Below are 113,101 nucleotides of genomic sequence, written 5' to 3'. Positions count from 1 at the left end.
AGGGGTGGTTGTGGCCAGGAGGAGGTTGCTCTCTTCTCTCAGGTGGCCAGCACCAGAACGAGAGGACACAGCCTCAGGCTGAGCCAGGGGAGATTTAGGCTGGAGGTGAGGAGAAAGTTCTTCACTGAGAGAGTCATTGGACACTGGAATGGGCTGCCCGGGGAGGTGGTGGAGTCGCCGTCCCTGGGGCTGTTCAAGGCAGGATTGGACGTGGCACTTGGTGCCATGGTCTGGCCTTGAGCTCTGTGGTAAAGGGTTGGACTTGATGATCTGTGAGGTCTCTTCCAACCCTGTGATACTGTGAACACAAATCCTCAGGCGCGGCTCATGGAGTGGCTGCAGTTGGCTCCTAAGCCAGGTGGTGATGACAAGGGCGCTGACGTGGAATCTCCACTATCCAGGCTTCTTCCCTTCTCTGACCACCTCGGGCAATTTCAAAGGTATCTGCAACTGAAATACCCACCCAGCCCACACATCCTCAAAACAGTCACCACCAGCACCCCCAACCCAAGCTCAGCCAGGAATCACAGAATGGTCTGGGCTGGAAGGGGCCTCCAAAGCTCAGCCCAACCCCCTGCACTCAGCAGGGGCATCCTCCACAAGAGCAGCCTGCCCACAGCCCTCTCCAGCCTCACCTTCAATATCTTCAGGCATGGGCCCCAACCACTTCCCTGGACAACCTGTTGCAGTGCTCCAGCAGCCTCCAGCTGCAGAACTTGTTCCTCACAGCCAATCTCAGCCTCCTCTGCTCTGGTTTGCATCCACTGTCCTCGTCCTATCCCTGCAGGCCTTTGGCAACAGTCCCTCTGCAGCCTTCTGGTAGCCCCCACAATTAGGCTGCTCTTAGAATGTCTGCCTGAAGCCTTCTCCTCTCCAGGCTGAACAGCCCAAACTCACCCAGCCTTGTGCCCATAGCAGAGCTGCTCTAGCTCCCTGATCATGTTCATGGCTTCATCTGGCCCCTCTCCAGCAGCTCTCTTGTGCTGGGGGACCCAGAGCTGGCCCCAGCCGTGCAGATGAAGTCTGAACAGAGCAGAGGGACACTCTTGTGACCTTTATTCACCCACAGCCTCTACCCAGGAACCAGGATTGGCACAGAGAGAATGCAGGAGGGTACAGGACAGTCCTTTCCCTTCTCTATACTCAGCTCTGGGCAGCCTGCTCCAGGCCTCCAGCACACTCACAGGAACAAAATTTCTCCTCCTGTTCCCCTGGCACCTCCTCTGCTCCAGCTTGCCCCCAGTGCCCTTCCCCAGGTGTCAAGACTCTCCCCCTGCCCTTGCTGGGTTCCATTCCATTTCTCCCTACCCAGCTCTGCAGCCTAAGTCTCACTGAATGGCAGCACAGCCTGAGAGGTGTCCAAATAGTTCCCAGCTTGGTGCCACCAGCAAAACTGCTGATGGTGCCCTCAGCCAGGCTACTGATGAAGCTTCTGAATAGTCCTGGTCAAAGGAATTGAAATACAGGATGAGAAACACAACTCCACTTGGATGCTGACTCCTCACTGCAGAGCTGAGAGTCCAACCTCCTCTCTGCTGAGAACAGTTGATGGTTGCTCACCTTCAAAACAAAAAGGCTGCAGTAACTCTTTGTGGCTTATCTAGATCACCACAGATCAGGATGTACAATTTCCATCCCTCTGCTTGCAACTTCTAAAGCCACTGTTCCTTGATGATTTGCTCTCTTCTGCTGCAAGCTGCTGCAGGTCATTAAGTCCCAGGAGGCAATGCTGCTTGGCTTAGGTTGAGATGCAAAGCCAGAGAAGGAAAAGCAATTCAAAGATCTCCACTTAGTGCCTTGCGAGGTGGCAAAACCAAAAAACAAGCTCCCAAAGCTGGTGAAAAGTGCAGTGTGAACCATCTGAGGATGCACCTGGCAGCAACCAGCAAACCTGCATCTAAGAACATCATTTATTTGGGGTTTGTAAACAACCTCATCTTAAAGAAATTAAAAATAGAGTGAAAAAAATCTCTATATATATACACACAGTTCTGTGCTCCAGCTCCACCTCACTGCAGGGCCACAGTTTAAGCAGGAAAGGAGGAAGAAACAAAAAAAGAAAACAATCCAAAAGTTCTTGATCCAAACCTCAAGTTGTAATCCCAACCCTCTTCAGCAGTGCTGCCAAGAAAGGGATCCTCTCAGGAACACTTCATTTGTTATTGATCACCTGAACCGTTTTCTGCCCGTGGCGGTAATAGCTGTAGGCAGAGGTCACCGTAGTGAAGGCTGTGATGCACCTGGAGATGTGGGGGGAAAAAGCAGTCCCTGTGAGTGTCTTTGGGTCTGAAGTAGCAGAATCAGTAAGTGTTGTTGTAAGCATCCCTCTTGTTTTTCACAAGGCAACTCAAGCGTCCTACAGACTTGGAGCCTGTGCTGCAATTCGGCACTAGGTGGAGGGTTGGGTGAACAAAGGGCCTGCCCTGCAGCCTCCAGCAGTGTCACAGCATCAGTGTCAGGGGCGGGGAGGGACCTCCAAAGCTCATCCAGGTCAACTCCCCTGCCAGAGCAGGGGCACCTACAGCAGATCACACAGGAACACATCCAGGTGGGGTTTGAGCATCTCCAGAGAGGGAGACTCCACATCCCCCATGGGCAGCCTGTTCCAGAGTTCTGTCACCCTCACAGGGAAAAATATGTTCCCTCCTGTTTCCATGGAATTTCCTATGCCTCAGCTTGTAGCAGTGCCCCTTGTCCTGGCACTGGGCATCACCCAGCAGAGCCTGGCTCCAGCCTCCTGCCACTCACCTGCACATCTTTATAAACAGCAATAAGGGCAGCCCTCAGGCTCCTCCTCTCCAAGCCCCAGCTCCTCAGTCTCTCCTCTTAAAGGAAGATGTTCACTGCCTGCAGCAGCCTGCGGGCTCTGGGCTGGACTCTCTCAAGCAGTTCCCCGAGGTCCTTCTTGAGCTGAGGGGCCCAGAACTGGACACAATATTCCATATGTGGCCTCAGCAGGGCAGAGCACAGCAGGAGGAGAACTTTCCTCAACCTCCTAGCCAGTAAAAAGGTATCCAGCTGCAGTGCTATGTTCCACACGTGCAGCTCCTGACCTGATTTACAAAGACCAAGCTGCACAAACCCAGGCAGAGCTGGCTCCATTAGAGCAGCCAGGCACAGCTGCCTCTGTTTTTCCTGCTCCTCACCATTAATTAATCTCAATTCCATTCACTCCATCTGGGGAAAAGGTGAAGAGAGAAGTTACCATAGTGTCTGCAAGTAGATACTGTCCACATAATTGAAGACAGGAGCTGCTAAGGAAGCTGCCACCAAGAGGAGCTGCACCGCTGTGTTCATCTGACAAAAGCAAAACCAGGAAGGTCACTAAAATGTAGCCCCCCACCCCCCAAAGCAGACAGCATCACAAGTGCTGAGATTTCCCTTGGGGAATGAATTACTGCCCTTACCTTGCTAATGAATGTTGGTTTCAATTGGGCAGTAGCATAACAGGGGTTAAAATATCTGCTGAGTGTTCTCTGTTAGGAGGAAAAAGAGAAGGGGGGGGGAAGGCAACTGTAGAATATTCAATGCACATCTTTGCACCAGACAGAAAGCTCATCTGTGGCACTGAAAAATTATCTTGCTAGCACCCTAGCATGATTTAGGACACAGCATTCACCTTCAAGCTCTGTCCCCACTCCCAAGCTTCTAAGCTCTTGGTAGCTCTGCCTCAGCTCTATGAAACCTGGTTTATGTTCAGCCTACAAAGCCACCTGGCAGAACAGAATCACAGAAACATCCACGTTGACAAAGCCCCTCAGGATCACCAAGTCCAACCTAGAACCCTGCTCAACAATATGCACCTCAAACCACAGCCCTAAGCACCACATCCAAATGATCCTTAAACACCTCCAGGGTGGGTGACTCCACCACCTCCCTGGGCAGCTCATCCCAGTGCCTGACCACTCTCTCTGTGAAAAACTTTTTCCTAATGTCCAATCTAAACCTCCCCAGCTTCAGCTTGAGGCCATTCCCCCTTGTTCTGTCTCCAACTACCTATAAGAAGAGCCCAGCAGCAGCCGCTCCACAATGTCCCTTTAGGTAGCTGCAGACTGCCATGAGGTCTGCCCTCAACCTCCTCTGTTTCACACGAACCATCCCCAGCTCCCTCAGTCACTCCTCATCAGATTTATTCTCCAGGCTCTTCCCCAGCTTTGTTGCCCTCCTCTGGACCTGCTCCAGCACCTCCACATCTCTCTTAGAATCACAGAATGGTTTAGGTTGGAAGGGATCTCAAAGCGCATTCAGTTCCAACCCTCTGCCATAGGCAGGGACACCTCCCACTAGAACAGGTTGCTCAAGGCCTCATCCAACCTGGACTTGAACACCTCCAGGGAGGGAGCAGCCACAGCCTCCCTGGGCAACCTGTGCCAGTGTTACACCACTCTCACTGGAAAGAACCCTTTCCTAACATCTAGTTTAAACCTCCCCTCTGCCAGTTTAAACCCATTCCTCCTTCTCCTGTCATTACAAGACCTTGTCAATAGTCCCTCCCCAGCCTTCCTATAGGCCCCCTTCAGATACTGGAAGGCCACTATAAAGTGTCCTCGAAGTCTTCTCTCCTCCAGGCTGCAGAGCCCCGGCTCTTGTAGCCTGTCCTCACAGCAGAGCTGGTGCAGCCCTCTGAGTACCTTGGTGGCCTCCCCTGGCCTGGCTCCAACAGTTCCATGTCCTTCTTGTGTTGGGGGCTCCAGAACTGCACCCAGTACTCCAGGTGGAGTCTGACAAGAGCAGATTAAAGGGGCAGAATCCCCTCCCTTGCCCTGCTGGCATCACTTGATGCAGAGCATCAAGAGAAGTGGTAGCATCTCTCACAGCTGCAAATCTACACTTGGCTTTCCAACCTCACTGAGGGATAAGATCAAGGTGCTCAAAACACAGTACTCAAGGTGTGGCCTCACCAAAGCCGAGTTCAAAGGGACAATCACCTCCTTGCTCCTGCTGGCCACAGCATTTTTAATCCGAGCCAGGATGCCATTGGGCTTCTTGGCCGCCTGGGCGCGCTGCTGGCTCAGCAGCACAGCTCTACCCCTTAGGCTATCCACACACCATCAAGCCTCAAGATTAAAATACCTTGGTTAGAACTTTGTTCAAGACTTCACTTTCTTGCAGACTCCTGAGAACACAGAGATGCAATGCAAACAGAATGGCTTGCAGGTTCCCAGAGTTATGTCCCACGCCCTGCACTTACCGGTGGAGAAAGAGTTTTGTACCGCACATAAAACACAGCAGCAATCAGAGCTGCGTCCCTCAGGAGGATCACAGAAGTCAGGGGAACTGCAAAACCAAGCCAACAAGGAGCTGCTCAAACATCACATCCACTGTGGGCAAAATAAACACAGAGAGTACAAAACAGGAAACAGGAAGGAGCAAACCAGCCTCAATTTTTTTTGGAGCAAGGCTGATGTTTGAGTGAAGAGGTTTAATGGGGCTTCAGAAAGGGCTGGAGCTGAAGTCGCAGCACCAGAGAGTGGTAGGGGTTAGAAAGGACCTCCAGAGATCATCCAGTCCAACCCTCCTGCCAGAGCAGGATCACCCCAGGCCAGGTCACAGAGGTACTATGCACTTGGAGGTGCTCAATCTATGGATAACAAACCCCAAAACCCAACAGCACTACTAGGGCAGTGGAAATGGCCTCAAGTTGCCCCAGGGGAGGTTCAGGTTGGCTGTTAGAAGAAACTTCTTGACTGAAAGGGTTCTCAAGGCCTGGCATAGGCTGCCCAGGGAGGTGGTTGAATGCCCATCCCTGGAGGTGTTTCCAAAAGGCAGAGCTGTGGTGCTGGGGACCATGGGTTAGCATCAGACTCCATAGAAGAGTTAGGTCATGGCTGGACTCAATCTTTAAGGTCTTTTCTAACTCAAACGATTCTGTGATTCTGTTCTGTGGTTAGAGAGAGGACTGAGATGATCTCAAAATGAGGATGGTAATGAGGGCACTGAGCACTCTTCATAGAGAATGGGAGGGGTTGGAAGGGATCCCCAGAGATCCATCCAGTCCCACCCCTTTGCCAGAGCAGGGTCACTCAAGACAGGTCACACAGGAACACACCCAGGAGGGACTGGAAAGGCTCCAGAGGACACTCCACAACCTCTCTGGGCAGCCTGCTCCAGGACTCCAGCACCCTCACACCAAACAACTTTCTCCTCATCTTGAGGTGGAACCTCCTGGGTTCCAGCTTGGACCTGTTGTGTCCTGTCCTGTCACTGGGCACCATCAAACAGAGCCTGGCACCTTCATCCTGACCCCCACCCCTCAGCTATTGATAGACATTCATCAGATCCCCTCTCATCCTTCTCCTCTCCAGACTAACCAGCCCCAGGGCTCTCAGCCTCTCTTCACAGCAGAGCTGTGCCAGTCCCTTTATTGTGGCCCCATCCCTGGTGATAGTCAAGGTGAGGCTGGGCAGGGCTGTAGGCAACCTGCTCCAGTGGAGAATGTCCCTGCTGACTGCAGAGGGGGTCAGACTGGATGAGCTTTGGAGGTGCCTTCCAACCCAACCCATTCTGTGATCATCCTCATAGCTCTCCTTTAGACTCTCTCCACTAGTTCTGTCTCTTTTGAAGTGGGGAGCCCTAAACCAACCCAATCTAGGGGAACATTTTTTCTACAGCTCCTGTTGTTGCTTTAAACAAGAGAAATATGAAGCTGTTCTGGTGTGGTGACTTGAGTGTTACCCACCCCCCAACACTTTGTAAATCACCCAGACTAGACCCAGCTGGCTCTGGAAATTGAATGAAGCTTATATTTACAGCTTAGCAGAGTATACAAGCAGACATTTGCAGTATATAGAGTTACATACAGAAATATACAAGGTAATACAGAAACACATCTCCCCTCCCAGAAACCTAAGTCCCCAGGAGGGGCTCACAACTGCCCTTCCCCCTTCTCCCACCCCTCTACCTTACCCTAGACGTTGCCTTGTGCCCAAGGAAGAATGGAGGGTCAGCCAGGGGGGTTAGGAAGCAGGTGGATTAATCAGAGACAGAGGGTGAGGTTAGAGAGAAATGCAGCCCAGAGCTCAGGCAGTGCTCGAACTGCCTTATCTATGTTTGGATTCTTGCCCTTACACATCTCAGCAAGCCTATGAGCAAAGTAGACACCACCATTGCTTCTCTTTCACAGCCTGTGACCTAATCCTTCTCACCAAAACATTCTTGCTAGCTTCAAACGAGCACAGCTGGAATGTTTAAGAGGAACAAACTGACAAAGCAAGGCTTGAAAGCAACCCAACAACTCTCCTTCCAGAAGAGCAAGAAGTATTACCACAAACAAAAGGAGCTTCTTTACCTTAGGCAGCAGAGGCAATGGAAGTTTTCTCACCTGGGATAAGATTTGCACAAGTCAGGCTTACGTAGAGCACACTGATGAGAATTTTATCAGCCAGAGGATCAAGAGCACTTCCCAAAGCTGATTTCTGGTTAGCCCAGTTCCGTGCAATAAATCCATCCAGCTAGGATAAAAAAAAACCAAAACAGGTCAATATTACTCTGCTAGAGAAACTGAGAATAAAAATAGCTTCTAGCTGCTGCTGTTAGAGAGCTAAGGCATGAGCAACACCACACAGCTATGCTGAAAGATGAGATGCTGGAGCTGGCAGCATGCACTTGTCACACTGCATGCCAGCTTCTGCAGGACGGGCTGAGAGCTGTGGCTGTTCAGTCTGGAGAGGAGAAGGCTCCCAGCAGATCTTATTGTGGCCTTCCAGGGTCTGAAGTGGGCTACAAGAAAGCTGGGGAGGGACCTTTTAGGCTGTCAGGACTGGATAGGAGTAATGGATCCAAGCTAGAGGAGGGCAGATTCAGTTTAGACCTTAGGAAGTTCTTCAGCATGGGAGTGGTGAGAGACTGGCACAGGTTGCCCAGGGAGGTGGTGGAAGCCTCATCCATGGAAGTGTTTAAGGCCAGGCTGGATGTGGCTCTGGGTAGCCTGATCTAATGTGAGATGTCCCTGCCCATGACTGGGGAAATGGAGCTGGATGTCCCTTGAGGTACCTTCCAGCCCTGACAATTCTATGGTTCTGTGTTTTTCAGTCCTCCTTAGTTTGGAAAGGTTTTTTGTTCGTTTTTTTCTTCAAGGAGGGGGAAAATAAATCACAAAATTCTCATACAGGAGCGCCAGGGGCACCTGCACATGGCTGCAGAAGCACTGAGTGGGCAATGTCCATCTGGGGTTGGTCAGGGAACTCCACTCACACCACCAGCACTCAGTGCCCTTTAGTTCACAGACCACAACGTGTTAGGGGTTGGAAGGGGCCTCTGGAGAGCTTCCAGTCCACCCCCCCTTGCCAGAGCAGGACCAGAGAATCTATAGCAGGTCACACAGGAACACATCCAGACAGGGCTGGAAAGGTTCCAGAGAAGGAGACTCCACAACCTCTCTGGGCAGCCTGTGCCAGGGCTCTGGCACCCTTACAGTCAAGGAGTTCTTCCTGGTGTTGAGGTGGAGCTTCCTGTGCTGCAGTTTCCATTCATTGCCCCTTGTGCTGTCACAGGGCACAGGTGAGCAGAGGCTGTCCCTGTCCCTTCCTTCCTGACCCCCCAGCCCTCAGCTATTTAACCACCCCAGGTTCTCCGCAAGCAAAGGATGCAGATCAACAGCAGACCTGAAAAATAACCTCTTTTACTCACTGCCACCCTGGCTGAGGTCTAAACTCCAGTGCACACTGATGGCACCTCTGTAAAGCCATGCCATCCCCCAGACTGTTGCCAACCTACCAAATCCGTCACGCCAGCCAGAACAAAGACACCCAGGGCAACGTTGAAGTTCTCTTCAACAATCAAGTAGCCCAAAACTGGAGCCAGACCCATTCTTGCCATGGACAGGATATTGGGGATTGTCCATGGGTTTTCATACTGGAAAGCAAGAAAGCAAAGTCAAATGGGGCAGGGAAGTGAAGCTGTCAAGGCAAAGACAAACCTTCTGGAGAAGAGGGCTGGGGAGGAGCAGCTGAGGAAGCTGGAGGTGTTTAGTGCAGAGAAGAGGAGGCTGAGGCCAGGGCTCATTGCTCTCTACAGCTCCCTGAGAGGAGGCTGGAGACAGGTGGGGGTTGAGCTCTGCTCCTTGGGAACAAGTGACAGGAACAGAGGAAATGGCCTCAAGCTCACCAGGGGAGGTTTAGGATGGAAATGAGAAGAAGCTTCTTGGCTGAAAGGGTTCTCACAGCCTGGCAGAGGCTGCCCAGGGAGGTGGCTGAATGCCCATGGCTGGAGATGTTTGAAAGAGGCAGAGCTGTGGTGCTGAGGGCCATGGCTTAGCCCCAGCCCTGGGGCTGGACCAGATGACCTGAAAGGGCTTTCCCAACCCAAGCCATTCTGTGGTCTCTTTGTAACTCAAACGTTTTTAGACAGGCATCCCTGCAAGCCATTCTCTCAGCCCTGCAGCACCTGCATGGAGAGCGAGGCTCAGCAGCAGACAGAAGGAACAAGCCACAGTCCCCCACAGGGGCACAACACTTCTGAAGACACAAGGCTGAATGTTCTTCGTGCCAGGGCACTGCAGCACTTCTGTCACTTAGCACAGAACCAGACAACTGCTTTGCTTGGCAGGGACCTTTCAGATCAAGTCCAACCAGTCTCTGTCAAAGCTGGTTTGTATTTTTCTTCCCCGACCGAAAGAGTTCCGTGTCTCCGTGATCCTGCTTTAAGCCGCACTGGCCCGAAAGCTCTCTCGGCCCCGGGAGGGAACCTGCAGCTTGCACAAGCGGCAGGGGCACGGCCTCTTGCTAAACATTAACTCAGCCTTCCCAAGGCAGCCACACCGCCACCCACAGACCCAAAGCCCTCGCTCGGCTCCAGGCTCGGCCGTGACACCTGTCGGCGGCAGGCGGCGTCCCTCCGGCTACCTCGTGGGGCACCGGGCGCAGCCGCCGGGCTCACCGCCTCACCTCGGCCGGACCGCGGAGGGCGGGATGCGGCAGGCAGCTCGGCGCACCGACCCAGGCAACCCCCCTCTCCCGACCCCAGGTCGCTTACCAGTTCAGCATAGGCTCCCGCCACACGCTGCTCCCGGGGGGGCTCCGGCGGCCCGGCCCCACCGCTCCTCGGCCCGGCCCCACCGCTGAGGAGGCGCCAGGCGGCGGCCGGCGACCGCAGCAGCCGCTGGCGATGGTGCTGGTGCTGCTGCCGCAGGGAGGGCCCCGCCGCAGTCCCCGGGCAGAAGACGCCGCCGTTCCCGTGGCTGCGGCCGCCCGTCCCTCCGCCGCCCCTCTCCGCCGCCCCAAGTCGGCTGCCTAGCGGCGTGGTGCCGCCGCCGGGCCGCCTCTGCCCCGCGCCGCGCAGGAGCCCCCACAGGGCTCTGTCCAGCCAAGCGGCGGCCAGCATGGTGCGGAGCGGCGCCTGCCCGCGGGCCCTAGACCCTCTGCGGCCCTGCCCGCGGGAGCCGGCAGCCTGCCGGCGCCATCCGCCGCCGCGGGGCCTGGCGGGGCCGGGCGCAGGCTGCGAGCCGCGGGCGCGGCCTGTGGCGAGGCGGACGTGCGGCCTTGGGCGGCGCTTTACGGCAGCGCCTGCGCCGCGCTTTACGGCAGCACGGCCAGCCCGGCGCCGCCGCTGAGCGCAGCAGGGCCCCGCTGCGAGGGGAGGGACGGGACCGGGGTGGCGACGGCTCCTCGCCGGCTGAGCCTCTTCACCGATACCTCTCGGCCGCCGAAGGCGACGTCCACAGCGCCGTGGTCGCCCCGCTCCTCCTCAAGGACGGGGCGGCGTGGTGGGGCCGCGCTTCTTGCTGCGGCTGTTGTTAGCAGGCCTTTAACGAGGGTAGGTCAAGCTTTGCTCGAGAGGTTTCTCAGAGGACCTGAGCAGCTTCTTGTCCTTGCTTCCTGCTCCTCGCCCACATTGAACTGAACTCAAAGGAAACAGAAGAGCGAGAAGCGCTTTGCTTCTGAAGCTTGCTGCTGCCACCTTCCCCAGCACCCAGAGGCATTGTTAGGTTTGGGGTTTTTCTGGCACCCACCTAAAGTTTTCACCCTTAGGTGTTCGGTGAGCTCCACTCCCCTGGCAAACAAAGGGGAGGCTCTTAGAAAAAACAAAGTGAAACAAGACCAACCAACCAACAGGCTCCTAAACAAATAAGAGTTTAAAGCAAAAAAGAAAGCAAGGCACAGAACAAAATACCCCAACAATATAACCTTCCCCTCCCCCAGCGAATGGCAGGTAAGGTGAATTTAAGTCTGCCTCTTTTAAAGCTGTTGGACAGACTTGAGAAAGAACAGCTAAAATAGGAGGACCTTGCCAATTATTAATTGTAATTAAATTTGTTCATTAGCTGCAGAAGAAATCTTCCTTTTTTAAACACAGGGAGGGTGAAGGCAGGAGCAGAACTTGAGCTGAATGCTGGGATAAGGGAGCACCATCCCAACTTCACAGATGATACAAGAGCAGAGCGGCTGCTGTGCCACCATCCACAGGCACCTCCTTAGCCAGAACTGGTTCCAGAGGAACCTCGTGAGGTCAGTAACACTCCTGGGATATGGTTCACCATGAGCCAGCAGTGCGCCCTCAAAGAAGACCATTGGCATTCTGGGGTGCATTAAGAAGAATGTGGCCAGCAGGCCAAAGGGTTTCCTGCCCCTCTGCCCTGGAGAGGCTATGCCTGGATGTTCCTGGGTGTCGTGATGTAGCAGTGGGGTTGGACTAGATGATCCCTAGAGGTCCTTTCCAACCCCTACCATTCTGTGATTCTGTCACTTAGGAGCATGGCTGGGAGTGCAGGTCCCTTCCTACCTCCACTGTTTAGAATCATAGAATCAAGCAGGTTGGAAGAGACCTCCAAGATCATCCAGTCCAACTTATCACCCAGCCCTAGCCAGTCAACTAGACCATGGCACCGAGTGCCTCATCCAGTCTTTTCTTGAACACCTCCAGGGACAGTGCCTCCACCACCTCCCTGGGCAGCCCATTCCAATGCCAATCACTCTCTCTGCCAACAACTTCCTCCTAGCATCCAGCCTATACTTCCCCCAGCACAACTTGAGACTGTGTCCCCTCGTTCTATCACTGGTTGCCTGGGAGAAGAGGTCACCACCCACCTGGTTACAATGTCCCTTCAGGTAGTTGTAGACAGCAATGAGGTCACCCCTGAGCCTCCTCTTCTCCAGGCTAAACAACCCCAGCTCCCTCAGCCACTCCTCATAGGGTTTGTGTTCTAGGCCTTAGAGGGATGGAGAGTTGGAACCCCATCTCTGAACTGCCAGTGCTGTCCTCTGCCCATTATGCCCTGGGTTATATTTTGCAAGTCTGAGCTTCCTTCTGTCTGTGCTAGTCTGAGGCTAATTGGAGTATTTTAACAATAAAAATGAGATCATTGGTTGTGAAAATAATGATGAAGTCTGTATCATTCATTGGTGTGCTGAGAGGGATAAAAAGCCAAACAGCAAACAGTTGGTCCCACTTCATTCCAGGACACTGCTTCACAGAACCACAGAGTCAGACAGATTGGAAAAGATCTCTAAGATCAAGTCCAACCTATCACCTAACACTTTCTAATTAACTAACCCATGGCACTAAGTACCTCACCCAGCCTCCTCTTAAACACCTCCAGGGATGGTGACTCCACCACCTCCCCAAGCAGCCCATTCCAATGCCAATCACTCTCTCTGCCAACAACTTCCTCCTAACATTCAGCCTGAACCTGCCCTGGCACAGTTTGAGGCTGTGTCCTCTTGCTCTGCCACCTGGATGGCAGGGCTGTGCCCTGAGCCTCCTCTTCTGCAGGCTGCACACCCCCAGCTCCCTCAGCCTCTCCTCACAGGGCTGTGCTCCAGGCCCCTCCCCAGCCTTGCTGCCCTGCTCTGGACACCTTCCAGCACCTCAACATCTCTCTTAAACTGAGGGGCCCACAACTGGACACAGCACTCAGGATGTGGCTGAAAATCACACAGACCTGGCACTTGGGGGCATGGTGTAGCGAGCATCAAAGCGTGGGGTTGATGGTGAGATTTGATGACCTTAGAGGTGTCTTCCAGGCTCGGTGGCGGCGGCAGCAGAGCCCCGCGGGGCAGGGGCAGCAGAGCCCCGCGGGGCAGGGGCAGGGGCAGCAGAGCCCCGCGGGGCAGCAGGGGCAGCAGGGGCAGCAGAGCCGCGGCGCAGCCGAGCGCCGTCCCCGCCCCCTCGGCCGCCATTGGCTGCGGCGCGGCGGCTTTCCCGCGCGCGGGGCGCGGGAGCATGGCGGGAGAGCGCGCGCTGAGCCTGGTGCGGGAGCTGCGGCGGGCAGCGGACGGGCACCTGCCGCCCTTCCAGGTGAGCGGGCCGGGAAGGGACCCGGCGCCCAAGTCGGCGGAGCTGGGCAGCGGGACCGGGAGGGCACCGGGTGCCCAAGTCGGTGGGGCTGGGTGGCAGCCGCGGGGCCGGCAGCTGTCACTGACTGAGTCCGGCGTTGCAGACCGAGGTGCTGCGGCAGGCGCTGGAGGAGATGCGGGCGCTGTACGAGCGGAACCAGGCAGACGTGTGAGTTGTGGCGCCCGGGGCGGAGCGGTGCCGTGCCCGGCCCCGGCCCACAATTCGGTGAGGCGGCTCCTCCTTTCCTAGGTCCGATGCGAAGTCGGGACGGACGGATCTGATCTTCCTCATCCGCTTCCGGCACTGCTGCCTGCTGCGAAACCAGCGCTGCGTCCTGGCTTACCTGTGAGTGCGGGGGAGGTTGCCGCGGGGCGCCGGTTCGCCCCGCCGGGACCAGGTCCCCAGGCGTGGGTGCTGGGACTCCGAGCCAGCTCCTGCATTAGAGCAGGGCAGCTCTGCTCTCACTCTTTGTGCTCATCGCTGGCCGTACGAAACGCTGGCACAAATAGAAGCCCCTGCTCCTCCTCTTTAAAAGTTTAAAGTGCTGCAGAGGCCAATCACATGCTTCAGAGGAAGGCAGGTGGAGCAGCTCAGCTCTTTGCTCTGAGAGCAGAGGCATCGGTGCTGCCAGGGCTACTGCCAGCAGTGGTTGCAGCCACCAGCTGGTTTTGCCTCTTCCCCCAGGTACGATCGGCTGCTGCGGATCCGAGCGCTCAGGTGGGAGTGTGGCAGCGTCCTGCCAAACACCGTCCAGTTCCACATGTCCGCTGAGGAAGTGAGTCAGCCTTGCCTCAGGAACTCTGCCCCGTTTGCTCCTCCTGATGTCCTGTCTGTGTGGTAGAGTCAAAATAGGGTAGACTTCGCTTCCCCCACCATGAACGCGGCACTCGATGTCCCATTCGGTTTCTGTGGGGGTAATACACAACAAACACTGAGTGCAGGTCATGTTCTGCACTACTAAAGATCAGGTGGGCTTCACAGGACAGGCTCACAGAATGGGGCCTTTACATGCTGCTCTCAAGTGCTGTCTCCAGACCAATGTGCAGTGCTGATAACAGGAGCAGCACCTGCCCTACCCTGCATGTAGATTGCTCTGCCTCTGGAGCAGTTTTTCCCTCCTGCCTGGCACAAAGAAGCTGGGGAGCAGTGGTCTGACAGCATAAGCATCCAGATATCACAGGTCAGGAATGTAGTTCAGTATTAGCTCTGCTTTGAGGGATCATAGAACGGTTTAGGTTGAAAAGGACCTCAAAGATCATCCAGTGCCAACCCCCTGCCGTGGGCAAGGACACCTCCCACCAGCCCAGGTTGCTCAAGGCCTCATCCAGCCTGCCCTTGAACACCTGCAGGGAGGGGGCAGCCACAACTTCCCCAGCCAACCTGTGCCAGTGTTTCACCACCCTCACTGTTCACCTCTGCAGGTGGAGTGGTTCAATCGCTACAAAAAGTCTCTGGCTACCTACATGAGGTCAGTAGGAGGAGAGGAAGGGCTGGACCTTACACAGGACCTAAAACCTCCTAAAAGCCTCTACATTGAAGTAAGTACCTGAGAGGGGCCTACAAGAAAACTGAGGACTTTTCACAAAGGCTTGTACTGATGGATGAGAGGGAGTGAAGCTTGAGGAGGGCAGATTGAGACTAGAGACTAGGAAGAAATCCCTGGGAGGGAGGAGGCACTGGCAGAGGTTGCCCAGGCAAGCTGTGGATGCCTCCTCCCTGAAGGTGTTCAAGGCCAGGCTGGATGAGGCCTTGAGCAACCTCTGCTGGTGGTGGGAGGTGTCTCTGCCCATGGCAGGGGGTGGGCACTGAACGATGTCTAAGACCTCTCCCAACCCAAACTGTTGTATGAATCTGTGAATGTCTAAGTGCAAGGCTGCTGGTTTCTGTGAGCAACCCTTTTTGCCAACCTTCTTTTTTAAAGAGACCTTCACCCCCACCCCCCAGCAGAAGGTTTTGAAAGCACTGAAGCTTCCACAAATTTCTACACTTCACTCCTTACACTCTAGCTGCCACTTCTACTCCCTTAGTTTGCTGAGGGCTCAAAGCATGTTGGAAGTTGGCCTTCCAAGCCCACAGGCAGCTGGTGTGCTGGAGTGCCTGGTCTGAATCCCATTGAGGTACTGCAGCCTTTTGCAGAAACCTAACCCAGATCAGTTAGAAGCCTTGTTCCCAAGCTGGGCATTGTTCTCCTTCAGTGGCCTCTGATATAATCACAGAATTGTTTTGGTTGGAAAAGCCCAACCACTCTTTAACTCACCGAGCCTGGGGCTAAACCACAGTCCTTAGCACCACATCTCTGAAACACCTCTAGAGATGCACATTCAACCACCTCCATGGGAAGCCTGTGCCAGGCTTTTGAGAATCCTTTCAGGGAAGAAGTTTGTCCAACCTAAACCTCTCCTAGGGCAACTTAAGGCTACTTCCTCTCCTGCTGTTGTTATAGAGCCCAACCCCCACCTAGCTCATTTCAGGGAGCTGTAGAGAGCAATGAGCTCTGCCCTCAGCCTCCTCCACACTAAACACCCCCAGCTCCCTCAGATGCTCCTCCCCAGCCCTCTTCTCCAGCTTCCTTGCCCTTCTCTGAATCTGCTCTAGCACCTCAGTGTCCTTGAGCAAGGGGCCTAGAACTGAGCCTCCCAGGGCTGAGTGCCAGGGGTGCCTCATCCTGCTGGCCACACTACTCCTGATCTAGGCCAGGATGCTGGTGGCCTTCTGGGCCCTGGTGTTTTCTGTGGGGAAGCTGCTGACCTGAGGACTGTTTCCACTTCACAGGTGAGGTGTTTAAGGGACTACGGAGAGTTTGAGATCGATGATGGCACCACCATCCTGTTGAAAAAGAACAGCCAGGTACCTGTGGCAAGAGCATGATCCAGACCCTTTCTTTCACTTCACCCCCATGACCTCTCCCTGCCCATATCAGCTTCACAGCATTTCTGGATGCATAGTTCTTTGCACGTGCTGCAAGCTGTGTGGCCCAGGATAATGGTGGTGGTGGTTCAGCTCCAGTCAGTCTGGTCCCATGCTGCAGCAGGCATAGAGCACAGCAAAGAGCTGAGTGTGGGCAGCAGCAAGTCCAGGCTGCCTGGGTTTCATGGCAGGCTCTCTGTGTTTGTGTGCAGCACTTTCTGCCCCGCTGGAAATGTGAGCAGCTGATCAGACAAGGAGTCCTTGAGCACATCCTGTCATAGGCATGTAGGGCAGGAGGGACAACCCTGGTCTGCCTACAACAAGAACTACACTCCGGGCTGTACAGGACTGCAGACACCTCACTGTTTCTGCTGGGGGCATCCTGCCACTCCTCCCAACAGCCTCTGACACTTGGATGTGAAGATCAGCCCTACAGTTATGAAGTAAGCAACCCACACTGGCCAGGGTGCACACTCGTAATGTAGCAGCCCTGGGAAGCCTGCAGTGGCAGCTGGGGTTGGCACTGGAGGGGCAGAGGGTTCAGGAGCATTATCCATGCCCCACAGCCACAAGCAGGATTTGTCAGTGCATAGTCTGCATGGAGCAGTTCTTTGATCACACTGTGTCTGTGGGAGTAAGAGACCAACTTGCTGGGCTCCAGCAGCCAGGAGAGCTCCATGGCTGCAAAATAAAGAACTGCTTCAAGCTTGTAATTTGGTATTTTTCAAGAGTTCATGTTGTGTTCCTTTGACACAGGATAGGCTCAACCTACACTCACCTCACAAGGTGACTGGCTCTTGAGGTATCTCAGTTGTGCTGCTCTTCCAGTTGTCAGATGAGGTTGCAGAAGCTTCTTTCCAGGGGCAGACATGAAGCCTTGTCTCCCAGCAGAGGCCTCTAAGTGGTGCTTATGATGCCAAGCGAGTGAGCACTACAATCTGGGTTGTGGGGCTTCCTTCACAGCCTGTAGCCATTTCCTCTGCCCTGGCAGCCCCCAGGTAATCACCCCCTGCTCCACACGGAGGAGGGCAGGGGCACCATGCCAGCAATGCACAAGGGCAATGCTCTGGGCAGATCAGTCAATGTGGTAGTTGCTGAGTTGAACGCTTGTCTCTGTGGCCTTTCAGACTTCATTTTGCAAGAGCAGTACTCAACTGTCAATATGTGAAGGCCAATAAGGCAGGCAAGACCACACAGTTCACTCTCTATGTATCCTGGTCCCCTTTGAAGTAGTGCTCAGTAGAGGTCACCAACTTGGAGGCTTAAGCTGAAAAGTGGCTTTGCCCTCTGTCCTGCTCACCACTGAGCAAACCATCCAGCAACAGGTTGGTTTAGATTTTAGGCAAGAGTCTCCCAGGGCCAAGAGCAGCTGCAGGCAATCAAAGTTCACCCACAGTTGAAGGAGGCTACTGAAAGAGCATCCGAGATGGCAGGAGGTGGACATGTCAATGCCACAGCACAGCTCTCTTGCTTGTAGTGAGCCAGGCAAGGCAACCTGCAAGCCCTTCTGCCCTGGTTTGCCTGCTGAAGCAGCATGGCCCCAGCAGCAGCCCTCCACAGAGAGAAAGCATCTGCAGCAGTACAGCTCTGGTGGGATGACTGCCCTGAGCCACACCTGACCTCAGTGGCACATTCTGCCACTGAGCAAGGCAGCAGAGATGGTGTTTGCAGTGGGGAGATTCAGCTATCCACAGGAGCAGGTTCCTTAAAGGACTGTCTCTGTCCTCCATTTTCTGCTTTCCACTCACGCTGAAACAAGTCCTGGTGAGACCAGGCAGGACAAGGCTGATTTCCCAACCCAGCCACACCTCCCCTTCCAGACTTGACCTTGCTTTGGCAGAGGTCCATTCCAACCCCTACCCTTCCATGATTCTATGAGACCAGGGTCAGGGCTACCATGGTAGGTACTCCATCACCCACTCAGAGATGCTGGTGTGATTGTTCCAATGAGCTGCTTCAGAGCTGAGGCTTGCTCCTCCAACAGCTGGTTCTTCTCCTCGGTGCTCTTCTGCTTCAGCTCAGCTGCCTGCAGGGCCACTGCAAACCCCCTGTTCTCCTCGTGGAGGTCTTCAATCAGCAGTTTGTTCCTGGAGAGCTGGGCCTACAGCAAAGACAGAAGTCATGGAATGGTCTGGGTTGGAAGGGACCTCTGAAGGTCATATAGTCCAACCCCCATCCTGCAGGCAGCAGAGGCATCCTCCACTAGAGCAGCTGAGTCTTAAGGTTCAGTATGCCCAGGCAGGGTTCCCAGCCAGGCAGGGACACAGCAGCACTTAAGTCCTCTTGCACTCACCTGGGCATCTTTGAGCTGAGCCACTCTCTCTGCCAGCACAGCTTCAACACTCCTCAAACTCTGCTCCAGTCCCTCTGCCTGCTCCACAGCTGCCTGCAGTGGACAACAAAGCCTAATGTTGGTTCTTTCAAGCACTCACCTGGCCCCTGGCAAGCTGGATCATGCATTCCACTAGGGCTCCACTCACAGACATTCACACTCCCTGAAGGAGAGCAGGAGGGAATCGGTGGAGGTGGTGCAGGATGCAAAGAGCAGTGGGACAAGAGGCTACAGAGCAACACAAGTTTCCTTAGGTCAGCACCAGCTGGTTTGAAGAAGCAGAGGAAACAGCAGTGTTCTCCACAAAAACAAGCCAATGGCCTCCCCTCTCTCAGCAACATCCAGGGAGAGACACAGAGTCCTTGGATGCAGTTTCTGTGTCTGCTCTTTTTAATTTCTTAGGTTACAATTTGTTCCCACTTTGCCCAGGTCACTTAAGCCAATCCTGAAGCAAAGGACAACCTCACAAAACCCCACCACTTTGTTGCCCAGTGCCCTAGAGATAAAGCCACCTCACTGTTCAGGCTGCTTCTTCACACAGAGGGCTCAAACTTTCTTTCCCCAGCCTGAGCCAACATAGAGTTGGATAACTCTGGCTAACTCCTGCTCTTCTAGACACAAGGTGTGTGTCTGGGGTAGGTGAACTGGAGTGGGGAGGGCTCCTGTTTGGGTGCAGGGCAGTGACAAAGCTCATGAGGAATGAACACTGCAGCTGAATTTGAAGGTTAAGTACATTTTTTTCACGAAGACTCTTGTTAGACAGCATCATCTGCCCAACCCTCTGGTGGCTTCAACCACAGCTGCCTTCCAGGCTAGCAGCACTCCCTCCCTGCTACCCTGAACCAGGTTCCTGCAGTTCTCTGCTTACCTGGGTTCTGAGCAGCTGCCTGTGTGTCTGCTGAACCTGCAGGGTGAGGTCTTCCTGGAGGTGCTGAACCTTGCACTGTTCCTCTCTCAAGCTGCTCTGTAGCAGCTCAAACTGTTTCTTTGGCACCATGTTGCTGATCCAGGCTTCAGCCTGCTGCAGCTGCAGAGCATGCTGAGTCTGGGCTAGGCTCAGGCTGGCTTTGGCTTCACACAGCTGTAACAGAGAAAGGCCAATAGCTGGTTCCGGTTTTGCGCCAGCAACGAGACAGGCCCAGGGCATGCTGCATGTGAGGGGAGAGGTTAGAAACCTCCCTCAGCCCACACCTTGGCTCTCACACCATGGCCACAGCAAAGCTGCAGGGTCACAGCAGTGGCACTTGCTGGGCAGCCTGCAGAGCCAGGGATGGAGAGCAGCCAGAGCTGCAGGAGAATAAACTGGGAGCCCTTGCTGAGAGACACTCCCCTTGCCAAGCAGCAAGGAGCTAGAGCTGCTGGAGGGATCCCCTGGGAGGTATTCCTGGCACCAAGGGCCACAATGACAGGAGGCAGAGGGGCCTGCTCGCCTGGGTGTGTTAAGGCAGATCTCAAGCAAGCTGGGCTTCCATCCCTGCCTGCCCTCTGCTTCCAGCCACCAGCAAAGGGCAAAACTGGTACTGTGAAGCAGGTCTGGTCCAGCATTGCCCTAGGGCTACCGAGGGCTGGCTGGCATTGGCAAACTGTACTCTGGGAAGGCAGTGCATGAGCCCAGGGTAGGAGGCAGGACAGAGACATTAACACACCTGGAGGTTTCTCACATTGTCTCTCCTCTAGCCTAGAGGTCCTTGTTCCTCTGCTCTCATCACTTTGTTGCCCTCCCCTCAGACACAGCCTGCCCTTTGTCATCCTTGGCCAGCCCTTACCTGATCTTGCCACTCCTGTGAGCCATGGGGAACCACAGTGTGCTGGCTTAAGGCTAATTGGAATATTTTAATGAGAGAAATTAGATCATTGGCTGTGAAAAAGAAACCAGCAGTGATGTAGACATCTGTCTATGATGTAGACTGGATTGCTGAGGTTGATAAAAACATGAAACAGTAACAAAGTCTCTCAGTCTGTCTCTGGCTGTGGTTTGCTTCATTACCTTCTTTGGCCCGACCTGTATAACTCAATCTAATCATTCTCTTTCTGCTTTGGCATCTGACCCCTCTGTTTTCTCAAAGATTTATCATGTCAGCTTCCTGAGATAAGGGAGGAATGGACAGGGAAATTAGCTCAGAGCCAGCCTGCACACAAGGACAAGGGACACTGCAGGGGCAACTGTGAGCAAGAACCTTTCCCAAGCTGCCCCCAGATTGGTTTCAAATGTATCTGGGCAGGAGGCAGAGTCCTTTGTGCCACACAGAGAGGAAGAGGACAATCTTTTCTTCCTTGCAGATGATACTAAGCTAGAAGCAGGTGTGGATCAGCTGGAGGGCAGGACAGCCCTGCAGAAAGCCTTGGACAGGCTGGGTGGGCAGAGGCCAATGGGATGAGATTTAACAAAGCCAAGTGCAGAGTTCTACACTTCATCCAGAACAACCTCACACAGCACTACAGGCTGGGGACAGAGTAGCTGAGAGCAGCCAGACAGAAAGGGACCTGGGGGTGCTGGTAGAGAGTAGCTGAACATGAGCCAGCAGTGTGCCCAGGTGAGCAGGAAAGCCAACGGCATCCTGGCCTGGATCAGGAACTGTGTGGCCAGCAGGATCAGGGCAGTCCTCCTGCCCCTGTGCTCAGCACTGGTCAGGCCACACCTTGAGTCCTGTGTCCAGTTCTGGGCACCTCAATTCAAGAGAGATGTTGAGATGCTGGAAGGTGTCCAGAGAAGGGCAGCAAGGCTGGTGAGGGGCCTGGAGCACAGCACTGTGAGGAGAGGCTGAGGGAGTTGGGGGTGTGCAGCCTGCAGAAGAGGAGACTAAGGGCAGACCTCATTGCTGTCTACAACTACCTGAAGGGAGGTTTGTGGCCAGGTGAGATTGGTCTCTTCTCCCAGGCATCCAGGTGGCAGAGCAAGAGGACACAGCCTCAAGCTGTGCCAGGGCAGATTCAGGCTGGATGTTAGGAGGAAGTTCTTCACAGAGAGAGTGATTGGCATTGGAATGCGCTGCCCAGGGAAGTGGTGGAGTCCCCATCCCTGGAGGTGTTCAAGAAAAGCCTGGATGAAGCACTTAGTGCCATAGTTTAGTTGATTGGACAGGGCTGGGTGCTAGGTTGGATTGGATGAGCTTGGAGATCTCTTCCAACCTGCTTAATTCTATGATTCTAGGTAAGGTATCCAATGCAGGCCAATATTGGCGCCACTCAGCAGCCTGCCACTCACCTTCTCCTCTGAGGCCCTGAGTTGCTGTCGGAGCAGCTGCACCTCCATCCAACATGCTGCATGCTGCTGGTGCTGCTCCAGCTTTGTGGCCATCTCTGCTCTTTGTAGCCACTCAAGCTCTGCAGGTTTCTGGCTCTGCAGCTGGGCAGTGGCAGGGTGAGTGGCAGCCCCGTGCCCAGCAGCTTCACTGCCCAGCTGACACATCCTGATGTTCAGATGGGAGACCTCCACCTGGCTCTTCTCGATCTGGGAAAGGTTGAGGAAAAAGAAACACAACAATTTATCCAGAGACTTGGGGTGGGAAGAGAAGCAAGAGAGAATTAACCTGCCCCACTCTGGGGTTCCCACTCAGAACACTGCTGTCACTGCACAGCCTCGTAGGCACTCAGGACAAGGGCCCTCACTTCCCAAAGCCCAGGGGCCAAGTTCAAACAGCATTCCTGGGGAAGGAAAACCTGCAGACATTCAAGCTCAGCCTTGCTGTGTCCCTGTGCAGCCTGCTCTAGCTGGAGGTGTCCCTGCTGAATACAAGGGGTCAGCCGAGATGCCCTCTGAGGGTCCCTTCCAACCCAATGCCATCTAGTGAAGCCCAACCAGCACAGCCCCTCTCCAAAGCAGAAAAAGCAGGTGATGGGCAGCAGGTTAATGGAAGCTGAAGGCAGCACAGGCTAGCAAAGGCCACCCTGCATTGGTTCATGGCTCTCAAGAGCACAAAAGAGATGCCCAGAAACCAGGCTGTGGTTTTCAGTCAGGACAAACCCCAGGGACAAGGAACTAACAGTCTGCAACCTTGTCCATGGTCACAGATTCAGAGTGGGTTGTGTTAGAAAGGACCTCAAAGACCATGCAGCTCCAACCCCCTGCCATGGGCAGGGACACTTCCCACCAGCCCAGGCTGCTCAAGGCCTCATCCAACCCAGCCTTGAACACCTGCAGGGAGGGGGCAGCCATAACCTCCCTGGGCAACCTGTGCCAGTGTCTCATCACCCTCACTGGTAAGGATTTCTTCCCAAAATCCATCCTACATCTAATCTAATGTTGCACACAAGAATCTGGGTTTCAGTACAGGCTGGGGACTGATCTGTTGGAAGGCAGTGAAAGGGAAAAGGATCCTAGTAGATGGAAGGATGTCCATGAGCCAGAAATGTGCTCTGGTCTTGAGCCTCCTGGCCACCATTCTGGGGTGGATAAGAAGAGCTGCTGTGAGTAGGTCCAAGGAGGTTCTCCTGCTCCTCTACTCTGCCCTGGTGAGGCCAATTCTGGAACACTGTGTGTGTGTCAACCTCAGAGATTTTGTAGTAAAACCTTCCCTGCTCTGGAACCTTCTACTGGCTTCTGAGACACAGATTCTCCCTACTTGACAAGCTACAAAATTATTCAGATTCATGGAATAGTTTGGGTTGGAAGGGACCTTAAAGGTGATCCAGTTCCAACCCCCATGCCAAGGGCAGGGACACCTCCCACCAGCCCAGGCTGCCCAAGATCTCATCCAGCCTGACCTTGAAACACCTCCAGGGAGGGGACGTCCACAACCTCCCTGTGCAGCCTGTGCCAGAGCCTCCCCACTCTTACTGTGATGAAGCACCCACTCAAGGCAAGAGTGGGTTTGAACGTTTGAGGCACTGTTGCTGTTCTCTGGTAAGGATGTGCAATGTTTGTCCTCCTAAACCCTCCAGCCAGGAGCCTGTCACCTCGTGCTGACAGCTGCTTACCGACGCTCTCAGCTCTGCCACTTCTGCCTGCTCCTCCACCTTCTCGTTGCCCAAATTGTGTTTCCTGTGGGGGAGAGGCACACCATCAGCTTCAGAGAGCAGCAAACCATGACCCCCAGAGAAGGACCTCATTTCAAGGAGATGCACATCTGCCGTTGGGCTGCAGCAGGAGACAAAGCCAGGCCCTTACAGACACAGTTCTGAATTGATTCAGGAACAGGTTAGGTGCCTCTGCCCCAACTGACTCAGCCCAGGCTAGGGCAGACAGCTGGGGACAGCCGAATCACAGAACTGTCAGGGTTGGAAAGGACCTCATCTAGTTGGGCTGGATGACCTTGGAGGTCTCTTCCAACCTGCTTGATTCTATGACTCTAGTTCCAACTCCCCCTGCCACAGGCAGGGATACTTCCCACTAGAGCAGGTTGCCCAAGTCCTGCAACATTCCCAGAGGCCTAAAGCTCAGGGCATGAAGAACAGCTGGGGAGACAGCTTAGCAGCTCTGGGAACCACCTGCACCAGACACCCATCTCTTCTTGGATTTATGGCTCAGTGGGTGACCCCACTGCCCACCTCAAGCTTCCCAAGGCAGCAGGAGGCCACCAGCCAAAATATCTGTGTAGCAGAGCCCATCCTATCCTCTCAGCATGCCCAAACCCAGAGCTTTCCCCAAACCAGGCACTGCACCCTGTGCTCTGAACTGCCCAAATCCATCCCAGCACTGGCTGCTCCTGTGTGGGGTGAAGGATGTGAGAGTGCTGGTTTGCTCAAAAGTGAGCAAACAAAAGCTGAGCTTTGGGAAATGCTCTGTCTGAAGGCTGTTCCTTGTACCAGCACTTGCTAGGCACCCATCTGCTAGCCTCCTACAGCTCCTCTTACTCCTGGTGTTGGTTCCCCTTCTGTGCCAGCCTCAGCTTCTGCTGCAGGCTCCCAAGTTGACTTTTCAGAACAGAAAACACTGATAATGTCTGTATCATTCATTGGTTTGCTGAGAGGGAGAAAAAGCTAAAACAGAAACAATCTTCCCTCACTTCGTCCTGGGAGGTTGCCCTGTTTCTTTCTCCTTTGATCTGCTGCAATATCTCTAACAACTAACACCTAAGCTTTGCTGGCTTTTGTTTGTATGTCTGAGAGAGAGGGGGAGAAAGAGAGGGGCAGCTTTGAGCCCTTCTGGGCAGTTTCTTTGTCTGGGAGGGAGTTTGGATTTCTGTGTTACTTCTAATTTGTAGAGAACTGTAGCTATTTGTAAATATTCTTTATATATATGTGTGTGTTTGCTGTAAATAAAGCTTCAGCTTACTGCCAAGCCCCCTGAGCTGGTTTGGGAAATTTCAATAGTGTGTGTGTGGGAAGTTCCTAACCCACATTATGCTTCTTGAGTTAGTTTTACCTCACAGAGTGATAGAGATTGGAAGGGACTTCTGAAGATTGAGTCCAACTCCCCCTAGCCAAGACAGGTTCACCTAAAGAAGGTCACCCAAGAATATATCCAGGTGGGTTTGGAATGTCTCCAGAGGTGGAGACTCCACTGCCTCTTTGGAGAGTCTGCTTCAGGGCTCCAGCACCCTTCAATTGAGAAGTTCCTCCTTGTCTTTAGATAGAACTTCTTAAGAGTCTTCAAAACTTGCCATGTCCCTTTAAGTGCCTTCTGCACAGCTGGCTGCTAGGTTGGACTGCATGAGATTGGAGGTCTCTTCCAGCCTGACTGAGTCTATGATACTATGGAAGGACCAACACTGGGATGCTGCAGTACTCTCAACAAGCATACTGGTCTAGAGTCCCTGGTGCTGTCCTCACCCTCAGATGCAGGGACTTTGGAGGGACTTGTAACCCCACATCAGAGTACCAGGGTCAACAAAGAAGCCAATCAAGCAGCATCCTTCTCTTTGCCACCTGCTTTCCTGCCAGCCCAGAGATGCCATTGGCAAGGGGTGGGAGCACTCAGACGGTGCTGTGAAGGCTGAGGGGATCACATGTGGAGAGTGGGTTTTGGGGTTCTTGCCTGGTTTATGACTCCTTCGGAGAACAAGGTGACTCACACAAGCTTCCCATCATAGCTCTAACACCCACCTACTGCTGGGCAAGGCAAAGAAAACAGAGGCACAGCCAGCTACAGCCATGTCAGCAGTCCCAGCTCTCTGACCACACTCCCACGGGAACTAAAAGACACATGGAGGACAGCAAGACAGAACACAGCTGCTGTCATGGAGTATCAAGAGAGAACACAGCTGAAGAAGAAGAGTGGAGGGTGAGGTGAATGGAGAACTGGCTACACAATAGAGCCCAGAGGGTCATCATGGTGGTTCAGGGTCCACATTGAGACCCAGGGGTCAGTGCTGGGTCCAGTCCTGTTCAACATCTTCATCAGTGACCTGGCTGAAGGGACAGAGTGGCCCCTCAGCCAGTCTGCTGCTGAGACAGAGCTGACAGCCCTCATGCTGCACTGCCATTCTGCAGCCTGTGTAGATCTGGCTGAGCTGGGCGCAGGGAACCTCATGGAGTTCAGCAAGGGCAGGGTCCTGCATCTGGGGAGGAACAACCTCCTGCAGCAGGACAGGTGTGGGGGGATCTGCTGGGGAGCAGCTGCACAGAGAAGGACCTGGGAGTGCTGGGTGATAAGAAGTTGTCCATGGCACAGCAATGTGCCCTGGTGCCCAAGAATGCCCAGAGTATACTCAGGTGCATTAAGAGTGTGGGGCCTGCAGGTCGAGGGGGTTCTCCTACCCTGCTACTCAGCCCTAGTTAGACTACACCTGAAATACTGTGTCCAGTTCAGGGCTCCCCAGTTCAAGAGGGACAGGAAAATACCTGAGACAGTCCAACAGAGGCTATGAGGATGATGAAGGGACTGGATCATCTCTCCTACAAGGGAAGCCTGAGAGCCCTGAGGCTGTTTAGTCTGAAGAAGGCTGACAGGGGATCTTATCAGCTCTTCTCCCTCCTGGTCCAACTGCTACCCTGGATGGTAAATGTCTTTGGTGTGCTACTCTCCCACCTTGGCCTGCATCATCCCCTACCTCTCCTCCAGCTGCAGGCCCCACACACACTTTTGCTCTTTCAGGCTATCAATTTCAGCCCAGTACTTTGCAACTGTTTCCTCCAGGTCTCTTTTCTGGTCTTGCATCTTTTGCAGCTCAGCCTTGAAGCTTTCCTCGCTGTCCTTCCTCTCTCTCTCGAAGTTCCTCCTCATTAACTCAACTTTCTCCTCGTAATAATTGACCTGTTGGGAGCAGAGAGGAGATGGATTTCAGTACCGTGTTCCCATGGGCTTCCCTCTCCACCACTAACTCTAACTCAGAGCAATCTATTGATGCCTCTCAACAAGGGACACCCTCCAGGCACTTCTGATCCCTACCACGTTTAGGGCACTTACCAGCCTGAGGCAACAGCCTCTAACAAGCAGGTATCAGTGGGTCCCAGCTCTTCCCAGCAAGCAGCACAGCTCTCCCCTTTCTCCTTCTTTGTAAGGCATACCAGAGAGGGGAAGGGAGAGGCCATAGCATCATTCACCACTGCTCCTCATACCTGTACTCCATCCTCCAAAGCAGGCCCTTGCCCAGAGTGTTCCCCCATAAGGAGCAAGACCCACACAAATACTTTGCAAGGTGACAAAGATTTCAACAAAACATTTACCAGCCAGAGAGGGCTCCAAATCCTCCTGCCAGCTGAGATGGGCGGAGAAAGCACAAGCAGTAACCCAGCAGAGAGACATGTGGCACCACCCTGCTCCCCAGCCTGACATCTCCAACAAGGCTTCCCAGAGCAGATGCTCTACCAGGTGCTTACCAAGCAGTTATGCCAAAAAGTTGGGACACCTCCCCCCACACCCTCACCTTGGTTTCCAGCTGCACCTTCAGGTCCTGCAGCTGTTCCTGCAGCTGCTCCACTGCAAGTGATGCCTCTGTGCACGCAGAAGGTGGAAGCAGAGGGCCGGCAGAGCTGCAGACTGGCAAAGAGGAGTCTGGTGAGGACACACCTACAAGACAGGACAGGGCTGCTTCTTCTGGTCAGGATGGCTGCAGCCAGTCAAGTCCATCCAATCCCAGATATTGGAGAGCCCCTACGTGGCAACCAGTCCCAGGGCTGCAACAGTCTTTTTGGGGCCACAAGCTTTTTACCTAACGCTCAGCTTGAACCTCCTCAGCTGTAGCTGGGGGCTGCTTCCTCTGATATAGTTCCCTCAACACCCTCAGCCATGAAATCCTGCCAGCTAGTCCACAGGTTACCATTACCAGCTTGTGAGTTGGAAGAGCCTCCTTCCTTCAGCCTCACCTCCCTCCTCCCTACCCATCGCCTCCTTCTTCCCTCTCCATGCCTGTCCAATACCAGAACTGTGAGCAGCACCACAAACCACCCCACACTGCCATGGAAGCTCTAGAGGGAGCCTCATAACTGTTGAGAAGATGAAGAGGCACCAAACCCTCCTGCATTCTTACCTGCTGCTGGCAGCTCCCTCTCAGCCTTGCTCTCCTGTAGCTGGAGAAGCAGCCTCTCCAGCTCCCTTTGCAGCACTCCATTCTGCTCCCACAGCACCTGAAACACAGACTGCTCATGATGCAGCTACAAAGCACCCCAGGGCTGAGGAGAGCCAAGCACTCATGGCTCCCAGCAGCTATGTGCACCCAGGGTCCCCTGCAGTATGAGGAGCAGAGCTCCCTCACCAGCACAACTGAGGAAGAAGGCTGGGGGATTTTCCTCCCCAAACAGGCAGAGGAGAATTTGGAAGAGCAAGAAAATACAAGCCCAGATTACCTTGACCACCACCCTTAGACACTAAAGCATGAAGAGCCACAAACAGCTGCATGCAAAAAGCACACAAAACCAGAGTTGTTTTTTTCCTGCAGTCATCTCAAAAAGAGTTGGACTTCCTGAGGCTTCTCCTGATCTAAATGTGACCATTGCTGGTGACCACCAGGCAAGGAACACCACCATGACCTCCAGAAGATCCCTCACAGTGCCCAGAGGTTTGCATTCACATCCTCAAGACACTGCTGGTGGGTACCTGGGCTAGCAAATAAGCACTCCAGCATGCAGGCAAGGCAACAGCATGACTCAGGGTGAAACAAGCCCCCGCAGGGCTCTGGAAGGGAACACTTCCAGGTTACAAAACAAAGCAGGGCAAGAAAGTGCTGATCCCATGGGAAGCACAGCACGAGGCAGGTTCTGCTGCCTGCTTAGCACAGAGACACCCTCAGAGGCCAGCACAAGAGTTTATCAAACAGTCTCAGTGTCCACAGGAGCCTGCAGCAAGGAATCCCATCCTGCTAGGAGCCAGCACAAGGAGCTGCTTCCATGAAGGGGGCTGGAGATGGGCAGCTGCTTGTTTCACTTTGCACTCACCACCCCACAGTGGAATCATAGAATCAAGCAGGTTGGAAGACACCTCCAAGCTCATTCAGTCCAATCTATCACTTAGCCCTGTGATAATCAACTAAACTATGGCACTAATTGCCCCATCCAGTCTTTTCTTGAGCACCTCCAGGGATGGCAGCTCCACCACCTCCCTGGGCAGCCCATTCCAATGCCAATCACTCTTCTGCCAAGAACTTGCTCCTAACATTCAGCCTAGACCTCCCCTGGCACAACTTGAGACTGTGTCCCCTTGTTCTCTTGCTGGCAGAAGAGCCCAACCCCACCTGGCTACAACCTCCCTTCAGGTAGTTGTAGACAGCAATGAGGTCTGCCCTGAGCCTCCTCTTCTGCAGGCTGCACACCCCCAACTCCCTCAGCCTCTCCTCACAGTGCTGTGCTCCAGGCCCCTCACCAGCCTTGCTGCCCTTCTCTGGACATCTTCCAGCACCTCAACATCTCTCTTGAATTGAGGAACCCAGACCTGGACACAGCACTCAAGGTGTGGCCTGACCAGTGCTGAGCACAGGGGCAGGAGGACTGCCCTGATCCTGCTGGCCACACAGTTCCTGATCCAGACCAGGATGCCATTGGCTCTCCTGGCCACCTGGGCACACTGCTGGCTCATGTTCAGCTACTCTCTACCAGCACCCCCAGGTCTCTTTCTGTCTGGCTGTTCTCCAGCCACTCTGTCCTCCTCCTCCTCCATTCTGCCTCCCTCTAGTCTGTCCCCTGTCAGCAGATAGCAAATTACATTCCATATGCTGCCACTGAGGAAATTGATGGGCTGCAAGAGACTACTAACTAGGACACTTCCAAAGCTCTTAATCAATAAATATTATTGAGTGGATATAAACAAATGCAAACCCAGTTTGTTTGACCTACATTCTGAACAAAAAGCAGAAGGGGAGAGGGGCTGACAGCATTCAACAAGAGTAAGAGATTAACCTGAGTGGTTGCCTTCACATGGAAGGTGAAGCCTGAAGGCCAAACCACTCCAGCTGTCAGCATTCTGAGCCTTGGTGCTTCTGTGGGGCTGGACATGGTGATGTAAAGAGAGGAAACCCCTTCCCACCTCAGATGTACCTGAAACCTTGAGGGAAATTCTTTGTCAAGCAGCAGGGTCTTGAGGGAGAGTGGTCTAGCACTGCTTTGGAGACAGCCCCTGGCAGGCAGGGAGCAGAAGAAAAGTGGAATAATATCTCATGGTGATGGCTCTGAATTCAAATCAGGGTGATCCTGCAGCAGGGCTTGGACTCAGTGATTTCTAGAGGTGCCTTCCAAGCCCTAACCCTGTGATTTTATGATTCATGGAAGACTCTAGGGTTGCTCTATGAAAGGAAAGACTACAGCACCAAGCATCTTCAACCCTCTGATGCCATCGGGAGCAGTGCTGTGCTGGATACTGCTGCAGCACGTTACTGCTTCTGCACCCATGAAATGGTCTGGCTCCAGCTGGGGAGGCACACGCTAAGGTACTGTTAGCTACTCAGCAGTGTTCCCAAGCCACCAGCAGCACCTGGAAAAGGGTCATAAGCACAGGACTAGGGAGCCAAGGCACAAAGCATGCAGCAACTCACCACAGCAAGAGACATGAGGGAAGCAGAGTCTGTGCCCTGCCCCGGGAAGCTCAAGGCTCTGGGCAGGAGCAAGGCTACCTGCAGGAGGTAAGGCACACACACCAGGTTCCTAGCCAGGCTCACCTTGACTCTCTAGCAGAGCTCAGCAGCAACAGGTTTTGTAGGGATTGTTAAAGTAGGGGCAAGAAGGAAGGAGAGAAAAGCAAAAGAATTTAGCTGATAAAGTGCCTTTCAAAGAACAGCTTTCTCCTTCAGTTCAAGAACTGTACCAGAGCCCAGGATGGTCTGTCCTTACAGACCAAAACCAAACACCAGAGCCTATGGCTATGAGGTGGCTGGAAGGGAAGAATTTAGGACCCACCCATACTCCCACCTCATTGGTATCCCAGTAACCAAATCGACCTCTGGAGGGCTGCTTTACTGGAGAGCACAGCTATCTCCTGCCAAAGGCCTGAGCAGAGCAAGAGGTCAGTTGGAAGGGACCTCAGAGATCATCTATCCCACCCACTCCTGCCATGGCCAGGGACACCTCTCAACTAAAGTTGGTTGCTCAAGGACTCATCCAGCCTGGCCTTGAACACCTCCAGGGAGGAGGCAGCTACAACCTCCCCGGGCAGCCTGTTGCATAGACTCACCGCTCTTGTACTTCATCCCAAGATCCAGTCTAAACCTGCTCTCCCTCATCTTCTAATCATTCCTCCTAATCCTGTTGCTAAAATGTCCCTCTGTAGCCTTCCTGTAGCCTCCCTTCAGATATTGGAAGGCAGCCCCAAGGTCCCGCAGGAGTCTTTTCTCCAGGCTGAACAGCCTGAGCTGCCTCAGCTCATCCTCATAGCAGAGGGACAGCCCTCACTGCACTCTGATCAGGGCTGCCTCCCTCCTCTCCCCTAGGTGGAGGTGCCCAGTGGCTGTGCACTGCTGGAGAGCTGCCCGCTGGTACCTGGCACTGCCGCTCGTACTCCAGGACAAGCTCTGCAAAGCACTCACTCTGCTTCTGGAGCTGCAGGCTGCGAGGCTCCTCCTGGCCCAGCTGCACAAGCACAAAGAAGCACAGCTGGTCAGGGCAATCCTCACCTCTCCAAACACTACTGATCATCTAAACCACCGACTCAACAGGAGAGGTGCTACTGACACCTGTGGGATGGGTCAGATGCTGAAAGAGGAGGGAAAAAAAACAGGCTTCTGCAGGGTGAGAGGCACCAAAGTACAGGCAGGTTGGTTTCCCTGGACCACAGACTCTCCTTTTTACCCAGGTGCCCCTCTGGAGGGAAGATGCTTCAAACCAAGCCTCTATTTCACTCCTCTTGCAAAAGAAAGCTTCTCTTCTCTGCAAACCAAACTCCAAAGGTCTCCCTGGAAGACTGCAGATGCATGGAATCTGCTACAAACTTTTCTCATTGTTTTACTGGGATTTCTTTCCCCCAGATTTGAAGAGCATACATTAAATGCCAGCATTTTCTCTTTTCAGGTTGTCATTAACCTGCAGGAGAGTTCCAAGAGGGGGAGGCCATAACAAGTGACTCCAAATACACAAGATTTAATAGAAAAGGGTCAATCTTTTGCTGAGTTCCTACTTCACTGCAACAGGGAAAGAAAAGCTACCTTGTCCTTCACCACACAGCTGAGCTCTTTCTGCAGCTTCAACACCAGCTCCTCAGAGGCTGCCAGTTTCCCAGACATCTCTGTGACCCTATTTTGCAACTGTGTGTTCTCCTGCAGACAAAAGGGAGAAGATCCTCTTGACGTTGTGGGTCCTCACCTCACAGGGCAGCCTCATGAGCCAGAAGGCTTCAGTAGGATGGTGTAGAACAAGTGGCATGTCAGCATGCCAAGGATAGCACAGCTCCCAGGAGAACCTGCTTTGGACAGCACACTGCTGACACACCCCCCACGGGCTGGGCTTTGGCTCATCTCTCTATAGGACAGACTTAGGAGTGCTAAGTAGCCCTCACAGCCTCATCTCTAGCTGCGTTTCAAAAAACTATGGTTTCCCTCACAGCCAACAAAAGGCAGCAAGTCTTGAGTTATCTTCACCTGCATTTCTAAGCTGAAGGGCACTGAGAAAATTCCAGGCATGCAGACACCATCATCTCTGCCTTTGGCATGGTTTCTGGCATGGTTTTAGCCTCAGCCATCAAGCGTTCAGGTATTACCAAGGGCCAAACCACTCCCAAGAGGCAACGCAGGAATTTCATCATGTCATGGCAAGGGAACAAGCTCTGTGTTTAGACCAAGAGTGTAGCTGATGATAAAACTTCTGGTTTTCCCAGAATGAGCAACAAAACCCACACCCCCTTGTCACCACCTCTGCTTAGCCTCCTTGAAGCAATGAAGATGCTGAAATCAGGTCAGTTCCCCTTACCTTCATCATGTGATTCAGCCTCCCTTGCAAGCTGACCCCTTTGCCCTGGAGGATCTCTGTATCGGCCTCCAGCTTCACTTGGTGACTGAGTGCTTCCTGCAACAGCAGGTCTTTTGCTTCTATTGCTGCCTGAAAATCCCTGGAGGGAAAACCCAACATGGTTGAGGCACCTAGAATATGGTCTCAGATGGCCAAAAGGTTCAGACCCACCCCCTCACCACACAGAAAGCAGAAGATGAGGCTGCTGGGAATATAATGTGCCACAAGAGATCTTCAGGGCCTTCTCTGCACAATGAGAGAGATTCACAAAAGGAGACCAGAGTAGGAGGGAGAGACTGGATACATGCAGAGGAAAACAATTTTCTCTGCCCTGCCAAAACAAGCCCTCCTACTTGAGCTTGCTCTGGGTGTGCTCAAGAGCAATGTGCTGCTGGTCCAACTCCCTGCCAAGCTGCAGGCAGCGTCTCTGCGCTTTCTCCAAGGCCAGCCTCGCCTGGTCCCTCTCATTGGCCACCTTCCTCACTTGGATCCTGCAGGCACAGACAGCAGTGCATCAGGAGGCGCCTCAGGCACCCCACAGAAGGGCCCCCCTCACAGGGAGCCACACCTTACCTGAGGCACAGCAGTTTGTACCCATAGGAGGTGACAAGCTCATTCTGAGGCCTGCTCCTGGGCACCCTGCTGTCCACAGCTGCAGGCAGCTCTGTGGGGCTCCGCTGCTCTTCCATGCTGTTACTCAGCCTCTGCAAGGACAGCACAGGTGGGAATCTGACAGAACCAAGAGGGCTCCTGTTGTTACACCACCTCATCACGTCCAGCCTTTCAGAGACCCCTCTCCAGCTCACACACAGGCCTAGATCAAACCACCCCTGGAGTGACCAAAGCCTGCCACCCCATCAGAAACATAAACCTGACTGCAAGTGCCTCTTTCACCCTAAACAGCTGCTGGCCAAACAGAAAAGCATTGCTGTTCATCTCACCTACCACCACTGCTCAAGGCAGCACCAGTACCCTGGAGAACTTCCTTTAAGTTCTCCCACAGCTCAGCTGGCAACAGCAAGCTCAGGCACAGCAAACCCAGCACCATGGCTGGTGGTGCCAGTGATGGAAACGAGTCCATACAGCAGGGCTGGAAAGACAGACTGCCTCCCTGCACTGTCTCCTCTGAGCTCAGCTGGAAAACGAGCAGAGGGGCAGGTTCACCTAGACCAGTCTGCCCAGGACAGCAGTGCCCAGGTGCAGCCTGAAAGGCTCCAGGGAAGGAGGCGCCACAACTTCTCCGGGCAGCCTGCTCCAGCAGCCTGACAGCAAAGAAGCTTTTCCTTAGGCTTGAGAGCAGTCTCCTGTGCTCCAGTTGGTGCCCGTTGCCCTTCACCGTACCCCTGGACACCCCCGAGAAGAGGCCAGCTCCATCCCACCACTGAAATACTGATCAGCACTGATGAGACTCCCCCCTCAAGCTGCTCTTCGCCAGGCTGAACAGCACCAAGCCTCTCAGTCTCTCCTCTCAAGAGGCTTTCTCGTCTCCTAACCATCCCTGCGGCTCACTGCTGGACTCTCGCCAGCAGCTCCTTGTCTCTCCTCAACTGGGGAGCCCAGAACAGGACACGACAGGCGCCCTCCCTTGCCAAGGCGTTTTAGTAAGGCCTCAAGCTCCCACACGAACAACCAGGCCGCGCCGGCACCGGCCCACAGCGCAGGCAGCATCTCTGCATGCCGCAGGCTGGCGCGGAACCCTCAGATGTGCCACACAGGGCAGGGCAGGGCAGCGCAGCGCAGCACAAACCCGCCGCGGGCCCCAACCGTTCCCGCCCCGCACTCACCGCGCATGGGCGCGCCCCGGCCTCTGCGCCGATTTGTGTGCACCGCGCATGGGCGCGCCCCGGCCGCAGCCCCGAGCTACACCCAACCGCGCCTGCGCACCCCCCGGCCTCTGCGCCGATTTGTGTGCACCGCGCATGGGCGCGCCCCGGCCGCAGCCCCGAGCTACACCCAACCGCGCCTGCGCACGCCCCGGCTTCTGCGCCGATTTGTGTGCACCGCGCACCCCCCGGCCGCAGCCCCGCTCCGCACTCGGCGCGCCCGCGCACCCCCCGGCCGCAGCCCCGCTCCGCACTCGGCGCGCCTGCGCACGCCGCGGGCGCTCCTCCCGCCCATGCGCACATTCCGCCTTGTCGCCGCACGTCCTCCCGGCGCATGCGCGGTTGCTGCTGGCCGGCGGCGCTTGCGCGGTGTCCTGGCGCTGCTCGGTGGCGGGGCCGGTGTGTGAGAGCGAGCGGCGGGAGGCTTCGGCGTGGCCATGTCAGGGTCGGCGGGATCTGGCGGAGCGGCCGGCTCGGCGCGCAAGCGGCTGATGAAGGAGGAGGACATGACGAAAGTGGAGTTCGAGACGAGCGAGGAGGTGGACGTGACGCCCACCTTCGACACCATGGGGCTGCGGGAGGACCTGCTGCGCGGCATCTACGCCTACGGTACTCGGCGGGGCGGCGGCGGGCGGGACGGGGAGGGAGACGGGAGCTGGGGATCGGAGGGGCGCTGGGATTGCCGGCGGCGGCGATCGGATGCGGGGCGGGGCGGCGCGGGCGGGCGTCCGCTGCTGGGTTCCGGGGCCGCGCTGCCGCCGCTGAGCATAACGGCTGCCCCCGCAGGTTTCGAGAAGCCCTCGGCCATCCAGCAGAGAGCCATCAAGCAGATCATCAAGGGGAGAGACGTGATCGCCCAGTGAGTGCGGCCGCCGGCGGGGAGCGGCCTTGGGAAGCCTGCGGGCCCCGGCGGCGGGGCGGGCATCGTGTGCCCTGGGGCGGCTGCGGGCCCGGGAGGCGGCGGGGAGATTGCTCCTACTGGCTGCCTTTGGAGCTGGAACCGAGGCCTGCTGTGTTGCTGCGTGGCAGGATTAGAGACCTCTCCTCAGGAGCCATGTAGGGTGAGGCTGACTCACCTGCATCTAGGCTGTGATGCGAAGAGTTGATGTCAAAGTCTGGGAGGTGTAGGTGTGTCGCTGGAAGAAAGAGTCGGCACAGATTCTGCTTGTCCCGGTGAGGTGTCCCTGCTCAGTGCAGGGGTGTTGCACATGATGGCCTTTGGGAGGCTCTTCCAACCCGATGCAATATGTGAATAGGGCTCTTAAGGCTCTTGGGAAGGTTTTCCAGCAAAACCTGAGAGGTATAGAGACATTTGCAGCCTCAGTCAAGGGGAAAAACTAGCAGGACAAAATCTACCAGGTATGGAGAGACAAAGGTAGAGGCTGAAGGCTGGATTTGATGATCTTAAAGGTCTCTTCCAACTGAGACAATTGTGTGGTTTTGTGCTATGTGCCACTAAGAAAACTAATGATTTGGGTTGGAAGGGACCACAGAATGGCAGGGGTTGGAAGAGACCCCAAAAGATCCTCTAATCCAGCTCCCCAGCTAGAGCAGGTTCACCCGGAGTCATGCACACAGGGACACGTCCACGTGGGTCTGAAATGCCTCCAGAGATGGAGACTCCACTGGGCTGCCTGTCCCAGTACTCTGCTACTCTCACAGGGAAGGCTACTTGCATTCTGTTTGTGTGGCACATGCTGGGTTCCAGTTTATGTCCATCACCTCTTGTCCTGTCCCTGGGCACCGTGGAGGAGAATCTGCCTCCATCCTAATGCCACTCATCCTTTAGCTATTGATCAGCATTGCTGAGATCTCCCTCAGGCTGCTCTTCTCCAGGCTGAAGAACCCCAGGGAGATGTTCCAGTCTCCTCAGCATCTCAGTGGCTCTCTGCTGGACCATCTGGTTTGAAGCCCTCTTGCGTGGTCCCAGGGACACCTTGCGCTAGATCAGGTTGTTCAGACGCCTTCTGGGGCGTGTTTGGGAGAGTGTCCCCTTCTTCAGTGGGAACCTCTGGCCTTCCAAATTGTGCTGGACTATTTACTTTAAAAGAGAAGACTATATCCTGGCCAGCTGTGTCCTGGGCTGCATCCAAAGCAGGGAGAGCAGCACAGGGAGGAGATTCTGCCCCTCTGTTCTGCTGAGACCCCACCTGCAGCACTGCCTCCAGTGCTGGTGTGCCCAGTGTAAGAGGGACATGGAACTGATGGAGCAGGTCCAGAGGAGGCCACAGAAATGGTCAGAGGGCTGGAGAACCTCACCTCTGGGGACAGATTGAGAGAGTTGGAGCCTGGAGAAGAGAATGCTCTTGGGAGACCTTAGAGCAGCCTTTCAGTACCCGAAGGGGGCTACAGGAGAGCTGGGGAGGGACTTTCTTCAAGGATTTGTAGTGATAGGATGAGAGGGAATGGATTGAAACTTTGAGCAGAGCAGACTCAGACTGGAGATGAGGAAGAAATTCTTGAGAGTGAAGGTGGTGAGATACTGGCACAGGTTGCCCAGGGGGATTGTGGCTGCCCCTTCGTAATGGTTTAGTGCAAATGCTAAACTCCTCCATTCCCCTTACTGTCTCCTCTCTTACTAGGAGATAGGAAAGGGAGAGGGGAAAAAAAGGCAGAGGGAGAACTCTCAGATGATTTGCACAGAATATTTTACTCCCCTGGTTACAAAGGTATCAGATTGCACCAGTATACATAGAGAACAGAAGGGAAAGGAACACCCATCCCACCCCCCTGAGAGGCAAAAAAGCAGCTGCCCACTCAAGGGACAAACCAGAGAGTGACCAGTCCCTCCATTCCAGGGCTGTAATACCACAAGGCCATAAATGCAGTAGTCATCAAGTGATATATATAGAAAGAGATAGATATACACATACATTATGTGGTTCCAACCACTACACCCTTCACTGGAGGTCTTCAGGGCCAGATTGGACGAGGTCTTGACCAACCTGGTCTAGCAGAAGGTGTCCCTGCCCGTGGCAGAGGGGTTGGAACTGGATGCTCTTTAAGGTCCCCTCCAACCCAACCCATCCTATGAATCTCTGCCATAGTTTGTGTGTGACAAATTGCAGGAAGGTGAAATGCAGCTTCCTAAGCAGGCACCGTGCCAGAGCCAGGGACCCTGCTGCAGTTCTCAGAGCCCTTTGTCATACTGTGACCAGAACACCTCTTTGTCAGATGCACAGTTGGCAGTGCTGCTGCCTCCAAGGAAGGAGCAGAGAGGTGGGATGTATTGAGTTGGGCTGGTCCAGGCATGCAGAGGATTCACCAAGCATCTGGTTTGCAGGTCCCAGTCAGGAACAGGAAAGACAGCAACGTTCTCCATCTCTGTTCTGCAGTGTCTGGACATACAGGTAATTTCATCTGCTGAAAGTTCTTTGTAACTAAGCTGGAAGAGTCTTCATCTTAAAGCTTTTGTGTTTGGAGTGAACAGATGGAACTTTACATTGAATTTGTTTTTAATTAGGGGCAGTGAACCTCAGAGAAGTTTCTGACCAGAAGCAATTTAACTGTCATACCCAGCCTGGCAAAATACCTGCAGGGAAAATGTTGCCATTCTAAAATTGGCTTTAACAGCTGCCCCTTTTCACTTATTAGAGGGCTAAATTAACCTCTCAGCATGGAAAACTGTCCTCAGACAGTCCCAACAGCATCAGCAGCCTTGTCTGAACAGTTGACACCCACTGCACAGAAACAAACTGAGGTTTGGCTTTGTTCTAGTCAGGGGTGTTTTGTCCATCCAGTTGTTTCAGTATATTTTGAAGCGTAAATATCACTCCAGGCTGAGGGATGATGAGATTGCGAGCAGCCCTGCAGAGAAGGACCTGGGGGTGCTGGTTGGGGAGAGGCTGGGCAGGAGCCAGCAATGGGCACTGGCAGCACAGAAGGCCAAAGGCAGCCTGGGCTGCATCCAAAGCAGCATGGCCAGAGATGGAGAGAGGGGATCCTGCCCCTCTGCTCTGCTCAGACCTCAACACAAGAGAGCTGCTGGAGATGGTCCAGAGGAGGCCACAGAGATGCTCAGAGGGCTGGAGACCCTCTGCTGTGGGCACAGACTGGGAGAGTTGGGGCTGTTGAGCCTGGAGAAGAGAAGGCTCCAGGGAGGCCTTAGAGTTACATTTCAATATGTGAAGGGGACCTCCAGGCAGGCTGGGGAGGGACTGTTCAGAAGGGCCTATGGGGATAGGGCACAGAGCAGGGCAGAGTTAGGTTGGACCTCGGGAGGAAGCTGTGCAGAAGGAGAGTGGTGAGACACTGGCACAGGCTGCCCAGGGCTGTGCTTTAGGCCCTGTCCCTGCAGACCTTCAAGCTCAGCCTTGCTGTGTCCCTGTGCAGCCTGCTCCAGCTGGAGGTGTCCCTGCTGAGTGCAGGGGCTGGCCAAGATGCCCTTGCAGGGTCCCTGCCAACCCAATGCAATCTGAGTGTCTAGATTCTGTTGAGTGAAGGTTTTCTGTGGGCCAGTGCCTCTGGTATGAAGCTGAGGTTGTTACTCACCTGTCACTGCCTGGAGACATAACACAGTCATTGCACAGTCAGCACTGTCTTGTCCAAGGGAACTGCATCAAGAGGCTGTTCCTGTGTAAATGCTCCATGTGGGTGTGCAGTAACCCTACAGGCAGTGGAGTTTAGCACCCGTTTCCATGCTGAGTCCTCCTGATGTGCCACTGGGGAGTGGTATGGGGCCCATGCTGTGCTGTCTGCTGGTTGGAACTAACTGCCTGTTCCGATCAGGTCCGTGAGACCCAGGCACTCATCCTGGCACCGACTCGGGAGCTGGCTGTGCAGATCCAGAAGGTAAGAGCATTTCAGTTGCTGCCTGCAAGGCACTTGCCAGGCCTGGGCCAAGTTCTGGTGTTTTCCCCAGCACAGCTCAAAGCACAGCTTTGGCTTTTCCTTTCTGTTCCTGAAAGGAGTGAGAAGTTCTGATAAAGGGCTGGTTTGCTCCCTCATTCTCTCCACACTTACCAACCTGTTCAGCTGTCAAAGGTTTTACACATTTCTAACTGAGCTTTTAAGGACACCACTTCTAAAGCAGTTGTGATCCCTGGGGAACCAAGTTCCCACTGCATCAGACCTGCTGTAGAGGAGGTTTGGGCAACAGAACTGTTTGTGCTTCCATCCTTTTAGTGGGTGGCCGTGCAGAGCTGCATCTCTTCACAAAGAGGAGCTCGATGAGAGCTCAGTCAAGCCATTTCTTTGTGCCCACACAGGGTCTTCTTGCCCTGGGAGACTACATGAACGTGCAGTGCCACGCCTGCATCGGGGGCACCAACGTGGGCGAAGACATCCGCAAGCTGGATTACGGGCAGCATGTTGTTGCTGGCACCCCAGGCCGTGTCTTTGGTAAGGAGACTGAGCAGGCTACATCACCCTCAGCTTCAGGCCTGACTGGAGCTATGGGAGCCTTCTGCACTTTGATTTGAAATAGCATCCCCTGACCTGGGCTGGCTTTGAACAGGAGACAAAGAGCTGTTGTTTTCCCGATGCAGTGTGAAGCCAGGTGCTCTTTCAGACAGAGACTGAGGGAGCTGGGGTTGTTTAGCCTGGAGAAGAGGAGGCTCAGGGATGACCTCATTGCTGTCTACAACTACCTGAAGGGACATTGTAGCCAGGTGGGGGATGGCCTCTTCTCCCAGGCAACCAGCAACAGAACAAGGGGATACAGTCTCAAGTTGTGCTGGGGAAAGTATAGGCTGGATGTTAGGAGGAAGTTGTCAGAGAGAGTGATTGGCATTGGAATGGGCTGCCCAGGGAGGTGGTGGAGGCACCGTCCCTGGAGGTGTTCAAGAAAAGCCTGGATGAGGCACTTAGTGCCATGGTCTGGTTGACTGGATAGGACTGGGGGATAGGTTGGACTGGATGATCTTCGAGGTCTCTTCCAACCTGGTTGATTCTATGAGTCTATGATTCAGACAGGATGCAGACTTTGCCCAGTTTGAGGCTGAGGAGTTGGTGCAGTGGTTTGCATTTCTCACATCCACCCCCAGTTACTGTGAGAGCCTGAACCACCATCCTGTGCAGTTAGCAAACAGCATCCTACACCTTGGATTCCCAGAGCTTCCCTGCAGTCAGTGCTTCCTTAACCCAGCTGCACAGACCTCCCCTGCCTAGCCCACGGGGTGCAGTGGCCCTTGGATGTACCTTCTGTCAGCAAACACCAATCTGTCAGCAACAAGGGAAGTGTCTGTCCCTCCACCAAAAGAAACAAAAAGCCTTGGCAGCAATTCATAGATTTATAGGATGGGTTGGAAGGGACCTCAAAGCTCATCCAGTTTCATCCCCCACTGCTACAGGCAGCAACACCTCCCACCAGCCCAGGTTGCTCCAAGGCCTCATCCAACCTGGCCTTGAACACCTCCAGGAAGAGGACATCCATGACCTGCTTGGGTGACCTGTGCCAGTGTCTCCCCACCCTCACTCCCAAGAATTCCTTCCTCATCTCCAGTCTAAATCTGCCCCCCTCAAGCTTCAGTCCATTCCCTGTCATCCTATCCCTACAAGCCCTTGTGAAAAGTCCCTTCCCCAGCTTCCTTGCAGGCACTGCCATGGCCAAAGCCTTTTGAATCTCACTTGCAGATATGATTCGTCGCCGAAGCCTGAGGACTCGCGCCATCAAAATGCTGGTTTTGGATGAAGCAGATGAAATGCTCAACAAAGGTAAAACCAAAACCATTTGCCTGCCTTCTTCACAGCCTTTCTTTGAGATTCCAGGGGAGGCCTCAGCTTGGCCCAAGTTAGGTGGTGATGGTTAATTATAGGCTGTGAAGTTGCAGGAGTCCTTTTTTCAAGAGTTATAAATTCATGAGGACTTCTCTCTTCTTAATCCCCCCAGACCCACTTGGTTTGGGAAGATTAAGAAGAGCTGAGGCTATGGCCACATTGCAGTGTCTTGAGTTACTGTTTCCCTCCATTGATATCCATCTCATCACTAAATTCCAGCAGGATATTTAGGAGAAAAGAGATTTGCTAACTGCTCTGTGCTGTTTGATTTTCTCCTCCCTTCCTTCCCTCCCTCCCCTTCCCCCTTCCCTCCCTCCCTTCCCTTCCCCCTTCCCTCCGTCCCTTCCCTTCCTCCCTCTCTCCCTCCCCTCTCTCCCCTCCCTCCTTTCACTCCCCTCCCTCCCCTTCCTCCTTTCACTTTCCTCCCTCCCTCCCTTTTCTCCCTCCCTCCCTTTTCTCCCTCCCTCCCTTTTCTCCCTCCCTCCCTTTTCTCCCTCCCTCCCTTTTCTCCCTCCCTCCCTTTCCTCCCTCCCTCCCTTTCCTCCTTCCCTCCCTTTCCTCCCTCCCTCCCTCCCTTCCCTTTCTTTCTTCCTTTCTTCCTCCCTCCCTTCCTTTCTTCCTTCCTTTCTCCTCTCCAGGTTTTAAGGAGCAGATCTACGATGTGTATAGATACTTGCCTCCAGCTACACAGGTGGTTCTGATCAGTGCCACTCTGCCTCATGAAATCCTGGAGATGACCAACAAGTTCATGACAGATCCCATTCGCATCTTGGTGAAACGGTGAGTTGAGTCCTCCTCGCAGTGAGCAGCAGCAACTTGAGTGGGGCCAGCCCTGGGTAGCTCCCACTAGGAATTGGTCTGGGCATGTAGAGTCTCACTTTGTGTTCCTTCTCTCCACTGCTGTTTTCCTAGGGGTTTGCAGGCATCCTCGTGTCCTGTTTCCCAGCACAGCCCAACTCTTCTCTCTGACTTTACCCAGTTTTCTTTGCTGTGAGATATGATGCTGAGGGCCATGGTTTAGCCCCAGCCTTGGCACACTTAGTGGATAGACTTGGTGATCTCGAAGGTCTTTTCCAACCACAGTGATCCACAGTGCTCTTGTTGTGGGCTTCCCGTTAACAGTCTGTCTTGCAGCAAGCCAAAACCTTTGTCTTTACTGATCCTGAATTGTAGCTGCTGGTGGCACAGGTCCTTAGAGCTCAGCAGAAGCCAAGGGGAGTAAGTGTAGGCAGCCTGAGGAGGAGCCTCCCCCAGCCTGATCTCTTACACTGCCCCTTTACTGTTCTTCAGTCCCTCTTGTGAAGGAGCTCCACAAGAACAGAAGTGTTTCCCTTTGAAGCCGTCTGTCCCTCTAGCAAGAGGTCTCGGGTCTAGTCCCTGTTGTGTGGTCACACTCAAAGTCCTTCTTAGAGAAGGACCCTCCAGGGATTTGCTAGAACAACTTGGAACTTGTGCCTAGACCCAGAGCCCTGAGCTCTCCAGTGGAGCACCCTCAGCACCTCCAGCTGCCTTCGCCTCCTCAGGGTGTGGTACAGCTCTTCTTCTTCTTCTGTGCAGTGATGAGTTGACCCTGGAAGGGATCAAGCAGTTTTTCGTGGCTGTGGAGAGGGAGGAATGGAAGTTTGACACCTTGTGTGACCTCTACGACACACTCACCATCACCCAGGCTGTCATCTTCTGCAACACCAAGAGAAAGGTACTGCAGCCGGCAGGGGGCACAGGCTGGGGACTGTGCCGGGACACAGCCAGCAGGGCTGGTGCTTCCCCCTGCTTGAGAAGAGCTTACTAACAACCCTTCACCGTGGGGACAGCCTGAGAGACCTGGGGCTCTTCAGCCTGGAGAAGAGAAGAGAAGGCTTTGGGGACACCTTAGGGCAGTCTTCTAGTACCTGAAGGGGACTACAGGAGTGCTGGGGAGGGCTTACAGCAGTAGGATGAGAGGGAATGGATTGAAGTTTGGGGAGGGCAGATTCAGACTCAAGCTTCAGAAGAAATTCTTTCCAGTGAGTGCAGAGAGGCACAGGTTGCTCAGGGAGGTTGTGGATGCTTCCTCCTTGGAGGTGTTCAAGGCCAGATTCCACCTGGTCTAGTGGAAGGCATCCCTGCTCTTGACAGAGGGGTTGGAACTAGAAGGTCCCTTCCAATCTCAAAACGTTCTATGAGCAGAGGTTAGACACTTTTCTTTGGGATGTGCCCAGCTTAAAGACTTGATTGCAGGCAGAGCTGGGCCTGTGGCAGGATCTGCCCTGTCTGGAGAGCTGCTGGGTAACGCTGGGCGCGTTCTGCCCATCGCTTACAGTCCTGCACCAAAACCACACTTCCTGAAGAACTGCCTTGGATTCCTTCCCTTTCCGGGCTCCTGGAGCCCTCTGTCCTGCAGCCAGTGCTTTGTAAGGCTGCTTTGCTTCCTGGAGCCTCCAGCATGGCCGTGGGTGGCTCAGGCCTGCCCAGCATGTGTGCCGAGGCTCTGCCAGTGCCGCTGGCGTGGTCGGCTGCTCTCGGCAGAGAGCTGAGCCAGGCTCTTGGCTGTGTGCTCAGGTAGACTGGCTCACGGAGAAGATGAGAGAAGCCAACTTCACAGTGTCCTCCATGCACGGGGACATGCCACAGAAGGAGAGAGAGTCCATCATGAAGGAGTTCAGATCCGGCACAAGGTAAATGCTTGCGGCAGTGCTGCCTCTGCGGGGGATGAGCCTCAGGACTGGCCATGGTCAGCCCTGAGGAGGAGCTCTGATGCACATCTGTCCTCCCCGTGGTGTTACAGGGTTGGAGGTTACTGCTTTCTGAGGAGGGGTGGTCATGCTCCCAGCCAGGGCATCAGGCTGCTGCGTGTTGCTGAAGAGGAGGGGAGTTCATGCATGGGAAGACAGGGGCCCTGTCCTCTAAAACTCTTGGGTGCACCATGTTGTCCCTGAGAGGCCAAAGCTGCCTTGGTACTGTCTGCCTGCACTGAACCAGGACAGGGCTGCTGTGGGGCAGCTTTCCTAGGTGGGCAGAGAGCAGCATGGAACAGTGGGAGCTGCCCATGCTGGGCACTTAACTCCTCTCTGCCCCACCTGGAGCACTGTGCCCAGCACTGGAGCCCTGTGACAGGAAAGAGCTGGAGGGGCTGGAAGGTGTCCAGAGAAGGGCCATGAGGATGAGCAGAGGGCTGGAGCTGCTTTGCTGTGGGCACAGGCTGAGAGAGTTGGGGCTGTTCAGTCTGCAGAGAAGGCTCCCAGCAGACCTTATTGTGGCCTGCCAGGATCTGAATGGGGCTACAAGAAAGCTGGGGAGGGACTTTGTAGGGTGTCAAGTAGTGAGAGGACTGCAGGGAATGGAGCAAAGCTGGAGGAAGGCAGCTTGACATTAGGAAGAACTTCTTGACCATGAGGGTGGTGAGAGACTAGCAGAGGCTGCCCAGGGAGGTGGTGGAAGCTGCATCCCTGGAGGTGTTTAAGGCCAGGCTGGATGTGGCCTTGGGCAACCTGATCTAGTGTGAGCTGTCCCTGCCCATGGCAGGGGGGGTGAAAGTGGATGGTCCTGGAGGTGCCTTCCAGCCCTGACAATGCTGTGTCTTCTCAGCTCTCACAGCCACCTGGTAACCATCTCCTCCTCTTTGCAGCCGAGTCCTTATTTCCACTGACGTTTGGGCTCGAGGCCTGGATGTGCCGCAGGTATCCTTGATCATTAACTACGACCTCCCCAACAACAGAGAGCTGTACATCCACAGGTAGGCTGGGCTGGGGCGGGGCAGGGGCGTGTGGGCAGCTCAGCCCTGCCCGCGGTGTCTCCACGCTTTGCCTCCCCGCAGGATCGGCCGCTCGGGCAGGTACGGCCGCAAGGGCGTCGCTATCAACTTCGTCAAGAACGACGACATCCGCATCCTGCGCGACATCGAGCAGTACTACTCCACCCAGATCGACGAGATGCCCATGAACGGTGAGCGGCGCGGCCCGCGGGCGGCCTCTGCCGCCGCCTCCTGCCCGAGCCTGGGAAAGGATCGCGGCCAGCAGGGGGAGAGAGGGGATCCTGTCCCTGTGCTTTGCTGACACCTCACCCGCAGGGCTGCTTCCAGGTGTAGAGCTCTCGGCACAGGAAGGACGTGGACCTGATGGAGCAGGTCCAAAGAGGGGACACAAAAGCATTCGGGGCTGGAGCAGCACAGGCTGAGGGAGCTGGGGGTGTGCAGCCTGGAGAAGGCTCTGTGCAGCCTGCCACAACCTGAAGGCTACAAAAGGGCTGCAGAGGGACTGTTGCCAAAGGCCTGCAGGGACAGGATGAGGGCAATGGCTGCAAAATAGAGCAGAGCAGATTGAAATTGGCTGTGAGGAACAAATTCTACAGCAGGAGGCTACTGCAGCAGGTTGCTGAGAGAGGTGGTTGGGGCCCATGGCTGGAGATATTGAAGGTGAGGCTGGAGAGGGCTGTGGGCAGGCTGCTCTAGTGGAGGATGTCCCTGCTGAGTGCAGGAGGTTGGAGTGGATGAGCTTTGGAGCTCCCTTCCAACCCAGCCCATTGTGATTTTGTGAAGAACCTGGGAGCAGCAGAAGGTGCACTCAGGCTGTGGCTGTCAGCACCCTTGGATGCACACTGAAATTCTCTCCTTTTCTTTCCTTCCAGTTGCTGATCTTATCTGAAGGTCCAGGTTCAGCAGGGAGCTGCAGAGATGCTGTGTGGTGGTAGCCTGCATCATTCTGTTTTAGCCCTACATTATCTTTTCATAGTGCTGGTTGAGTTGAGCTGCACTTGGGACCTCGTGTAAATAATGTTCTTACTTTTACTGCCCCCCTCTGTGTTTTTCAATTAAAAATGGGAATTTTACCAGAACCTGTGCTGGGTTACTTCCCAAGGCAGCTCTGAGATACTGCCAGACCTGCTTACCACAATCAGAATCCCCACTACACACTCACTCACCTGTTCTCCACCCTTTCATTGGCACTGGGGACTCTGCAGTTCTGTTGCCTGCAAGGATTGCCTGCTGGAAATATATGGCCTGTCCCGAGCCTGCTGTAAGAGTGTGGAGTTAGGAGACTGTGCTGGAGGCAGGGAATTACAAAAGAACAGAATTATTTGATTGTCCTGCAACCCCTGCCCCCAAACTACACAAAACATCAGTTTAAGGTTTATCTACACCTTCAGTTTGATCAGGAATTTCTTAAGAAAAAGGATATTATAAACTTAGAGAGTCAGGAAGGGGAAAAGGCTAAGCTATAAACACAGCTGTACCCCACTAGCAGTCCGGGGGTGCAGGTGGTTAAGGGAGCAGCAGCTCTTACTCATGGAGGTGAGAGGCATTTGGCAGTGGTCCCTTGCTGGATTCCTTTGCAGGAGCAGCCTTCTGACGCTGCAGACAATATCCAGTAGTATGGATCCATGCAGCAGAATCCCAGGGCAAGTGGCACAGCCACCACCCTAAGAAATGTCTCAAGCACTTCTTCCACGAGTGGGCTGATCACAGAACAATGCTGCCTTCACAGCAGCAGGGGAGAGCCCAGCTGCAGAGCCAGGAAGTTGGCTGCTGATAGGGTCCAAGAGTAGCCAGCCTGAGTGCTGCCAGCAGCTCTCTCAAAGGACCCCAGGGCTTGCCAAGCCTGCAAGTTTGCACAGAAGGATGCAGGAGTGAGGAGAACTGGCCAAGGGCAGGGATGGGGTAAAACCCAGAGCCGTGCAAAAAGGCAGCAGCACTCTCAAGGTGGCAGTCTTTCAAGATGGGAACTCTCAAGGATGATCACATTCTGTCATGCTGCGATCCACAGCCTCCCTGAAGGTGTTCAAGGCCAGGTTGGATGAGACCTTGAGCAACCTGTTCTAGTGGGAGGTGTCCCTGCCTATGGTAGGGGGTTTGAACTGACTAAGCTTTGAGGTCCCTTCCAACCTAAACCATTCTTTGATGCAGTGACCTCTCCTCTTACCTATGCTGTCTCAGTCCTCTGCTGTACTCTGGATAAAGCCTTCCAGCTTCACTCTCCACATCCAGGCCAGTTTCTCAGCATCACTGCAGAGCACAGCACTGCCTGCAGTTTGACTCGTGGAGGACAGAGGCAGCGACGGCAAGTGTGACCCTCTGTGGCTAACAGATTGATCACCAAAGTGCTGGCTGCTCTACTTAACAGGACTTAGTCTGTATGCTCAGAAGAGAGAGAATGCAACAACTCCTCACCTTCAGCATCACTCACCTGGAGCTGAGCCTTCGTCTCCAGAGGGCAGGTAGCCACCTCAGCAGCTGTTCGTTGCACAGAAGTCACAGTGTAATTGCCTTAGTCCTGACACATTTCCCTCACTCAGGAGAGGGGAGACTGGCGAAGATGCAGTGTGGATGTCAGCACTCAGCAGTGCCAAAGCCCACACCTCTAAGTGCCCTTGGTACCATCTCACAGAATGACAGAAACATGCAGGTTGGAAAAGTCCCTCAGAATCACCAAGTCCAACCTATAACCCTGCTCAACAAGATTCACCTTAAGCCATCACTAAGCACCACATGCAAACGACCCTTAAACACCTCCAGGGTGGGTGACTCCACCACCTCCCTGGGCAGCTCATTCCAGTGCCTGAGCACTCTCTGTGAAAAACTTTTCCCTAATGTCCAATCTAAACCTGCCCAGTCTCAGCCTAAGGCCACTCTGCCTTGTTCTGTCTCCAATTACTTGTGAGAATCATACAATCAACCAGGTTGAAAAAGACCTCCAAGCTCATCCAGTCCAACCTAGCACCCAGCCCTATCCAATCAACCAGACCATGGCACTAAGTGCCCCATCCAGGCTTTCTTAAACACCTCCAAGGATGGTGACTCCACCACCTCCCTGGGCAGCCCATTCCAATGCCAATCACTCTCTCTGGCAAGAACCTCCTAACATGCAGCCTATACCTCCCCTGGCACAGCTTGAAGCTGTATCCCCTCATTCTGTTGCAGGTTGCTTGGGAGCAGAGACCAACCCCACCTGGCTACAACCTCCCTTCAGGTAGCTGTAGACAGCAATGAGGTCTGCCCTGAGCCTCCTCCAGGTTGCACACCCCCAGCTCCCTCAGCCTCTCTTAACAGGGCTGTGCTCCAGGCCTCTCCCCAGCCTTGCTGCTCTGGACACATTTCAGTACTTCAACATCTCTCTTAAATTGAGGGGCCCAGAACTGGACACAGCACTCAAGATAGCAAGAGGCACATCAGCCAAGAGCAGAAACAGAGGCGGTGACAAGATCTTGTCAGGGCAATACAGTTCAGCTGCTGGAGGGCAGAAGCCACCAAGCAACTCCGGAGGCCCAAGAGGTGTGGCTCAGACGAGAGAGGTTTGCTGCACAGGGAAGGGAGGGGAGCTGGGCAGGAGGCAGCGAGAGAGCAGCAGCAGCTCCAGGAGAAGGCTGCCATGGATTGGTCCTGCAGCAGGCTGCACACCCGAAGAAGCACAGATTTCGTTTCGTATATACACAACTGATTTTAATCATGTACTGAAAATAAATTACAGGAAATAACTTTAAAATGCAACAGAGAACAAGAGTTTCACAACAAACATTCCCGTTGATTTTGTTTCTCATAATCCCAAGGAGGGAGGCAGGGGCTAGAGATTGCAGTGCTCAAGGCAGGTAAATATCACAAATATATCAAAAAAAGAAAACAAAAGAAAACAAAACCAAACCCCCCCCCAAAAAAAAAAAAACAAAACAAAACAAACCCAACCAAAACCCCTTCAAATTGTCGATGCATTCACACATTGTACAGGAGCCACAATCATTCCTTTTACAGGGACTGCACTTTGTTGGTTTTGTTTTTTTTTAAGCTACCACAGAACCAAGGTTTGGGTTTATTTCTCCCCTTCCCCTGCCCATAAGCTACAAAAAACTTTGTTTTGATACAAAATCGTATTTATATATTTATAGTTCATATACATGCCCTAAGCTGTTGATTCTCTTGAAAAAATAAAAACTGAGCACACTGTACAGGACAAATCCTAACTCATTGCTTGGTAGCTGTAGGCAACATCATTTCTCTGTGGGTTTTCCTGGGGTTTCTTTTAGTTTTGGATGGAATTTCTCCCCCCCTCCCTCCCCCCCCCAGTAGAATTAATGGCAACTGTTTTATGTACAGGAAGGCTAAACCGCGGGGGTAGCTCCCTTCGGATGCGCACCTCCCTCGGGGACCACCAGGGGGAGACACCGCCAGCTCCGGCCCCGCTGTCCCCTTCCCCCAGGCAGAGTCCCCTTCTGCCCCTGCGGGTGGCAGAAGCGCCGAGGTGCGATGTCCTCAGCACTGCTCTCTACAAGGCAATAAAGCAAGGGAGCGGTTGGTGATGTAGAGGCTCGGAGGTTCCGCCGGCTGGATGCCGAGAGGTGGCACAGGGATGCGAGAGGGGGGCGCGCCCTTACAGCCCCCCTGACGTGAGCTCCTGCTGCGGAGGGCAGGGTCTCACTGTCAGCCAGAGCCTGCCGCTGCGGAGGGCAGGGTCTCACTGTCAGCCAGAGCCTGCCGCTGCGGAGGGCAGGGTCTCACTGTCAGCCAGAGCCTGCCGCTGCGGAGGGCAGGGTCTCACTGTCAGCCAGAGCCTGCCGCTGCGGAGGGCAGGGTCTCACTGTCAGCCAGAGCCTGCCGCTGCGGAGGGCAGGGTCTCACTGTCAGCCAGAGCCTGCCGCTGCGGAGGGCAGGGTCTCACTGTCAGCCAGAGCCTACAGCCGCTCAAGCACCGGGAGCAGTCCCTCCCCATCCCCAGGACGCGCAACAAGCAGGGTTCGCCACAGCCCTTCCCTCCTCCCCACGGCGCCGCTCGGTGTGAGCGGCAGGGCCCTAACAACCTCTCTGTTCCCAGGTGACGGCAGCAACCTGCGAAGCCACTCGCACTAAACTACTTCTACAGTTGATTGATTGTAAACTTTGGTTTATTTTTATTTCTCGTTTGTTTGTTTTCAATTATTGAGTTCTCAAGGTACAGCAAAGCGTGTCTAGGATGAGGGGGGCAGAGTTGAAGAAGCAGACGAGCTGTCAGTCTGTCTTTAGTCTGGCATGCTGAACCACCTGCTCGGTCAGGCCTGCTTTGATAGAGTTTTTTACAGACTGTCTCAAATGATCCTCCATCAAATTATCACTCACGGGCTTCAACACCTGTGGAATGAGAAATGTGCAAAAGAAACAAAACAAAAAAAAAAAAAGAAAAAATAATAATGAGGTAACCAAGGAAAAGGAAACAGAGGAAAAAAAAAACCCAACACGCACAGAGATGAGGCTTGGAATGATGGGGATAAAAGAACCAACAACCAAGCAAGCACAACTCAGAACGCTGAAGCCTGACACAAACTGGCACCAACTGAAAGAGAAATGAGTTTTGCTGCTACAGTGATGAGGTTCACTCAGCCACTCAGCTACGGCCACAAGCGAGAGCATCCTTCCTACACAGCAGCGTTTCACCGACTTCCAACCAACCGTCACAGTCCCTACGAGATGGATGTGCAATTCCATACCCTATAATGCAGCATCAGGTCTGGGAATGGTTAACAGCATTTATGCAGACCGGCCCAGACACAGTCCAGCTTTATTGTCCTACATTGTGTTAAGAGTGACCACTTCAGACACAGAAAGGAGGTTAAAAATCCTGGCTAGTTTCTCTTCTTGTTATTGTTGGAGGAGAGGCGCTGCCGGGGCACTGCTGTAAGAGCACGGTGGAGAGTTCGGCGTCTAAGGACTTCAAAGAGTTTGGAAAACACCTAAAACACCAAGTTGGGAGCTGTTAGGGAAAAGTGGCTCTTGGAAGGCAGCAGGAAAAGAAAAAAAGGCAAGTTCAGAACAACAAATGGATTGCCAGTAACGTCTCACCTTCCTGGGATTCCTCTGAAGCAAGGAGGGAAAAGAAAAGGCAGAGATTCAGAACAACAACCACAAAAGAATCGACAGCAAAGAAGGTAAAATCGTCAGAACTGCCCTGAAATCACCTCCTGCACAACACAGGCTCCCACTGTGAGCCACAGACTGCACCCACTCAAGCACGGGGGGGAAGGACCTTCCCCACCCCCAGATGCACGCAAGCAGGGTTCACCACAGCCCTTCCTTCATTCCCACCCCAGAGCTCTCCACGGCACCACTCAGTGTCCAATACATCACAGTGACTCCGACAGCACCTGGAGGTGCTATGAGTGCTACTGGTGATGTGCCACATCATCACCAGCAAGGCTCTTTAGGAGACCACAGCAGGCAAGCTTCTGCTGGCATCAGCTGAAGAGCTCCTCCTTCAAGGGAAGGGCAGCAGTCCAAGGATGCTTTGTGTGCTCTGGGTAAGCAGCAGGGCACTCCAGCAGTGCCACACAGAACTGAACCCTGCTCTCGCAGTGCTCTTCAGCACCAAGCTGCAGAGCCAGAAGCTCTGGTGTGACTCAATTCTAACCACCACTTAGGGGCACATCTAGCAACCCAGTGCCCTGATGCACATTTCCCTCCCATTTATCCACTTTTTCTGCCCTAAAGTAACTCCAAATTCATAGATTCACAGAATGGGTTGGGTTAGAAGGGACCTTTAAAGCTCATCCAGTTCCAAACCCCCACCATGGGCAGGGACACCTCCCACCAGCACAGCTTGCTCAAGGCCTCATCCAGCCTGGCCTTCAACACCTCCACGGAGGGGGCAGCCACAACCTCCCTGGGCAGCCTGTGCCAGTGTCTGCTCACCCTCACTGTAAACCTTACCAGGCTCCCAGACAGGTCTGGAGTGCCAGTGCCTATGGCGAGCTTGGGACAGTCTTTTTCCACATGCAGAAGAGAGCTTCTGTGCAGAAGGCTGCAGCTGGTTCCTTGCTTGTGCCTTGTAGGACTCATTCTGACACCAGGCAAGTTCTGTGAGCCTTTTATTTCTACTAACAGCTTCCAGTGCTTCCCTTCTGCTGCTGCTGCTCTTAGCTACTCAGAATACTCCAAACACTGCTTGTAGGTGCTGGTCAGGAACTTCACACGTCAGCTTTACTGTGCTGACTAGACTGCAGGCAGCCAAATCTCTGCAGAGGCTTTCTCCTCCAGCTTTGGTCCCCTCATGCTCAGGTTGTCTTTTTCTTTCAGGAATTAGTCTGCTGGATGATTTCTGCAGCAGTAGCTGCCCCAGCTGAAAGCTGTCACAGACAACTCTCAGGTCTTCCTAAAGAAAGAAACCTGCTGTAGCACCTGCCAGAAATCACCTAGAGGAGCTCATCACACCAGGACTATCTTCTGCTCTAGCACTTGCCACAACTCACTGTAGGTTATTGGAAGCCATGAGCCAAAGTTCTCCCCGAGGTCTGATTCACAGACGGCATCAGGCTGGAAGGAACCCTCCAAGGGCATCTTGTCCACCCCCCTGCATTCAGCAGGGACACCTCCAGCTAGAGCAGGCTGCACAGCAAAGCTGAGCTTGAATGTCTCCAAGGATAACCCTCCAGTGTCACACCAGCAGCTGAGGTGATGAACAGGAGCACTGTTTCTGGTACTGCCTGAGATGGTTCATCCACTGGGCAGGTTTCTCCCTTCCAATGCAGGTTTAAAAGCAGAATTCTTTGCTCTGAAAGGGCAGCAACACTTTTCAAGAGCCTCCTCACTCTTTCAACTCCAAGCACCTAGTAAGGCTCTTAGGATTTCTGGACAGCATCCTAAGGTTGTTTAACACCCTGTGTGCACAGCTCCTCTTCCTGAGAGCAGCCACACTTCTGACCTGGTTTTCCCCTTGGCAGCACTAGGAGCCTCCATTACAGGATCACAGGATGTTAGGAGTTGGAAGGGACCTCTGGAGAGCTTCCACTCCAACCCCCCTGCCAGAGCAGGACCAGAGAATCCAGCACAAGTCACACAGGAACACATCCAGACAGGGCTGGAAAGGCTCCAGAGAAGGAGACTCCACAACCTCTCTGGGCAGCCTGTGCCAGGGCTCTGGCACCCTTACAGTCAAGAAGTTCTTCCTCATGTTGAGGTGGAGCTGATGCCCAGCCCTCAGCTACTGATAGACATTGCTCAGGTCCCCTCTCAGCCTTCTCCTCTGCAGACTAAGCAGCCCCAGGGCTCTCAGCCTCTCCTCATCAGGCAGTGCTCCAGGCCCTTCAGCATCCTTGCAGCCCTCCCATGGACTCTCTCCAGCAGATCTCTGTCCTTCTTGAACTGGGGAGCCCAGAACTGGATGCAGTATTCCAGGTGGGGCTTCACCAGGGCAGAGCAGAGGAAGAGGAGAACCTCCCTGGATCTGCTGCCCACACTCTTCTTAATGCCCCCAGGATGCCCTTGGCCTTCTTGGCCCCAAGGGCACATTGCTGCCCATGCAGAGCTTGCTGTGCACTGCCAGCTCCTTCTGCACAGGGCTGCTCCCCAGCAGATCACCTCCCAACCTGGCCTGCTGCAGTTTATTCTTCCTTCCCAGGGGCAGGACTCTGCACTCATCCTTGTCCAGCCTTAGCAGGCTCCTCTCTGCCCAGCCCTCAGCCTGCCCAAGTCTCCCTGAGAGGCCACACAGCCTCCAGCTTTATTATGGAAGGGACTTCCTGAGGCACAGAAAAGTTATGGATCTGGCTCATGACTTAAACATCCAGAACTGGCCTCTCTGCCTCTTCTCTTTTTCAATTTTTTTCATCTTTTGGTCTGTTTTTCAGCCCAGAAAGCACCGAGGGGCATTTGGTTTACCTTCAGCCACTGGCTGTGAACTGGCCATGCCCTCTGCCTGCAGCTGCACTGCAGGTGTCGCCAGCAGGGCCACAGGAGGAACACTGTACTTGTGGTGAGTGCTCTGATTTCAAATCCATCTTCCAAACAAGCCACTAAAGTGTACACCCCAGCTGCCTGCAGCCAGGAGGGCCACACTGCTGCCCTCGAGCGGCTTCTCCCTCCCCAGCACCGCGGAGGGAGAGTTTGCGGCCAGCGTCGGATACCAACCTGTTCCCAGATGGCTTCGGCGATCTGGTCGATGGCTGTGCCAACCTCTCTGAATTCCCCAGAGTACTTAACGTAGGCCCAAGTACAAAAGGAGAGCAGAGCCATCCCCAGCACTAGGTTGCAGAGGGCGGCTATGGAGTTCATGCCCAGGAAGCCAGTCAGTCCTGAGGTGATGTACATGGCAAACATGACAGCGAAGAGGGTGGCAGGGGTGCGGGCGGCGTAGAAGATGTTTTTGCCGTCGTTGTGCTTGACGAAGTTTGCATAGATCTCGTCGATTTCAGCCTCCAGCTGCTCCTGGTAGCGGCGGCAGAACTCCTCCCCTCCCATCTTCTTCACCGAGCGGAACTGCCTGACGGCTGACTCCCGGCACTCCTGGTGCTTCCGCTCCAGGTCCGAGGGCGCGATGTAAGGCTTGTCCCCTCCGCACACCTGCCACAACGACAGCGGCTCAGTGCACCGCAAACAGAACCCAACCCTCTCTCCGGAGCTTGCAGAGCCAGGAAAGCTCCACCAGGGGACAGAGGGCCTCTGCTGGAGCTTTCTTGGCTCTGTAAGGTTCGGAGGCATCTCATAACGCAGGCAGCAAAAGCTGCTCTGCGGCATCACAGAATGAACTGGCTTGGAAGGGACCTCCAAAGGCTGCTCTAAGGCTTCCCTGGAGCCTTCTCTTCACAGAATCATTGAGGCTGGAATACTCTGAGATTATCAAGTCCAGCCTGTGACCCAACACCACCACATCAGCTAAACCATGCCACCAAGTGCCACATCCAAGCCTGCCTTCAAAGGCCTCCAAGAACGGTGACTGACTCCCACCACCTCCAGGGCCTAATCACCTTTTCCAGGAGGTGGTGGAACCCAGCACCCAGCCCCGCCCAGGGAAGCACTTCCTAACATCCAACCTAACCCTCCACTGGCAGAGCTTCAGGCCATGCCCTCTTGTCCTGTCACAAGTTGCCTGGCAGCGGAGCCTTACCCCATCTGGCTACAGCTGCCCTTCAGGTAGGTGTAGAGAGTGATAAGGTCCCCCTGAGCTTCCTGTTCTCCAGGCCGAGCACCCCCAGCTCCCTCAGCCTCTCCATCTTCCATACGGAAGGGCAAGAGGCAATGGACATGAATTAGAACCCAGGAGGTGCCACATGAACAGAAGGGACAAATTCTTCCCCACGAGGATGGCAGAGCAGTGGGACAGGCTGCCCAGAGAGGCTGTGGTGTCTCTATCTCTGGAGGCCTTCCAGACCCACCTGGCTGTGTCCCTGTGGGATTGACTCTGGGCAAGCCTGCTCTTAGCAAGGGGTTTGGACTAGAAGATCTTCAGAGATCTCTTCTGCCCACTCTGTGATTCTGGTTTCAAAGAATTCTAGTTTTGCTGCATCGAGCACCAGACCTCAGAGGAGGAAACACACAGCTGCTGGCCTTAAGCTCCTCTTCTCCACCAGCATGCCCACAAGCAACAGTAAAACTGAAGGCCCACATGTGCATGTAGGCAGCTCCCATACCTGCTCCATGCCTTTGCTGTACAAGTCTTTTGCTCCTGCCACAGCAGCAAGATTGTTTGCTTCAGCTGTTGCCTGGAAAACATGAAGCACAGGTAGTTAACACTGCCCACCACTCCCTCACTACCTCCAAAGCTTGGGCTGGACTTCAGCAAAACGCCCCCAGACACACATGTTAGAACAGGTTACTGACTGGTCAGACTGTGCCTGCAGGAGGGCAGCCTCTCGGCAGTGCTCCCTTGTTAAGGAGCACATAAGCATCACTGAGTAATTACATGTTAACCCAATCCCCTGCTAGCCTGGAGAGGAGCCAGCTGGGATGATATCAGCACCAGAAATGTGCAGTTTTGGTGTCAGAAATCGTATGAATTTAAGATTCTTTTCAACCTGCATCACGTAAGGGATAGTTAACCTCGCTAAGGCTGCGAGATGTCCCCCAAGCCACATCCACAGCACACCAGAGGAACGATGGCAGCCTCTGGCCCATTGCAATGAGCTCTCAAGTCTAAAGACTTCATTCCTTGAAGGATGAAAACACACCCAGAATGGTCAGATCTTAAAGAAGAGATATAGGAAAGGAGGAAACTTTAAGAGAAGCCAAGGCTCACAGCTACAGAATGGCTAAACCTGAGCCTAAAGCCCACACTTTGGTGAAAGCTCTTCATTCCCAGCAATTCAAGGGTTCACCACAGGGCTTTACACAATCAGTTTGTGTTCAGATCACCCTAAAGCTGATTACCTCCTTTGGCTCAACCCAGAAAAGAAATCTCAAGGCAGCTCTCTGATGCACCAAGCCCACATGGCCCAGCCCAGAGCTGCCAGCCAGCATTGCTGTGAAGACTTCTCCACCTTGTCTGCTGCATCTGAGGCTAAAAGCCCTCTGAATAGTCAGAAACAGCAAGTCACAGGGAACACACACTCAGAAACTGAAGAGGCTGTGAAATCCCAGCCCTGCTTGGTTTGCTGGATGGAGCTGAGGGAAGACACAAACATCCAGCAGAGCTGAGGTGGCTCCTTCAAGAGCTGCAGCAGTCAAGCTCTCCAGTTGCAAAGAGCTTACAAAGGGCACTCATCTGCTGGATTATTCGACAGGGACATCAAATACCTGCAGCATAGATTTTGGATGAGGTAGTTCCTCTCCTTGATAGATTTTAATATAAGCCTAAATGGGAGAAAGAAAAAGGAAAACAAAATTAGGTTTGGTTTTCTCAAACATTTCTGAGAGAGAGATGAGATAAAGTCAGAGCTCATCTCTCTTTGTAATGACGTCCAGTAGTTAATTCAGCCAATTTTCTCACACAAATCTGCCACTGATGGATCAGTACAGGCTGGGGACTGACCTGCTGGAGAGCAGGGAAGGGGAAAAGGACCAGGGGGTCCTGGTGGGCAGAAGGATGCTCATGAGCCAGCAAGATGCTGCTGGGGCCAAGAAGGCCAAGGGCACCCTGTGGTATATTAGAAGGGCTGTGGTTAGGTCAAGAGAGGTTCTCTTGCCCCTCTACTCTGCCCTGCTGAGGCCACATCTGGAATACTGTGTCCAGTTCTGGGCCACTCAGCTCAAGAAGGACCTCAAGAAACTGCTTGAGAGACTCCAGCCCAGAGCACCAAGCTGCTATGAGCTGTGAACACCTCCTGTGAGGCCAGGCTGAGGGAACTGGGGCTGGGAGCTTGGAGAGAAGGAGCCTGAGGGCTGCCCTCAGTGCTGTTTATCAATATATAAAGGTGAGTGCAGGAGGCTGGATCCAGGCTCTGCTGGGTGATGCCCAGTGCCAGGACAGGGGGCACTGGGTGGAAGCTGAGCCATAGGAAGTTCCATAGAAACAGGAGGAGGATTTTTTTTCCCTGTGAGGGTGATAGAGCCCTGGAACAGGCTGCCCAAGGGGGTTGCAGAGTCTCCCTCTCTGGAGATATTCAAACTCCACCTGGATGTGTTCCTGTGTGACCTGCCCTAGGTGACCCTGCTCTGGCAGGAGGGGTGAACTAGATGACCTCTAGAGGTCCCTTCTAAGCGCGGACACTCTGTGATTCTCAGCTATCCCTAGTGCCTTACTCCCTTTTCTGTGCACCTGAAGCTGGGCCTAGGGGGTAGCAGAGAACCTTGAGGAGACACTGCCACTGTCTCAAGAAGTGACAGACTCGACAGCAGGATTCTGCTCCTTCAGGTACGTAAGGAGGTCTTTGCCAGGCAGGGAACCTTGCCCCCAAACAACAGTTCAAGTTGGCTAGAGGTCTGCCCCAACACACCCCACTGCTGGGAGCAGCAGTAGTGACATTTCCCTGTATGTCTGCCTCCCTTGAAGGACGTGAGGCAGAAAAGGCAGTCCAAGTAGTCATGCACAGAGAGCTGAGTGGCCAAAACACTTCTGAGAGCCAAGCAGGCAGCCTGCCCCTCTGTGCACCACCCCCAGCAATCCTCAGACCACCTTCCTTTCACCAGAAGAGCAGACAAAGACTCCTGGAATCACACGGTTGGAATAGACCTTCTAGAGCATCCAGTCCAACCGTAACCCAACTGCCACAACTGCTAAGCACCAGGTCCTGAAGCACCACAGCTACAGCCTCTTGAACACCTCCAGGGACGGGGACTCCACCACCTCCCTGGGCAGCCTGTGCCAACTCTTCATCACTCTCAGTAGTTTTTCCCAATATCCAACCTAACCCTCCCCTGGCACAACCTGAACCCATTACTTCTCATTCTATTGCTGGTTACTTGCAAGAGACTACCAACCCCAGCCTCACTCCAGCCTCCTCTCAGGGAGCTGTAGAGAGCAATGAGGTCTCCCCTCAGCCTTCTCTTCTCCACACTAAACACCTCCAGCTCCCTCAGATGCTCCTCATATGATGCCCTCCAAAACCCTCTCCTGTCTCTTTGCTCTTCTCTGGACACTCTCCAGCCCCCTTAATGTCTTTCCTATGCTGTGGTGCCCAGAACTGAACACAGTACTCAAGTTGTAGCCTCACCAGGGCTGAGTATATCCTTCAGGACATCCCCTTCAGCCCACAAGATGGCTTTGGGATGGATTAGTGGAGCAGGCACAGCAGGAGTCACTCAGTGCTCTGCACAAGCTGTGCAAGTTAAACCACCAAGGCCATTTTTAGCCCCTCAGAGATTAGGCAGTTGTTGTCCCTCATGCTCTCCCCCTCCGGCCTGTCTAGGAGCCTCTGACCTGAGGATTACATATTTTTCTGTAAAGGAGAAGAGAACAAGGTTGCCAGGGTCCCTCTGTACTCAGTGCTCTAGGCTGTAGAACAACCTACAAAATGTATAGAGTTGTGCTCTGCTCCCTCGACGCCCTCCTGGCTTCTCTAGCTAGCCTCCAAGTAAATGCCCTCCAGTTTCCACCTCAGCCTTCATGAGCTCAGCTTTAGATGCACAGCCCTGAGGGAGCAGCCCTCTTTAGTTACATAACCACAGTGGCTGTGCAACATCCTGCAGGATTGCTCCCAGGCTGGAGATGAGATAGGAACTGGGCAGCTTTTCACTGGATCTGACACTCAGTTTTTAGGGTGCAACCAACTGCTGTTGAACGTAGACTCCCTACACCAGATCGGATCAAGTCTTGCTAGAGAAGCAAGGAGAACAAAAACCAGCATGCAACCACATCACCAGAGCCTGAGCACATGAGCTCCAGAGTGTTGGTTTTATGCTTGTCAGGAGAGCTCTGACATCCTTCCTCTGTAAAAAAGCATGACCAGCAGGATGAGAGGGAGGGGATTCTGCCCCTCTGCTCTGCTGAGACCACGTCTGCAGTGGTGCCTCCAGAATAAAGCACTAATGGAAAGGGTCCAGAGGAGCCCAGGAAGGTGATGAGAGGGCTGGAGAACCACCCATATGGGGACAGGCTGAGAGAGTTGGGGCTGTTCATCCTGGAGGGGAGATGACTCCAGGGAGACCTTACAGCAGCCTTCCAGTACCCAAAGGGGTTGCAGGAGAGCTGGGGAGGGACTTCTGACAGGGGCTGGGAGTGATGGGATGAAAGGAAATGGACTGAAGTTTCAGGAAGGCAGATCTAGACTGCACAAGAGAAAGAAATTCTTTATAGTGAGGGTGAGAAGACACTGGCACAGGTTGCCCAGGGAGGCTGGCTGCCCCCTCCCTGGAGGTGTTCAAGGCCAGGCTGGATGAGGCCTTGAGCAACTTGGGCTGGTGGGAGACATGGCAGGGGGTTGGAACTAGATGAGTTTTAAAGTCTCTTACAACACAAGCCATACTATGAAAATAAAGTTAGCTTGTTTCACATTTACTAAAGCTTAAAGAGATTTCTCCCTTGCCTTCTTTCTTGACATCAGCCTCACTCTGTCCTACCTTTAACATGCTCCAAAGCAGAACAGCAAAATGAGTATCTTTAGGAACCAGTGCCACTTTCTCCTACCAAGCCAACTGTCTAAGTCATTCCAGTTCAAATAAAGCTTACACACAGCAGAGCAGTTCCTGGTGATGTAGAGATTATGTTATCACATTTCTGCTGGTGTCACCCTGATACCAAAGCAGCTCAAGAGTCTGACAGCTGCAAGTATCATATCCCAAATATTTCAGAGCGTGCAGTGGTGCTGCTGCACATCTAAGTGTTTAGAAAGCATCTTCTGCAGACATTAGAAAGCCAGGAGGGGAGAGTCTCTAATTTTCACTGCACACCTGAAAAAACAACTCTAAAACCTTCATGTAAAGCTGTTTCCAAAGAACAGTCAACAGAACCATACAAGTAGGATTTCCAAGCAGGGAACACAAAACAGTCTCTAATGGAATGGTTTAGGCTGGAAGGGACCTCAAATCTCATCCAGTTCCAACCTCCCTGCCATAGGCAGGGACACTTCCCACCAGCCCAGGTTGTTCAAGACCTCATCCAACCTGGCCTTGAACACCTCCAGGGAGGGAGCATCCATAACCTTCCCAGGCAACCTGTGACAGTGTCTCACCACCTTCCCTGTCAAGAACTTCCTCCTAACATCCAGTTTAAATCTCCTCTCTGCCAGTTTAAAACCATTCCTCCTCATCCTGTCATTACAAGGCCTTGTCAATAGTCTCTCCCCAGCACTCCTGTAGGACTCCTCCAGATACTGGAAGGCTACTACCAAGGTCTTCTCGAAGCCCAACTTGGAGTATTTCATCCTGTTTACAAAGAAAGAGCAAATAAAACCCAAGCCCACACCCCATAACTCTGCCAAGAGTAGCTTGCTAAGTGCTACTATACCTTTGGGAAGCTGTGTGCCAGTTCTGGAATGTCAGAGTAAGAAAACACAAAGGGAAAAAGTGAGAGCTGCTGAGTGGATGTCAGCCTAGATAGCTTAGCTCCTCTGGGAACACACCCTAAAATTAGAATGCTTCCTTTTAAGCCATTAGCAGAAATAATTAGTATGAGTTTGCTTACCTTGAAGTACTCTACAAGATCTCTACAGGTCACCTTGGAGCCACTAATCTCTTTTTCTACCAGGTTTTCAGGGGCAAGCAGTAATGGTACCAAATTCCGCAGTTCCTTCTTGAATTCCTCATCTATGTCTAATAAAATTCAATCAATTACAGAAATAAGAGAGGGAAGAAAAAAAAAGGCAGTTAGCTTTCTTCTCATTCTTACCATTCCCATGGGAACACAACCCATGGCCCTCCCAAACTATGAGTGTGCACAACTCCTGCCTGCATCTCAAGCTGTTGTAAGGCTTCAGTACAGAGTATAGGTTGGGTAAGTTCTACCTGCTCTTTAAGCTGAGCTCCAGCCCGAAAGGACAAGGTTCCAGAGTCCTGGCAATATTTCAAGTGCATTGCCCAGTGACACCAGCATCTCACACAATCCCACAGGTGCCACCCTGAGCACAGAGGTGGCTGGCATCCCACTAGCACAAACCCACTCCTCTCAGCCTTTTGACATTCTGATGTGCTTCCTCCGCTGGGGGTTCAAGCAGCAAGTGGAGGAATCCGGAGTGCCTCTCTTTCTGCAGCAGCAGAATCCTACAGTAATTAATTCTAAGCTTTGGTTTCAAAGTTCTTAGAGGAAGAGCCTTTCCATTTGAAGAAAGAAAATTTAGCCTTTGTGAATTCTCCCCCCTGGAACCCACAGTGATCTTTAGAATGACCTTCAAGTACATCTCAAGTGATCAGATTACAATCAACAGCTGGATACAAAGATATCCATTCCCTCAGCCTGCTTAATTCCTCACTGAAGAGAGCAGAGAGTTTCACCTTTTAACCCTACACATTTTTCTGGGCAAGCATTCCAAGAGCAAAACCATTCCAGCACTTCACTTCCATTATAAAAGAAAACAAAACTCAACGATCTGAAGCAAGAAACACACAATGGAAAGCTTCCTACCATTCAACCTCCCATCAAAATTTGGATTTGTTGCAACTTTAAGACCAGGGTGGGGCAACAGGAAACAGCCAAGAGTACTGAAACAGGAGTGAATATGCTTCCTTACATTCTGTAGCTCTTCGTGTTGGTTTTGCTTTACCTGAAAGAAAAAGAGGCAGTAACAACTGCTAAGAGTTTCTGCAGTACTGCAATCACATTTAAGTATCAGCTTAAAAGAGTGGGTTTAAGCTTTCATGTCTGAACTCACAAATGTAGAATTTCACACAGTTGGGAACATGACAAATGTATTTTCAATGGTACAGTTAGCTCCTTGAGCATCTTTCCCTTGACAGCAAGTTGTCACTTAAGTTAGAAGACTGCTGGAGAGACCTTACCTGCAATCTTTTCTCTAGGAACTTTCTTCCTCCTTCCAAGCCATATGCATGTTCATAAGGGTAACTCCAATCTCTAATTAAGAACATCAGTGTCTGCAACAGGAAGAACAACAGCTGTGAATGGCTGACAGCATTCCCAAGGTCAAAGGAAATCGATCATGTGTGGTTAAGGAAAGCAAGCTCTAAGTTCTAAGCACTAAAACCAAGCAGCCTTGCAGTGTCATGGTGCAAGTGTTTGCTTCTTTAAAATCTAGCAAAAAAGCAGCAAGGCCAGCAGATGGAGAGAGGAGACACTGCCCCTCTGCTCTGCTGAGACCTCACCTGCAGTGCTGGGCCCAGCTCTGGAGCCTTCAACACAAGGAAGGGCGTGGACCTCATAGAGCAGGTCCAGAGGAGGGACATAAACATAAACAGGGAGCTGGAGCAGCTCTGCTATAGGCACAGGCTGAGGGAGCTGGGGGTGTGCAGCCTGCAGAAGAGAAGACTTCAGGCAGACCTAACAGCAGCCTTCCAGGGGGCCTATGAGAAGGCTGCAGAGGGACTGCTGCCACAGGCCTGCAGGGACAGCACAAGGGCAATGGCTGCAAACTAGAGCAGAGCAGATTCAGATTGGCTGTGAGGAACAAGTTCTGCAGCAGGAGGCTGCTGCAACACTGCCACAGGTTGCCCAGGGAGGTGGCTGGGGCCCATCCCTGAAGATGCTCAAGGTGAGCCTGGACAGAGCTGTGGGCAGGCTGCTCTAGGGGAGGATGTCCCTGCTGAGTGCAGGGGGTTGGATTGGATGAGCTTTGGAGGTCACTTCCAACCCATTCTATGATTCGTGTTGCAAGTGCTTGCTTGTTTCAAAAAATAAACAGCAGAACAACAAACCAAACCAAACATGGGAAATGAGCCCTCCCCCCACAATTCACACACCAAACACACAAATCCCACCCACTCCTTATCTAAAAGTGCCCAAGTGTCTCAGAAAGCCTTGGGTTTGCCTACTCCTCTACCACTGTCCTCCCTCCCACCAGCTGAGGGCAGAGAGCAAACCTTGATGTTGCTCTTGATACAAGAGGAGCTGCTTTACAAAGAGTGCATTTTGCCTGGCCAGTCACCAGAGCACTGCAGGTGGCTACTGAGAGACACAAGACTACAAACTCACCATTAATAGCAGTCAGGCAGTACCCTTACAGGCTAAAGAGGACACTTGAGGATGGAAGAGATTTCAGTCTGTCTCTACTGAACAGAGGCAGCCTCAAACCATTTTCTAGCCCAGCAAACTGATGCCAGCACTTTTCAAGTCAGTCATGCTTCAAGTACAAATGCATTATGGCACTCCTCAGTTCTCAGAGGCCACATGACCTTCCCTCAGAACTATGGACCACTAGCAAAGCTCTGGTGGTCTTTAAGTGTCTTTAAGGCTCTTTAAAGTCTTAAAGAGTGATGATCAAGGCAGCAGCACTAAACTTTTCTCCTTAATGTCTCTGCTGTGAAGAGAGGCTGAGGGCCATGGGGCTGATTAGTCTGGAGAGGAGAAGGCTGAGAGGAGATGTGATCAATGTCTATCAATATGAGGGGTGGGGGTCAGGATGAAGGTGCCAGGCTCTGTTTGGAGCAGGACAAGGAACAACAGGTCCAAGCTAAAACCCAGGAGGCTCCACCTCAACATGAGGGGAAAGTTCTTTATTGTGATAATGACAGAGCCCTGGAGCAGGCTGGCCAGAGAGGTCATGGACTCTCTTTCTTTGGAGAGATTCCAAGCTCACCTGGGAGTGTTCCCGTGTGACCTGCCCTGGGTGACCCTGGACTGGATGATCTCTGGAGGTCTGTTCAACCCCTAATATTCTGTGCTTCTGTCTACACAATGCTTGACACTTGCATTCCTTTCAGACCTTACAGATTCAGGCACAAAGCTCTATTTGCTCAAAATGTGATCCTCCTCAGTATTTTCACATTGTGCTTTTGTCAAGAGATGTGGTAACAGGGAAGGAGAAACAATCATCAGTCTGGTAAAGAACAAGCTAGCTTCAGCCCAACTAATTTCTCTTCATCCACTACCCTCTGCTCATCTTCTACACATTCAATTGCCCCAATTGCATTTAATGTATAATTAGCTGAAATCCATCATCATTACCTGAAATGGCTTTTGGTAAATTTCTTCCATAGCAAGTCTTCCATACTCTGTAAACAACTGACAGAAACAAGAGTGTGAGGGTGCCACATTCAAGGCAAAACAAAACCAGAACCATCCTTCTATTGTCAAATATTCTATTGGGTTTCTTTAATCTTAAATCCTCTTATGAGGATCACACCTATACACCCCAGAGACAAGCACACCAATCTTCAGGACCAGTTTGGGAAGGGAGCCTGATTTCCACTGGTGCCACTACATAACTACAACTCTAAATGGGTGGCCTGGGGGTTATTGCCAGAGGAAAACTCACTGAGTCTCTCAGCAAGCCAACTGCCAGCACTTGATTCCTAGGCTGAGGAGGGATGCCTGGGTAACATTTGTCCCTCACTTCCCACAAAAGATCTATTCCTGGAAATCTGAAGCAGCTTGGCTAGAGTCAATGTATCAGCCATTCAAATACAAGCCAAGCTCAGCAGCTTCCCAGCTCACTACTGCAGCCCATGAGGTGGGGGTTGGTCTTCTTTCCCTAGGATCAGGTGAAAGGATGGGAGGAAATGGTCTCAAGTTGCCCCAAGGGAGGTTCAGGCTGAATATCAGGAAAAAAAATTCTTTGCTGCAAGAGTGGTCAGAGATTGGAACAGGCTGTCCAGGGAGGCAGAGGAGTCCCCATCCCTGGGAAGTGCTCAAGAAACATGTCCATGGCACTTGGGGCCAGGGTTTAGTGGCCACAGTGGGGCTGGATTGATGGCTGGAGTGGAACTTAGCAGGCTTTGCCAACCAAAGCAATTCTGTGATTCTATGTCCTTAGGAATTGCTCTTTCCTTCCAGTAGAAAGGCAAGGATCAGCTGCCTTCCTCATTCTGCTTCCACCATCTTCAGCAGCAGCACTCTTCACTGGACCCAGTGGGAACACAAATTACCGGCTGTGCTGGCTCTTCCTGCAGAGCTCAGAGTCAGGTATTGATCCATGCCACCCTCCTTCAGAGGTCAAGATGAAGGAAGCACATCAATACCCTCCAGTACCAGGCAACTGTTCTGCAGTAAGACTCCTGAAGCATCTCAGGTAAGCTCCATGGCTAAGAGCACTGATCCCTGTGCTGCTCACATGAGCAACTGAGAACTGAAAAGCCTAATGGAACACACATTAACTTCAAAGCTCTTGCTGCTTTGAGCAAAAGCAGCTCTCTAGCAGTCAAGCAGCCACATAAGATGAGCTCCTCTGATCCTAACTCCCTACCCTGCTCACTTCCCTGCCACATGGAAAAGGCAACCAGAGACTCACAACCTTCCAGAACAACAGAGGTTGCTGTTACAACAGAAATCCAACACTTCCTTCCCTCACCTCACAACTCCTTCCATGCATGGGTGTCCCCTACTCACTGCTTGGATTTATTACCCTTCTCTTCCTTCCCCTCCAGCATACCAGAAAGGGATGCCTCTGTTCTGACTTTCAGAAGGCACTGAGGCTGTCACAGGACAGCAGTCATGAGGAAAATCTAACTTTCAAATCATTAGCTAAGGCTTTTTGTTCTGTTTGGAGCACTGCTGGGTTGGTTTCCTGGTGGAGGGGGGTGGGGGGCAGCATTGGCACAATGATACAACTCCGGTAACTGAGAAGAGCATCACAAGACTATGTTTAGTTAGTGCTCTCCTATCTGCTTGCAGCACTGGCAGCCAGTTTCTTGCAGCAGAGCCCAGGACAGAAGCCCTTTCAATCAGCAGATACATAAACCAGCTTGGAGCTGTGCAAGGTCATGGCCTGAACACAGGCAGGTGTTTGGTAATACCCAAGCCAGGCTCTAAAGCTGTAGGGTTTAAAGTTAAGGAGATAAGGTTCTTGCTCCATTCACACGAAGCCAGAATGCAGTGGCCTTTGACCACAGTGTTCCACTAGAGGAACAACATTCCAGCCTGCAGGACAGAAAGGACAACTCTTCCCTGCACTTTTTTCCAGCTGGGAAACTCAGGAGAAGTTTCCCCAGTCAAAAACTAGAAAAGGCTTCTGGGGAGAAGCCTTGACCCAGGATCCTACAATGCTTTAGAGCCACTCCCAAAATACCATCTGCATTCCTACTTCCAAGAACAAGAAGGAACATTAGAATTTTCTCATTAAGTACTTCCAGAAATCATTTTCCTTTCTCATATTTTCAGGAATTTCAGGACTTACCATATGAAGAGCAGATTTTGCCCTTGCGGCCAAGAAGGGCAAGGGCATCCTGGGGTGGATTAGAAGGGCCAGAAGGTAAAGAGAAGTTCTTCTCCCTTCTATTTTGCCCTGCTGAGGCCACATCTGGAATGCCATGTCCAGTTCTGGGCCACTCAGATCAAGAAAGGCATCAAGGAATTGCTTGGGAGAGCCCAGCCCAGAGCACCAAGCTGCTGCAGGCAGTGAACATCTCCTGTGAGGCCAGGCTGAGGGAGCTGGGGCTGGGAGCTTGCAGCAGAGGAGCCTGAGGGCTGCCCTCAGTGCTGTGCTAAAGAGGTGCAGGGCAGTGTCGGGAAGATGCAGCCAGACTCTGCTCAGGGCTGGCCAAGGGCAGCATAAGGGGCACTGAGGGCAAGCTGGAGCAGAGGAGGTGCCACAAAAACAGGAGAGGAAACTTTGTCCCTGTGAGGGTGACAGAACTCTGGAACAGGCTGCCCAGAGAGGCTGTGGAGTCTCCTTCTCTGAGGATTTTCCAACCCCACCTGGATGTGTTCCTGTGTGACCTGCCCTGGCAGGGGGGTTGGCCTGGATGACCTTTTGAGGTCCCTTCCAAGCTCTGACATTCAGTGATTCAGAAAGATCAGATTTAGCCAGATTAGAAGCCCTTCTTTCACCTCTGCCCTGGCACAGCTGAATCAGTGTCCTGGGATGTCTGCAAGTCCTGTAGTTACAGGTGGTTCTCGTTTAAGCATTGGATCAGCTTCAGTGTTCTGCAGGAAGCAGCAGGCAGCTCCCAAATAACAGCTGCAGCAGAAGCAACTTTGAGAACAATGTCAAGAGCATCAGTTCAGAAGCAGCTTAATATAAACCCAGCATATTCTTACCTGCAAATGTTGAAGGTCATCTTCCTGAATATTCTGTGACAAATTGTACACCTGCAAGAGACAGGGAAAGAGTGTGAAGCCATTATCTTACCCTGCTGTCAACTCTTTTAGAGGATTTTTACCTCCTCCAGAAAAGTCAGCAGCTAGAAAGCTGCCACAGAATGCATCTCAAACAAGAGTCACTTCCTCATATGAAGTGCTAGGAACAAAACCATTCTAGCCACCCTAAATCCTTATTAGAAAACCTTCTTTCCAAGGAAGGAAGCAATAAGAGAAGGCAGTCAAATGCTTCAAATCAGGCTGAGAAGGGCAGGTCTGTTTGGCATCCTGAAGTCCCAGTACTCATAATTCAGGGATCCTGCAGCTCTGACACAGAAATGCCTGGGGAGTAAATAATTTATCTTTGCTTTCAAACCTTCCCAGAGAAATCTGATTCTAGCCAGGGAGCTTGTTACTGTTTCAAGAGCACGACTGGGCTGCATCAAAAGCAGTGTGGCCAGCAGGTCTGCCACTCCACTCTGCTCTAGTGTGACTGTGAGTGCTGTGTCCAGCTCTAGGGCCCCCAATACAAGAGAGACCTGGAGCTGAAGTGGGGCCACAGGAGGCCACAAAGGTGCTCAGAAGGCTGGAGAACCTTTGCTATGAAGACAGGCTGAGAGAGGTGGGGCTGTTCAGTCTGGAGAGAAGGTGGCTCCAGGGAGACCTTAGAGCTGCATTTCATTATCTGAAGAGGACCTCCAGGCAGACTGGGGAGGGACTGTTTAGAAGGGCCTGTGGGGATAGGACAAGGGCAATGGTTTGAAAGCGGAGCAGGGCAGAGTTAGGTTGGACATCAGGAGGAAGTTGTGCACAAGGGGAGTGGTGAGACACTGGAACAAGTCACCCAGGGATGTGGCTGAGGCATTCAAGCTCAGCCTTGCTGTGCAGCCTGCTCTAGTTGGAGATGTCCATGCTGACTGCAGTGGTGCTGGACAAGATGCCCTTTGAAGGTCCCTTCCAACCCGATGCAATCTGTAGGAATACTGAGCAGCAGCACACTCAAACTTCCATCACTAACCTACAATTCACCCTAACAGCAGGAACAAAAAGGCTACCCAAGCCAAGGCCACAGAGCAGCACTGTTCTGCATACTCCTGTCCCCTACATGTTGTAGCATGTCTGAAGAAGGTCACTTGGTCATCCTTCAAAACCCTGCTCACTTTTGGCACACTTAAGGCCCAAGCTTTTGAGCACAGCACAACAGGATTGTCAGAAGTTTGATGGTAGCAGTAACTAAGTTTAGCTGATGGTGCTGTAATTTTACCCCAAACTTTATCTGAAAGGAGATTCTTTAAGGCACCTGTGCAAAAGAGGTTGCTGCTTTGACACCTTTGTTTGGCATTCCACACTTCAGTTAGCAATCTAACTAAACTTGGCCTTGGATAACCTTGGTTCCACAGCCAAACTGACCAAGCATACTAGAGTGAAGATAAGACAAGTCTGAAAGTTTAAGTAACAGTTGAAGGAAGAGGTGCAGATGAACTCCCAAGGTGGAGCTAAAGACCCACTGCATTCACAGAATATATCTGGTTGGAAGAGACCTTCACAATTGAGAGGGTTGCAGCACCTCTGCTGTGCTGAGGGAGCTGGGGGTGTTCAGCAAGGAGAAGAGAAAGCCCCAGGGAGACCTTAGCACAGCCTTCCAGTACCTAAAAGGGGTACAGAAGAAAGCTGGGAAGGGATTTTTCACAAGAGCTTGTAGTGATAGCACAAGGGAGGATGGATTGAAGCTTGAGGAGGACAAACTGAGACTGGAGATGAGGAAGAAATTCTTTAGAGTGAGAGTGGGGAGACACTGGCACAGGTTGCCCAGGGAGGTTGTGGATCACAGAATCACAGAACGTGATCAAAGATCACGTTCTGTGATTCTGTGATTCACAACCTCCCTGGAGGTGTTCAAGGCCAGGCTGGATGAGGCCTTCAGCAACCTGAGCTGGTGGGAGGTGTCCCTGCCCATGACAGGGGATTGGAACTGGACCCTTCCAACCCAACCCATACCATGAATGTATGAACCTAGTCCAAGCTCCAACCCAGCACTGCAAGGCTAGGCCAGCAGAGGCAGCTCACCTGGACAGAGCTGGTCATGGTGCTCAGAGCAAAAACCGTCGCACAGTCTTTGATAGTGGATTGGCTATCAAAGGCACCTTGGGTATCCATCAGCAGCACAGCAACCTAAAGAGTGAGACAGCAGCAGCAGTTAACCAAACCATTAACACCTGCAAACTCCAGGCCACTGAGATAAACTCTGTTTCAAGCAGAGCAAGTCACTGCCTTCATAACTACTTATTAAACCTCAGGCAGCTTTCTGCACACAGCCTACACTAGCCAGAGGGCCACGTCATCATCAACATGAAATCCTTGGTCTTGCTGCACTACCTACCCTCTCCCACAGAAACAGCCTCTCTCTGCCCAGTGGGGTAGAGTGCAGAGCCACAGCTTCAACCTCAGCTGACAACCCAGCATAGTTCCTTAGGGCTAAGAATAAGAGGATTACTGTTAAAATCAGAGTGATCTTGAAATGATCGTTTCCAGAAGAAAAGGTCATGGATATTGGAATGGCACAGAATGAAGTCAGCTTAATGACAAAAGCTCACCTGCCCAATTCATCTCTTTGGCACCTACAACTCCCTTCTCCTTCTGTTCAGAAGTGACTGATAAGCAAAAACAAGTGACTGTTTCCAGGGCACAAAGAGATCCTCACAACTTCACTGTTTCTCTTTTTCATTCAGAAAGTGGCTTGGTTAGCTATGCAATTGAGCAAAACCCGTGGCACAATCCCCAGCCACTACCTGTTTTAAGACCACTGTCCCATATTATTAATTTGCCATCAGATGTTTGCTTTGCAGATGCAAAGAGTATAGAAGTTAAACAACCAAGAGCTTATGTCTGAGAATACCCAATGGCTGGAGATACAAGGAGTAAAACATCGACACCACTTTGTTTCAGCACAAAGACTAACTACAAAGCTTGGTTGCAGGTCTCTAACATAAAAGTTTAAGAAGATAGAGAGATTTAGTGTCTTTTATCCTACTTTTAGCCCTTATTAAAAACAGATTCAGATAGCTTAACAGGTAAAGGCCAAGCTCCCAGCCCTTGAAGCTGTTCCCAGTACTTGCACAGCTATAAGCTAGAATGCATTCACAGCTGTGCTAGTTTGAAGCAGGCTAGAATGCTCTGGTGAGAAGGACTAGATTACAGGCTGTGAAAGGAAAACAATGGTGATGTCTACTTCCTTCACAGGCTTGCTGAGATGTATGAGAACAAGAATCAAAACATAGACAAGGCACCACTCCTGCTGGGGAGCTCCAAGATGCATCTCTCTCTCTAGCCCCTCCAACTAACCCACTCTGCTTCCTAACCCTCTGGCTGAACCTCCATTCTTCCTTGGCACTGGGGTAAGTTTGAGGGGGGTAGGGAGAAGGTGAAAGGGCATTAGGAAGCCCCTCCTGGGGACTCAGGTTTCTGGGAGGGGAGTTGTGTTGCTGTATTACCTTTTACCTTGCATATTTCTGTATGTAACTCTATATACTGTAAATATCTGCCTGTATATTGAGCTAAACTGTAAGTAATAAGCTTCATTCAATTTCCACAGCCAGCTGAGTCTAGTCTGGGTGATTTCCAAAGTCTGGGGGGGCAGGCAACACCCAAACCGTCACATCAACTCTCAACATCACTGTAGTACAGAGCTCTTCTTATCCTAACATTTGTTAAACTGTAAGGGCTGTAAACACCACACACAGACAACACCTACTGGATATCCCACCCAGCAGCCTGACGAGGGCAAACATGGCCAAAACAAAGAATTCTCAGAATAGGACTGAATCTTACAATCCAGCAGGAAACTTCATGCTTGTGCTGATAGAAGGTTTCCAAATGATAAGCAGCTACTGAAAGAAAAGGCAACTGAAGTACCTCTAGGAGACCTTCAGCACTTAAGGCATGCAAACGGCAACAACCCTCAAGCAAGCACTTACCTTTGTTCCATTTGGTTTATCAATTACAAACACCTCACTCCAGATCTGAATGCCAGTGGTCTCCCGTTCACATCCACCCCTCCACGTAAAGCCAGTCAATGGCTCAGTGTTTCCACCTATCCAGCAAGGAGAAGTCTACAAAACAAAATGAGAAGCTTCTTTAAAGCCAAGAAGGAGCCTTTTTGCTTTTATAACATGCTGTTCTCTTTGCTGATTTTCACACTGAGCTCTCCTTTTCCTCAGAGATGTTGACAATAGGACGTAAAACACTACCCTGATGAGTTCCAAGGCTCACCCACAAAGAAATGCTGCTCAAGTCTACTGTATTTCAGAGAATGCCTCAGCTTGGACCTCAGAGCTCACCTACTCCATACCCCTGCCATGCCCAGGGGCACCTCCCACCAGCCCAGGTTGCTCAAGGCTTCATCCAACCTGGCCTTGAACACCTCCAGGGAGGAGGCAGCCACAGCCTCCCTAAGAAGCCTGTGCCACCTTCATACTGAAGAGCTTCTCCCTCAGCTTCAGTCTCATCCTGCTCTGCCTCAGCTCCAAACCATTCCCCCAGGCCTGTCTCAGACACCCTCAGCACAAGTCCCTCTGCAGCCTTCCTGTAGGATCCCTTCAGGCACTGGCAGGCAGCTCTGAGGTCCCCCTGGAGCCTTCTCTCCAGGCTGCACACCCTCAGCTCCCTCAGCCTGTGCTCACAGCAGAGCTGCTCCAGCCCTTGGAGCATCTTTGTGGCCTCCTCAGGCCTCACTCCAGCAGCTCTGTGTCCTTCTGCTGCTGGGCACAGCAGAGCTGGAGGCAGGATTGGAGGTGAGGTCTGAGCAGAGCAGAGCCAAGGGGCACAATCCCCTCTCTTGGCCTGCTGCCCACACTGCTCTGGCTGCAGCCAGCACACAGCTGCCTGCTGGGCTGCATGAGGGCACTGCTGGCACCTGGGGAGCTGCTCAGCAGCCAACACCCCCAAGGCTCTTTCTTCAGGACTGCTCTCAGCCCACCCAGCCTGAATTTGCACCTGGTGTGGGCCAGGCTCAGCTGCAGGACCTTGCACTTCCAGCTGCTGCACAAGTGTCCAGCCACTGCAGAGAACATGGGCACAGCTTTCAAGTGTCGCACTCGGAGCTCATGAGAACAGCTCTATGCTGTCCATATATTCCCCCTCATACTCATGCTCCCCTCAGAGTTGAGAGAACACAAGTCAATCAGTTGTCAATAGCATGGCTTTCAAGTACAGAAACAGCTAAAACTCTGCAAGGAACAAAAAAAACCAACTGTTTTTGACCTAATCCTCCCCCTTCACCATTGCACACCGTTGAAACTAGCTAAGCAGCTCAGTTCCCATGCTTTAGGGTTTGACACATCAGTCAGCCCAGGGACACCTTAGAGCTGCACATCAATATCTGAAGGAGTCTTCCAGGCAGGCTGAGGAGGGACTGTTCAGAAGGGTCTGTGGGCATAGGCCGAGGGCAATGGTTTGTAAGTGGAGCAGGGCAGAGTTAGGTTGGGCCTGAGGAGGAAGTTGTGCAGAAGCAGAGTGGTGAGACACTGGCACAGGCTGCCCAGGGCTGTGCTTGAGGCCCTGTCCCTGCAGACCTTCAGGCTCAGCCTTGCTGTGTCCCTGCTGAGTGCAGGGGCTGGACAAGATGCCCTGGGAGGGTCCCTCCCAACCAGATGCAATCTGTGAATTTGTAAACGTTGCTGCTGTGTGGCAAACCTTTTTGAAGGGCTATCAGGTGAAGTCTGCAGCTAACGTTCTGGGTGATGGTACTGCAATGACATCTTTGGTCCTCAAAGACAGGCAGTACAGGAAGCAGTGGCTCACCCAGAACAACCTGGCTATTATATAACCCACAAACAGAGTTTATGGACTAGAAGCACAGAATCAGAGAAGCTGAAAGAGACCTTGAAGGGCATCAACTCCAACTGTAACCTGACTACCACGACCACTAAACTCTACGCTGAAGCACCACATCTCCAGCTTCTTAATACCTCTAGAGGCATGGCAACTCCACTACCTCCCTGGGCTGGCTGTGCCAATCCCTGACCATTCTTGCAGCAAAGACATTTTTCCTAATACCCAACCTAAACCTCCCCTGACACAACCTGAGCCCTTCACCTCTCACAGAATTATAGAGTGACACAACTGTCAAGGCTGGAAGGGGGCTCAAGGATCATCCAGTTCCAGCCCCCCCACCATGGGCAGGGACACCTCACACTAGGTCACAGAACTCCACCACCTCCTTGGGCAACCTGTGCCAGTCTCTCACCACCCTCATAGTCAAGAACTTCTTTCTAACATCCAGTCTAAATCTACCCATTTCCAGCTTTGTTCCATTCCCCCCAGTCCTATCACTACCTGACAGCCTACAAAGTCCCTTCCCAGCTTTCTTGTAGCCTACTTCGTATCCTGGCAGGCCACAATAAGGTATCCTGGAAGCCTTCTCCTCTCCACATTGAACAGCCCCAACTCTCTCAGCCTGTGCCCATAGCAGAGCAGCTCCAGCCCTCTGCTCATCCTTGTGGCCCTTCTCTGGACACCTTCCAGCCCCTCCAGCTCTTTCCTGTCACAGGGCTCCAGAGCTGGGCACAGTGCTCCAGGTGGGGTCTCAGCAGAGGGTGCAGAGGGGCAGAATCCCCTCCCTGGCCCTGCTGCCCACACTGCTCTTGCTGCAGCCCAGGCTCTGGCTGGCATTTGGGCTGCAGGTGCACACTGCTGGCTCCTGTTGAGCTTCTCATCCACCAGCACTCCCAGGTCCTTTTCTTCAGGGCTGCTCTCAAGCCAGGCACTGCCTGGGATTGCCCTGATCCAGGTGCAGGACCTTGCACTTGGTCTTGTTGAGCCTCATGAGGCTGGCTTGGACCCAGCTCTGCAGCCTGTGCAGGTCTCTCTGTATGGATCCTTCCCTCCAGCAGTCAGCCACACCACACACCTTGGTGCTGAGGCTGCCTCAATGCCCCTGTCCATGACACTGACAAAGATGCTGAACAAGACAGCTCCCAGTACTGATCCTTGAGGAGTCCCTCTTTGGATGTGGCTATCACTGATTAACTGGGAGAAGAAAAGCATACCTCCAATCTTTCAAGGAGCTGCAGAGAGCAATGAGCTCTGCCCTCAGCTTCCTCTTCTCCACACTAAATATCCCCAGCTCCCTCAGCTGCTCCTTCCCAGTCCTCTTCTCCAGCCCCTTCCCCAGCTTCCTTGCCCTTTTCTGGACCTGCTCCAGCCCCTCAATGTCCTTCTGGGAGCGAGGGCCCCAACACAGGCATCCAGAAGAAGTGTGCCTGTGCTAGGCTTATAAAGACTGAAATCCTACAAGAGAAGCTGTCAGGCAGACAGGAGTTATGCTGCTGAGGGGGTGGGAGCAAGGCTAGAACCCAAGGTGCTGGCAGCACAGAAAGAGACGTTCAGTGGCTTTGCCTCTGACAGCCCAGAGATTAGCAGCCAGGAAAGTATGCTCCTGGAGAAGGTCAAAGGGGAGGCTTCTCAAGGCAGCAGGCCAAGGGCTCTGCTGACTCTGCACTGGCAGTTTTCAGAGAAGAGCTCAAGGTGGGGGCTGGAAGGGAAGTCCAGACACCATCTAATCTAACCCCCTGCCATCACAGGTTCACCTAGGTAAAGCTGCACAGCAATGTGTCCAGGTGGGTATGGAAAGCCTCCAGAGAAGGAGACCCCACAGCCTCTCCAAGCAGCTTGCTCCAGAGTCCTCAAAGAAGCTTCTCCTTAAGTTCATCCAGCCTGACCCTGCCCTGGCACAGCTTGAGGCTGTGTCCTCTTGTTCTGTCACTGCCTGCCTGGGAGAAGAGCTCAACCCCACCTGGCTGCAGCCTCCCTTCAGGTAGCTGTAGACAGCAATGAGGTCTGCCCTGAGCCTCCTCTTCTGCAGGCTGCACACCCCCAGCTCCCTCAGCCTCTCCTCACAGGGCTGTGCTCCAGGCCCCTCCCCAGCCTTGCTGCCCTGCTCTGGACACCTTTCAGCACCTCAACATCTTTCTTGAGTTAAAGGGCCCAGAATTGGACACAGTATTCGAGGTGAGGCCTAACCAATGCTGAGCACAGGGGCAGGAGGACTCCCCTGGGCCTGCTGGCCACACTGTTACTGATCCAGGCCAGGATGCCATTGGCCTTCTTGGCCACCTGGGCACACTGCTGGCTCATGTTCAGCAGCTGTCAACCAGCATCCCCAGGTCCCTCTCTGCCTGGCTGCTCTCCAGCCACTCTGTCCCCAGCCTACAGTGTGCTGCAGGAGGTTGTTGTGGCCAAAGTGCAGAACTTGGCACTTGGACTTGTTAAAACTCCTGGCACTGGACTATGCCCATCTGTCCAGGTCCCTCTGCAGAGCCCTTCTGCCCCGCAGCAGATCAACACTTGACCCAGACATGGTATTCCAGGTGTGGTCTAATTAGGGCTGAGTAGAGGGGGAGAACCCCCTCAACCTGCAGGCCCCACACTCTTAATGCACCTGAGTGTACTCTGGGCCTTCTTGGGCACCAGGGCACATTGCTGTGCCATGGACAACTTCTTATCACCCAGCACTCCCAGGTCCTTCTCTGTGCAGCTGCTCTCCAGCAGGTCCCCCCCTCACCTGTCCTGCTGCAGGAGGTTGTTCCTCTCCAGGTGCAGGACCCTGCCCTTGCCAAACTCCAAGAGGTCCCCTCCCCCTCTGCCCAGCTCTGGCTGCATGGCAGCACAGCCTGAGGGCTGTCAGCTACTGCTCACAGGTGACCTGTGATAAGGATCCACTGCAGTGTCACCTGTGAGAGCTGTCTCCCAATTCTTACCCACACTCTTCCAACTCGTTTTTCCCTGCCTAGGCAGAGCTCAGACTCCAACTGCTCTCTCACATACAGAGCAACTCCACCACCTTGCTTTGCTGGCCAGACTTTGCCAGAGCCATGTCCTGAAGGACAAAGCTGTTCACCTCTCAGAACACAGCAAGAGCACCCAGAAGCTGCACAGAGTAGAAGCACTGCAGTTCTGCAGACCAGGCCTTGAGCAGAGCAGCTGAGGGAGCTGGGGGGGTTCAGTCTGCAGGGAAGAGGCCTGAGGGGAGACCTCACTGCTCTCTAAGACTGCCTGAAGGGAGGTTGGAGCCAGGTGGGGATCACTATCTTCTCCTTAGCAGTAAGACAAAAGGAAATGGCCTCAAGCTGCATCAGGAGAGGTTTAGGTTGGAAACTTCTTCACCAAAAATGTTCACAAAGCCTGGCAAAGGCTGTCCAGGGAGGTGGTTGAATGCCTGTGCCTGGAGGTGTTTCCAAGAGGCAGAGCTGTGGTGCTGAGGGCCATGGCTTAGCCCCAGCCTTGGTAGAGCTAGAGACTGCTTGGGCTCAAATGATTTTAAGAAACTATTCCAGTTGAAGGAGTTCTTTGATTTTGTGGAACACGACACTGCTTATTTCTAAAAGGGAGTGGGAAACCCCCCTCTGCAAATCCCTTCTGCCTAACAACGCAGAACAAACCTCACCCAAAGCAAAAAGGCTGTGCCCTGCTTCCTCCCAGACGCTCAGTGCACACCATTCAGACCTGCCCCCTGGATCAGACACGCCAGAGGGAAATGAGGTGAGCAGATAACTCAGAAAAGGAACACAGGAGAATCACAGAATGGTTTGGCTTAAGAGGGACCTTAAAGATCATCCACTGCCACCCCCCTGCCATGGGCAGGGACACCTCCCACCAGCACAGGTTGCTCAAGGCCTCATCCAGCATGGCCCTGAACACCTCCATGGAGGGAGCAGCCACAGCCTCCCTGGGCAACCTGTGCCAGTGTCTCCCCACCCTCACGCTCAACAATTTCTTCCTCATTTCCAGTCTCAATCTGCCCTCCTCAAGCTTCAATCCACTCCCTCCCATCCTATCACTACAAGTCCTTGCATAAAGTCCCTCCCTACACGCTCCCCATCCAAGTGAGGGGAATTCCAGCTCTTCACAGCTAGGTTGCTTGTGAGTTTTGGCTGTTGTTTGAGGAGACAAGGTGGAGAGCGTTTGGTGGAAGGTGTTTGGTTTTGTCTATAGAGAAACCAAACCAAAGCTGTGCAGCTTTCCCCTGGATGTTTTTTGTCCCAGAAGACACACACCCATCACCCACTCTAGAAAACGAAAGCTCCAGGCCTGCTTTGAGCTTCAAGAGGCTCTGGGATGCAGTTGTGTAATGCTGAATCCTACCTCACAGGTGTCTGTTAGTGGACTGCAGCTTTTCTCTCGCTCAAGGGAACCTGTTACATTATTCAGCAGCTCCACTTTTCATTGAACAGGAACACTTTTACCCAGAAAAGACATTTCTTTGTAGCAAACTCAGACCAAAACTACACAAATCTTCTGATGAGTCCCTCAATGATCACTGGGTATAAGAACATTTCATTTCATATGGGATTCACGTCATATATGTGACTTTGGTGTCTGAAGACACAACCTCAGCTGAACCTACTGCATCTTGGGGACTTAAACCTGCCTTTGACCAACTTTACATCAGATTGAAACACTCCTGGCTTGCCACAGAACGTTAGGGCTTGGAACAGACCTCCCAAAATCATCCAGTCCAATCCCTTGTCAGAGCAGGGTCAGCCAGGGCAGGACACACAGGAACACATCCAGGTGGCGCTGGAAAGGCTCCAGAGAAGGGAACTCCACAACCTCTCTGGGCAGCCTGATCCAGGCCTCCAGCACCCTCACATGGAAGAACTTTCTCCTCATCTAGAGGTGGAAACTCCTGGATTCCAGCTTGGACCTGTTGTGCCCTGTCCTGTCACTGGGCACCACCAAACAGAGCCTGGCACCTTCATCCTGACCCCCACCCCTCAGATATTGGTATATGTTGATCAGATCTCCTCTCAGCATTCTCCTCTCTGGACTAACCAGCCCCAGGGCTCTCAGCCTCTCTTCACAGCAGAGATGTTCCAGTTCCACAGTTATCCTCTTAGCTCTCTACTGGACCCTCTCCAGCAGATCTCTGTCTCTTTTGAACTGGAGAGCCCAGAACTGGACACAGCATTCCAGGTGTGGTCTCAGCAGGGCAGAGGGGCAGGAGAACCTCCCTAGCCCTGCTGGCCACACTTTCCTCGCTGCACCACAGGATGCCCTTGGCTCTCTTGGCCACAAGGGCACATTGCTGTCCCATGCAGAGCTTGCTGTGCACAGCACTCCAAGGAACAGGGCAACTCCTAAGCTGTGCTGGTGCCTGCTGTTGCTCCTCCCTCAGTGCAGGACCCTGCACTTGTCCTTACTGAACTTCATGAGGTTCCTGCCTCCCAGCTCTCAGTTTGTCCAGATCTGTTCAGTTTGTTCCAGGTGCAAGGTCCTGCATCTGAGTCAAGGCAATCCCAAGCACAAACCCAGGCTGGGCAGTGAGTGGCTGGAGAGCAGCCCTGAGAAGGACTTGGGGGTGCTGGTGGACCAGAAGTTCAACAGAAGCCAGCAGTGTGCACTTGCAGCCCAGAAAGCAACCAGATCCTGGGCCACATGAGGAGAAGTGTGGCCAGCAGGTCAAGGGAGGTGATTCTCCTCCTCTACTGCACTCTGGAGCAGAGATCCCAGCTGGAGTACTGCATTCAGTTCTGCAGCTCCTAATACAAGAGGTATGTGGACATGCTGGAATATATCCAGAGAAGGCTCACAAGGATGATCAGAGGGCTGCAGCACAGACTGAAAGAGTTGGGGCTGTCCAATCTGGAGAAGAGGAGGCTCCCAGGTGACCTTGTGGCCTTTCAGTATCTGAAAGGGGCCTACAAAAAAGCTGGGGAACAGCTTTTTAGGCTATCAGGGAGTGACAGGACTGGGGGGAACGGAGCAAAGCTGGAGGTGGGGAGATTCAGACTGCACATGAGGAGGAAGTTGTTGAGCATGAGAGTGGTGAGAGGCTGGAATGGGTTGCCCAGGGAGGCGGTTGAGGGCCCATCCCTGGAGGTGTTTAAGGCCAGGCTGGATGAGGCTCTGGCCAGCCTGATCTAGGGTAGGGTGTCCCTGCCCACGGCCAGGGGGTTGGTGCTGGATGATCCTTGTGGTCCCTTCCAACCCTGACTGATTCTGTGATCTCATTGGATGGCAGCACAGCCTGATGGGCTGCCAGCCACCACCCCCGGTTTGGTGCCATCAGTGAACTTACTGAGAGTCCACTATGTCCCCTCATGTCACCTCCACCTTGGCTTAGTTAAAACACAGGATTTTAACATCAAATTAGCTTGAAAAAATATATCCAGGAGATGATGGGAAGATAAAAAGGACTTTGTTCCTACATGCAACTAGCTGCTGTCCCATAATTTTCTATCACTCACCTCAAAGATAACCTCTCTGAATATATTCCTCACCACAGAAAGGGCCAATACAGCTTTATTTGCACAGCACCATGAGTACACAGTGCACCTTGCAGATTAATACAGGCTAAGGAGGTCACAGCCCTGTAAAAACAGCTTTTAAAGCTGAATTTACTGCATCCAACTCTTAATAAGGCTTAAACCGCAACAAAGATCACAGGATCCTTGCAGCAGCTTGCAGAGCACACAACTGCTGCTGGTCTGTGCCAGCTGATTCCATTTCAAGTGAACTATCACTGCACCAAGTGTGCTGCTGTGTGGAACATGAGGGTCACCTCCTTGAAGGGACTGACCAAGCTCAGCCATGCCAACATCCTACTTGTGACAGCACCTGGCAGAAGGGAGCTTTTCACAGGATACCCAGCCCTTGGTTGAAGACAAAAGGGATCCTGAAGCATCTTAGAAAGATTTCTCATCACACATGTTAATATCCACAGGGAGCCACATCCCAGAACTGCTCAATCAGTGCACACACCCGATGCAGATGTTCTAGCATCCTGTGCAGGAATCAGTACTTAGTTGGCTAAAGACAGGCTTGTAACTAAATTGAAGATGGAGAGATAAGAATAAATGCTATCAAATTCTACCTCTACTGAAATCTGCACATGCAGGGCACACCACTTGACTTTCTACACAATTCAGCAGTGCTCAAAAGAGGCAGCGTTGCACTTCTCTTTATCCCTGACTCAGTTTGCAGCAGCTCTGGGGGTGGTTAAACTCTTTCCCCAAGCAACTTGGCATCACTGAACTGGCAGAAAAACAACTGGGCCAAGTGTAAGGTCTTGTGATGCACTGGGGCCTGTGAGCATTACAGCTCCAAGAATGCTAAGACCCGGGCAGAAGCAGCACAGTTCTGCTTTTGGGAAGAGGTTTTTGTTAGAGCAGATGACCAAGTTTGCATTCATCTTCAGGTGAAGTGAAAGAAAAGGTGCTTGAAAGGACACCTACAGACAACTGAGCAGGGGAGACATTGCACAATAAAGGCAGTTAAGGGGAATGATATTACCCAAAGCCAAAACAGTCTTTCAATCCACTTTGCTTTATGAACTTTTGCTTTATTTCACCATCTGAAAATTAGGCTACTTGCTTATTTCTGGAAGGAGGTAGGACTTCCTCTAGCCAGTCACCACATAGTTCATAAATTCATGGGTTCATACTATGGTTTGGTCTGGAAAGGACTTGAAAGATCACCTAGTTCCAATCCCCTGCCACGGGCAGGGACACCTCCCACCAGCCCAGGTTACTCCAGGCCTCATCCAGCCTGGCCTTGGATACCTCCAGGGAGGGCACAGCCACAAACTCCCTGGGCAATTTGTGCCAGTATCTCCCTACCCTCACTCTCAAGATTTTCTTCCTCATTTCCAGTCTCAATCTGCTCTTCTCAAGCTTAAATCCATTATCTCTGAATCCTTTTACTCCCAGCCCTTGTCCAAAGTCCCTCCCCAGCTCTCCTGCAGCCCTCTTGGGTACTGGAAGGCTGCTCTAAGGTCTCTGTGGAGCCTCCTCCTTTCCAGGCTGAACAGTCCCAACTCTCTCAGCCTGTCCCTATAGGGGAGGTTCTCCAGCCCTCTGATCAGCCTCATGGCCTCCTCTGGACCCTCTCCAACAATTCCATGTCCTTTTTATGCTGGGGGCACCAGAACTGGAGGCAGTGCTGCAGGTGGTGCCTGAGCAGAGCAGAGGGGCAAAATCCCCTCCCTTCAGATTGCTGTACTTCTTGGGAGCTCAGGGGTTTTGCTTGGGAGTGTTTTTTTCTTGTTCTGCTTTTAAACAGGACAGTAGAGAGAGTTTAGATACACACCACACCTAAAGGCCACCTACTGAATAGCTGAACCAATACATTTATGCCTGCCAAGGTTAAAAGAGTTCAAAGGAGCTGCAAGCACAAGCTTGCTCATCTGTATTCCTCCTACCATATCCTCAGCCTCTCTTCCACAGCTCTTTGCAAATCAGCAAGAGGAAATCAATAGCTGTGAGAGAAATTCAGCTGGGAGTGAGAGAAAGGAAGTGTTCCTCCTGCCAACTAGCAGCAGCCTCTTTGCAGTATATCCTTATTTCCTGTAGCTGGAGGGTTCACCCTGATTTACTCTCCAGCCAGCTAGCACACAAAGGTAACACAGATGCAGCTGTGGTTAGTTTCTGCTGTCATGAATTCCAGCTCCAAAGAAGAGGGACTCAAAAGGGAACAAGTTCTGTTGTTAAGAACTTCACAAAGCAGCAATTGTCAGTGGTCAGATGAAAAGAAACACACCGCAAGCTGTGACAGGCAGATCTGTACCCTCCCATGAGGCCCCACCTCACCTTTTCCACACCAGCCAAGAGCTTGAGGTGTAACAGACACCTTGCCAAGACAGACACATCAGCCAAGAACTGTATTAGAACTGCTGTGTCCAGCAGGAGCAGGGAAGGGATTGTCCCCTTGGACTCTGCTCTGCTGAGGAGGCCACACCTCAAGTGTTCAGTCCAGTTCTAGGCACCTCATTACAAGAGGGATGTGGAGGTGCTGGAGACAGGGCAGAGGAGGGCAACAGAGCTGGGAAGGGCCTGGAAAATAAATCTGATGAGTGACTGAAGGAGCTGGGGATGGTTAGTGTGAAACAGAGGAGGCTGAGGGCACACCTCATGGCTGTCTGCAGCTACCTGAAAGGAGGCTGTGGAGAGGCTTCTGCTGGTCTCTTTTCACAGGTTATTAGTGACAGAACAAGAGGAATGGCCTCAGACTGTGACTGGGGAGGTTCCGAGTGGACATCAGGAAGAACTTCTTCCCAGCAAGAGCAGTCAGGCCTTGGAATGAGCTGCCCAGGGAGGTGGTGGAGTCACCTATCTGGATACATTTAAAGGTCATTTGGCTGTGATGCTTGGCAATATCACAGTATCATCAGGGTTGGAAGAGACCTCACAGATCATCAAGTCCAACCCTTTTCCACAGAGCTCAAAGCTAGGCCATGGCACCAAGTGCCACGTCCAATCCTGCCTTGAACAGCCCCAGGGACGGCGACTCCACCACCTCCCCTATGGTTTAGAGTGCCCCTTGCAGAGTAGGGATATGGGCTGGACTTGGTGACCCTGAGGGGCTTTTCCAACCTGGCTGTTTGTGTGATTCTGTGAACTACAGACTAAAGAGATGATGTTCAGAGACATGTTCTGAGCAACAGGTAGATTTAAGCAGATTTAGTCACCCACCCTCATCATGGACTCTTCTCCTAGCAGATAAGCTAGTACTACAACATGATTTCAGGAGGTCAAGTCAAAGCAAGACTCCTCCAAACCACCACTTCGATGAGCCTTTGCCCAAAGACCAACTTGAAGGCCACAACATCTCCTCATTCAAGTTCTTCTCGTGCCCATTTACATCAATTAGCTCCCTCAATAACTGCAAGAGAATTTACATTGGGAATAAACACTTCCATTTATGATATACTTCTTTAGAGTAGAAACAAAGCAGCTGGCCTCCACACTCCCCAGGCAGGCAGAAAAACACTGTCCTGCTCTATTGTGCTCAAGCCCAAGGTGAAAGGCTAAAACAGCAGAGCTGCTGCAGGTTACTCACCCTGTTGTACATGTATCTAAGCATGAAGTCCAGCAGGAAAGACTTCCCCTTGCGGAACGCTCCTGCTACCGACACAACTACTATGTTAAGATCTTTGATGTGTTCCTGAAGCAAGATTTTCTCCAATGCTTCTTCGTCCAGCTCAAAGTTATGATCATCTTCGTGGGCAAGGACAATCTGGATGGGGCGAGGCTTATCCAGCTCCACTTCGTCATCAGAATCGGGCAGGGCGTCCTCCTCTTCCTCCTCGTAGTGCTTGCCTGCAAAGTGACAGGTTAGGACATGTTAGCAGTCAGAGCTAAGGGCACCAGGCACTGCTCTGGGGTGAAGCCCTGGGATGGGCTTTCATTCACACCAGTAAGTGGTTAGAATCACAGAATCAACCAGGTTGGAAGAGACCTCCAAGATCATCCAATCTATCACCTAGCCCTATCCAGTCAACTAGACCACGTCACTAAGTGCCTCACCCAGTCTTTGCTTGAACATCTTTTTGGTGTTCTTGGGGAGGCACATGTGCAGAGCAGATGAACAGCAGCTCCCTGCTTTTAGCAGTTTCATAGAATCCTAGAGCTGTCAGGGATAGAAAGGACCTCAAGGATCATCCAGCTCCAAACACCCTGCCATGGGCACCTCACACCAGATCAGGCTGCTCAGAGTCACATCCAGATTGGCCTTAAACACCTCCAGAGATGAGACTTCACCACTTCCCTGGGCAGCCTGTGCCAGTCTCTCACCACCCTCATAGTCAAGAACTTCCTCCTAACATCCAATCTTAATTTGCCCACTTCTAGTTTTGCTCCATTCCCTGCAGTCCTCTCACTACCTGACAGCCTAAAAAGTCCCTCCCCAGCTTTCTTGTGGCCCCCTTCAGATCCTGGAAGGCCACACTAAGATCTCTTGGGAGCCTTTTCCTCTCCAGACTAAACTCTCTCAGTTCATAGAATCAACCAGGTTTGGAAGAGACCTCCAAGATCATCCAGATCCCCAGGCCTGTCCAATCAACTAGACCAAGCAACTAAGTGCCTCATCCAGTCTGTTCTTGAACACCTCCAGGGACGGTGCCTCCACCACCTCCCTGGGCAGCCCATTCCAATGCCAATCATTCTCTCTGTGAAGAACTTCCTCCTAACATCCAGCCTATACATCCCCTGGCACAGCTTGAGACTGTTCACATAGTTTTCTCTGTTTCATCCAGTCTACATTTCACAGAATCAGAGAGTGTTAGGGATTGGAAGGGACCTCCAGATATCATCCAGTCCAATCCCCTTGCCAGAGCAGGGGCACCCAGGTCACACAGTGGGGTTGGAAAGGCTCCAGAGGAGACTCCACAACCTCTCTGGGCAGCCTGCTCCAGGCCTCCAGCACCTTCACAGGGACAAGATTTCCCCTCCTGTTCCCATGGCCTCTCCTCTGCTCCAGCTTGTACCTGTTGTTCCTTGTCCTACCACCAAAGAGAGCCTGGCACCTTCATCCTCACACCCACCCCTTGGATATTTATAGATGTTGAGAAGAACTTCAACATCACCTTTTAGGAAACCACAATGAAGTTAGTTTTTAGCTTAAAAATCCCTTTTAAAGCCTGAAGTATAACATTTGTTAAAGGCCCTTTTAATCTGAAAAAAAGAAAAGTTTAAAATAAACTCTAAAACAGAGTCAAAAAAAGGCTGGTTTTAGATCACTGTCTCCTGGTAAGGTGAAGAAAGTTCAAAACAAACCAACCAACCAAAAACAATCAACATTTTCTCTCAGCTTTGCTTGTCAACATGTCCAAGCCAGCTCACTGATCTAGCATATAACCCTTGGCTGACATACATCAGCAGAAGACCAAGCTCCTCTTCAATTCACTACACCCCTTTCCATTCTCAATCCAGCACAGACTTCAAAGGATCTGGGCTCCCCAGTTTAAGAGGGACAGAGTCCAGCAGAGGGCTACAAGGATAATTAGGGCATGGCTTAGGAGAAGAGGCTGAGAGACTTGGGACTTTTTAGTCTGGAAAAGAGAAGACTTGGAGGGGATTTCATAAATGTTTATAAATATCTGAGGGGTGGGGGTCGGGGGTGGGGGGGACAGGCTCTGCTCAGTTGCTCCCTGGGATAGGACAAGGAGTAATGGATGGAAGCTGCAGCACAGGAGGTTCCAGCTCAACACAAGGGGGAACTTCTTTATTGTAAGGGTCACAGAGCATTGGAACAGGCTCCTCAGAGAGGTTGTGGAGTCTCCTTCCCTGGAGACTTTCAAGGCCCACCTGGGTGTGTTCCTCTGTGATCTGTGTTAGATGGTATTGTCCTGCTCTGGCAGGGAGGTTGGACTCAATCTCCTTGGGTCCCTTCCAGTCCCTAACATCCTGTGATCTGCTCACTGTTGGCAAGAGAGTAAACTCCTGAGAATGTGCAAGAGATCAGAACGTTGTTGAACTGATCTCTGGCTTCAGACCATAGCACATTACTAAGGAAGAACAACAAAAGGCTTCAGATCAAACTTTACACACGGTTTAAGAATCAATGTCCTTGCAGGATCAACTGGTAGCTGAAAGAACTGTAACTCAGATGGCATTTAAATTACTAATGAAAGGGAAATTAACAAGACACAACCTTCCAGATGTAGCTTGAGAGAAATGATTCTGTCACTCTGCTCTGCTGGGATCTTGCCTGCAGTGCTGTGTCCAGCTATGGAGCCCTCAACATAAGAGAGACATGGACCTGTTGAAGAGTGTCCAGAGGAAGGCCACAAATATGATCAGGAGGCAGCAGTACAAGGGCTTGGAGTGACAGGATGAGAGCAATGGTTTGCGAGTGGAGCAGAGCAGAGTTAGGTTGGAGCTCAGGAGGAAGTTGTGCAGAAGGAGAGTGGTGAGACACTGGCACAGGCTGCCCAGGGCTGTGCTTGAGGCCCTGTCCCTGTAGACTTTGAAGCTCAGCCTTGCTGTGTTCCTGTGCAGCCTGCTCAAGCTGGAGGCGTCCTTGCTGCCTGCAGGAGGGTGGACAAGATGCCCTTGGAGGGTCATTTCCAGCCCAATGCAATCTGTGACAGTGAGCACAGCATCACAGTACAAATGCCCTTTTCCTGGCTTCCAGACCTCATGAGTTATGGGGTTAAAAAGTCTAAAAGCAAACCAGACAATCTGACCTGTCCAAGATAAGTCTCCTCTCTTGTTCAAATTCCACAGCACTGAAGCCCGTCACACACCAGAAGTTAACTCTGCCATTGGCCTGATTCCATTTCTCCTTTCAAGCATCTGGAATTGGCTCTGTGCTTTCAGAACTGCCTCCCACTCCAGATGTACATTTTCCCATACTCTATCAAAACCCCAGCTGCACAAACCTGGCTGGAGCACCTTCCCAGCAGTTACTTATCTGGGTTCCTCATCAGGCTTGCACACCCATTGCTTTAAGGAAGACAAATCAGCAGCCACCTCCGGCTCCTTGCATGCAGAGATGCTGCATGGCCCTTCCTAGGGAAGCAGCCCAGCAGTGTGCAGGAAGCACCGCAGATCACACCAGGTGAATTCAGTCACAGCAGGGACCCTGCCAAGAGTCACAGGACCTGCCAAGTCATTGCTGACAGACTTTACATCCTAGATACCACCCTTAGGAAGGGTGCTTCACTGTCATTACATCCACAAAATAGAGCAAACACCTGAGTTGTTAGCATGAGCTCGAAAAACTGGTGACATGGTGACCATGGAGGTTTTCCAGTCCCTGGTTCTGACAGCATCACTTCACCACGAATCAGAGAGGACATCTCCATTTCCTGGCATGACATTAATGAGGGGACAGAGTCTGCTCAGCAAGTTTGCTGATGACACCAAACTGGGAGGCTTGGCTGATAGAGCTGAAGGCTGTGCAGCCATCCAGCGAGACTTGGACAGACTGAGAGCTGGGCACAGAAGAACGAAATGAGATTCCACAAGCACAAATGCAGAGTCTTGCACCTGGGGAGGAATAATAAATGGCACCAGTACAGGCTGGGAGGGGATCTGCCCTGTGGAGAGGGACCTGGGAGCCCTGGTGGGTAACATCCATGGGACAGCAATGTGCTCCTGTGGCCAAGAGGGCCACAAGGGTCCTGGGAGGCATGAAGATGAGTGTGACCAGCAGATCAAGGGCATGCCCCTCTATTCTGCCCTGGTGAGACCTCACCTGGAGTACTGCAAGCAGTTCTGGGCTCCAGGGATCTGCTGGAGAGAGTCTGGTGGAGGGCTTAGTGGATGTTGAGGGGACTGGAACACTGCCTGATGATCTATGAGGTCTCTTCCAACCTTGGTGATACTGCGATGAGGAGAGGCTGAGGGACCTGGAGCTGCTTAGTCTGGAGAGGAGAAGGCTGAGAGGGGATTTAATATATATTTATAAGTACCTGAGAGATGGGGTTCAGGAGACAGGGGACACAGGCTCTGCTCACTTGCTCCCTGGAATAGGATAAGGAGCAATGGATAGAAACTGCGGTACGGGAGGCTCCATCTCAACACAAGGAGGAACTTCTTTACTGTAAGGGTCACAGGCTCCCCAGAGAGGTTGTGGAGTCTCCCTCTCTGAAGACCTGTCTGAATGTGGTCCTCTGTGACCTGAGCTAGATTGTCTGGTCCTGCTTTGGCAGGGGGGTTGGGCTGGATGATCCCTTTGGATGCCTTCCAACCCCTGACATCCTGTGAGCCAGTGATTTCCAGCCACTGAATCTGTGCTGCCTCCAAGGTCAGTGGCACAGAATCTTAGAACTACAGAACCACGGAACTGTTGTGGTTGGAAAAGGCTATTGAGGTCATCAAGTCCACACAGGATCACAGCATATCAGGGGTCGGAAGGGACCTCTGGAGAGCTTCCAGGCCAACCCCCCTGCAAGAGCAAGACCAGAGAACCTAGCACAGGTCACACAGGAACACATCCAGTCAGGGCTGGAAAGGCTCCAGAGAAGGAGACTCCACCACCTCCCTGGGCAGCCTGGGAAAGTGCCCAAGAAGTCTTGCTGACAACACATTTTTCCTAATATCCAACCTGAACTTCCCTGACAACTTAAGGGCATTACCTCATCCTGTTAGTTGTTGCATGTGACAAGAGACAATCCCCACTTGGCCTCAACCTATGTTCAGGGAGCTGTAGAAAGCAATGAAGTTCTCCCTCAGCCTCCTCTTTTCCAGACTAACCAGACCCAGTTCCCTGAACCACTGCTCATGAGACTTGGGGCAGTGTGGCTGGAAAGCTGCCAGCAGAAAGGGACCTGGGGGTTGTCATGGACAAGCAGCTGAACAGGAGCCAGCAGTGCCCAGGTGGCCAAGGAAGCCAATGGCATCAGAAATGCTGTGTCCAGCAGGAGCAGGGAGGGGATTGTCCCCTTGGACTCTGCTCTGCTGAGGAGGCCACACCTCAAGTATTCAGACCAGTTCCAGGCACCTCATTACAAGAGGGATGTGGAGGTGCTGGGGACAGGGCAGAGGAGGGCAACAGAGCTGGGAAGGGCCTGGAGAATAAATCTGATGAGTGACTGAAGGAGCTGGGGATGGTTAGTGTGAAACAGAGGAGGCTGAGGGCACACCTCATGGCTGTCTGCAGCTACCTGAAAGGAGGCTGTGGAGAGGCTTGTGCTGGTCTCTTTTCACAGGTAATCAGTGATAGGACAAGAGGAATGGCCTCAAGATGAGACTGGGGAGGTGCAGACTAGTCATCAGGAAGAACTTTTTCCCAGCAAGAGTGGTCAGGCTTGGAATGAGCTGCCCAGGGAGGTGGTGGAGTCACCTATCTGGATGCATTTAAAGGTCATTTGGCTGTGGTGCTTGGCAATACGGTTTAGGGTGCACCTTGCAGAGTAGGGATGTGTGTTGGATTTTGGTGACCCTGGGGGGCTTTTCCATCCTGGATATTGCTGTGATTCTGTGTTAGATTTGTAATCTAAAGCAGTATCTGCAACTTCATTCACTAGGAGCCTTTTTCTAGGACCACTGTTCCTATTTGGAAGTCATCAAAACCTCAGCACACCTCAAAGCACAAGGAGTTAGCAGCATCCTGCTACAGCTGCAGAACATAGGCACAGCCTCTTGAAGCCAATAAGCTTTCCAAACAAACAAGGAGAGTAGCCTTTCCTCATTAATTATTTCCAAACAAGCAGATTCTCCCTCTCACATGCAGATAGTTCTATCAAGAGCTTACACACAGTAAGCCTGTTAAAAGCTCACATCTTGTTAAAAGCATTCTGCACCCCTGGAGTCCACTTGGCTCGGAGGGGACAGGACAGAAGAGTTACCTTAGCCCCTATGTTCAGCTTCTACTAGCTCTCACCAAGCAGAGCTTGGAAAATCAACTTCAGAGCACTGACTTGGGTTTGTTTCTTTGGGTCAAGTTGGTTTGTTGGTGTTTTGATCAGCCAGCCTAACAGATTTGAAAGCTTCATCTACCCTGGTCTAGTTGAGACATTGGATCAGACAATCTCCAAAGTCTCTTCCAGCCTAAGCCATTCTGTGATTCCATGATACCCACAGGAAAGGCCATTGCTGCCATGAATCATGCAGTTCAGAGGGTGTATTGACAGCTGTGAAGGAAACCTGATTTATCCAGCAGAGCTCAGGTTGCAGAGAACACCCTTCCCCTTGAGAGATGTTGAAGTAGCTGGCGATTAACAGGCCAGACATTGCAAAAGTCAAGCATGTCTGTTACCTGTAGAACAACTGCTACTGCACATCCCAGCACCGCAAGCAGCTTATGCTAATGTTCTCCTAGGCAGATGCCACAACCTTTATGGTCTCCTATATATCACCATCTGGCTTCTTAGTTGGGCCAATCACTGTCTCACACAGTACTGGAGTACTTTAGAAACCTTTCTAGAAGTCTTCAGTATCCTGGGTTGAGGACCACATTCAGCTTCCAAGAAGAGATGGCTGCAGCATCTCTCCTATAGAAACAGAGAGTTGGAGTTGTTCAGTCTGGAGAAGAGAAGGTTCCCAGGAGACCTTACTGCGGCCTCCAGTGTCTGAAAGGGGCCTACAGAAAAGCTGGGGAGGGACTTTATTGGCTGTCAGGTTGTGACAGGACAGTGATGGAGCAAAACTAGAAGTGGGCAGATTCACACTGGATGTTAGCAAGAAGTTCTTCACCAAGAGAGTCATAAGAGATTGGCACAGGTTGCTCAGGAAGGTGGTGGAAGCCTCATCCCTGGAAGTTTTTAAGGTCAGGCTAAATGTGGATCCAGGCACCTAGATCTAGTGTGAGGTATCCCTGCCCATGGCAGGAGCACTGCAACTGGATGGTCCTTGAGGTCCCTTCCAACCACACACATAGTGATTCTATGAACTACTTTCAGAGCAGTCTCTGAAGACAAATCTCAGGACAGAAGTCCCACTTCACAGCCCACTTTTCTGCAAAAGCACTCTGGTAGGTTCTGTAGGTAGCAGAAGAAAAGCAACGTGCTGATAGCACTGCCAAGTCAGGTTAGGCCAGCAGTTAGTGACATTCACAGTATGAATCCCTACTCCTCTTTTCCCTCTACCTTGCTGCCCTCATCTGCCCCAGCACGGTCACAGCGTGCTACTTGAAACCTGGAATTTCAGTGGATTCCTCCTAAAGCCCAATCTAAGGAGCACAAACTGCACTAGGTTCTTCCTTGCGATAGTTCAGCCTCACAAAATCCAAGCAGATGAGCACTGACTTTAGAAGAGATGGCATTCTTAGAATGACCACCCAATGACTTTTCTTGCTTTGAAGGATGTGTTTCAGGGCTTTTTATTGTTTGGGCCTCACCACCCTTGTACTGCAGAATTTCTTCCTCAGCTCCACTCTAACCCTGCTCTACCTCATTTTCAAACCATTCCCCCTTGGCCTGTCTCCAGACACCCTCAGCACAAGTCCCTCTGCAGCCTTCCTGCAGGATGCCTTCAGGCACTGGCAGACAGCTCTGAGGTCACCCTGGAGCCTTCTCCTCTCCAGGCTGCACAGCCCCAGCTCCCTCAGCCTGTGCTCACAGCAGAGCTGCTCCAGCCCTTGGAGCATCTTTGTGGCCTCCTCTGGGACTTGCTCCAACAGTTCTATGTTGTTCTTCTTCTGACACCACCAGAACTGGACATAGTATCTGAGGCTCATTTGTTGTTCGTCTGACCTTTAAAGCTTCTGAACTAACACACTCCATACTACAGTCAGATCTTCCATTCTGGCTGAAGCTGATGCAAAAACATCCTCAGCTGGACCTGCCCCTGAAGTCTGCATTCAGACCTATTACTGTAGCTGCTTCCTAAGCACTCCCTACTCTGCTTTGGTTTCTTCCACCCTGAGTCACTCAGAGCCTGTGAACTAGTGCACAGCTCTGACTGTGCAGCATCACTTCCCAGGTTAAACCGAGGAGGAGAGAGGAAATACTGCAGGTCCAGACAGAGCAGCAGACAGACTTGAATGGAAGCACACAACCAAGAGAAGGCAGCACCACTCAGTTCCTCAGCAACAATTACAGCAGAACTGTTGACACTCATCAGCTAAGTACCCAGAACAAGCACCATTTGTTGAAATGCTAAGCCAGATTTTCAGAACAAGAGCTTCTTGTGTATGGTAGAGACAATATTTCAACTGAACAAACTAAATAAGCCACTTCTTAAGAGGGTGAAGTAAAAGGAAAAGCTAATTCCTGTTTCCTCTAAGTACACAGCCAGTAGCTGATGACCTATTTGTCTGCAGTGTAAGACCATGGTACCTCAATCTGCAAGCTAGGAAAATAAGAGAGAGTGTACTCCAAATGCAAATTCCTTCCTTTAAGCTCATCCATAGAAACCAAGTACAGGCATAATTACTTTTAACTTTTAACCCAAAGACACCCAGCTTGTTAAACACATCATTCATAGACCCCTAGAATGGTTTAGGTTGGAAGAGACTTTAGAGATCATCCAGTTCCAACTCCCCTGCCACGGGCAGGGACACCTCCCACTTGATCAGGTTGCTCAAGGTCTCATCCAACCTGGCCTTGAACATCTCTAGGGAAGGGGAATCCACAGCCTCTGTGGGCAACCTGTACCAGTGTCTCCCCACTCTCATCGTCAAGAACGTCTCCCTAATCTGCAGTCCAAATCTGCCTTCCTCCAGCTTCAATCCATTGCTCTTTGTGCTATCCCTACAAGCCCTTGCAAATAGTCCCTCCCATCCAGCTTTCCTGTAGCCCCATTCAAGTACTGGGAGGCTTCTCTAAGGTCTCCCCAGAGCCTTCTCTTCTCTGGCCCAAGCAGCCCCAATTGTTTCAGCCTGTCTTCACAAGAGAGGTGTTTCAGCACTCTGAGCACAGAATCATAGAATGGTCTGTGTTGGAGGAGACCACCAGAGGTCATTTCATCCAACCCCCATCTTCGTGGCCACCTCAGATTATGAACGAAGTCCGAAATAAGTCACCTTAATCAGATGGCTCTCACCAATCTTCCATTGGCTCCACCACAAGGAGTTACAAAGACTTGAAGGCTGGACTTGATCTTAGAGGTCTTTTCCAACTTTCCATGACTTTACATGTCCTTGAGCTGATAGTCTTAACATCTTCTTTCTGCAGAAACTTGCACTTTGCCAGAAGTCCCACTTTAAATCACAACTGCCAGCGCCTCTGGATACTTCAGCTCTCAGCATCCCTGAACTTCCCTGGTGCTCCTCAGACACCACACATCCATACAAAAGCCTCCCACTCCCAGATCAATACAGATGCAATACAGGTAACCCCCCCACAGCTGACTGGGTGCTGGAGAGTGCTACACCAACTTCAAACCTCCACTGCCTGAGGGATTTAACTTATTTTAAGTTTTTGATCTAAGCTGTCAGGAGGAAACTGTTGCACCACATTTCAGTGCAGTGAATCATAGAATGGTTTAGGTTGGAAGGGACCTCAAAGTTGAGCCAGTTCCAAACCACTGCCATAGGCAGGGACACCTCCCACTAGTGCAGGTTGCTCAAGATCTCATCCAACCTGGCCTTGAACACATCCAGGGAGGGAGCAGCCACAACTTCCCTGGGCAACCTGTGCCAGTGTCTCACCACCCTTACTATAAAGAACCCTTTCCTAACATCTAGTTTGAATCATCCCTCTGCCAGTTTAAAACTCATCTTGCCATTACAAGATCTTACAAATAGTACCTTCCCAGCCTTCCTGTAGGCCCCCTTCAGATACTGGAAGGCCACTCCAAGGTCTCCTCTTCTCCAGGCTGAATCCTCTCAGAGCTTCACCTAGGAAATTTGCCTCAATGTAAGGAGACAAACTTCAAACGTTCCTTGTTTCAATGTAGTGAAATGAAGAAAGTGTAGGTATGTGTGAATTGACTTCCACAGTAGAAACCAAAACCAAGTAGGTTAACCTTCAAACCTTACTTGGACAAGGCAAAAGTAAAAATCTGTCATATCTACTGGAAAAAAAAAAAAGAACACACTAGACTTTAAATCCCAAATTTGTCCTCTCCTTTCTCCAGCAGTCCTACCCCATGCAATAAACTTACAGCAGACCCAAATGAATGCTGCAGGGCTGACACAGACCTCACTGCTTTCCTACTGCTGACTAGACAACACTTCCAAGAGCCTGGGTTTAAGACCAGAAATAATAACAGTATTTTGAGTATTTCAGTTATAAATATGAATAATGAGTTAAACCCTAAAAGATTTGTTTGCATATTCAGTGAGCCAGGAGAGATGGTATGATGCAATTAACTCTTTCTGTTCCTTCAGGGCATTGGGATGTTAAGGGGACAGATTTAGAGCTGTTACATAAACTGTGAGAAGAAGCAAGAAGTACTTGAAGCTGCAATTCTGTCAGGGAAGAGGAAAATTATGATATTCTGATGACCTATATACCTAGAAAGCATCACAGCTAATGAAATGTGAGGTGTCCCTGCCCATGGCGGAGGGGCTGGAACTAGATGATCCCTGCAGTCCCTTCTGATCCTGACTGGTTACAGTATCACAGTATTATCAGGGTTGGAAGAGACCTCACAGATCATCAAGTGCTTTACCACAGAGCTCAAGGCTAGACCATGGCACCAAGTGCCACATCCAACCTTGCCCTGAACAGCCCCAGGGACGGCGACTCCACCACCTCTCCGGGCAGCCCATTCCAGTGTCCAATGACACTGGGCCTGGTGTACTCCTGAGTGCTTTTGAGCAGACAGCTCTCCCACAGCTACAGTCTCAAGTTGTGCCAGGGGAGGTCTAGGCTGGATGTTAGGAGGAAGTTCTTCACAGAGAGAGTGATTGGCATTGGAATGGGCTGCCCAGGGAGGTGGTGGAGGCACCATCCCTGGGGGTGCTCAAGAAAAGACTGGATAAGGCACTTAGTGCCATGGTCTGGTTGACTGGCTAGGGCTGGGTGCTAGGTTGCACTGGATGAGCTTGGAGGTCTCTTCCAACCTGGTTGATTCTATGATTCTATACACAGAATACCAATAAGGTGGCATTTTGCATTCCCCAATTAAGGGGACAGAAAAGCTGGAGAGAGACTTCATAATCACAAAGAATTAACCCTCAAATTCAGCCATTTCAACAAGTCTCCTTCTCTGGAGACGCCCCCAGCCCATCTGGATGCATTCCTGTGCAAACTACCCTGGGTGATCCTGCTTGGCAGGGGAGGCTGGACTTGATTTCTGGAGGTCCCTTCCAACCTCTAAGGTTCTGTGATTTTGTGAAATGCAGACAAGAGAATACTGACAAGGAAAGATTAAAACAGAAGCAGTACTAATGCTGTTACAACCTAGGAAGGCAAATATACATCTCATATCTAAGGATTGCTTTTCTGAACTTAGTAAGAATGCTGTTTCTCCATAGCTACAAGGCAAAACTTGGAGGCTAGCACAACTGACAAAGCAGACTTCTCATCCTTCTTCCACTCTGCCTAAAAATCACAGTTATTATTAGCACTTTCACTGAAGGACCTAAAAGGATCTCTACACACAGCAAGGTTTACTAGTACTTTTCCAGCCCCCTCAAAGAATGCTGCTTTTAAAATATTAAGGCTAAGGCAGATGAAAGTACTAAAAAAAAAAAAAAAAGCCTCTTCCTCACCTTTTCTCCCTTTTCTTATCATTCTTCAGGTTCTGGAGGGTGGGAACAGGAATACACCAGCTCTGACAATGCCCTAGTCCAGCAGAGATTCTGCAAACAAGCGAAAGCTCTTTGTGAACACTGCAGGCTGACCGAATCTTTGCAGGCCAGACATTTAAATTAGGAAGATTTCCAAGTCTGTTTAAGACTGTTGCTCACCTAGGAAGACTGAGTCAGTATTTTCTAATTGGTTTAGGCCACAACTACACTTTCTGTACCTTGCATGTACTCCTCACGTCAGCAACTGATAATCTGAACAACAATTAGCTAAAACGAACCAAGGTTTGCAGTGAAAAGGATAGGGAGGGGGGAAAAAAAAAAGTAAGCTGAGATATGCCAACTGCAATTACTTCATGTTTGATGTTTAGATTAGCAACTAGAATAAGTTTAGTCATCCACCTGCAACTGGATCACAGCCACAGAGGAGCGCAACAGCAAGCAGAACCAGTGCTCGCTTTTGCTGCACAGGGAGGTAAGCCAAAGGGCCAGGTTTCAGACTCTCATTTCCAGCACAGATAAGCTCTCAGTCAGAAATAACAAATGGAAGGAAGCAGAGCAAGCCAAAAAGGGGTTTTTGCTTGTTTTCTTTCTTTCTGCTCAAACCATGCTTCCAGTACGTGAAGGGGAGCTGCAGAGGGACTATAGTGATAAGACAAGGGGCAATGGCCTTAGGATAGATTGAAATTGGATGCGAGGAACAAGCTCTGCACCAGGAGACTGCTGCAACACTTCAACAGGCTGCCCAGGGAGGTAGTTGAAGCCCCATCCCTGGAGATATTCAAAGTGAGGCTGGAAAGGGCTTTGAGCAACCTGCTCCAGTGGAGGATGTCCCCACAGACTACAGGGGGACTGGACTGGATGACCTCTGGTGGTCCCTTCCCACCCAAACCATTCTAACAATCTGAAGCTTCTAAGCAAAAATGATCTTTTAATGCAACCTCCAGTTTACACCCAGCTTCCTACTTTCCTGCAGCTAAGAGAGCATTCCACTCAGCTTGTCCGGCAGCAAACTCCATCATTCTGTCTAAACAAAAAAAGTTCTACATTTCACTGCAAAGAAAGAAAGTGCAGGGACAAAATGGGTTTGCCTTAAGAAACTGCTCTCTCTAGATCACACAGCTAGCAAAAGTGATACAGCAACCACCTTCAGACACCTTTGTGGAGTCATTAAATTCCTCCTCCCACTACATTCTCAACTGTTCTTTAACCTGGTACCAACCACCCTAACACGCCCAAGAGATGCAAGGGAAGCTTGACCAGGGAACACAGCCTGTGTGTCAACACAGTCAATGCCCAGATCTGCAACGTGAGTCATAGAATCAGGGTTGGAAAGGACCACAAGGATCATCCAGTTCCAACCCCCCTGCCATGGGAAGGGACACCTCACACCATATCAGGCTGTCTGGAGCCTCATGCAGCCTGGCCTTAAACACCTCCAGAGATGGGGCCTCACCACCCTCACAGTCAAGATCTTCCTAACATCCAGTCTGAATCCACCTATTTCTAGCTTGGATCCACTACTCCCAGTCCTGTCACTACCTGACAGTCTAAAAAGTCCCTTCCTTCCCAGCTTTCTTGTAGCCCCTTTAAGATACTGAAAGGCCACAATATGGTCACCTGGGAGCCTTCTCTCCAGCCTGAACAGCCCCAACTCCTCACAGCAGAGCAGCTCCAGCTCTCTGATCAACCTTGTGGCCCTTCTCTGGACAATCTCCAGCACCTCCATATCCCTCTTGTACCAGGGGCTCCAGAACTGGATGCAGTACTCCAGCTGGGTCTCAGCAGTACAGAGTAAAGGGCAGATCACTTCCCTGACCCCGCTGCCCACACTGCTCTTGCTGCAGCCCAGGCTCTGGTTGCTCTCTGGGCTGCAAGTGCACAGTGCTGGATCATGTTGAGCTTCTCATCCACCAGCATCCCCGAGTCCCTCTCCTCAGGGCTGCTCTCAAGCCAGGCACTGCCCAGCCTATACTGGTGCCTGCGATTGCCTTGATCCAGGCAAAATCAAAACAGGGAAAAAAGCAGCCCCATAGGAGTCACGATTAGGGAGAACTGAAACAAATCCAAGCAAAAAACCCCACAATCTCACCCAACTACAAATCACATCTTGCATGTGTTCATTTGGTCTCCACTGGAGGAAAAGATTTTTTGGACACAGCTATAGCAAAAGTAGTCCATGCTGCTAAGCAGGTAGAGAAGGCAGCCTGGGCTGCCACATCACTTAATCATGCAGCTGCCCCATAATAATCAATACAGTACCTAACCATGCCATGTACTTTAGTCCCACATCTAGGCTCCACAATTCACCAGCACCACTGCTGCTGCTGCACACAAGAGCCTCGCTACTGCCTCAGCTCAAAGCACGTTTCTTCTGCCAGCAGGACAGTACCATAGCACCAGCGACTGCTGCCTCTGCCAGCCTGTTTCAGTAGTGCAGCCCAGCCTCAACCACCCACTTCTGTGAGGGCCCTCCCACTCTTCCCCCTCTCCAGCACCACCAAGTACCACACTACTTTGCTCATTTTGCCACTTATTCATAGAATGGTTTGGATTGGAAGAGACTTGAAAGACCATCCAGTTCCAATCCCCCTGCCACAGGCAGGGACACCTCCCACCAGCCCAGGTTGCTCAAGGCCTCATCTAGTCTGGCCTCGGACACCTCTAGAGAGGGGGCAGCCACAACCTCCCTGGGCAACCTGTGCCAGTGTCTCCCCATCCTCACTGCCAAGAATTTCTTCCTCATCCCCAGTCTAAATCTGCCATCCTCAAGCTTCAATCCATTCCCTCTTACCCTGTCACTCCCAGTCTTTGTCCAAAGTCCCCCTCCAGGTCTCCTGTAGCCTCCTTCAGATACTGGAAGGCTGCTCTAAGGTCTCCCTGAAGCCTTCTCCTCTCCAGCCCTGTGCTGCTTTGAGGCTAACAAAACCCAGCTGGTTTCTCTCTATTTTACTGCAAGAAATCAAACCCTTAGTTGTGAGAAGAAAGAACTAAACCACAGTACCCTCTATTGCCCATTCTTCTGCTGAGAAACACAACCAGTCAAAATATGGATAAGACACTCACTGCTCAGCTCTCAGTTCTGCTCCTTCTTTCTGGCAGTCTGGTCTCTGTGGCTGCCTCTGCCTTAACTCTAATCCAACCTAACCCTTTTTGACATCTCACCTCAGACCTCTCCAGATTTATCATGTGAGACATGCGAGGGTTGATCTGGTTATTTCTGAAGGGAGGGAAAGAAGGAGAGGGGAGGAAGTTTGGGTCAGCAGCCCTCCTGGCAATCTGATTTCTGGGTGGGGTATTGTGTTTCTATATTACTTTTAATTTGCATATAACTGTATATATACATGCTTGATAATTGTGCTACACTGTAAATACAGCTTCATTCCTTAACTTCCAGTCTGGCTGATTTCATTGGGGGGAAGGCAATAACTCCCAAACCATCACAAGGCTGAACAGCCACAACTCTCTCAGCCTGTCCCCATGGCAGAGATTCTCCAACCCTCTGAGCATCTCTGTGGCCTCCTATAGACTCTCCCCAGCAGTTTCATGTCCCACTCATGCTGGTGACACGAGAGCTGGGGGCAGTGCTGCAGGTGAGGTCTGAGCAGAGCAGAAGGGCAGAATTCCCTCCCTGTGCTGTTGCTCTCCCTGCTCTGGATGCATCCAGCACACAGCTGGCTCTGGGCTGCCAGTGACCAGTGCTAGCTCCTGGGCAGTTTGGCATCAACTGACACCTCTGCGGCCTGCATTTGTGCTTGGCATTGCCCTGACCCAGCAGCAGGACCTTGCACTCGGCCTTGCTAATTATCAGGAGGTTGGCTTGGGCCCAGCTCTGCAGCCTGTCCAGGTCCTTCTGGATGGATCCTTCCCTCCACCACACCACACAGCTTGGTGTCACCAGCAAACTTGCTGTGGGTGCCTCAATCCCACTGCCTATGTCACTGACACAGGTGTTAAATAGCACTGGTCCCAGTACCATCCCTGAGAGACACTACGTGTCACCAGTCTCCATTTGGACAACTCTCAAGTGCCATCCAGCCAATTCCTTACCCAGCCAGTGGTCCACTCCTCACATCCATGCTTTCCCCATTTGGTGACCAGGATGTTGCACAGGGAAGTACTAAAGGCCTTACACACGTGCGGGTAAAGGATGCATCTAACACTGCTTGAAGTCAAGTCAGCTAAACAAACTAAGCCAGCAGAAAAAGCAATCCTACATCAACGAGGCTCTACAAAGTATATCAGCTCAGCAGGAGCACCAGAGCTGAAGACAAGCAAGAGGCAGAGCTAGGCAGCTCCATCTCCAGAGACCAAGGTGGTTCACCTACCCTGTTGAACAGTACAGGACCACCACCCTCTGCATTGGGACCACTGACCTTGGTACCAGTACCAACTTACCTTGGCCAAACACAAGGTGATGTGCTGTGCACTCTGCATGCTCTGAAACAGCTGCACCAGCACAGCTGAGGGGGAGGCTGTCAGAAGCTGCTCGCCTGGGCACTGGTGCCAACAGAAACGTTCAGCTTTGCAGCCACAACCCAGTTAAGCTGGAAAACTTCTCCACACTCTGAGAACTCACAAGTACAGTTAAGAAGCGTGTCCACGTGGAGACTGACTTAGTGATATGTGATAACACTGCGAAGAGGGACAGACAACTGGGCTGTAACTGGATCAGACTGCACCTTGCCAAAGATCTGTCCTGATCTGAAGGAGTTCAGATTTAGGCTGAGCCAGCCAACACGGTTGTTAACCTTCATAGCAAGGTTTCCTTCCTCTGCAAACGCAGGCTAAGCTTCAGTTTAAGTTTAGTTTCAGGCTAAGCTGAGCTTCAGTTTTGTCCATCATAGGCTAGGATGTGCAGCTGCTGGGCAGACCTCAAGCTTGGCATAATCATTCCCGCACTAGAAAATCATTCCCTTGAACGTTCCTACTGAATATACTGCACCTGCTAAGAGCTCTCTCTGCTCTTAGCAGAACTCTGATTTCAAAATCACCAATTAAGTTGTCACAATGACACTGTAGAACACTTGCACTTCAGTTGCTCAGTTCCATACAAGCACCTTCATAAGTGTTCAAAGGGCTCAAGACTTCCACATTTACCTAAGCTTCTCTAACACCACTCACAAGACTTCTTAGCAGAGAAACCTCAGCCATTGCTAAGCAAAAGAAAAGATGAGGCATATCCCTTTTCAGTGGTGTCCTGTGATAAGAAAAGACAATGCACACCAACTGGAACACAGGAGGTTCTGCCTAAACATGAGGAGCAACTTCTTTACTCTGAGGATGCTAGCTCTCCGGAACAGGCTGCCCAGAGAGGCTGTGGAGTCTCCTTCTCTAGAGACCTAGGACCTGTCTGGATCCATTTCTGCGTCACCCACCTTAGGTGATCCTGTTTGGCAGAGAGGTTGGACTCAACATCTCCAACCACTACCATTCTATGATTCACAACAGGGAGGCTAGACTCAACATGTCCAACCACTACCATTCTATGATTCACAGCAGCACCATGCTGGGGTTTCACACAGCATTTCCCTGGGGCAGCAAAGGTTGTGTGCACTAATGGCTGTTGGCCAGTCAAGCCTGGTGGTGAGCACAGCATGGAGGACAAGAAGAGAGTAATCCCAAAGGCAAGCCATGGGATCCTTCTAAAAGCAACAAGCACAGCAGGGGAGCTGGTCACCTCTACTCTTTGCAGGCAAGTTCTCAGATTAGTCTGAATACATCTAACCAATCTAACTACTTTTCTACAGGACAGCACACCATACTATAGCCTGGACTACAAATGGCTTAATCTCCTTTCACTTGGGTTGAAAGGGAAGAGAGAAATAAAATTGTCTATTTAACATCCTCTCCAACCAACAGCCTTTGTAGATAGAATCACAGAATGGTCTGGGTTGGAAGTGACCTCTAAAAGTCATCTAGTCCAACCCCTCCTGCACTCAGCAGAGACATCCTCCACTAGATCAAGCTGCCCAAAGCCCTGTCCAGCCTCACCTTGAAAGAGTTTTTCATGGAGAGAGCAGTCAGGCACTGGAATGAGCTACCCAGGGAAGTGGTGGAGTCACCAACCCATGATGTGGTTAAGGGTCGTTTGGATGTGGTGCTTAGAGATATGGTTTAAGGTGAATCTTGTTGAGTACGGTTATAGGTTGGACTTGGTGATCCTGAGGGGCTTTGCCAACCTGGATGTTTCTGATCTCCAGGGATGGGGACACAACCAGCTCCCTGGGCAACTTGTTCCAGCATTCTACCACCCTCATAGTAAAGAGCTTATTCCTAACACCCAACCTGAATTTACTCTGCTCTAGGTTGAAGCCACTGCCCCTTGTCCCGTCCCTGCAGGCCTCTGTAAGGAGTCTCTCTCCACCCTTCATGTAGGGCCCCTTCAGTATTGGCAGGCTTCTATTAGGTATCCCCACAGCCTCATCTTCTCCAGGTTGACTACTCCCAGCTCCCTCAGTTGTCCTTTTAGCAGAGATGCTCCAACTCCCTGATCATTTTCATGGCCCTCATCTGGACCCTCTCCATCAGGTCCTATATTGAGGGCTGCAGATCTGGATGCAGCACTGCAGGTGAGGTCTCAGCAGAACAGAGCAAAGTGATAGAATCCTCTCTCTGGATCCGCTGGCAACACATCTTTTGGTGAAACCCAGGATGTGTCAGGCCTTCTGGGCTGCAAGTGCACACTGTCTGCTCATGTCCAGCTTCTTGTCCATCATATTTATTGTCCTCGTTCTGTGGATTCATAAAGTCTTACCTTAGAGTGTATAGAGGACTAATTCTAGGTTTAGGACCCCAACAGAGGTAGATAGCAGCAAGCTGCTCTTTTAAAGCTTACAATAACTTAACCTAGTCAGTTTTAATGCACTACAGAAATAAGTCATCTACAGATTAGGCTACAGAGCATCTCTATTTGATATCTGATTAACAAAACGGTGATACATCTGCAAGTCAAACTACTTAGACTGAGACTCCAAGAATAACATTCACTCTATCATGAGTCAACTTCCAACTTCATTAAAAGGCACCAGATTGCATTCAAAGGGTCTTCTTAAACAAGCAAGATCCTGAGCAGATCTGCAGCTCAAGTATTTCATTGTATCTGCTATGTTCACAGTAGGTAACATGTTTATTTTTCCACTGAAAACAAAACTTAACAGCACAAATTCTTCACAGAGTGATCTGTCATTGGAATGGGCTGCCCAGGAAGGTGGTGGAGTCACCATCGCTGGAGGTCTTCAAGAAAAGACTGGATGAGGCACTTAGTGCCATGGTCTAGTTGATTGCACTGGGCTGGGTGATAGGTTGGACTGGATGAGCTTGGAGGTCTCTTCCAACCTGCTTGATTCTATGATTTTAAGTGGCATTTCTTGATGCTCCCACCACCATTATTTTATTCTGACTTTTCTGCCTCTTAAATCTCAGAACATGATCATTTTTCAGAAGGCCAGTTACATCCTGAGCTGTAAAAGGAGAGTTGCAAAAGCAGATGCAGAGCAGTGATGTTGCCACTTAACTCTGCTATGGTAAAACCTCACTTGAGTATTGTGTCCAGCACTGGAGCCTTCAATAGAGGAAGGACATGGACCTGATGAAGCAGGTCCCTGATCATTGTTGAGTAGGGAGCTGGAGCAACTCTGCTATAAGGACAGACTGAGGTATCTGGGGGTGTGCAGCCTGCAGAAGAGAAGGCTCCAGGCAGATCTATAAGCAGTCTGCCAGGACCTGAAGGGGCTACCAGAAGGCTGCAGAGGGACTGTTGCCAAAGGCCTGCAGGGACAGGACAAGGGCAAAGGCTGCAAACTAGAGCAGAGCAGATTGAGATTGGCTGTGAGGAACGAGTTCTGCAGCAGGAGGCTGCTGCAACACTGCAACAGGTTGGCCAAATTGGTGGTTGGGGCCCATGCCTGGAGATACTGAAGGTGAGGCTGGAGAGAGCTGTGGGCAGCCTGCTCTATTGGAGGATGTCCCTGCTGAGTGCAGGGGGTTGGACTGGATGAGCTTTGGAGGTTCCTTCCAATTGAGACCATGCTGTGATTCTATGATTTTATTCCTACAGCTCTAGAAAATGCTCCAGTCCTGCACCCAAACCCCCAAAAGCATTACTCACTGCACTTGTTCAAACAGTTTCAGTCCTAACAAGTCTGCTATACTAGCATTCAGAAACATTTCCTTTTAAGTATGTTTTGTACTCTGATCCCTCCCTCATCCCCGTGACAAGCTTAAAAACTTCGTTGTTTGGAAGAGAAGTGATACAGCCTTGAGGGCAGCTGTAAGGTCACTTCTAGAATCACACTGCTGTCAGAACAAGAACAACTCCTCAGTGTTAGCTCAGTTACAAGTTTGCAGGCAGCGGTATCACAGGATTAGGCTGATACAGTTAAAATAACTGCACTTACTCAGCAGTACTACTCCAAGAAGATAAGAGGTGAGAACAACTTTCCCAAGTACATGCAACATGTAAGCAGTCCCAACACATCAGTACAAGCAGCTGAGACAGTTCTCCAACAGGTTTCTACAATTCTCAGTCCAAGTAAGGAAAAAAAGCACACCACACTGCTCAACAACCACTTCAAACATTGCACTAAGACCAATAAGAGACTGCAAATTCAACATGACCATCTCTAAGTGGCTATTGATGGCTTGGAAGAGCACAGCTCTGCTGGATAAAGCATTGCTGGACAAATGGGTCCAAAGGGTGGTGGTCAGTGGAGCTAAATCCAGCTGGCAGCTAGGCACAAGTGGTGTCCCCAGGATTCAGTGCTGAAACCACTTCTGTTTAACATCTTTATTGATGATCTTGATGGAGACACAGAGTGTGTCAGCAGCACATTCACAGGTGACACCAAGTTGGGTGGCAGTGTTGATCTGCATAAGGGCAGGGAGGCTCTGCAGAGGGACTTGGATAGGTTGAGTCTGTGGCCAATGCTAATGGCAGGAGCTCCAACAAGGCCAAATGCCAGGTCCTGCACTTGGGCCACAACAACCCCAAGCAGTGCTACGGATTTGGGGCAGTGTGGCTGGAAAGCTGCCAGCAGAAAGGGACCTGGGGGTTGTCATGGACAAGCAGCTGAACAGGAGCCAGCAGTGCCCAGGTGGCCAAGAAAGCCAATGGCATCCTGGCTGGGATCAGAAATGCTGTGTTCAGCAGGAGCAGGGAGGTGACTGTCCCCTTGGACTCTGCTCTGCTGAGGAGGCCACACCTTGAGTGTTCAGTCCAGTTCCAGGCACCTCATTACAAGAGGGATGTGGAGGTGCTGGAGCAGGTCCAGAGGGGGGCAACAGAGCTGGGAAGGGCCTGGAGAATAAATCTGATGAGGAGTGACTGAAGGAGCTGGGGATGGTTAGTGTGAAACAGAGGAGGCTGAGAGCAGACCTCATGGCTGTCTGCAGCTACCTGAAAGGAGGCTGTGGAGAGATTGCTGCTGGTCTCTTCTCACAGGTAATCAGTGACAGAACAAGGGAATGGCCTCAATCTGAGACTGGAGAGGTTCAGACCAGACATCAGGAAGAACTTTTTTCCCAGCAAGAGTGGTCAGGCATTGGAATGAGCTGCCCAGGGAGTCACCAACCTGAATGTGTTTAAAGGTCGTTTGGCTGTGGTGCTTGGGGCTATGGTTTAGGGTGCAGCTTGCAGAGCAGGGATACGGGTTGGACTTGGTGACCCTGAGGGTTTTTTTCAACCTGGATGTTTCTGTGATTCTGTAAGGTGAGGGTGGGAAAAACAGACTAGTATTGTTTGATACCAACTACAGACTGGGCACTGATTGTGAGCAAAACTGCATCAGGGCAAATGAAGCTATCCTTTTACTGGAGGTTACAGTCTACACTCCACATTCCTCATCTGGACAACATTTTATTAGCTCAAGTCTTAAACACTGCTGTCTTCCAGGTTTTGGCTCCTATTGCAACCTTTTAAGAGAAACCTGCCAAGAGTTGAAGCAGGACACAAACCCCATCCTATCATGCAGAATCACTGGTATGCAGGGCTGCAAATCTGCTCATTGTCCACACTAGAAATGAAGCTGGAAACACATCCAGAACAAGAGAAAAATGACATTAGGTGAACCATCTCCTCTGCTAGCAGAAGGATAGCCCTCATACCATACACAAGGCACAGACCTTACTGAGCTGCCAGGAGGCACTCTGTGCAGCCTTAGAGCTGTGACGGTTCCCTGGTCACCCAGATCCAGAAGTGCAGTGTGAGTCTTGAAAAAGAAGCTGTCTTTCATAAATCATTTCTGCAGAGGCCCAACGAGACTTCTTTTCCACATGATGTTTGATTCCTGTTAGCTCTGCTCAAAAGTTCATCAAGCTGGCATCCATTAGGAATTCCCATACCCAGCTTACCTGAGCCCACTCAGCTAACTATTGTCTGCCTGCCTTGGGTACTGCATGGCTCAGTAACATCATCTCTGCTCTCCAACATTCTGCTTTAAGCTTTTCCAACCTTAAAGAGGAGTCAGCTACTGTTATAAAAGCAGCATAGTTTTGCTGTTTAACGAATGGGACACTCGCTTTGCTTCACAGACCATAGCAAACACAATGACCCTAGATACCCTAGGCCTTGTTACATCAAGGAGCAACGTCCCCACAGAGCAGCTGGAATTCTCAGAGACAGACTTCAGATAGCTTTAGGATATGCAAGTGTGTGAAGAACCTGTCGAGGAGATAATTAAGTGGATGTACCAGCTATGCCACTCTGGTAGGGCATGTCCACTCCCTCCCAAATGCAAGGCTTCTTGCTTTGCTGCCAAGTGAGAATTCCAGTTAAACATCAACAGGTAGCTACTTGCCTAACGTTAATTTATACCCTTGGTCAATTCCCAGGAACTTGTTTGTACAGCTACAGAATACAATGAGTGCTACCTTCAGGTCTCAGGAGATAAAGTCAGTCGGTGGAGGAAAGATGGATCTTAAAATTCCTCAGATTTCATTCCAGGTTTAAGTGAGCAGATGACAGATTCCCAAACTTAAAGGCTTTCTGAGTTCCTCCAACTTGGACATCGATTGAGCACCCAAATGCCTGCTCAGCAAGCACAAAATAAGCCTTGCTACTACACAAAATATATTCATTTGTTTCAGGAATAAGCAGAAGTTAAAGACCAGAGTAGTTCCCAATGCTCTCAGAATGTTAATCTCTATTACCCATTCATTTGCTGCTGGAAATCACTTCAGTTCTTGTCCTAACACACATCACTCAGCTCCTTAACAGTAACTCGAAGAGCAAACGTCCATCTGAGCAATGCTGTCACCTACATTGCAAACTGGTTTTTATGATGTTTCAGATACAAATCCCAAACCCACATGTGTGTTCATACAGATCAACTCCCTATGCTGCCCTAGGGTCTCAAAATCAAGCACAGCAGGAGATAATTTTCATGGCAAAGAACAACCTCCCAAAAGCAAGAGAACTTATTTCCATCTTTCCTCCAGGATATCTCAAGTTCAGGTTGCTGAAAAGGTTTGAAGGGCCCTAGTCCATCTCCAGTGAAGTGTTAAGAATTAGTGGACATGTGTACTTCTGAAAACTTCCACTTCTTTACAGCCAACCTGCCTCTCCAGGAGCTTGGAAAATACTTTTGGGCCTTGTTAAAACTGCATCAAGTTGTAAGGGACCCTGCAAGGGCATCTTGTCCACCCCCTACATTCAGCAGGGATACCTCCAGCTAGAGCAGGCTGCACAGGGACACAGCAAGGCTGAGCTTCAATGTCTGCAGAGACAGGCCCTCAAGCACAGCCCTGGGCAGCCTGTGCCAGTGTCTCGCCACTCTCCTTCTGCACAATTTCCTCCTCAGGTCCAACCTAACTCTGCCTTGCTCCACTTTCAAGCCATTGCCCTCGTCCTATCATTCCAAGCCCTTCTGAACAGTGCCTCTCCAGCCTATCTGGAGGTCCCCTTCACATACTGAAATGCAGCTCTAAGGTATCCTCTGGAGCCTTCTCCTCTGCAAGATGAACAGCCCCAACTCTCCCAGCCTGTCCCCACAGCAGAGGGTCTCCAGCCCTATGAGCATCTCTGTGGCCTCCTCTGGACCCTATACAGCAGCTCCAGCTCGCTCTTCTGTTAGGGGCCCCAGAGCTGGCCCCAGCCCTGCAGGTGAGGTCTGAGCAGAGGGGCAGGATCCCCTCTCTCCATCTCTGGCCACGCTGCTTTGGATGCAGCCCAGGCTGCCCTTGGCCTTCTGGGCTGCCAGTGCCCATTGCTGGCTCCTGCCCAGCTTCTCACACACCAACACCCCCCAAGCCCTTTCCTGAGGGGCCGCTCTCCCTCTCCTCATGCCCCAGCCTGGAGTGTTATCAATATTGATGTACTGCTCACCTTAGATAGTTGAGATTAATGACAAAACCTTAAAATAATAGTGATTGGCATAGTTAAGTTAGAGAAGTCAATGCTCAAACTGGCAGTTTATAGATGGCATTGTGGGCACAGCAGGCAGCACCAGGGTAAACAACTCTGTCTGATTATCAAGTTTCAAAGTTCCTATTCACAGAACAACCATGCCAGAATATCAACCATCACCCCCAAAACGGGGCCCGTTGATGACCGCAGTGCAGTAACAAAGGCAACTTCAAATGAGCTCTTCTATGTAAGGTGAAGTTTCAGTGAAACTTGGCAGAATGTCCTTGGAACCGTTGGAAACTTTTACAGGCTGTGCCCAGATGTACAAATGGTCTCCTAACAACAGGCACAAAGTTAGAACCAGTTTTATCACAGTGCTGAAGTGAAACCCACAGCCCAGCTTGTGCTGGAGACTAACACCACTGTAGTTCAGCACCAAAACAGGACCACCACAAAATCTTGTTTACCTGCCTTGCCACCTGTTTTTGAGGCTGGACATAACTCAAAGTCAGAGAGGATATGATATTCCCCATCAGGAGATGACTGCTCTTCTGTTACACTGGAGGAAAGCCCCCATCCCTCCTCCCCTCCAACAGGCCTGCTCTTATCAAGCTCAGCAGCTTGAGGCAGTGTCTCTGTTCTTATTAGGGCAAGAGGAGAAAGCAATCCCTCACCTCTCACAGGGTCAGTCAGTGATACTTCATTAGTAGAGTCACTAAGCAAGCACTAATCACTGACATTTAACCAAAAGACAGGGACTGCTGTTGGCACAAAGTATCCAAGCATCTGGGTTGGAAGGGACCTCCAAAGTTCATCCAGTCCAACCCCCCTGCACTCAGCAGGGACACCCTCCACTAGGGCAGGCTGCCCACAGCCCTCTCCAGCCTCGCTCTGAGTATCTCCAGGCACGGGGGCACAACCACCTTCCCAGGCAACCTGTTCCAGCGTTCCACCACCCTCATAGTAAAGAACCTGTTCCAAATACCCAGTCTAAATCTGCTCTTCTCTAGCTCGAAGCCATTGCCCCCCGTGTCCTATCGCCTTTGTAAACAGCCTCCATCCTTCTTGTAACCCCCTTCAACTGCTCCTTCCAAACCAGGCTCAAGCACTCCTGTTCATCCGAAGTGAACAAGAGCTGCTTGGCCTCCTAAACTAGGAAAGACTGCTGTAGTTAAAGGAATGTTTTCAGGGCTATCACCAAAAAGGTTGGACCTGATGATCTTTGGGGTCTCTTCCAACCTAGCATTCTAGGATTCTGTGTGAACACTTTTATGCTAGTTGAAGCAAAACTGTTCTGTGCTACAACTGCTTCAGAAATGCCTTTAGAAGCTGCAAACAGCTGAAAGAGTTCCTCAACCCCACTCCCCACTTTCAGAAGAGCTCTAGTTGAAATGCCAAGGAGCTACTGCTATTATTTGAGGGGAAAAAAAAGTCGTTATTGACTTTAGGGTAAGCTAGAACATAGGAGCTATTAAGCAACACTTAGTAAAGGCACAGCAGGAATTACAGGCATCTCCTGTTACACTTCTCTTCTTGTAACCATTCCAACCTACCACTCTGCTTCCTTTCGCTGTACAGAAAGCTCTTCTGCAAGCAGGCATACAGCTTGTCCATGGCTGTACACACAGACCCTATCAACTGAGTGCCTGAAGTACACAAGCAACCTACCAGTGACATGTGCACATTTCTATCACCCCCAGTGACGATGACACAGCTACCTTAAGGGCCATTTATCACTGGTTTGATGGTGCTTTTGTGGCCCTGAGAAAGTTGTGCAACTACCCAAGACTTTGAGATCATTAAACGACATAAATGGGAGTAGTACTCAGAACCATCTAAGAAAACTGAGCAGTGCTGCGGCGTTGGGAAGAGAAGCAAAGCAGTGTAATATCCTACACTTCAATCTCTGGACTGTGACTAAAACCACAGTGCTGTAAAAAGCAATCAAACACTTCTACATGCTCAGCAACATTGTCCCTTCCTTCCCATGAAGAAAAGGCAGTAGAGCAGCCACAATGTACCTGCCAGCTTATAATGTTGTTAGATTTATCAGGCTCTAGCTGGCAAGCAAATGAAGCAATTGAACACAACAGCGGTGGAGTGAGCTGGGAGTTGGTCTCCTGTCCCAAGTAGCAAGCAATAGGGACAAGAACTGGCCTCATGGAGAGGTTTAGGTTGGACACAGGGAAAAACTTCTTCCCTGAAAGGGTGGTCAAGCTCTGGAAAAGGCTGCCCCGGGCAGCGGTAGAGTCACTGTCCATGGAGAGACTGAAAAGCATTGGCTAGATTTTGTTTAATCGTGTCCAGCCCAATTGCTCTGCTTCCAAATTCCGTGAGAGTTATACAATAACTACGTTAAAACAGCTCAGTGTTCCAATGCAGCGCTCGAACCCTCACATGATTCTGTCCCACACAGCCACCGCAGCCCTCACTCGTCCCAGGTCCCCCGTCCCACGGAGCAGGGGAGAGAGGGTTATGAACCTTCAGCTTTTAAGCTGTTCCTGAGAAAAAACCATCCTTAAAAACCCATACTGCGCAGACTCCAGCACGGCCCAGGCTAAGCACCGAGCCAAAGACATGTCCCAGCAGCACCACAGGATCTATTACAAGCAAGAGCAGCCCTGACGGCGGAGTGCGGCGGGTCCATGCAGGGGACAGGCCAACACGGATTAGCCATCTCCTTCCAGGAGCTGCCAGGCGCTGCTCCCCTCCAAGGAGCTGGCGCCCTCCGGGATCCGGCCCCGGCAGCGCGCCAAGCGATCGCCCCGCGGCCTGGGGACCCGTCCGGGCGGCACCGCCGCATTCCGGCCCGCACCCTCTGCTCCTCGCACCATGCAGGCCTAGCCCCGCCGCACAGCGAAATAAGGTCACAGACCGGCCGCCCCCCGGACCGCACTCACGGCCGCCCACGCTGCGGTGCGGGCCGCCGTCCGCACAGCGGGAGGCCCGGCTGCGCAGAACGCGGTTACCGCGCTCCGCAGCGGGCATGCGGGCCGAGCCCAGGGGGGCTCCGTGCCGACTCCCCCGCCGCCCCCCCGAGGGCAGGCGTCGGTGCTGGCGGCCGCCCCCGCCATTTTGAGGAGGGGGGAGAAACGGGGGCCTCCCCCGGCGCCTCCACGCCGGCGAGCCCAGCCGCCTAGCGCCGTGCTTCTCGCAGGGGGCCCACGGGCGGCCCCACCGCCTGCCCGCCGCCGCTGCTGACACTCAGAGGGGCCGCGTTACCTGCCGGGTCAGGCCGGTGGCGGGCCGGACCCGCTCGCCGTGCCGCGTCCCTGGCCGCCATCTTGTCCGGGTTTAAAATTAACTCGCCGTGACGTCAGCGCTCCGCCGCCAGACCTTTATCGCCCGCCGGCGGCGCGGGCCACGGGGCGGGGCACGGGGGCGGGGCACGGGGGCGGGGCACGGGGGCGGGACCGCCCCGGACCCCTCCCTCCCGCCGCGGCCCCTCCCTCCCGCCGCGGCCCCTCCCTCCCGCTGCGGCCCCTCCCTCCCGCTGCGGCCGCGCAGGCGCCCTCGCTTCCCGCCGCCCGCGCGCGCCTCCTCGGCGCTGCCCGCTCTGGGCTTTGGGGTCTCGGATTGAGGAGGGTTTTAGGGATTACGGGGGGGCAACTGTTAACCAGCTGCCTAGGCTAGGCCTAAACCGTGGTCGTCAGAGCCACATCACAGTATCACCAAGGTTGGAGGAGACCTCACAGATCATCAAGTCCAACCCTTTACCACAGAGCTCAAGGCTAGACCATGGCACCAAGTGCCACGTCCAATCCTGCCTTGAACAGCTCCAGGGACGGCGACTCCACCACCTCCCCGGGCAGCCCATTCCAGTGTCCAATGACTCTCTCAGTGAAGAACTTTCTCCTCACCTCCAGCCTAAATCTCCCCTGGCGCAGCCTGAGGCTGTGTCCTCTTGTACTGGTGCTGGCCACCTGAGAGAAGAGAGCAACCTCCTCCTGGCCACAACCACCCCTCAGGTAGTTGTAGACAGCAATGAGGTCACCCCTGAGCCTCCTCCTCTCCAGGCTAACCAATCCCAGCCCCCTCAGCCTCTCCTCGCAGGGCTTCTCTCACCAGCCTCGTTGCCATTCTCTGGACACATCTCTACGTCTTCGAAGCACCTCCAGGCAGGGCCATTCAGCTACCTCCCTGAGCAGCCCGTGACAAAAAATTTCTTCTGACATCCAACCTGAGCTTCCTCTGGGGCAACTTGAGGCCATTTCCTCTCCTCCTATCGCTCATTCCTAGGGAGCAGAGCCAAACCCCCACCTGGCTCCAGCCTCCTCTAGGGGAGCTGTGGAGAGCAATGAGGTCTGCCCTCAGCCTCCTCTTCTTCGCACTAAGCACCTCCAGCCTCAGGTTCTCTATGCCCTGCTGTATAAAAACGCTGCTCTGTCCTGTCAGCTCATCTGTGCAACGCTGCTGGGCTTGCTTAAGGCAACCTACCTGGGAACACCCCTGTGAGCCAAAGCCCCCCCCCGAAGCGTGCTGAACACCACTGCCGGGCTGGGGAACTGAGCCATCTCCCATCCTGAAGAGAGAAGGGTCCAAGGTGAACTGGAGAGGTCTCTGTTGAAGCTGCTGTACTTACCAAGGTCTTTCCTCATCTGCTTCAAGCTACTGAACCCAAACTAGTGACAAGCTAAGTCCCAGTGATCCCTTAAGGCTACACCAGGCAGCAAGGAACTGAGGAGAGGCAGCCGTGAGAGAAAGGTGGTTCTTCTGGCAGCCCCCATCCTGGGCACCATAAGGCACCTGCAACTCCCTGGCTGCAGTCCCTAGAGTCACCCAGAGCTTCCCAAGGGAGAGGGGGCAGCCCCCCAGTGGTGCCCCGGCCAGCCACCCTCACACCAGGCACCACAGAAGGAGCTGGGGCCCTTGGGCGACTCAGAGATTTCCTAACAGTCTCCCACCTGGATCCCAGGCTTGCTCCCAGAGGCTGGAAAAGCCCTGCCTGGCCCAAGCTGCAGCACCGCCTGGGCTTCACCCACTCCCAGCTCCCCACTTCTTCCAGCAGGAGCCCTTCTGCCCTCTGTGTGCTGCCAGGCTGTGCTGCCCACCACGCCCTTAGCCTCTCCTGCAGCTGCATCCCCCCGCGGCCTCCCCCTTGCCACAAGCAAGCCCTGCGTGCTGCCCACATGCAGAAGCACGCTGCTTGGCCCGGCCCAGGCTGCCTGGGCTGTGCCTCACCACCTCTCTGAGGCTCTCCAGCCCATCAGCAGGCAGGCTTGGTCTCCCGTGCATTTTTGCTGCTATGTGTCATTCCCCAAGAGCAACTCCCTCAGTTTCAGGAGTGCCTTGAGCAACCTGGGAAGGTGTCCCTGCCCACAGCAGGGGGGGTGGAACCACATGGATCCTCAAGGTCCCTTCCAAGGCAAACCATTCTGTGAATCTATGAAATCTAGAAGTTGTTGTG

General features: G+C 52.1%; 5 protein-coding genes across 11 annotated transcripts; 2 read left to right on the top strand and 3 right to left on the bottom strand.

Annotated features, from left to right (window-relative positions):
• Window positions 1–1,892: 1,892 nt before the first annotated feature.
• Window positions 1,893–10,412, bottom strand: CRLS1 (cardiolipin synthase 1). Of its 2 annotated transcripts, XM_064146285.1 has the most exons (7): window positions 9,973–10,412; window positions 8,716–8,853; window positions 7,322–7,451; window positions 5,192–5,277; window positions 3,408–3,476; window positions 3,206–3,297; window positions 1,893–2,240 (listed from the first exon to the last, which is right to left on the bottom strand). In XM_064146285.1, the coding sequence occupies exons 1-7, from the start codon at window positions 10,318–10,320 to the stop codon at window positions 2,153–2,155; spliced, it is 951 nt and encodes a 316-aa protein (XP_064002355.1). In that variant the 5' UTR covers window positions 10,321–10,412; the 3' UTR covers window positions 1,893–2,152. The 2 variants fall into 2 exon arrangements, with proteins under 2 accessions (XP_064002355.1, XP_064002356.1); XM_064146286.1 differs by lacking the exon at window positions 8,716–8,853.
• Window positions 10,413–13,118: 2,706 nt separating this feature from the next.
• On the top strand, window positions 13,119–16,892 carry GINS1 (GINS complex subunit 1). Its single transcript, XM_064146284.1, has 7 exons — window positions 13,119–13,233; window positions 13,376–13,440; window positions 13,522–13,617; window positions 13,957–14,047; window positions 14,694–14,810; window positions 16,045–16,119; window positions 16,392–16,892. Exons 1-7 carry the CDS (start codon window positions 13,159–13,161, stop codon window positions 16,458–16,460), a joined length of 588 nt encoding a protein of 195 aa, XP_064002354.1. The 5' UTR covers window positions 13,119–13,158; the 3' UTR covers window positions 16,461–16,892.
• On the bottom strand, window positions 16,880–34,702 carry LOC135176862 (ninein-like protein). Of its 2 annotated transcripts, XM_064146275.1 has the most exons (14): window positions 34,540–34,702; window positions 33,329–33,484; window positions 33,109–33,246; window positions 32,717–32,855; window positions 31,957–32,067; window positions 31,295–31,384; window positions 27,862–27,958; window positions 27,259–27,401; window positions 26,443–26,645; window positions 23,429–23,492; window positions 21,717–21,962; window positions 19,380–19,592; window positions 18,473–18,565; window positions 16,880–18,280 (listed from the first exon to the last, which is right to left on the bottom strand). In XM_064146275.1, exons 1-14 carry the CDS (start codon window positions 34,674–34,676, stop codon window positions 18,092–18,094), a joined length of 2,019 nt encoding a protein of 672 aa, XP_064002345.1. In that variant the 5' UTR covers window positions 34,677–34,702; the 3' UTR covers window positions 16,880–18,091. The 2 variants fall into 2 exon arrangements, with proteins under 2 accessions (XP_064002345.1, XP_064002346.1); XM_064146276.1 differs by lacking the exons at window positions 33,109–33,246; window positions 33,329–33,484.
• A 205-nt stretch (window positions 34,703–34,907) lies between these two features.
• EIF4A3 (eukaryotic translation initiation factor 4A3) lies at window positions 34,908–46,104 on the top strand. Its single transcript, XM_064146283.1, has 12 exons — window positions 34,908–35,187; window positions 35,365–35,437; window positions 37,862–37,928; window positions 39,307–39,369; window positions 39,786–39,918; window positions 41,152–41,232; window positions 41,934–42,075; window positions 42,853–42,991; window positions 43,834–43,949; window positions 44,900–45,007; window positions 45,089–45,216; window positions 45,898–46,104. Exons 1-12 carry the CDS (start codon window positions 35,016–35,018, stop codon window positions 45,912–45,914), a joined length of 1,239 nt encoding a protein of 412 aa, XP_064002353.1. The 5' UTR covers window positions 34,908–35,015; the 3' UTR covers window positions 45,915–46,104.
• A 4,017-nt stretch (window positions 46,105–50,121) lies between these two features.
• Window positions 50,122–111,020, bottom strand: ATL2 (atlastin GTPase 2). 5 transcript variants are annotated; one of them, XM_064146279.1, is made up of 14 exons: window positions 110,917–111,020; window positions 83,328–83,587; window positions 71,468–71,602; window positions 69,561–69,665; window positions 67,455–67,505; window positions 64,425–64,481; window positions 62,306–62,398; window positions 61,932–62,070; window positions 60,996–61,123; window positions 56,732–56,788; window positions 55,630–55,701; window positions 54,131–54,562; window positions 51,071–51,085; window positions 50,369–50,961 (listed from the first exon to the last, which is right to left on the bottom strand). In XM_064146279.1, exons 1-14 carry the CDS (start codon window positions 110,975–110,977, stop codon window positions 50,854–50,856), a joined length of 1,713 nt encoding a protein of 570 aa, XP_064002349.1. In that variant the 5' UTR covers window positions 110,978–111,020; the 3' UTR covers window positions 50,369–50,853. The 5 variants fall into 5 exon arrangements, with proteins under 5 accessions (XP_064002350.1, XP_064002349.1, XP_064002351.1 ...); XM_064146282.1 differs by adding an exon at window positions 95,316–95,405 and having other exon boundaries at window positions 50,852–51,085; window positions 110,917–111,000; XM_064146280.1 differs by lacking the exons at window positions 50,369–50,961; window positions 51,071–51,085 and adding an exon at window positions 50,122–50,362.
• Between the last annotated feature and the right edge of the window lie 2,081 nt (window positions 111,021–113,101).

This window comes from Pogoniulus pusillus, chromosome 7 (assembly GCF_015220805.1).
Source record: "Pogoniulus pusillus isolate bPogPus1 chromosome 7, bPogPus1.pri, whole genome shotgun sequence".
Classification (NCBI taxonomy): Eukaryota; Metazoa; Chordata; class Aves; order Piciformes; family Lybiidae; genus Pogoniulus; species Pogoniulus pusillus.
The sequence above is the reverse complement of the archived record's forward strand: the minus strand, read 5'-3'. Positions and strand labels throughout refer to the sequence as shown.

Coding starts and splice junctions, on each gene's coding strand:
- ATL2 (XM_064146278.1), bottom strand. CDS start 110,977: ATGGCGGCCAGGGACGCGGCACGGCGAGCGGGTCCGGCCCGCCACCGG. Junction 71,603..83,327: donor TTAGATACATGTACAACAGG/GTGAGTAACCTG, acceptor TTTGTTTTGTAG/ACTTCTCCTTGCTGGATAGG. Junction 54,563..55,629: donor ACAGCAAAGGCATGGAGCAG/GTATGGGAGCTG, acceptor TCGTTGTGGCAG/GTGTGCGGAGGGGACAAGCC.
- GINS1 (XM_064146284.1), top strand. CDS start 13,159: ATGGCGGGAGAGCGCGCGCTGAGCCTGGTGCGGGAGCTGCGGCGGGCA. Junction 14,048..14,693: donor TCCACATGTCCGCTGAGGAA/GTGAGTCAGCCT, acceptor TCACCTCTGCAG/GTGGAGTGGTTCAATCGCTA. Junction 14,811..16,044: donor CTAAAAGCCTCTACATTGAA/GTAAGTACCTGA, acceptor TCCACTTCACAG/GTGAGGTGTTTAAGGGACTA.
- EIF4A3 (XM_064146283.1), top strand. CDS start 35,016: ATGTCAGGGTCGGCGGGATCTGGCGGAGCGGCCGGCTCGGCGCGCAAG. Junction 35,438..37,861: donor GGGAGAGACGTGATCGCCCA/GTGAGTGCGGCC, acceptor TCTGGTTTGCAG/GTCCCAGTCAGGAACAGGAA. Junction 45,008..45,088: donor AGAGAGCTGTACATCCACAG/GTAGGCTGGGCT, acceptor GCCTCCCCGCAG/GATCGGCCGCTCGGGCAGGT.
- CRLS1 (XM_064146285.1), bottom strand. CDS start 10,320: ATGCTGGCCGCCGCTTGGCTGGACAGAGCCCTGTGGGGGCTCCTGCGC. Junction 8,854..9,972: donor CGGGAGCCTATGCTGAACTG/GTAAGCGACCTG, acceptor CTTGCTTTCCAG/TATGAAAACCCATGGACAAT. Junction 2,241..3,205: donor ATCTACTTGCAGACACTATG/GTAACTTCTCTC, acceptor CCACATCTCCAG/GTGCATCACAGCCTTCACTA.
- LOC135176862 (XM_064146275.1), bottom strand. CDS start 34,676: ATGCGCGGTGCACACAAATCGGCGCAGAGGCCGGGGGGTGCGCAGGCG. Junction 21,963..23,428: donor TGGCAGAGCTGAGAGCGTCG/GTAAGCAGCTGT, acceptor AACCTTTCCCAG/ATCGAGAAGAGCCAGGTGGA. Junction 18,566..19,379: donor GGCAGCTGCTCAGAACCCAG/GTAAGCAGAGAA, acceptor TGTCCACTGCAG/GCAGCTGTGGAGCAGGCAGA.